This window comes from Hemiscyllium ocellatum, chromosome 30, assembly GCF_020745735.1.
Source record: "Hemiscyllium ocellatum isolate sHemOce1 chromosome 30, sHemOce1.pat.X.cur, whole genome shotgun sequence".
NCBI classification, from domain to species: Eukaryota; Metazoa; Chordata; class Chondrichthyes; order Orectolobiformes; family Hemiscylliidae; genus Hemiscyllium; species Hemiscyllium ocellatum.
The window spans coordinates 38,340,160-38,484,338 of record NC_083430.1 but is presented as its reverse complement, the minus strand read 5'-3'; the positions used below and the strand labels follow the sequence as shown (position 1 = coordinate 38,484,338).

General features: G+C 41.0%; 3 protein-coding genes across 6 annotated transcripts in view; all 3 read left to right on the top strand.

The window, feature by feature from the left end:
- Window positions 1–29,287, top strand: part of rps6ka1 (ribosomal protein S6 kinase a, polypeptide 1) — a 234,132-nt gene extending 204,845 nt beyond the window's left edge. For all 3 annotated transcript variants that reach the window (XM_060847548.1, XM_060847547.1, XM_060847549.1), the window contains 2 exons: window positions 21,124–21,261; window positions 22,597–29,287. In XM_060847548.1, the coding sequence (XP_060703531.1) occupies window positions 21,124–21,261; window positions 22,597–22,722 (264 nt within the window). In that variant the 3' untranslated portion in view covers window positions 22,723–29,287. The remainder of the gene's footprint in view (window positions 1–21,123; window positions 21,262–22,596) is intronic.
- A 9,147-nt stretch (window positions 29,288–38,434) lies between these two features.
- cep85 (centrosomal protein 85) lies at window positions 38,435–120,947 on the top strand. 2 transcript variants are annotated; one of them, XM_060847491.1, is made up of 14 exons: window positions 38,435–38,527; window positions 49,198–49,267; window positions 72,125–72,274; window positions 88,362–89,173; window positions 91,743–91,873; window positions 93,906–94,023; window positions 94,794–94,979; window positions 100,860–101,012; window positions 103,381–103,535; window positions 105,157–105,274; window positions 110,457–110,507; window positions 111,428–111,535; window positions 116,546–116,723; window positions 118,625–120,947. In XM_060847491.1, the coding sequence occupies exons 2-14, from the start codon at window positions 49,213–49,215 to the stop codon at window positions 118,786–118,788; spliced, it is 2,379 nt and encodes a 792-aa protein (XP_060703474.1). In that variant the 5' UTR covers window positions 38,435–38,527; window positions 49,198–49,212; the 3' UTR covers window positions 118,789–120,947. The 2 variants fall into 2 exon arrangements, with proteins under 2 accessions (XP_060703474.1, XP_060703473.1); XM_060847490.1 differs by having other exon boundaries at window positions 116,498–116,723.
- Window positions 120,948–128,647: 7,700 nt separating this feature from the next.
- Window positions 128,648–137,837, top strand: LOC132829896 (SH3 domain-binding glutamic acid-rich-like protein 3). The gene is made up of 3 exons (XM_060847303.1): window positions 128,648–128,754; window positions 135,342–135,509; window positions 136,297–137,837. Exons 1-3 carry the CDS (start codon window positions 128,665–128,667, stop codon window positions 136,360–136,362), a joined length of 324 nt encoding a protein of 107 aa, XP_060703286.1. The 5' UTR covers window positions 128,648–128,664; the 3' UTR covers window positions 136,363–137,837.
- Window positions 137,838–144,179: the final 6,342 nt, after the last annotated feature.

Here is a 144,179-nt window from a genome sequence, read left to right as displayed (position 1 = left end):
TTAGTATCTCAAAACAGAACTTGTTATTCTCCTAAGAGATGGTTGTTTTCTTAGTTGCATGTTGGATCCTCTGGGGCACTATGATCAAACAATTGATCATGATGTACAGTGTGAAAGCACCAGAACCCATGTCATAAGTTATGGTTTCATTTTTACATTCTACCTTCTCCCTCTGATCATACTTACAAACTGGAAAATTAGTTGCAACCTCGGTGGACAATATTATTGCATGCCCAGTTGCAACAATCTATGTGAGTGGGATTGGAGATCTTGCTTTTCCAATTGGTCTGATGAAGAGGTCTGGCTTCTACTATGTCCCCCTGAAATTACCAGTGGGTAATCAAGAACAGAAGTACATGTATAACAAATCTAGCACGAAGCACAAAAGCAAGATGATAGCTTTGACCTTGTAAATAAGCATTAGGTATGTGTTTTACAGCATGGTAAAGTTTCATTGTAGAATTGTTCTGTTAAAAAATAATAATTAAATTATCTCCTGCAACTGCTGTTACTCCTGCTCCTGGACTTTAACCTTATTGGTTCCCAAGACCTACCCTCCTCTTCCTATTTTTTTTTAATTCATTCATGTGTTTGAGCCAGGTATGATTCCAACCACAGAGTTTTACCCCTGATTCCCAACAACTCCAGTGTTGCTAGTGTTTCTCATGCGGTCTTCAAAAACAGCCTTGATCTCAAGGGCAGTCATTCTCTTACTACACCTCTAGAATTCATTTTTTTTACCCTTCTTTGAATTAAAGCTGGAATGAGGTTGGAACTGAGTTACTCTGGCAGAGCCCAAAGGGAGCATTAGTGAGCAAGGTATTGCTAAACAATTGCTGCTTAATAGCATTATTGACAATACTTTTTATAGCTTTATTGATAATGTAGAGTCGACTGATAGGGCTGTAAATGGCTAGGTTGGAGTTGATTAGCTACAACACTGGCATCTACAAGGCGTATACTGTATAGAAAAGCAGACAAGAACAGGTTGGCTAGGACTGTGGCAAATTCTTGAGCATACATCGTCAATCCTATTAAAATCTGATTGAAGATTTGTAGCTCGGGTATCCGTTGTTGTGGTTCTGCTCGCCGAGCTGGAAGTTTTTACTGCAAACGTTTCGTTCCCTGGCTAGGGAACATCATCAGTGCTGTTGGAGCCTCGTGTGAAGCGCTGCTTTGATGTTTCTTCCGGTGTTTATAGTGGTTTGTTCTTGCCGCTTCCGGGTGTCAGTTTCAGCTGCAGTGATTTGTATGTGGGGTCCAGGTCGGTGTGTCTGTTGATGGATGTTCTTGCCGTTTCCGGGTGTCAGTTTCAGCTGTAGTGGTTTGTATATGGTGTCCAGGTCAATGTGTCTGTTGATGGAGTTTGGGGATGAATGCCATGCTTCTAGGAATTCTCTGGCTGTTCTCTGTCTGGCTTGTCCTATGATAGTGGTGTTTTCCCAGTCAAATTCATGTTGCTGGTTGTCTGAGTGTATGGCTACTAGGGATAGCTGGTCGTGTCGTTTTGTGGCTAGCTGAAGTTCATGGATGCGGATTGTTAGCTGTCTTCGTGTTTGTCCTAAATAGTGTTTTGTGCAGTCCTTGCATGGTATTTTGTAAACTACGTTAGTTTGGCTCATGCTGGGTATTGGGTCCTTTGTTCTAGTGAGTTGTTGTCTGAGCGTGGATGTTGGCTTGTGTGCTTTTATGAGTCCTAAGGGTCGCAGTAGTCTGGCTGTCAGTTCTGAGACGCTCCTGACGTATGGTAGAGTGGCTAGTCCTTTTGGTTGTGGCATGTCCTCGTTCCTCGGTCTATCTCTTAGGCATCTGGTGATAAAGTTGCGTGGGTATCCGTTTTTGGCGAATACCTTGTATAGATGTTCCTCTTCCTCTTTTCGCAGTTCTGGTGTACTGCAGTGTGTTGTGGCCCTTTTGAATAGTGTCCTGATGCAGCTTCGTTTGTGTGTGTTGGGGTGGTTACTTTCACAGTTTAAGACTTGGTCTGTGTGTGTTGGTTTCCTGTGTACCCTTGTGGTGAATTCTCCGTTGGGTGTTCTCTCTACTAACACGTCTAGGAATGGGAGTTGGCTATCCTTTTCCTCTTCTCGTGTGAATCGGATTCCTGTGAGTGTGTCGTTGATGATTAGGTGTGTTTTTTCTATATCTGTGTTTTTGATGATTACAAAGGTGTCATCAACATATCTGATCCAGAGTTTGGGTTGAATTTGTGGTATGGCTGTATGTTCCAACCTTTGCATAACTGCCTCTGCTATGAGTCCCGAGATTGGTGATCCCATGGGTATTCCGTTGATTTGTTCGTACACTCCATACAATCAACACAGGAATTCTTGGACGTCATCAGGAATACACACATAGACAAAGAAGAAACCATGGTATCATTCGACATGACGGCACTGATCACTTCAATTGACAAAACCCTAGCCAGAGAAACAATAGCCAACCTACTGGACATACATAACAGAACACAGGAGGCCGAACCTATCAACAAGGACGGCATACTTAAACTACTGGACCTGTGCCTCACCACACACTTTACATTCAACAATCAGATATACGTCATGGGATCACCAATCTCGGGACTCATAGCAGAGGCAGTCATAGCTGCATCAGGACACTATTCAAAAGGGCCACAACACACTGCAGTACACCAGAACTGCGAAAAGAGGAAGAGGAACATCTATACAAGGTATTCGCCAAAAACGGATACCCACGCAACTTTATCACCAGATGCCTAAGAAATAGACCAAGGAACGAGGACATGCCATAACCAAAAGGAGTAGCCACTCTACCATACGTCAGGAGCGTCTCAGAACTGACAGCCAGACTACTGCGACCCTTAGGACTCATAACAGCATACTTTTCAACATCCACGCTCAGACAACAACTCACTAGAACAAAGGACCCAATACCCAGCATGAGCCAAACTAACGTAGTTTACAAAATACCATGCAAGGACTGCACAAAACACTATATAGGACAAACAGGAAGACAGCTAACAATCCGCATCCATGAACATCAGCTAGCCACAAAACGACACGACCAGCTATCTCTAGTAGCCATACACTCAGACAACCAGCAACATGAATTTGACTGGGAAAACACCACTATCATAGGACAAGCCAGACAGAGAACAGCCAGAGAATTCCTAGAAGCATGGCATTCATCCCCAAACTCCATCAACAGACACATTGACCTGGACACCATATACAAACCACTACAGCTGAAACTGACACCCGGAAATGGCAAGAACATCCATCAACAGACACATCGACCTGGACCCCACATACAAATCACTGCAGCTGAAACTGACACCCGGAAGCGGCAAGAACAAACCACTATAAACACCGGAAGAAACATCAAAGCAGCGCTTCACACGAGGCTCCAACAGCACTGATGATGTACCCTAGCCAGGGAACGAAACGTTTGCAGCAAAAACTTCCAGCTCGGCGAGCAGAACCACAACAGTCAATCCTATTACCAGACTGTTGTCATGGCTACTGCAAATCAATTCACTGAAAACTGGCATCTCTGGAGACCCCTGAACAAGGTAGTGATGGATCATCTCACTCAGTACTTTTTGCTGAAGATTGTTGCAAATGCTTCAGGCTTACCCTTTGAACTGATCAATGGTATTATGGACATTGAGGAAGGTTATCAAAAATTGCAGCAGGACCTTGACTAGCTAGGGAAGTGTGTCGAGAAATGGCAAATGGAGCTTTAATATAGATAAGTGTGAGGGCTTGCATTGTGGAAAGTCAAATCAAGGAAAGAATTTCATGGTGAATGGTATGGCTTTAAGGAGTGTACTGGAACAGAGAGGTCTTGGAGTGCACTTTCTCTGAAAGTGGAGTCACAGGTAGGCAGGGCAGTGAAGAAGGCTTTTGACATACTGACCTTCATCAATCAGGGCATTGAGTAGAGAAGTCGGGAAATTATGTAGCAGTTATGCAGGATGTTGGTGAGGCCGCACTTGGAGTATTGTGTTCAGTTTTGGTCAACTTGTTATAGGAAGGATGTTATTAAACTGGAAAGAGTGCAGAAAATAATTTACAAGAATGTTGCCTGGACTCAATGGTATGTGTTATAGGGAGATGTTGGACAAGCTAGGACTTTTTTCTTTAGAGCGTAGGAGATTGGGTCTGGTGGGCCTTTATAGAGGTATATAAGGTTATGAGAGGCATGGATAGAGTGAATGCACTCAGTCTTTTTTCCAGGGTTGGGGAATCGAGGACTAGAAGGCATCAGTTTAAGGTAAGAGGGGAAAGAATAAAAGAGAACCTGAGGGGCAACTTTTTTATACAGAGGGTGGAATGTGTATGGAATGAGCTGCCAGTGGAAGTGGTTATACATGTATTTAGAGAGGCAAGGACTGATTCAGGATAGTCAACATGGCTTTGTGCATGGGAAATCATGTCTCACAAACTTGACTGAGTTTTTTGAAGAAGTAACAAAGAAAATTGAGGGCAGAGCAGTAGATGTGATCTATATGGACTTCAGTAAGGCGTTTGACAAAGTTCCCCATGGGAGACTGATTGGCAAGGTTAGATCTCATGGATTAAAGGGAGAACTAGCCATTTGGATACAGACCTGGCTCATTGGTAGAAGACAGAGGGTGATGGTGGAAGGTTGTTTTTCAGAATGGAGGCCTGTGACCAGTGGAGTGCCACAGGATCAGTGCTGGGTCCTCTACTTTTTGTCATTTACATCTACGATTTGGATGCAAGCATAAGAGGTACAGTTAGTAAGTTTGCAGATGACACCAAAATTGGAGGTGTAGTGGACAGCGAAGAGGGTTACCTCAGATTACAACAGGATCTGGACCAGATGGGCCATTGGGCTGAGAAGTGGCAGATGGAGTTTAATTCAGATAAATGCGAGGTGCTGCATTTTGGGAAAGCAAATCTTAGCAGGATCTATACACTTAATGGTACGGTCCTAGGGAATGTTGCTGAACAAAGAGACCTTGCAGTGCAGGTTCATATCTCCTTGAAAGTGGAGTCACAGGTAGATAGGATAGTGAAGAAGGCGTCTGATATGCTTTCCTTTATTGGTCAGAGTATTGAGTACAGGAGTTGGGAGGTCATGTTGCGGCTGTACAGGACATTGGTTAGGCCACTGTTGGAATATTGCGTGCGATTCTGGTCTCGTTCCTACCGGAAAGATGTTGTGAAACTTGAAAGAGTTCAGAAAAGATTTACAAGGATGTTGCCAATGTTGGAGGATCTGAGCTATAGTGAGAGGCTGAACAGGCTTTGGTCTGCTTTCCCTGGAGCGTCGGATGCTGAGGGGAGACCTTATAGAGATTTACAAAATTATGAGGGGCACGAATAGGGTAAATAGGCAAGGTCTTTTCCTGGGGTCAGGGAGTCCAGAACAAGAGGGCAAAGGCTTAGGGTGAGAGGGGAAAGATATAAGAGAGACCTAAGGGGCGACGTTTTCAAGCAGAGGGTGGTACGTGTTTGGAATGAGCTGCCAGAGGATGTGGTGAAGGCTGGTACAATTGCAACATTTAAGAGGCATTTGGATAGGTATATGAGTAGGAAGGGTTTGGAGGGATATGGGCCGGGTGCTGGCAGGTGGGATTAGATTGGGTTGGGATATCTGGTTGGCATGGACGGGTTGGACCGAAGGGTCTGTTTCCATGCTGTACATCTCTATGATTCTATGACTCTATGGTTGAAGCGGATACAACATTTAAAAGGCATTTGGACAAATACATGGAAAGGATTGAAAAGCTCTAAGCCATGTGCAGGAAAATGGGGTTAGCATGGACAGATATTTTGGTTAGCATGGGCCAGTTTGGGCCACAGGACCTGTCTCTGTGCTGTAGGGCTGTATGACTCTATGATGTTTTTGAACTGAATGATGGGGATGCGTGACAATCATGCTCCTTTAACAAGGCTATGTTCTTTTTTTATCAGAGTGGTCAGAAAGTCACAGGTTCCAGGCTATCTAGTTTTGACGGGTTTTAGGGCCAATTTGATTCTAGCTAACAGATACTATCTCAGACAAAGGTCTTTCAAGTTTAAACCAAAACTTGTACAATGAAAGGAGAGTGGCCAGTTCTCACCTTTGCTATGGGTTTGGTTTGGTTTGGTTTCAGCAGTCTGGCTGTTCAGGGCAAGCAGTCAGTCAGTTTTGAGACTGCTAGTCAAAAAAACAGCAACATGGAAAAAAGTGTTCCATGCTGAATCTCTCTGCCATGTCTCTCTCTCTCTCTCTCCCTCTCTCCTGTAAGACCCTGTGTTTGATTTTACATTTATTTGCCAAAGGGACTTTATAGGGATTGTTGCAGGAATTTGGAACAACATTATTAAGTTGGGATTGTCTGTTGTGTTTTTGGATAGGTTAAGTTATTCTATATTCTGTTCTCTTTTGTTGGTGTTTCATTTGGTAATCTTTCAAATAAGTTCAGTTTTGCTTAAAACTAAGTGGTTGGGCCAGCTGTTGGGTCACTCTTGGAATATGCCCGCTTAAAAAAACTAGCAACGTTAGGGTCCAGGCTACTTTCTTCAAATGTTTTGAGGGGGGTCTGGCTTGGTCCATGACAGATGTTAGTAGAGCCTCCTCCCGAAGTGAGTTGTTTAATTGTTCACTACCATTCATGACTGGGTGTGGTAGGATTGCCGAGCTGAAATAATCTATTGTGGAAACATTTATCTCTATCACTTGTTAATGCTATTTGATATACAAATAGTGCTGTCTTGTAGCTTCACTGGGTCGGCACCTAATTTTTCAGTGCATTTGGTGCTGCCTCCTGGCATGCACTCCTGCACTCTTCTTTGAACCAGATTCGGACCCACAGTTTGATGTTCACGGTAAGATGGGTGCTCTGAGGTTGCCCATTGTGTCAGAATACAAATCCACTGCTGCTGATGGCCTACATAATTCATGGATATGCAGTCTTGAGTTGCTAGAATTGGTCGAAGTCTATCTCAGTTAGCATGTTGATCGTGCTACTCAACCCAATGGGGAGGGTATTGTCGGTGTGAAGATAGGACTTTGTTTCCATATGAAGAAGGAACAAGACTAGGCCTTACAAGCCTATCTAACACTCTGAAATCATGACTGATCTGATTTTAACCTTAACTCTACAACCCTTTAGTTCTCTGATAACCTTTCATCCTCTCTGTAATCAAGAATCTATCTACCTCTGCCTTGATATGACTTAAAGATCTACACCAACTGTCTTTTGAGGAAAGGAATTCCAATGACTCTTACCTCTCAGAGAAAAAATGCTTCCTCGTCTCTGTTTTAAGTGGGCACCCCTAATTTTTAAATTGTGACCCCTTGTTCTGGATTTTCTTTCAAGAGGAAGCATGATTTTGACATCCACTTGGTTAAGTCCCCATAAGGTCTTATGTTTCAAATTGAGTTACTGCTGTCCCACCTAACAAGATACAGGCTTAGCCTGTCCAGCCTTTCCTCATAAGACAATTCACTCATTCCAAACATTTGTCGAGTAAACCTTCTGTGAACTGCTTCTAATACATCAACATCCTCCATACGTAAGGTGACAGGTACTGTTCACGGTATTCCAGATGCAGTCCTACCAATAACTGAAGCATAACCTTTTTATTCTTGCATTCAGTTCCCCTCACAATAAAACGTGACATTCTATTAACTTTCTTGATTACTTGCTGTACCTGCAGATTAGCATTCTTTAATTAGTGCAGATTTCTTTGCATCTCAGGGCTCTGCAACCTCTCATCAGTAATGCTTTTTCATTCTTTCTGCAAAAATGGACAATTTCACACATTTCCACGTTGTAGTCCATTTACCAGATCTTTGCCTACTCACTTAACCTATCTATTTTTAGGCTAATTGGTGAGTATGAGATCAAGTATGTTTTTCCATCACAACCTGCTGCTGACCCGTCTTGCAGCTTACTATTTAGGACTAAACCAGTCGTTCAGTAGTTTTGCTGTCAAACCATTGTAGATGATAGACTTTGAAGTACCTATCCTATGCCCTTGCCACTCTCATTTTATCCCTGAAATAATAACCAACATGGAGGAGTACTGATTTATGCTAAGGAGCAATGTAGTATGTGATAACCAGAAGGAGGTTTCCTTTTTCTTGTATGACTTGGTGCCATGAAATTTCATGGTGTGTACAGGCCAATGTTGGGAACTTACAGAGCAATTCAGTCCTGACTGTATGCCACTGTGCTGTCCCTTTGCTCAGTCTATCCGGCTGGTTGAATAGGATATATCCAGGGGTGGTGATGGCATTACCTGGTACCTTGTGTCTATAATGTATGAATCTGTGAATATGACAATGTTAGGCTTTTGCTTGACGAGTCCATGAGGCAGCTGTCCCAATTTTGGCACTGTCCCTCAGATCTTTGTAAGGAGGATTTTGCAGATTTGACAGGGCATAAATTGCCATTGATGTCTTCAGTGCCTTAGCCAATGCCAGGTGGTCTGTCTGGTTTCATTCCTTTCTTTGTAGCATTGGTCTATTTCAGAGAGCAGTCAAGAGTCAACCACATTGTCATGAGTCTGAAGTCATGTGTCAGCTGGATCGGTTTCTCTTTCACAAATGGACATAACTAAACTAGTTAGACTTTTCCATAGTCGATTGTTATATGTCATGAGTATTTCGATTTCAGTTTTTAATTGAATTTGTATTTTACCATTTGCCATGGTGGCATTCAAACCCGGGTCATCACAGCATTTTCTGGATCACTGAATATACTAGTCCAGTGACAATACCACAACACCGTCACCTCCTTGATCATGCTGTCTTTAGGGAGATCAGTCAAAATCATAGAAAAAACTTCTTCATGTAGGGTGATGCCACCGAACTTTGATTCTCCTCTGCAAAGTATAAAAGGAAAGCATTATTGCAGTTGAAAATCTGGAATTGAAAACAAAAGCTGTTTGAAATATTAGTGGTTACCATTGCCATCTCCTTTTTGCTTTACAAATCATCTTTTCATCCCTATTAGAGATGTTTCGTATTGTTCTTCTTCCTGCCCATCCCTTTTCCTTGTTTTACTTCCTTAAAGATTCTAGATTAGAGTGGTGCTAGAAAAGCACAGCAGTTCAGGCAGCATCCGAGGAGTAGGAAAATTGATATTTTGGGCAAAAGCCCTTCATCAGGAATAGAAGCAGAGTGCCTGCAGGGTACCTTTTTACCTTTTTTACTTCCTTAAAGTCAGCTATAACTCTAAATTATTCCCGTTGTTACTAAAAATAATTGATCTGAAATGCAAACTCTTTCTCTCCATGACCGCTGCCTGACCTACTGAATATTTCAAGCATTTTCTGTAATAATTCCAATTTTCTCACTAGTGGCTTGACAAACTGCTTACCTAACATCCACAATTGGTTGAGTAGAAACTTTCTTTAGGTTGGTAAGACCGATGACATTGTCCATGATCCCCACTAGAATATCTTGTTCCTTCATCACTGATTCTGATTTCTCCCCATGATTACACATTGTTCAAGGTTGTTAGCAACCTAAGTCTGTAATTTGACTGCAAGCTGCATTTCTGATTCTGCATACTTTCAATGAGAAAGATGCATATTTTCACCTCAGTAATGTCACTTGCATATGAGGACTTAAGCTTTATAAGGTTGTTGAAAAATAGTTTATTTCACATTTTATAGAGTCAGAGTCATAGAGCTCTACAACATGGAAACAGACCCTTTGGTCCAACTCATCCTTGCTGACCAGATATCCTACATTAGTCCCATTTAGAATCATAAAGTCATAGAGATGTACAGCACATTACAGAGATGTAATGCGGCCCTTCACTCCAACTTGTCCATGCTGGCCAGATATCCTAAATTAATCTAGTTCCATTTCCAGCATTTGGCCCATAGCCCTCTAAACCCTTCCTATTCATGTACCCATCCATTAGACCATAAGACATAGGAGTGGAAGTAAGGTCATTTGGCCCATTGAGTCCACTTCGCCATTCAATCATGGCTAATGGGCATTTCAATTCCACTTACCCGCACTCTCCCCATAGCCCTTAATTCCTTGTGAGATCAAGAGTTTGTCAATCTCTGCCTTGAAGCCATTTAACATCCCGGCCTCCACTGCGCTCGGTGGCAATGAATTCCACAGGCCCACCACTCTCTGCATAAAGAAATGTCTCATTTCTGTTATAAATTGACCCCTTCTAATGCCAAGGCTGTGCCTAGAGGTCCTAGTTTCCCTGCCTAATGGAAACACATTCCCAGGGTCCACTCTTTCTAGAGTCATAGGGATGAACAGCATGGAAACAGACCCTTCGGTCCAATCCGTCCATGCCGACCAGATATCCCAACCCAATATAGTCCCAACTTCCAGCACCCAGCCCATATCCATCCAAACCCTTCCTATTCATATACCCTTCCAAATGCCTCTTAAATGTTGCAATTGTACCAGCCTCCACCACTTCCTCTGGCAGCTCATTGCATACATGTACTACCCTCTGCATGAAAATGTTGCCCCTTAGGTCTCTCTTATATCTTTCCCCTCTCAACCTAAGCCTATGCCCTCTAGTTCAGGACTCCCCGACCCTAGGAAAAGACCTTGCCTATTTTCCCTATTCATGCCCCTCATAATTTGTAAATCTCTATAAGGTCTCTCCTCAGTCTCCGACACTCCAGGGAAAACAGCCCCATGCTTGTTCAGCCTCTCACTATAGCTCAGATCCTCTAACCCTGGCAACATCCTTGTAAATCTTTTCTGAACTCTTTCTAGTTTCACAACATCTTTGCGATAGGAAGGAGACCAGAATTGCACGCAATATTCCAACAGTGGCCTAACCAATGTCCTGTACAGCCACAACATGACCTCCCAACTCCTGTATTCAGTACCCTGACCAATAAAGGAAAGCATATCAAACGCTTTCTTCACTATCCTACCTACCTGTGACTCCACTTTCAAGGAGATATGAACCCGCACTGCAAGGTCTCTTTGTTCAGCATCACTCTCTAGGACCTTACCATTAAGTGTATAAGTCCTGCTAAGATTTGCTTTCCCAAAATGCAGCACCTCGCATTTATCTGAATTAAACTCCATCTGCCACTTCTCAGCCCATTGGCCTATCTGATCCAGATCCTGTTGTAATCTGAGGTAACCCTCTTCGCTGTCCACTACACCTTCAATTTTGGTGTCATCTGCAAACTTACTAACTGTACCTCTTATGCTTACATCCAAATCATAGATGTAAATGACAAAAAGTAGAGGACCCAGCACTGATCCTTGTGGCACTCCACTGGTCACAGGCCTCCAGTCTGAAAAACAACCCTCCACCACCATCACCCTCTGTCTTCTAACTTTGAGCCAGGTCTGTATCCAAATGGCTAGTTCTCCATGTATTCCATGGGGAACCTTGTCGAACGCCTTACTGAAGTCCATCTACCGCACTGCCCTCATCAATCCTCTTTGTTACTTCCTCAAAAAACTCAATCAAGTTTTTGAGACATGATTTCCCAACCACAAAGCCATGTTGACAATCCCTAATCAGTCCTTGCCTTTCCAAATACATGTACACCCTGTCCCTCAGGATTCCCTCCAACAACTTGCCCACCACTGAGGTCAGGTTCACTGGTCTATAGTTCCCTGGCTTGCCCTAACCGCCCTTCTTAAACAGTGGCACCGCTTTTGCCAACCTTCAGTCTTCCGGCACCTCACCTGTGACTATTGATGATACAAATATCTCAGCAAGAGGCCCAGCAATCACTTCTCTAGCTTCCCACAGAGTTCTCGGGTACACCTGATTAGGTCCTGGGAATTTATCCACCTTTAACCGTTTCAAGACATCTAGCATTTCCTCCGCTGTATTCTGGACATTTTGCAAGATGCCACCATCTATTTCCCTACAGTCTATATCTTCCATATCCTTTTCCACAGTAAATACTGATGCAAAATATTCATTTCGTATCTCATCTATTTTCTGCAGCTCCACACAAAGGCCGCCTTGCTGATCTTTGAGGGGCCCTATTCTCTCCCTAGTTACCCTTTTGTCCTTAATATATTTGTAAAAACCCTTTGGATTCTCCTTAACTCTACTTGCCAAAGCTATCTCATGTCTCCTTTTTGCCCTCCTGATTTCCCTCTTAAGTATACTCCTACTTCCTTTATACTCTTTTAAGGATTCACTCGATCTATCCTGTCTATATGCTTCCTTCTTTTTCTTAACCAAACCCTGAATTTCTTTAGTCATCCAGCATTCCCTATACCTACCAGCCTTTCTTTTCATCCTGAGAGGAATATACTTTTTCTGGATTCTCGTTATCTCATTTCTGAAGCTTCCCATTTTCTAGCCGTCCCTGTACCTGCAAACATCTGCCTCCAATCAGCTTTGGAAAGTTCTTGCCTAATGCCATTAAAATTGGCTGTTCTCCAATTTAGAACTTCAACTTTTAGATCTGGTCTATCCTTTTCCATCACTATTTTAAAACGAATAGAATTATGGTCGTTGGCCCCAAAGTGCTCCTCCACTGACACCTCAGTCACCTGCCCTGCCTTATTTCCCAAGAGTAGTTCAAGTTTTGCACCTTCTCTAGTAGATACACCAACATATTGAATCAGAAAATTGTCTTGTACACACTTAAGAAATTCCTCTCCATCTAAACCTTTAACACTATGGCAGTCCCAGTCGATGTTTGGAAAGTTAAAATCCCCTACCATAACCATCCTTTTATTCTTACAGATTTCTAAGCCATGCATTATCTTGTAAGTTGCTATTAGATCCCCCCTCAATTTTCTAAACTCTAATGAATACAACAGCAGGATTCTCAGCCTTTAATAGTATGTTTGGTCTACCATTCCAGGGATCATCCGTGTGAATCTCCGTTGGACACGCTCCTGTGCCAGTACCTCCTTCCTGAGGTGTGGGGCACAAAATTGGACACACTATTCTAAATAGGGCCTAACTAGAGCTTTATAAAGTCTCAGTAGCACATCGCTGCTTTTATATTCAACCCTCTTGAGATAAATGACAACATTACATTTGCTTTCTTAACCACTGACTCAACCTACAAGTCAACCTTTAGAGAATCCTGGACTAGCACTCCCAGATCCCTTTGTACTTTGGCTTTATGAATTTTCTCACCATTTAGAAAATAGTCCACACCTGTATTCTATTTTCCAAAGTGCAAGACCTCGCATTTACTCACGTTGAATTTGATCAGCCATTTCCTGGACCACTCTCCTAACCTGTATAAATCTTTCTGCAACTTCCCCACCTCCTCAGAACTACCTACCTGTCTGCCAACTCCGTATCACCAGCGAATTTCGCCAAAATGCCCCCAGTCCCTTCATCCAGATCATTAATATATAAAGTGAACAGCTACAGCCCCAACACTGAACCCAGCGGACACCACTTGTCACTAGCTGTCATTCCAAGAAATAACCTTTTATCCCACCTCTTTGCCTTCTCTCAGACAGCCAATCTTAATCCATGCCAATAGCTCACCTCAAACACCATGGGCCCTCACCTTACTCAGCAGCTTCCTGTGAGGCACCCTATCAAAGACCTTTTGGAAATTTAGGTAGATAACATCCACTGGGTTTCCTTGATCTAACCTACTTGTTACAACTTCAAAGAATTCTAACAGGTTTGTCAGGCATGACCTCCCCTTACTAAATCCATGTTGACTTGTTCTAATCCAACCCTGCACTTCCAAGAATTTATAAATCTCATCCTTAACGATGGATTCTAGGATTTTACCTACAACCGAGGTTAGGCTAATCGGCCTATAATTTTCCATCTTTTGTCTTGATCCTTTCTTGAACAAGGGGGTTACAACAGCAATTTTCCAATCATCTGGGACTTGCCCTGACTCCAGTGATTTTTGAAAGATCACAATCAACGCCTCCGCTATTTCTTCAGCCACCTCCCTCAGAACTCTAGCCCATCGGGGCCAGGAGATTTATCAATTTTTAGACCTTTTAGCCTTTCTAGCACTTTCTCTTTTGTAAAGGCTACCATACTCAACTCTGGCCCCCCGGCTCTCCTTAATTGTTGGGATATTACTCATGTCTTCCACTGTAGACTGACACAAAATACTCATTACGTTCTTCAGCTATTTCCTTATCTCCCTCACTAGCCTTTCTGCATCAATTTGGAACAGCCCAATTTCTACTTTTGCCTCTCGTTTGTTTCTTATGTACTGAAAGAAACTTTTTACTATCATTTCTAATATCACTGGCTAGCTTACCTTCATATTTGATCCTCTCCTTCCTTATTTTTCTCTTTGTTATCCTCTGTTTTTGTAGTCTTCCCAGTCTTCTAATTTCCCAGTGCTCTTGGCCACTTTTCCTTGATACATTTCCTGACTTCCGTTCTCAGCCATGGCTGTCTAATTCCCTCCACCCCACCTCCAACCCCAACCCACAACCCTACCCCCCCTCCCCCCCTCCCCTGCCCTGAGCAGTCTTTCTTTTCTTTGGGATGAATCTCTGTACTGTATCCTTAATTACACCCAGAAACTTCTGCTGTTGTTGCTCTACTGTCTTCCCACTAGGCTCTGCTTCCAGTCAATTTTTGTCAGTTCCTCTTTCATGCCCCTGTAATTACCTTTATTTAACTGTTACACCATTACATCATATTTTGCTTTCTCTCTTTCAAACTGCAGACGGAACTCTACCATATTGTGTTTGGTGCCTCCTAAGTGTTCCCTTTCTTTAAGACTTTTATGAAGTCTGGCTCATTACATAGCACTAAGTCCAGCTTCCTTGTGGGCTCCATCACAAGCTGTTCCAAAAACCCATCCTGTAAGCATTCCATGAATTCTCTTTCTTTGGATTGACTAGCAACATTATTCACCCAGATCATTTGCATATTGAAGTCCCTCATGATCACCGTGACCTTGCCTTTCTGACATACCCTATCTATTTCCTAGTACACCTTGCGTCCCTGATCCTGACCACTGCTGGGAGGTTTGTACATTACTCCCATTATGCTTTTTTTGCCTTTGTGGTTCCTCAACTTCACTCACACAGACTCCACATCACTTAACCCTATGTCATTCAGTGCCATAGGGTTAATTTCATTCTTAACTAACAAGGCAACCCCGCCTCCCCCTTGTCTTTTCGATAAGTTGTAAATCCTTGAATGCTTAACTGCCAGTCCTGAACCCCTGCAACCACACCTTGTGATGCCTGCCACATCATAATCCTTCACAATAATTTGTGCCGTTAATTCATCTGCTTTGTTACGAATGCTACAAGTATTCAGGTAAAGTACCTTAATGCTAATTTTCTTATCTTCATGATTTCCAACATCTCTAGTAATATGTCCTAAGTTATCCTTCCTTTTTGCTTCGTTCCTAGTCTGCCTTGAACTTAAACCCTCCACACATGCCAACCTGCCTGCTTATCATTCTACTTGACTCCATACTCCCTGTTGCTTTCCCTTTCCCTTCTCACCCGACTCACAAGTTTAGTGACCACCCTATTTATCCTTTTCGCCAGAACACTGGTTCCAGATCAATTCAGGTGGAGACCATCCCATCAGTACAGATCACCCCGGTTCCAAAACTGATGCCAATGTCCCATGAAATAGAATCCCTCTTTCCCACACTAATCTCTAGGCCACCTGTTTACTTCTCTAATTTTCTTATCACTATGCTGGTTAGAATGTGGCTCAGGCAGTAATCCAGAGATTATGACCGTAAAGGACTTGTTCTTCAATTTCCTTCCTCGTGCTTGATTCTCTCCCCAAACAGATCCTCCTTCCTAGCCTTGTCTATGGTTGTTAGTGTCCATGTGGACTACAACAACTGGATCTTCTTCTTCCTGCTCCAATATCTTTTCAAGCTGGTCGGAGATGTCCTGCACCCTGGTACTGGGCATGCAACACACCATGCAGGTGTCTTTTAAATGTTGTAATTGTGCCAGCATATACCACTTCCTCTGGCAGCTCATTCCATATGTGCACAACCCTTTGCATAGAAATGTTGCCCCTCAGGTCCCTTTAAACCTTTCCCTTTTCACCCTAGACCTATGCCCTCTAGTTCTGGACTCCCTCAACCCAGGGAAAAGACCTTGTCTACTTACCCTATCCATGCCCCTCATGATTTTGTAAACCTCTACAAGGTCACCCTTCAGCCTCCAATGCACCCGGGAAAACAGCCCCAGCTTGTTCAACTTCTCCCTCAAGCTCAAACTCTCCAACCCAGGCAACATACTTGTAAATCTTTTCTGAACCCTTTCAAGTTTCATAATATCTTTCCTATAGGAGGGAGACCAACATTGCACACAATATTCTGAAAGTGGCCTAACCAATGTCTTGTACAGCCGCAGCATGACTCCCCAACTCCTATACCCAAATGGTCTGACCAATAAAGGAAAGCATACTAAAAGCCTTCTTCAATACCCGATCTACCATGTTCAAGGAACTATGAATCTGCACTCCAAGGTCTCTTTGTTCAGTAACACTCCCCAGCAACCATTAAGTATATAAATCCTGCTCTGATTTGCCTTCTCAACATTCAGCACCTCACATTTATCAAAATTATACTCCATCTTCCACTTCTTGGCACATTGACCCATCTGATCAAGATCGTGTTGTACTCTGCAGTAACCTTTTTTGCTGTCACTACACCCCCAATTTTGGTGTCATCTGCAAACTTATAAACTATACCTCCTATGTTCACATCCAAATCATTTATATAAATCATGAAAGCAGTGGACCCAGCACCGATCCTTAAGGCACACCACTGGTAACAGGCCTCCACCACTATCCTCTGTCCACCACCTTCAAGCCAGTTCTACATCCCGATTGTTAGTTCTCCCTGTATTCCATGTGATCTAATCTTGCTAGCCAGTCTACCATGAGAAATCTTGTTGAAAGCATTACTGAAGTCCATATAGATCATATGCACCGCTCTGCGCTCATCAATCCTCTTCTTCAACAACTTCAACAACCTCAACAAAGTTCATGAGACATGATTTCCCACACACACATGTTGATTATCCCGTATCAGCTCTTGCCTATCCAAATACATGTAAATCTTCTCCTTCAGGATTCCCTTCAGCAACTTGCCCACCACTGATATCAGGCTCACGTGTCTGTGGTTCCCTGGGTTTCTTTACCACTTTTCTTAAATAGTGGCACCGCATTAGCCAACCTCCAGTCTTCCGGCACCTCACCTGTGACTAACGATGATACAAATATCTCAGCAAGAGGCCCAGCAATTACTTCCCTAGCTTCCCACAGAGTTCTAGAGTACACCTGATCAGGTCTTGGGGATTTATCCATCTTTATGCATTTTAATGTGTCCAGCACCACCACCTCTGTAATATGGACATTTTTCATCAAGATGTCACTAACTATTTCCCCACCTTCTGTAACTTCCATGTCCTTCTGTACAGTAAACACTGATGCAAATATTTGTCATCATTTGGCCATATCCCTCTAAACCCTTCCTATTCATATATTCCTATTCCTGATGAAGGGCTGATGCCCAAAACGTTGATTTGCCTGCTCCTCTGACCTGCTGTGTTTTTCCAGCACCACACTCTCGACTCTGATCTCTAGCATCTGCAGTCCTCACTTTCTCCTATTCATATACCCATTCAGATGCCTTTTAAAGAGGGACCTGGGTGTGCAGGTCCACGGATCACTGAAGGTAGGAGTTAGTAAAAAAGGCATATGGCATGCTTGCCTTCATTGCAACAGGCATTGAGTATAAGGGTAGACAAGTTATGTTGTAGCTTTGAAAAACTTTAGTTAGGCCACACTTGGAATATTTCATACAGTTCTGGTCATTACACAACTGGAAGGACGTGGATGCTTTGCAGCAGGTACAGAAAAGGTTTAATAGTATGTTTCCTGGTATGGGTGATTTTAGCTATGAAGAAAGGTTGGATAAACTGGGTTTGTTTTAACTGGAACGCAAGAGATTGAGAGGTGACCTATTAGAAGTTTATAACATTATGAATGGCATGGATAAAGTGGGAAACATGGGGACTTTTCCTAGAGTGGAGGAGTCAATTACTAGGGGACACAGGTTCAAGGTGCAAGGGGAGGTGGGGGGGCAAGTTTAAAAGAGATGTGCGAGGCAAATTTTTCACATAAAGGATGGTGAGTGGCTGGAATGCTTTGCCAGAGGAGGTGGTGGAAGTAGACACAATATTAGCATTCAAGAAGCACCTGGACAAATATATGAATAGGAAGGGAATAGAGGGATATGGATCCTGCAAGTGAAAACAGTTTTAGCATGGAAGGGCAGAATGTGGCAGAGCAAGCTTGGAGGGCCAAAGGGCCTGTTCCCGAGCTGTATTGTTCTTTGCTCTTTGTAAAAGCTACAATTGTGCCAGGTACAATCATAATATTTACAAAGAGCAAAGAACTTCCTCTGCCAGCTCATTCCATACATGCCTCTGTGTGAAAAACTCAGGTCCCTTTTAAATCTTTGCCCTCTCACCTTAAACCTATGCCCTCTAGTTTTGGACTCCCTCACCATGGAGAAAAGGCTTTGGCTATTCTTCCTATCCATGTCCCTCTTGGTCTTATAAACCTCTATAAGGTCACCCCTCAGTCTCTGATGCTGCAAGAAAAATAGCCCCAGCCAATTTTGTTAACATTCCGAGACCGGTTTCTTTAGAAGAGGTCATTGGACATTCACTGCATTTATATTGACAAGGCTTACTAGAGATTACATCACTGGTGATAACAGTTCATTTTGCAAGGCACCATGGTGAGGTTGTTTGAACAGTGACTAACTTAGAGAAGTTCTTGCTTTTTAAGCTATGTTGAAGGGAAACTTGTTGTGAACAACTTGTCCAGCTGATCTCTTGCATGTCTGATTTGGCCCATCATGTCTGCGCTAGCTCTCTGAGCAGTTTGCTTATTGACAATCTCCTAACTTCTCCCTGTACTTTTGCATGTTGTTTCTGTCATCTAGTATATTCTTGAATGTCTCAATTGAAACTTCTTCCACTACACTTCCAGGCAGTGCATTCCATACCATAACAACTTGTTGTGTGAGAGATTTATCAGATCTTGTTGAGTTCAGGGTGAAGTCTGTTTGTTCTTTTGAAAGAACATCCCAAGACTGTAATTCCCAAGCAAACTCTGTCTGCAAGACCTCAGAGACAATTGTGCATGCTTCGTGACTTAACCACAGAGTGAAAACATAAGAGATTTTTGAATATTCCACACCTATTGTTTTTCCTTCAAGAGTAACTCATTGTCCAATCCATTTTTGTTTCAAGGAAACCAATCTCTGCAGAGAAATCTGTTTTCATTCCTCTTTTCCTGAGGGAGGAAGGGTGGGTGAATGAAAGAGATAAGTATTATACTTGATTATTAGTAACTGTGTATGTTGACCAGTTACTATCAAATATTTATTTGATAAACTTTGAGTCATAGAGCCATACAACATGGGAACAGACTCTTCTGCCCAACTCGTCGGTGCCAACCAATTTTCTGAAACAGAACTAATTCCATTTGCCTGTGTTTGGTCCTTATCTCTCTAAACCTTTCTTGACCATGTATCTCTCCAAATGTTGTAATTGCACTCACCTTTACCACTTCCTCTGGCAGCGTATTCCATATAAGCACCATCCTCTGTGTGAAAAAGATGCATCTCCAGTCTCTTTTAAATCTTACCCCTCTCACCTTAAACGCATGCCCTCTAGTTTTAGACTCCTCTATCTCAAATCCTACATCACTTTCTGCTCCCTAATGCCTCACTGTAATCCCACTATTGATGGTTGTACCTTCAGTTGTTGAAGTGTCACTGTGCTGCAATTCCCTCCTTTAAATACTTCCCCCAACTTCTGTCTTTCAATGGTTCATTTTGAACCCCTGCTCAATACACTTCTGGCCACTCCTCTTAGTGTTTCCTTCTTTTGGTTTAGCATCCATTTTTGTCTGATGATTCCTCAATAAGACATCTTGAATATTCTTGCATTTATAAACACTTCTCACTTGTGTTATTATATTACACTTAAAATTCCTCAATCTGTTCATTTTTGAAGACTGCTTAGTATTTGCTTCTAGTATTAATTATGAGAATAGCGAGTTTTGAGAAGATTTATAGCTCAGGTTGAGGTAGTGGATGTAGGTTTGCTCTCTGAGTTGGAAGGTTCACTTCCAGATGTTTTGTTAGCCTACTAGGTAACATCTTCAGTGGGCCTCTGGGCAAAGCACTATTGATAATTCCTGCTTTCTATTTATATATTTGGGTTTCTTTGGCTTGTTGATGTCATTTCAGGCGGTGACATCATTTCCTGGTGTGATGTCATTTCCTGTACCTAAATCCCTAGGGATCTGTGTTGTCCTTTACTCAGGGGGTGGTAGATGGGGTCTAATGGGATGTTTTTGTTGATAGAGTTCTGGTTGGAATGCCATGCTTCTCGGAATTCTCATGCGTGTCTCTGTTTAGCTTGTCCTAGGATGGGTGTGTTGTCCCAGTCGAAGTGGTGTCCTTCCTCATCTATATGTAAGGACACTAGTGAGAGAGGGTCATGTCATTTTGTGCTAGTTGATGTTCATGTATCCTGGTGGCTAGTTTTCTGCCAGTTTGTCCAATGTAGTGTTTGCTACAGTTCTTGCATGGTATTTTATTAATAATATTAGTTTTGCTTGTTGTCTGTATAGACTCTTTCAAGTTAATTGACTGCCGTTTTAGTGTGTTAGTGGGTTTGTGGGCTACCATAGTGCCAAGGGGTCTGAGTAGTCTGAGGTCTGACTACTCAGACCCCTTGGCATCATGGTAGCCCACAAACCCACCAACACACTAAAACAGCAGCTAATGAACTTGAAAGACCCTCGACAAATAACAAGCAAAACTAATGTTATTTACAAAATACTGTGCAAGGACTGTAATGAAGACTACATTGGACAAACAGGCAGAAAACTAGCCACCAACCGGAACTCTATAACAAACATATTGAGTTAGACTACATCTACCACCCCTGAGAAAAAGAACAGGAAATGACATCACACCAGGAAATGCTATCACCAACCCAAAGAAACCCAAACATATAAATAGAAAGCAGGAACTATCGAACAGTGTTTCGCCTGGAGGCCCACTGAAGATGTTACCTAGTAGGGGTGACAAAATGTCTGGAAATGAATCCTCCAGCTCAGTAAGCAAAGCTATATCCAGAATTACGAGAATCAAAACCCATCCCTAATGACAGCTTTCCAATTGATAGGACCTTGTCTCCAAGATGTTGCATGTTGATCCACACCGACGTTTAACAGCAAAGCAAGTTTTGAAACATCAGTGGATTGTAAACAGAGATCAGCTTCCACAAAGCCAGCTGACCCGCCAGGATGTCCACCTTATTAAGGTATGTAGTTATTTTTAATGGGTGAGTAGATATGCTTACTGATAATCCTCTCAACACCCTCTAGTATGCCTTTAGCATCTTCTGTTATCCTGATGGCATTATCATGATCTATAATTCTGACTTGCCAGCCACTGCCATTTTACCCCTCAATCGCTGACACTTGAGTGAAAAATGTCCCAGCCTATCCAGCCAATCTTTATAACTCAATCTCTCCATTCCTGGCAACAACCTGGTCATTTTTTCCTGAACCCTCTCCTTCCTATCACAGGGCAACCCCAGAACTGGACATAGTACTCAAGAAAAGGCCTCGCAAATGTCCTATATGATCTCAACATGATGTCCTAACTCCTACTCTCAAAGGTCTGAGCAATGAAGCAAATGTGCTATTCACCTTTTTCACCACCCTGTCTACCTGTGACACAAATTTCAAAGAATCATGTACCTGAATCCCTAGGGATCTGTGTTGTACAGCACTACCTGGGCCCTACTTTTAATCGTAAAAGTCCTGCCCTTGTTTGTTTTACCAAAATGCAATACCTCGCATTTATCCAAATGAAACTCCATCTGCCACTCCTCAGGCCATTGACTAAATTGAATAAGATTCTTTGTAATCTTAGATAACCTCCTTCACCGCCCACTGTACCACTCATTTTGGTGTCAAACTTACTAACCATGCCTCCTATATTCTCATTCAAATCATTTATATAAATGACAAATAAACGTGCACCCAGTACCGATTCCAGTACCAACACTGCTGGTCACAGGCTTCTAGTCTGAAAAACAACCCTCCACCACAAGCCTATATGTCCTACCATAAAGCCAACTTTGTATCCAATTGGCAAACTCACCCTGAATCCCGTGTGATCTAACTTTACTAATTAGTCTACCATGCAGAGCCTTATCAAAGGCTTGACTTAAGTCCAAGCAATCAATGTCAACCACTCTGCCCTCATCAATCCTTTTGGTTCCTTTTTCAAAAATCTGAATCACATTTGTGAGATACAATTTCCCTTGCACAAAGGTCCAATTTAATCTCTGCATCCAACAACACTGCTACCAATGTTAAGCAAACATTCAAGCTGTCAGTTAGCTGCTGTGATATTTCTACCCACTGAGGTAGAAGTAAGTACTTTTCTTGAAACGGTGGTATCAATTCTTTCAATTAACTGCATATTCTTTTGAAGTAGCCTTGACATTATAGTCAAGGTGTTTCTAAACTTAGCTTTGATGAAGAGGGAACTGACTTTAAATCTGTATACGTTCATGAATTTTGTGTGGAAATCTGCTTCATGTAAGGGATGTTTTTAACAATGTTTTCTTGTGCTTTCTTTTCAGGGAGCAATGGCTGCCACCTTCTCAGCCTTGAACAGCTCCCCGCCAGCACCAAAACTGGAATCTGTGAAGGCATCAACTTTAGCTCAACGCAGAGAACTTAAAAAGCTGCCGTCCACCTCTCTGTAACTCAGCATCTGTTTGTGGCTTATCACAGGCAGTGCAAGATCCAGGGAAGCCCAAGTTATGTGCACAGTCACAGAGACTGTTCTTCCCTCAAGATGTGGCAGTTGAGAGGAGAGTTAGTTGGCTGTTGAATCTTTGGGATAATATTGCAGTTCTTGAGAGATAAAAATAAGGAAAATGAACTAAGGGAAAATTGCTTTTTATCATGTTAAATAGCTTTTACTGTACAATTCTGCGGTAGTAACTTCACTTTGCCAGACTTGTTTTCAGTGGAGAGTATCTTGCAGCAACCAAACAACTCTGAATTCTGTTTGAGTATTTCTTATTCCTTTAAAATTTACTTTTAAGTACCTGTAAGAAAACAATACTTTGTTTTTTGAACTACAGTTGTAAGCACAGTCTGAGTACAAATTGTATTTGAATCATGAAGAGCAAAATGATGTGGAATTACAGAACTAATCAGATCAAAGGCCCAGGTTGAAGTTAGGCTGCAATATTCTCAAGAATTTTGAAGATTTAAAACATCTGATAATATGTTAAAGCTCACTGTTGTTCATGCTGTTTGGCGAATAAGAGAATTGGGAGAATACTACCTTTCCCTTTCAAGCATTTAGATTTATTGAATCATAGTTCTCGCAGTACTACGCTGTAAAGATTTCGATCAGACGCTGAGTGTATCACTGTTTAAAGATGTGCTCAGTGATGCTTCAATTCCTTGCCCCATGGGCTTAGTTATCATGGCATAAATGCAATTATAAATGAACAAATGCCTTGTAATAACTTAGTTTACAGTACCCAACAGCAGATCAAGTCATATGATTAGATGTGCATTAAGAAACTATCCAGAAAGTGTGAACATCTGGAATTATTGTGTCTCTGGCTTGTGACATGTCTGTGGATTTAAACAACTAAAATGAAAGTGTTATAAATGTAACAATGCTTGTTTAAAAGAGCAACAATCTTAGTAAGTAACAAAAATGTCAAATTTAACTGAAGAACTTTCATCATGACTGAACTAGCTATCATTGATACGCAAGAATCTTCAGCAGCAGAAGGACTGTATTCCACTCCATCTCTCATCTTGCCATTACCATTAGCTGCATTTGGTTTAGTGAGGATGGTACAGCATTTTAGACGCATCACCAGACGTTTTTAAATTCAAGGTATCAAATTACTATAACAATAATACAGGACTTCAAACCAAGTAAACAATGGGTAAGCATCCTAATGATATCGTTGAATGTTCCCAGAAACAATGGATCAGATCAAGGTTCTACAGTCCTGTCACATCAAATCATAAATCGTGATAGCTAATGATACAGAAGAGACTCCATGAACATCCTCATTTAGAACAATAGTAGAGCCCAACATGCCAATGCAAAAGGCAGCTGATGCATCTTCAGCCAAATGTATTGATTGGATGATCCACTTCAATCTCCCACTCAGGTGTCCATCACTGAAGACGCCATCTTTAGCCAATTGATTTCAGTCTACATGATAGCAAATGGATTAGTGTTGTGAATGCAACAAAGACCATGGGCATAACAACATCCAGCTGCAAGACTGACAACTGTGTTCCAGATCTAGCTGTGTCCTTAGGCAATCTGCTTTCGTACAGTTATGACACTAGACCTAAGTATGCAGAAAATTATCTGGGAATATTCTGTTCACAAAATAAAGAACAAATAACAATTCAACCAATTACATTCCCAGCATTTATTCTCAATCATCCGTGAAGTAGTTGAAGATATTTGTCTGACATAGTTGTTTTGTGTCATTTACTCACCAATATTCAATTTGTGTTCCATTAGATCTACTATGTTCAAAATTGCATTCTAGCCTCAATCCAACATGGGCAAAAGAGCGAATTCCAGGGGTAGCATGTATCTATGCTTGAATACAAGGCAGCATTTGACTGAGTGTTTTATCAAGGAACCCAAGTAAATTGAAGTCAATTTGAAACAGGGAAATCTCTCCTCTGACTGAAATCATGCCTTGCACAAAGAAAGATGTTTGTAATTCATGGAAACAAATCATCTTAGCAAAAGAAAATCATTGCTGTAGTTCCTCAAGGCTCAACCATTCTCAGTGGCTTAATTAATGATCTTCAGTTCAAAATAAGGATAGAATTTCACTGATGATTGCACAATACTTATACCTGTATATAGGTTCTCAAATAATGAAGTAGTGTTTGCCCACATGCAGCAGTGTCTGACAGCTTTCAGGTTGAGCTAATAAGTGGCAAGCAACGTTGAACCACACAAGTGGCAGGCAGTGAGTGTCTCCAACAAGAGAGATTCTCACCACCTTACAATTTAATGCTATTACATTTATTACCATCACTAGATATCCCCCCACCACCATCCATGAGTTTTCATTTACCCAAACAACTGGCAGCTAGGATTTCTACTACTGCCTCATTGCCATCCTATCCATCTTTATAATCACTATCTCCATCATTGGATGTACCATAGCAACAACATACTGTCTACAAGTTGCTGTGCAGCAACTCACCAAGGCTTTTTCAACATCACTTCATAAACCTCTAAAGTAGATGGAGAAGCAAAGAGGCATATGTGAACATTGGCAACTGCAGGTCCTCCCCCACCAACTTCCCAAAGTAACATCATCACCATCTCAAAACCCAAAACTTCAGGAATGTCTGATACAAATCTGCATTGCCAATAATTTTAAATCAAATGGTTGACATTATTTTACTACATAGGATAACTGATTGCAAGAGTAACTAACAAGTAATACTGATGGGCAATAGAAGCTAAAAACTGAGCACCAGGTTTTAGTCTGGTACCCATGTAGGAATGGCTACACTTAAAGAAAAAATTAAGAAACCTGAAATCTTGCCATGCATTGCAGTCCCTGCATAATTTTATCTGGCCTTTTTGTGGGTCAGCAGTGCCTAGACATTGACTGCCATCACCCCACTCCCCTACCCACACCAACCCTTCCACACAAGGTGGTAAATGAGGAACAAGTTTTGAATTTTTCTCCATACACCATTTTCACCTGATGTTGCAGCATTTTAACAACCCACTTAAAGCAGTCCTGATTTGACAGTTGTGAAGAGTCTGGAACTTTCGGGAAGGTAAATTCATGGTTTCACAGTCCAAGTGCTAATGTATTGCAGATGTGTTTTCATGCAGCTATTCATCAGAAAAAAGTGTATTTTAAAAATTAACTTGATCAACTGTATATTTTTCACATGCATTATATACTTTTCCAATGAAAAAAGCACAAAAATGCTGTGAACAACATTATTGCATGCCCTGTCAAGCTGTGTTATCATCTATTTTACTATGTTTTGATATTTGACAAAAAGAACTAACTACCTGCTCTCTTGCATTGATTGACTGACCCACTGCATTGGAATTGAAGAGAATAGCTTCTTTACTTTCCAATGAGAAGGTATTGTTTGAACAGCCATAGCCATTATCAATGCAAGATTCAGCCTCAAGTGCTAATGAATTTTAGCATAGGTGTTCCAGTCTTGAGAATAAATGATCACTTCAAGAAACTGAACGAGTATGTTCCATTGGTGTGATTTCTATTGTTTTTGACTCGTCACAGGATTACAAGAATACACGGTTTGATTTTGCAATTTGTTTTCTAAATATCAGTAATATGGGGCTTATAGTATTTTGTAAGTTTTTTTTCTTCCCTAAAGACTGCATAATATTTTCTATTGACATTGCATAGAATCTAAGGACTGTAAATTGTGCATATCAGATGACTGAGTATAGAGGGTACCCCATGGGGGATATGAGGCAGGATGGGCTGGCATGAGAATTGGCTGAGAAAATTGAAGGATGAGATTTAGAGGGCCTTTAAAGATTATTGGAAGCTGGGATACAATGTTGGAGAACTGAAGCAGGCATTCTAATTATCCAGGAGGAGAAAGTGAGGACTGCAGATGCTGGAGATAGAGCTGAAAATGTGTTGCTGGAAAAGCGCAGCAGGTCTGGCAGCATCCAAAGAGCAGGAGAATCGGCGTTTCGGGCATGACCCTTCTTCAGGATTTTCCTGCTGCGCTAATCCACCAACACATTTTCAGCTCATTCTAATTATCCACCTCTATACCCATAGTCCTCTCACACTCCAATGTAGCTCATAAACAGTGTTGTTAACGTAACACCTGTGAAAGACAGAAATGATATGTAAAGTCACACATGGGTCAGTCATGCAGTTTGCAAGTTGTACAAGTCACAGATTGAAATTTTTCAAGACCAGAGAATTATTCGACTTTTAGTTATAGGAGATTAATATTGAAGCATGCCTAATTGTTACTGCTTTTGCTCACAGCCCTAGATAGAGTATACAATTTAAAATCTGTGAGTCTGTAAATATTTAGATTAAAGCCAAAAGCATTTTAGATCACAAAGTTCTAGGCAACTCAACCTACTGTTTGACAATGTGCTCAATGAAATAATAGATATGTATATACTCCAAGCACTGATCCATTCATAACAAATATGTCTCAGAGTAGCACTGTTTCAGGAAATTGATTAATAAACTCATAATAAGTTACAGTTCAAATTCTATTAATAAGCACCTCTGAGGTAATTAATATTTGGTGAGTTTTTGGAGTTGCTTGTTATTATAATTTGATAGAGCAAACTGATTGTAAAGTCGCATTCATAGGAGAAAAATATCTTTTGTCTAGCTATTTCATTTAAACAGTCTCTTTCTATTGACTTATACCCAAATGGCTCTGTGACTTGTGTGTCCTGTCACGTTATATATTGGCCATTAAAGCTGCTTTGCCAAAGAGACAATATTCTCACCCTCGACTCAGTGCTGCCTGAGAGCTATTAACATTTTGAGGATGACTATAAATCGGTAACCTTATTTTGTCCCCACTTCTGTTTACTGCTGCAATATTTTGTTACAAATGACCCACATAAGAAAGTAAGTGCTAGAAAGCTAGACCGTGGGCTTGAAATCCTTTCCAACAGAGAAAGGCAGATGAAGGGGAGATGGGCTCCATGTTTTAATGCTGGAAACCTCTGATAAGATTAGGCTAGTTATTAGTTTTTGTTTGCAGTTGGACCTGCAGGGAGAATGCCAGAACTTTGAGTTCATTGTAACCAAAATAAAAGTGGTATGCATCTCCCAAAATCAGATATCTTGTTGAATAAATTTGAGCTTCTAGCTGTGGGCTGACATAGTGGCTTTTATGACAAGGGTAGGAACAAAGAGACCCGGGTTCAATTCCCGACTCAGGCGACTGACTGTGTGGAGTTTGCACGTTCTCCCCGTGTCAGCGTGGGTTTCCTCCGGGTGCTCCGGTTTCCTCCCACAGTCCAAAGATGTGCGGGTCAGGTGAATTGGCCATGCTAAATTGCCCGTAGTGTTAGGTAAGGGGTAAATGTAGGGGTATGGGTGGGTTTCGCTTCGGCGGGTCGGTGTGGACTTGTTGGGCTGAAGGGCCTGTTTCCACACTGTAAGTCTAATCTAATCTAAAAAAAAAGAGGCAATATAATTTTGTGAGGCAATAGGCCAAATTTAAATGCTTGAGTTGGATGATGGTTTACAATAAACAAATGCTTTGACTACATACTGTCTTTATGTATAGATCTTCTAGTAATGAAGTTAGCCTGTTTTAGTCAGGGACTTTTATTCAATGCAAATATTTTTTCAAACTTGAAGTGTCAGCTGGTTTGAATGAGCTTGAATTTAGGAGATGCCATCAAGTGGTCTACACCACTTCACAGAGCCCAATATGGGCAAGTAGTTGATTCAAATTTTGGAGTAGTTTTTTCGAAAATTTCCCAGTTGTAAAATTAATTGGTGTCCACATTTAATGAAAGAACCTCTGGCCATAAAATTAGAATTTTTGTTTCAATACAAAGGCATAATAAACAGTCAACTTACAATGAATAGGAGGAAAAACTTTTTATATGGTTACAAATATTTTTATTAGACTACCAGTTAACGGGGGCAACAATATTGAAATGAAGAAAAATACAATTTGTTGCCACAATGAGACAATGTACTTTAAGAGATGAGCATTGATAGGCTGTGGCCCGTTTTCGCTTTCACTTTAAATTATTGAGTACTCTTCCAAAATCCTCAAATGCAAAGCAATGCTTACCTCAGACAGAATGCATTCTATCATAATCTAGTCATATAGGATCAAGTTGAAAACATTTTTGTTCTTGTACTTGTATTTGGAAAATTATATTGAAGCTAATCCTAATTGCATCTAAAGTTACTGGTACCTGCCAAGATTACAGATACTTGAATAGGGTGAAACTGTACAAGTTACATCCTAGCTTAATCAGAAATGCTATGTTGAACTACACTTTACACATAAAAAATCCTTACTGTTGTGCTTGTCCCTCAAGTTGATTAATTTATAACCCTTGTTGTATTCTCTTACAAACAGATTCTGATTCTGGATTCTACTTGGTGTTACTATGGTTAATTAATGCTGTTGGATTTCCAGTTGCATAATTACTGTTTCCTGTACAAATTATTACTGTCCTCATTAGTGATTTTTTTTAAAATGTACTCACAATTTTCTTTGCTTTGATGAATGAACAATTTGTAATGTCACAATTAGTTTTAATTAACACCTTCATTAAAACAATATAAACAATGTGATTTAAAAAGTTTTCATAGGATGTAATATTTTCTATCATTTCAAATGGTTAAATGGTTTTTGACTTTGTAATTTTTTTCTTGGTCGTCTTGAGTTTTGAATGTCTCTGCCATGTCTATTGGAAGCCTGTATTGCAAAACTGTGAATAAATTCCTAGCAGAACTGCACTGAGTGAGTTTCTTCAGATTTCTTCCATTTTTCCTGAACGGCTTATTACTTATGTGAAATTGAGAACTATGTTGTGACCATAGCAAAGATGAATGTAAGGGAAAGAACGGATCATTATCTTCAAAAAAATGGATACAGTCACACAAATATCTTCTCTTGGAGCAGAGTTTTAATAACAGCAGCTTTCATTTATTTCGAGTCTTTAATATTGTAAAACATCCCAAGCCTCTTCACAGCCTTGACCAGACAGAAAATTACAATGGGTCAAAGAAGGATATATTATGACTGATAACCAAAGGCTTGGTGAAATAAGATGGGTTTCAAAGAGAGTCTTAAAAGAAAAGGAAAAGGCAAATAGGCAGAGAAAGTAATTCCAGAACTTTGGCCTTTGACATTTGCCCTAGAAAATCGTCATCAATGTGAAGGGGATATTTAATGGACCAGCACTAAAATGAGAGAAGGATTTTGATGGGTTGTAGAGTTGATGGAGATTGTAGTGTTAGTGAGGATTGAGGATATTGAGAGATTTTAATCCAGAGATCAAATTTGAAAATTGAGGCATTTCCAGACTATATGCCTCAATAAACACAGGATTGATGAGGAAAGAGAACTCATTGCAAGTTAAGGTGTGTCCAACCCAGATTTTGATTAACTAATATATATTGAGATAGAGGGTGAGAGATTGTTCTGGGGATCCTTTGAACAGTTAAGTCTGGAGAAAACAAAGCCCTATAGGCATAGACCAATGGAAAGATCTGTTCAAATAATTCCTTTTCTGCTTGAAGCATTTTAAACAGTATTATGATTTGTCTGATTTTATTCAGAATTCAGGTACAGTGCCCAAATTATGAAGAGTCAGCTCACATTCAATTTGAGCTTTATTTTTCTCAATCCTGCAATAGATATGACTGAACCTGGGAGGATGGAAGCCTGTTTTGTTTTATGAATGACGATTTATCTTCATGAGTTCTTATTCATGTTCTCATGGGACAAAATTGAGAGCAATACTGTTTGGGTGATGGGGAGGACTGAAAACTCAAGATTGGATGTACTTATTTGACTACTTCAACACATACTTAGCTCCCTGCTTAGATACAAGCAGTATGAGATTCACATTTGCATCAATATTCTTATTTTTATGGTATGGTATTTTCCTAGTGATGAATGGTGTAAAGACCAGATCTATTTATTTCCTTATTTTTGATTATGGACTAAAATGGGAATAGGACTGAGGAAAGAATTCAGCAGATCTGACAGTATCTATAGAAAGAGAAACAGGATTAATATTTCAAATCAAGTATGACGTCTTCAGAAGGATAATGAAGAAGAGTCACACCAGACTCAAAATGTTAACTGTTTCTCTCTCCACCAGATGCCGCCAGATCTGCTGAGTTTATCCAGTATTTTCTGTTTGTTTCAGATTTGCAGTATCCGTGATATTTTGCTTTTGTGTGACGAAGGAATTGTTGCACTTTAAAAACAAGCTACTGGAACACATTGTGGGTTGTGTTTACATTTGCTTTGCAAGGAACGGGAATGAGAAGTAATTTGGCATCTACACTCACACACACACACACACACACACACGAGTTTTACATAGAATTAGATGTCACAGCAAAAGGCTTCTGATGAGTTTCTGCAAGACGACAACTCTGTTTTGTCAACAACTGGTGTGTGTGTGTATATATGATGCAGAGATAGAAGGTTTTTAGATTGGACCCCCTTGTGGTACAGTGGTAGTGTGCCCCAGACAGCAGGCCCAGTTTCAGGACCTGTCTCTCCAGAGGTGTGTAATAACATCTTTGAACAGGTTGATTAGAAAAGTTGGTTAATAAAAAAAGGCAGGTCTCCAGACAGGAAAAAGAAAGGTCTGTCACTACGTCTCTGCAGCAGAATAACTTAAGCCTGAAGATAGTCTGTTATTGCCTTTTGAAGTAAGCTGTTGGCTCTGACTACAGAAACACAGAAAATAGGAGCAGGAGTAATCCATTCAGATTTGAACTATAAGGCTATAGATTTGGTTTTAACAATAAAACAGAAATTTATTGACACTGATTAAAAAAAAGCAAGTTATTTAAATTTAACTGTTTGAAAGGGTTCAAAACACAGAACAAAGCAAGATCCCACCTATTCACTATCACCTCACAGTTAGTTGAAATCCAGAGCAATTCTTCACCGAGAAAATCTGTATTGTTATAATCCCAGCTAATAGTATTAGGGACAAGCCAGGACCTAGACTGAAATCTCGCCTGATGGATTTTTCTTTTGGTTTTAAGAGATGCTTTCACTGAAACATCAAACATGCAATGCTGCAGATTCAGTTCAACAATAAACCAGAAATTTATTAAGGCAAAAGAAATGAAGAATAAAACCGAACAAACCAAACTAATTTTATATAACACGAGCATAAAGATTTCAAAACACATGGTTAAATACAATCCCATTCATCCGGACTGGGATATCATAGCAATTACAGAAACATGGCTCAGGGATGAGCAGGATTGGCAGCTTAATGTTCCAGGATACAAATGCTTCGGGAAGGATAGAAAGGGAGACAAGAGAGGAGGGGGAGTAGGATTTTTGATAAGGGATAGCATTACAGCTGTGCTGAGGGAGGATATTCCCAGAAATACATTCAGGGAAGTTATTTGGGTGGAACTGAGAAATAAGAAAGGGATGATCACCTTATTGGGATTGTATTATAGACCCCCCAATAGTCAGAGGGAAATTGAGAAACAAACTTGCAAGGAGATCTCAGCTATCTGTAAGAATAATAGGGTAGTTATGGTAGGGGATTTTAACTTTCCAAACATCGATTGGGACTGCCATAGTGTTAAAGGTTTAGATGGAGAGAAATTTCTTAAGTGTGTACAAGACGATTTTCTGATTCAGTATGTGGATGTACCTACTAAAGAAGGTGCAAAACTTGACCTACTCTTGGGAAATAAGGCAGGGCAGGTGACTGAGGTGTCAGTGGGGGAGCACTTTGGGGCCAGCGACCATAATTCTATTAGTTTGAAAATAGTGATGGAAAAGGATAGACCAGGTCTGAAAGTTGAAGTTCTAAATTGGAGAAGGGCTAATTTTGATGGTATTAAGCAAGAACTTTCAAAAGCTGATTGGAGGCAGATGTTCGCAGATAATGGGACGGTTGGGAAATGGGAAGCCTTCAGAAATGAGATAACATGAATGCAGAGAAAGTATATTCCTGTCAGGATGAAAGGAAAGGCTGGTAGGTTGACTAAAGAAATTGAGGGTTTGGTTAAGAAAAAGAAGGAAGCATATGTTGGGTATAGACAGGATAGATCAAGTGAATCCTTAGAAGAGTGTAAAGGAAGTAGGAGTATACTTAAGAGTGAAATCAGGAGGGCAAAAAGGGGACATGAGATAGCTTTGGCAAATAGAATTAAGGAGAATCCAAAGGGATTTTACAAATATATTAAGGACAAAAGGGTAACTAGGGAGAGAATAGGGCCCCTCAAAGATCAGCAAAGCGGCCTTTGTATGGAGCTACAGAAAATGGGGGAGATACTAAATGAATATTTTGCGTCAGTATTTACTGTGGAAAAGGATATGGAAGATATAGACTGTAGGGAAATAGATGGTGACATCTTGCAAAATGTCCAGATTACAGAGGAGGAAGTGCTGTATGTCTTGAAACGGTTAAAGGTGGATAAATCCCCAGGACCTGATCAGGTGTACCTGAGAACTCTGTGAGAAGCTAGAGAAGTGATTGCTGGGCCACTTGCTGAGATATTTGTATCATCGATAGTCATAGGTGAGGTGCCAGAAGACTGGAGGTTGGCAAATATGGTGCCACTGTTTAAGAAGGGCAGTAAAGTCTAGCCAGGGGAATATAGACCGGTGAGCCTGACCTCAGTGGTGGGCAAGTTGTTGGAGAGAATCCTGAGGGACAGGATGTACATGTATTTGGAAAGGCAAGGACTGATTCGGGATAGTCAACATGGCTTTGTACTTGGGAAATCATGTCTCACAAACTTGATTGAGTTTTTTGAAGAAGTAACAAAGAAGATTGATGAGGGCAGAGCAGTAGATGTGGTCTATATGGACTTCAGTAAGGCATTCAACAAGGTTCCCCATGGGAGACTGATTAGCAAGGTTAGATCTCATGGAATACAGGGAGAACTAGCAATTTGGATACAGACCTGGCTCAAAGGTAGAAGACAGAGGGTGATGGTGGAGGGTTGTATTTCAGACTGGAGGCCTGTGACCAGTGGAGTGCCACAAGGATCGGTGCTGGGTCCTCTACTTTTTGTCATTTACATAAATGAGTTGAATGCCAGCATAAGAGGTACAGTTAGTAACTTTGCAGATGACACCAAAATTGGAGGTGTAGTGGACAGCGAAGAGGGTTACCTCAGATTACAACAGGATCTGGACCAGATGGGCCATTGGGCTGAGAAGTGGCAGATGGAGTTTAATTCAGATAAATGCAAGGTGCTGCATTTTGGGAAAGCAAATCTTAGCAGGACTTATACAATTAATGGTAAGGTCCTAGGGAGTGTTGCTGAACAAAGAGACCTTGGAATACAGGTTCATATCTCCTTGAAAGTGGAGTCACAGGTCAATAGGATAGTGAAGGCGGCATTTGGTATGCTCTCCTTTATTGGTCAGAGTATTGAGTACAGGAGTTGAGAGGTCATGTTGCGGCTGTACAGGACATTGGTTTAACCACTGTTGGAATATTGCTTGCAATTCTGGTCTCCTTCCAATCGGACAGATATTGTGAAACTTGAAAAGGTTCAGAAAAGATTTACAAGGATGTTGCCAGCGTTGGAGAATTTGAGCTATAGGGAGACGCTGAACAGGCTGGGGCTGTTTTCCCTGGAGCATCAGACCTTATAGAGGTTTACAAAATTATGAGGGGCATGAATAAGATAAATGGACAAAGTCTTTTCGCTGGGGTCGGGGAGCCCAGAACTAGAGGCCATAGGTTTAGGGTGAGAGGGACAAGATATAAAAGAGACCTAAAGGGCAACTTTTTCACGCAGAGGGTGGTACGTGTATGGAATGAGCTGCCAGAGCATGTGGTGGAGGCTGGTACAATTGCATCATTTAAGAGGCATTTGGATGGGTACATGAATAGGAAAGGTTTGGAAGGATATGGACCAGGTGCTGGCAGGTGGGACTAGATTGGGTAGGGATATCTGGTCAGCATGGACAGGTTGGACTGGAGGGTCTGTTTCCATGCTGTACATCTCTATGACTCTATAACACTCCTTTACAGTATTCACAATAGAGAGAGCATTCCTTTCTCTATCACACATGGTTTATCACTTAACTTTACTTCAACTCAGGGACCTAAAGATCTGAAAGCCTCTTTTTTTGAGCTTTCAGACAATTGAGTGTTGACTTTCTCAGTTAAATAACCATTTCTGTGTTTCTGTACTTAATAAAGAAGATATTTGGAATGACACATAACGTATTGATTTTCTCTGTCCCATTGCACTAAAATATGAGGCAGCATCTGTCTCTTCACTCTGATTTGAATGGAAGTTAGTATGAGAATTCTCAGCCTGAACCACAGCATGGAATCTGAAAGAACTTATGGAATTCGGGGAGCCAAATTTAGGGGATTTGTTAGGTCTTTGAAGAAGAAATTATTCCATTCCGCAGCATCCTCAAATCAAGATTATTATGATCCTGGGTAGTGTTATAGAACAGAGAGACTTAGGGGTTCAGGTATATAAGTCTTTGAAGTTTGCATTACGTGTAGACATGGGTGGTTAAAAAGGCATTTAGCATGCTTGTTTTCATTGCTCAGACCTTTAAATATAGGAGTTGGGACATCATGCTGAGGTTGTACAGAACAGTGGTGAAGGTTCTTGTGGAGTACTGTGTCCAGTTCTGGTCACCCTGTTATAGAAAGGCTATTATTAGGCTGGGAAGGTTCGGGACAGATTTACCAAAATGTTGCTGGGAATGGAGGGTTTGCATTATAAGGAGAAGCTGGTTTGGCTGGGACTTGTTTTGCTGCAGCTTAAGAGGTAGAGGGGTGACCTTATAGAGGTTTGTAAAATCATTAAGGCTATAAATAAAGGGTGAATTACAGGTATCTTTTCCCCAGGCTGGGGGATTTCAAAGCATACTATTAAGGTGAAAAGAGAAAGATTTTAAAAAGTCGTGTGGGACAACCTTTTCTAACACAGAATGGTTCCTGTGTGGAATGAACTTCCTGAGGAAGTGATGGATGCAAGTACAATTACAGCATTTAAGAGACATTTACATAAGTACATGAATAAGAAATGTTTGGAGGGATTTGGGCCAAGCGCAGGCAGGTAGAACAAGTTGAATTTGGGAATATGGTCGGCATAGACTGGTTAGACCAAAGGGTTTGTTTCCAAACTGTATGACTCTTGATCTATTCTTAACTTTTTCTACTGCCTTTCTGAAATAGCCTCTCTTCTGACACTTTTAAACTTATTGGCTGGGCAAAGCTCTACCCTTCAGTATTATATGGGTCCAATTACTTCATACACTTTTTGAAAACTGACTTTCTGTATGCCTTGATTTTTACATTTCTGTAGAGACCTTTAATGTTCTGTGACCCATTACTCACTGTAGCTGACTGATAAGATTCTTTTTTAGCTTCCCCACAACAGAGTTTGTGTTGCAAACATTTCATCCCCTGTCTAGGTGACATCCTCAGTGCTTGGGAGCCTCCTGTGAAGCCTTGGAAGAATATTGCGTGCAATTCTGGTCTCCTTCCTATCGGACAGATATTGAAGAATCAGACGCAGGAAGAATGGCTTCACAGGAGGCTCCCAAGCACTGAGGATGTCTCCTAGACAGGGGACGAAACATTTGCAACACAAATTCCGAGCTCGGCGAACAGAACCACAACAATGAGCACCCGAGCTACAAGTCTTCTCCCAAACTTTGAATCCCCATGACAGACTTTCCTGTGCTTTGTTACTATTGTGAGGATTTCCTTCGCTGTTGTCCCGTGACCAAGTCAGGCTTGAAGTCTTTTTTCTGATGCACTATACTACTGCTTGGTTTCTCTGCACAGATTTCTGTTCCTTTGTGGTCAAATTGCTGGACTGGCCTCATTGTTCATCCACGCATGCTCTCGGTTTCCCTTCAAGTTCAGTTGCCACTTCTTGCCAGATCTGTAGATTTGGTCATCACTTACCTTCATGTTATATGACCAGATCTGGATTTTGACAAGGAGGTAATCCAGACTCATGTCAATGACCATTAAAAACCTTTGTTAAATCTAAACATATAAAGAGATGGTAAGATAGGACATCCCTGGAAATGTATACACTTGGGTCAGAGTTAGATGATATGCTGGCTCAGGGGTTAGCACTGCTGCCTCACAGTGGCAGAGATTCCAGCCTCGGGTGACTCTCTGCATAGGGTTTGCACGTTCTCCCCGTGTCTGTGTGGGTTTCCTCTGTGTGCTCCTGTTTCCTCCCACAGTCCAAAGACGTGCAGGTTAGTTAAATTGGCCATGCTAAATTGTCCATAGTGTTCAAAGATGTGTAGGCAGGTGCATTACTCATGGGAAATGTAGAGTAATAGGGTAGGGGAATGGGTCTGGATGGGATACTCTTCGGAGAGTTGGTGTGGACTTGTTGAGCCAAATGGTCTGTTTCCACACTCTAGGGATTCTATGATGATGACATAGCTGCTTAGGAACATCCTCAGTAACTATAATCAGAGTAAGGAATTGAAGCCTTCACTCTCCATCTAACAACCCTGAAATTTTCAAAAAAGTAGATAGTTTTAGGAACACTCAGTAGATCAACTGCACCAGTGGAGCAAATCAAAAGTTTACGTTTTCAGCCACGTTGTCAGATTTAGGTGTAGTTCCTCTGGGTAGCAAGATCCTGCCATGAGTCCCAGTCCATTGCATTCTGTTTTGCTCCAGGTAATGTTCTGCTCGTGAAGGTCTTCCTTGAATATACTTTTACCACATCGCCTCTGGCTTGAACTGTTTTCTTTTTCCTCTGGGAGCAGAAATATGTGCCTACCAGTCTCAGTCCCCTGAAAGAACATCCTGTGTGTGCCCCTGACCAGTCCTCTGTTGTCTAGTCCCACGCCTGGTTGCAAAGAGGAGAGGTGGATGTGCACCCACGCTTTACTAAAACTGACGATCGTTGCAGAAGAAAATAGGATTTTTGTCTATAATAAAAACAGCAAATGCTGGAGAAACCCAGCGTGTCTTGAAGCACCTGCGGAAAGTTAAACAGTTAATGTTTCCAGTCCAGTTTGACTTATTCCTAACTGTAGTAAAAAGTGAGGTCTGCAAATGCTGGAGATCACAGCTGAAAATGTGTTGCTGGTTAAAACACAGCAGGTTAGACAGCATCCAAGGAACAGGAAATTCGACGTTTTGGGCCAGAGCCCTTCATCACGATTCCTGATGAAGGGCTCTGGCCCGAAACGTCGAATTTCCTGTTCCTTGGATGCTGCCTAACCTGCTGTGCTTTAACCAGCAACACATTTTCAACGCTTATTCCAAACTGAAAAGGGTTACTGAACCCTAAACGTTAACTCTGATTTCTCTGCACAGATGTTGCCAGACCTGCTGAGCTTTTCCAGCAACTTCTGTTTTTGTTTGTGGTTGTAAGCCAATTACAATCTGGTCCACCATACATTCACTGCATGATTTGAAATGAAGTTAATATCGGTTATTATGGTACCACAGTGGATGCGCTGCTATTGTGTATATTACGGTTTCCGGCAGTTTGTTTGAATTGCAGTCGTTGCTGCAATCAGTACGCGGTGCAGACAAACTTGATGACGGTTGTGTCCGCCTTCCCCATAATGAGTGCCAGTACAGTTGACCAATAATAAGCCGAATGCTGTCAGATTGGCACGCCTCGTTCGTGTGACTAACCAATAGGCATGTCCTAAGGTGGGACTTTGGTTGAAATGAGGGTTGGTTGCACGGTAGCATAACGGCTGAATCGCCTCCGGCCTTGGTGTGGGCTATTCTCTCAGCCCGGGTTTATTGGCGGGTTGTCGGTAGGACGCTGGCTGGGACCTGAGGTAAGCAAGCGATAGGAGGTCGGCTTGCAAGTGAACGGGAAGTTTAACGTTGTGGTCGTCGTGAGACAGAACCATTGGCCTAGAAAGCACGGGTTTCTCGTGGTGTTGCAGAGCCGGCCCGGCACGGCACGGTCTGGTCTGGCCTGGCCTGGCCCGGCCCGGCTGTCTCTCCTCTCACCGGCACTTACCCATCACCAACCTCCACTCGACATGTATCAGCTTCACTGGAGCTGGCCATCTGTTAGACTTTACTGTGTGCTGAGTTATTTCCGATGTAATTTTGTCACGTTTATATCGAATATCTTTATTTGTCTGCACTTTCTATTAGAAGAAAGTGGACTTTTTTGCTCGCAGTCCTTTATTTGCTGTTAAACTGCACTGTCCTACCTGCGTGTGACCAAGGACGCAGACATTTGACTTTGTCGATTGAGGTTAATGGGATTTTAGGCGGATTATATTAATCCTGTCGATGGATACTTGTCAACCCCCCACTGTTAGATGTTGGCTCTTGCTCCTTTCCCGTATGTCCCATTTATCGATTTATTATTTTCCTTTAAACTTTTTTTTCAACGGCTTTTTAAGATAAACTCGCGTTTTTGGTTATATCAATCGCCAAAGAAAATTTAAGCTCAGTGAATTTATTGGGAGGGGGAGAAAAACCGAAAGAAATGCGGATCTTGTAAATGAAACAAAAACAAGTTGCTGGAAAAACTCAGCAGGTCTGGCAGCATCAGTGCAGAGAAGGCAGAGTTAACCTTTCGCGTCCAGTGATCCTTAGTTCTGAGGAAGGGTCACCGGACCCGAAATGTTAACTCTGCCTTCCCTGCACTGATGCTGTCAGGCCTGCTGAGCTTGTCCAATGACTTTATTCCAGTGACTGCAGCTTTACAATGCTGCCTCTGTATTTTGGTCAAACTTATCTCCCATTGCAATCTACTGAGTATACTTTTATTCATTTTGATTTATAATGTTTATGTCATCCCTAAACTGCTGTACTAATTAACAGTATGTAAAGCAATTAGATTATGTCTTTGTAGACTGTATATTTATAATAGATAAATCAAAGTTACAGCCCCCTCCACTTGCTTCTGCCCTGTAATGGTTATTAATACTTTTATTTATGTATAATCTTTGTTTCTGATTTTTATAACATTAATATTAAAGTTCTGATACTTGTCCTACTGGAAATTGGAAGGTTAAGCAGGTGTAAAATGCTCCCTGTAACTTTATTTTCAAACAAAGTTAATGCTGACTCTGAATTTTGATTCAAATGCTAACTGGAGCTGAATGTACAAATAGCTACTCGAAACAATATGCAGAATTTGGCTCATCTTTTCCTGAATTGAAAATGTGTTGCTGGAAAAGCGCAGCAGGTCAGGCAGCATCCAAGGAACAGGAAATTTGATGTTTCGGGCATAAGCCCTTCATCAGGAATGCTGCCTGACCTGCTGCGCTTTTCCAGCAACACATTTTCAACTCTGATCTCCAGCATCTGCAGACCTCACTTTCCCTCATCTTTTCCTGAGCTAAGGATGAAATTGCATTTTTCAGCATCGCAGTTGTGGTTTAAATCAATCGCATTTTCCCAGTCTCTTGTTTTATCTGGTGTTGATTCTTTTTTTTTGTTTTTGCAAAATAGTTGCTTAACCACTTATCTATATAGTATAGGCAGCATTTTCCCAGATAAGTGAGGTGAGAGTGACAGGCCTTCATCAAGGCCACATTTCAGAGGGTGGCACTGAAGAGCCCTAGCAAAGCTGGAATTAGTGCAAGTCGGGAGCAAACCCTCCACTGAGTTGGAATCATATCTGACATGTTGGGTGATGACTGTGATTGTTGGACGTCAGTTATCGCCGCTCCAGGGTAGTGTCGTAGGTCCAACCAGCTTCAGCTGCTTCATTGTTGACCACCCCTCCCCTCCTCCTTCCGCCGTCGCGCCCCCCCCCCCCCCCCCCCAAATCATAAGGTTAGAAGTGGGGCTGTTATGCTGATGATTGCATAATGTTCAGCACCATTAGCCACTGTTCAGATACTGAAGCGGTCCATGTTCAAATACAGGATGTAGATGTTATCCAGACTTGGGTTGATAAGTGGCAAATAACATTTGTCTTGCATTTGTATGGTGCAATGGCCACTTCCAGCAAGAGACCATCTAATCACTGCCCCTTGGCATCCAGTGGTGCTACCATCACTGATTCCTCCTCCTCCCGCTCCACTAAAGTGGCGGAGGACTTCCCTGCACTAAATGGGATATCATGTGCGCAGCTGGAGACTTGACTAGACATGTCAGAGTTTTGATTCTTGCAGTTGCAAGCAGTGCTGGAAGAACTGTACTTTAGGCTAGCAGTTGTCCAGTTTTTTAATGCACTAAATCAATAGTTTTGGAATTACTCTGCATTAACCTTGCAAGAATACAAGAACCAGCATTTTAAATATTTAGGAAGGGGTTTTTAATACAGTAGAAATGTGGATGCTTCTCTGGCATTCGACTAGATCATGGTTGACCAGCTGCCTTAATGCCAATTTCTCATTATTTGTATATCCCTTGATGTCTTTAATATCTGAGCATCTATGGACCTCTGCCTTGAACATATTCAATGATCTTCCAGAGAGCTGAGGGGAAAAGAAATTCTAAAGATATGCCATCCTCTGACGGAATTTCTCCTCCCCATAGTCATAAATGGCCTAGCCCTTATTCTGAAACTTTTTTTTTCCCCTGATTTTTAGAATTACCAATCGGGGAAGTATCTTCTGTGTCTATGATTTTTAAAGTCCCGGAAGAATTTTGTTTCCCCAATGAGATTGTCTCTTCCAAACTCAAATGCAGGTTTCCTCATGGGACAGCCCCACCATTCAAGAATCTGTGATTTAGCTTCTGCTGCACTTCCTCCATGGCAACTATATCCTTCTTTGATTGCATAGACCAAGGTGTGCTCACCAAGGGTTTATACAATCCCAGCAAGCATGTTTCACTTCTGTATTCATATCTGCCATCAACAGAGGCCCAGTGGAGCCTTGCTGCTTATATTCTGCATGGGATTGTTATATTGTTTTTAGATACTGCAGACTTCATTTAAGATCTTGTGACATCATTGGAAGAAAATGGCCATCTTGTATTCTGTGCAATGATCTTCCTGCAAAAACCCAGAAGTGCAGATTGTACTGGACTGGACCAGGCCAGATCTCTCCAAACATTTCAAGAAGGTAGCCCAGACCCTAACTTTGCTAGCTTCTTAAGTAGTGTAAAATGGGTATTCCAGGAGAAAATCAGCTGACAAAACCACTTCATTTTAAACAAAACAGAATTTATTGACAAGATTACTGAATGAAATACTAATAACAGAATACTGAATAACCTATCCTATCTGAAAACCCAACACACTATCCCATCTTAATGATGCTGTTCCAGATACTTGCAACAATCCCCATATACACCCCTTAGCACAAAGAGTAAAATTAAATAGGTTCTTATAGGATAGAAGTTGGGGACAGAGTACCTGTCTGGATCTACTTCTGAGTCCAGCAGCTTTTCCACACTACTGCTTAAAGAAACAAACCAAAGAAAAGCTGAGCTGGGAGAACTGGCCACTCCCCTTTCATTGTACAATTTTTGTTTTTTGAAAACTTAAGTCTTCTGACTGAGGTAGTATGTGTTAGCTATTCTCAAATTGGTCCTAAAACCCCTCAACCAACAGACTTTTGGAGTCCGTCATTTACACCTTTCTCTTGGGGGTGGGGGGGGGAAAGTAAAGGACTGCGTAACCTTGTTAAAGGAGCAGCTTCGCCACAAAATTAATGGGCCATTGGGGTTTTTAGAAGCTTATAGTTTCTGGAACATATTTGATATGATTTGCTTTAGGGTATGTTGTCAAATGTTAAGGTTTTTTTTTAAATACTTTAGCACATTGGAGGTTAGGGTTTTAAAGTTTAAATTTAAGCTCCAGGAAATCCAGATTATAGAAATCTCCTAAATTTGATAAGCAATTCCACTTAGAAAGATCCAGAAATTATATATTGTTCAATTTATAGTTCCAGAACAGAAGTGGAGTGTCTTTTGTACAAATAAATTTGAGGTTCATGATTGCCTGAACAGAAATAGTTGCTGAAATGAAGACAGGAACTTTACAGATATCAGTAGCATTTGTTGTTTGCTCTGTGAACATTGTGGCAGCTAGTGCTGCCAGATAATTGGGGCGTAGACAAGTGAGTTTTCACTCTAAGTTTAAATGTGCATTGTGCAGCATCTTTGACTCAAGTTAATCTATTGTTAAGCAGTTTGCTGCAGTACAAATGTGGCTAGGCCTGACAGAAGGTATGAAGGCACAAAGATAAAAGAAGCTGTTAGGCAGAGAACCTGCAAACTGAATGGATAGAAGAACATTTCAGATTGTGGCGATAACGGTGGCACGGTGGTTAGCACTGCTGCCTCACAGCGCCTGAGACCCGGGTTCAATTCCCGACTCAGGTGACTGACTGTGTGGAGTTTGCACGTTCTCCCCGTGTCTGCGTGGGTTTCCTCCGGGTGCTCCGGTTTCCTCCCACAGTCCAAAGATGTGCGGGTCAGGTGAATTGGCCATGCTAAATTGCCCGTAGTGTTAGGTAGGGGTAAATGTAGGGGTATGGGTGGGTTGCGCTTCGGCGGGTCGGTGTGGACTTGTTGGGCCGAAGGGCCTGTTTCCACACTGTAAGTCTAATCTAATCTAACATAGTTGATACTGCTACTCCATTCCACCAGCCCACAGACCTTCATAATGGAATGGGAATCAGACCTGTGATGGGCCATGATGTGGGGTAGGGGATGGAATGAGAGAGGATACAGAAGTCTTATCAACTTAGCATAGTTTAAGTTAATTGAGTAAGTTTATCCATAACCCAGGAGTTCATTCCCAGTTTGGTATCCTGCGTATTGCTCGAAACCACAGTCTCTGGTTTCTGACTACCAGTTAGATCTCTGGCAAGGGTACCAGGCTTCAGATCAGAGTATTGAATGAGAGTTGCAATAAAAGGAGTATTCAGGTGTTTAAGAACCAGTGCTGCAAATCATAAATTTAAAAATCCACTTTGGTAACTCTTTTCCTGTAAGTGAGCCAGTGCAGCCTCTGTAATGAAAATGTTGCAAGCTTTGTTTCCCAAAATCCTCTGTTTCTTTTCTGTAACCATCCTTCATTGCTGCCCGGCTGCAATTGGGTCACTAGCTAGCACTGATTATAATTAAACCTGGGATTAGTTCTTGACAACTGAACTATTTTGTATCTTTTTTTTTACATATAGATGACCTTACTACATCAGAAACCCTTAACAACAACAAATTATGTCATACTCTGGTGTGACATGTTGATGTTTTGTTTATCAGCTAGATCAAGAATGAAAATATGCTGAGCAGAATGCATTCTGGTGACTTGCATGGAAGCATTTTCCATGTCAGATTTGACCTATTTTAAGCTAGTAACTGGCCTCAAAGCATTGTATTCAATTGATTTGGATAATATAAATTTTCTAAATACTGGAGATTTAAAGGTAAGCATTGAACTCTATCTCCTTGAAGCATATTGCTATTTTGTGTATTGAATGAATTTATTCTGCAGTACTTTCTATCTTGAGTTGCTGTTTGTCAGTCTGTGTATATGGAGTGTAGTTTGAGTGATAAACTAAGGAGCTCCAGATCACATGTATTTGCTTTCTTCCCTGGTTTCCCTGACCCCATTGTCAGTCAGTCTTTGCAGTGGTTTCATCTTTTATAGCCTGTGTGGTGCAGCTGGTACTTTAAAATGCACACGTGCAAACATATTTCTGCTTTGAGTATCCAGTCTGTTCAAGCCAGCTCCACTCAGTCTGCCTTTTGCAGATTGGAATTCCTAACACTAGATTTCTACACTTCACTGCTGGCTTTTAAAGTTCGAGCAAAAGATTGCAGTTCTTCATAAAGTTGTTTGAGAGATTGCAATATGCCTGACAGTATAGATTGACATGCCTCTTTTGAAAGCTGCTGTGTGAAGTAATTGTCTGCCCATGTCACTCTTTGAGCACACTGCTGTTGGTCATTTTAATCGTACAGCTCAAGCCGCAGGATCCTTTTTGCACTAAACACTAGGAGATCTTTGTAATGTAAATAATACCCAATTGCCTGTATAAACCATTGAAAGGGCCTCCAAGAACTTGTTACAGAGAAAGATAATGTATTGTCATATGACTTTTTTTGGCAAATTGCTGACACTTTGGAATGGATTCTGAATGTAATTGCAAAAGCTAATGGTGTTTTAGTAAGAATAAAAATGGTATTTTCTTGTCCAAAAGCCCTTGCTGATTTTCTTGTGTCCATCCTTTTATGGTTTTCCAATGAAATCAGATCAGCCAAATTGGGAATCAAATCCACGATTAGTTCTTGCCAACAGAACTATTGAGAATGCTCACCAATTTTATCTTTTCATAATCAGCATCGAGGATTGCGAGACAAACTAGTTTTACATTGCTTATTATAAAGATTTGAGACTTTTTTAAAATTTACAAATGAAGATTGGAGAATTGAATTTTTTTTTGTTTTGATCTTATTTGATCAACAGCTAATTGTGAAGAGAATCTATTCTCATTAATCCTCTTACAATCAGTGTGAAATAAAATGTTTTTCTTTAACTGAAAAACCCAAATTTAAGGGGCAAGATGCATCATGCAGGAGTCAACTGTGCTCTGTTAATTCAGTTAAATGAACTCTTGGTCTTTTTAGTGCCCATCTTCAGAATACTAACCATACAGTATTCTTATCCTGACATTGTTAATCAGAAGTCCACTTCACACCAGGTTATAGTCCAACAGGCTTATTTGAAATCACAAACTTTTGGAGCTCTCTCCTTCACTTAATTAAGGAACAGTGTTTTGAAAGCTTGTGACTTCAAATAAACCTGTTGGACTATAATCTGGTGTTGTGACTTTGACTTTATCCATCCCAGTCCAGCACTGGCACCTGCACATCATGGCATGAACTTAACAAATGGATGGGTTTAAATCGCCCACCCTTGAGTTTTTGCTTTGCTTGTCGTCTTTGGAGCTCAAATAGCAATCTGAGAGCCCTACACAGCTTCTACCTGACTAATCCCTGTAGTGATGTATCGCACTTGAACAAAGCCCAGGTATGCAGTGAGGGGCAAGGTTAAGCCCCCTCCAGTATGTGCAGTTGCACAGGGTTGTAGCAATGTGCGCCTTGTAGATATTGGGCATGAGCTCCAGGTGACTGATAAATTATCTGCTAAATATTAAATGCAGAGTAAATATCCATTGTATTAGATCTGAGTTTAGTACTGGCATAGAATTGTCTCCCAGTCAATACTCTGCAGTCGCAACTGTTGGAGCATCTGCTGACTGGCTGACAACAATTTGTGTAATGGAAGAGGAGAGACAATTAGGCAGGTGTCATCAATAACTTTCAAGTTAGGGGATGACTTGTAGATTTTACCATCCGTTTACATGCTATGTTGTAACATTGCAAAACCTGCTCCTCCCTGTTTTTTTTTAAACTGCATTCCTTCTCTCCTCTGTCCATGTTACTGCATGTTATGATATGTTGAGTAATGTTTTTAAAACTGGGAAGAGAAATTAACCTAATGTAAGCTCAAAAATTTTAATTTTTGAAATTGACTTAACTGCTAGTAAGCAGATGTTTTAAAATCTTTTTCTTTTTGTTTCTGAGCAAAAACTGAAACCTACCAGTTCATGAAGAACTTGTTGCAGTCCTTTTTTAAATATGCCACATGCATTTTATTTTCTAGTCAGAAAAAGCCTGTAATCTTTAACACAGAGCATTTGAGAATACAAAATAGAACAGTAATGCACATCATTCCCAAGTCCAAATGCATCTGTATGTTTCGTCTTAGTCAACTGGAGTTAAGTCATTCTGTCGAGCAGTATATTCACTTTATAATTATGCAAGAGCTGGTTGTAGCGTGGTGCTGTTGAGGGATACTGCATCTACTCTTCAGGCCAGGTCCCAGATTATACAGAATGTTCTGTTTGTCTTAACCAATGTGGATTTGAATTTAGTATGTCTCTATTTGCATAGGATTAAATGCAGTCTGCTTTGGTATAACATGTGTTTCTTCAATGCGAACTAGCTTTAATGTGATTGAAGATTTTAGACCAGTTTTGTAGAGTGAAAGTTTTCCTTACCTGTATTGGCTAGAAGGTGATTCTGGCCCTGTTAGTTTAAACAGCGTAGCTATTGCGTAACTTTCCGATAGTGAGATTATGTGAGAACTGAATTATTGCGTTACATCACGACTGACTATAACTCAACCTTTTTGAGTAAACCTCTTTTAAACGAGTTGTTTCTGAGATTGACTTATCAAATTTGAGGTCTGTTATGCTTCCAACCTGATTCACTAAGCATAGCTTGTAGAATGAACTTGAACGTAAGCCCGAGAGGGAAAGGGAAGCGTGCATAATGTCTAGGCAGCTGAGAACAGAATGGGCCCTGGAGGAATATCGGAAGAGTAGGACCAGTCTTGAACAAGGAATCAATGGGCTAAAAGGGGTCTTGAAATTGCTTTAGCTAGCAGAATTAAGGAAAATCCCAAAGCATTTTTAATTCTTGTATAAGAAGCAAGTGGGTAACTAGAGAAAGGATTGGTCCACTAAAAGATAATGAAGGAAGGCTATGTGCCGAATCTGAGAGAATGGGTGAGATTCTGAATGATTACCTTGCATCAGTGTTCACCTGAGGAAAGGAACATGATGAATCTTGAGATTAGAGATAGAAGTTTGATTAGTCTGGATCACATTGGCATAAGTAGGGAAAATGTGTTGGGTAGGCTAAAGGATATTAAGATGGACAAATCTCCAGGACTGGATGGGATCTATCCCAGGTTGCTGAGGGAGGCGAGAGAGGAAATAGCAGAGGCCCTGACGGATATCGTTGTGGCATCCTTAAATGCAGGTGAGGTGCTGGAGGACTGGAAGGTTGCTCATGTTGTCCCTTCATACAAGAAGGGTAGTAGGGATATTGCAGGTAACTACAGACCAGTGAGCCTGACGTCAGTGATGGGGAAGTCCCTGGAGAGGGTACTGAGAGATTCTATTTATATTTGGTTAGGAATGACCTTATCTGTGGACAACGTGGTTTTGTGTGGGGGAGATTGAGTTCTTCGTGGAAGTGACTAAGGAAGATGTCATATACGTGGACTTTAGTAAGGCATTTGATAAGGTTCCCCATAGTAGACTAATGGAGAAAGTGAAGTCACATGGTGTTCAGGGTGTTCTAGCTAGGTGGATAAAGAACTGGCTGAGCAACAGGAGGCAGAGTAGTAGTTGAAGGGGGTTTCTCGAAATGGAGAAAGGTGACCAGTGGTGTTCCACATGGGTCAGTATTGGGGCCACTGTTGTTTGTAATATACATAAATGATCTAGAAGAGAGCACTGTTGATATGATCAGCAAGGTTGCAGATGACACGAAGATTGGAGTAGCAGAAAGCATCAGGGACTGTCAGAGAATACAGGAGGATATAGATAGACTGGAGAGTTGGGTGGAGAAGTGGCAGATGGCTTTCAATCCAGACAAATGTGAGGTGATGCATTTAGGCAAGTCTAATTCTAGAGCAAATTATACATTGAATGGAAGAGCCTTGGGAAAAAGTTGATGGGCAGAGAGATCTGAGAATGCAGGTCCATTGTACCCTGAAGGTTGCTGCACCAGTGAATAGTGGTCAAGAAGGCATATAGTATGCTTGCCTTCATTGGACAGGGTATTGAGTATGAGCTGGCAAGTCATCTATACATTGTACAAGAGGTTGGTTCAGCCACATTTAGAATACTGTGTACAGTTCTGGTTGCCACATTTCCAAAAGGATGTGGATGCTTTGGAGATGCTGCAGAGAAGGTTTACAAGGATGTTGCCTGGTATGGAAGGTGCTAGCTATGAAGAGATTGAGTAGGTTAGGTTTCTTTTCATTAGAAAAAAGGAGATTTGAGGGGGGGGACCTGATTTGAGGTTTACAAAATCAGGAAGGGTATAGACAGGGTGAAGGATTCAATAACGAGAGGTCATGCTTTCAAAGTGGAAAGTTTTAAGGGGGATATACGCGGTAAGTACTTCACACAGAGGGTGGTAGGTGTTTGGAACTCATTACCAGCAGAGGTGGTAGAGGCAGGCACAGTAGATTTAAGATCTGTCTGGACAGATGCATGAGTTGGTGGGGAGCAGAGGGATACAGATGCTTAGGAATTGACCAAGTTTAGTCAGTACGTTTTTGACCGGCTCAGGCTTGGAGGGCCAAAGCATCTGTTCCTGGGCTGTAAATTTTTTTTGTTCGTTAAAGTTGTTGATCTCACTTTTTTCAGTTTCCAAAACTTTTGTGAATTTCTTGAAATGATGCCATCACTATTTGGTTATTCTTGTTCCGTATTTGCCAGTGAAAACGGAGGGTGATACAAGAGTGTAAATGAAATGGGAGGAAAAAAACTTTCAGAAAACTTGAATACATTTGCCTGTTGTGAGGGAGTGTACTTTTTGACCCAGGAGCTTGCACTTCTCACTGTTTTTCTTTGTTCATCAGTCAGAGTTGGTTCATTTTCTTCATGAAAAATGCAATATCATCTATTGTGATCACTTTTTAAAAAGCCATTATGTCTGTTCTTTTCATGCTCTGTACCCTATTTTAATGATTACTTATGCTTTTTGTGAACAGGTGAATTGATTTCATATGGCTACTTCCAGGAAGCATAGAGATTCGATTCAACAGCACACCAACGCAATAGGTAGAGAACCGCAACACTGTTTGAACAAAAATGTTCTTCTGTTGTACTTTTGCATGGATATGTTGCAAGTCAAGTACTACAAACGTTTATAGTTGTAATTATAAATGCTTTCTCTATGGAGTTTAATGACGCAGAAATATGTCACTTGACCCAACAAGTCTCATCCAGTTTCTGCCACATGAGACTCCTCCCATCTTACTTTACCTTGCTTAATCTCACCTATCAACATGTCTTTCAATTCCTTTTTTCGACATGTACATTTACAGCTTCCCATTAACTGCATCAAGGCCAGTCACTTCAACCAGTTTGACAGAGTTCCTCATTGAGAACAAAGATTTTCGTTTTCTGAATTCCTTTTACAATTTTATTAATGTCTGTCTGTTCTATTTATGAATCTGAATTTCTGTAAGAGGCAATATCTTGTCCAGATATTGTCGTGTTGTCATAATTTTCTAGACCTATTAGATCATCTCTCCTCCACAAAAAGTCCCAGCCTGTTAAGTCTTTCCTCTTTATAGTTGTGCAATCTCTCTCCTTTTTTTTTGTTTTGATAACTGTACACAATAATGCAACTGGAATTCATAAAAATGATTTGTAGCAGCACTAAGATTTTTTTTATAATGAGGCTTTTCTGGCTGTCAACATGCAGTAGAGATGTTGCCATATGAAATGTTCAGTTCAGAATACCATTCTGAAATTGCATGAAACTCTTAATTTATTAAACTCAAACCTGTGGGTTTGAAAATTAGATCTAAAAGAATCTGAAAGTACTAATACTTGAGTGGGTGTATCAAAAATTGCACAATCTGAAAGTATATACTACTCTTAATGCACAAAACCTGCATGGTTATAACATTCTTCTGTTTGATTCAATCTTTTGTAATATTTAGATGGCTGTAGCCAGAATTGACTTTTAGAAGCTTTATTTTCTGTATCTAATAGAGGTAGATATAGTTTTCATGGACTTGTTGGAAACAACTTTTAAAGATTTTCCACTCCAGATTTGTAAATACAGTGGAATTTGAAATTGTGTAAAGATAGTGTTCAAAGGTCTTGACCTTTTCTTGTGTTGGAAAAGGCAGTGCTGTTCCTTCTGTTGAGTTCGCTGACTTAAGTTGCAAAGTCTAAGATGGTGGGATAGCTGCCCTGTTGCATTTGCATTATAAATAAGACATTTGTTACCTGGAGTAGAGGTTGAAGCTACTTGGCTTGAGTAAACATAATAATACATTTTGCAATTCAAAGCAAAAATAGGCGGCTCTTCTGATTGGAGCCAAAGCAGGATTTTATTTTGAGAAATCCAAGTAGGGCAGCATTTGTAAAGAGAGGCTAACCTGAAGCATCAATATATTTCTGTCATCAGCACTGAATGACATGATTGATCAACAGATCAAATGGAACAATTGAGGGAAAAAACTGGTTTGCCTGCTGGTGTATTATGCTTCTTGTGATCCATCACCTAGATTTCCATCCTAGTGTTCAAAAGTTGTAGATGTGTGCTGTACCTTTTTGAAAGAGTGAATGCTGCTCTGAACTGAGAGCTTATAAGCACTGTGTATATGAATAGATGACATTTTCAATTTTTCAATATACTCTGGGATTGAGACATTTTGGCTGTGAAATGGATACCTGAGTTTTGGTTGCTGTTTTGACAGCAATTTGAATTTAACCAATCAGTTTAAATTATGCCCCAGGATACAAAAACCCATTTGAGTTTGTTTCAATGTTGGCAAAACAATAAATTCAATGAGCTACTCCAATGTTGGGGATTTTTTTTTTTAAAAAGGGCATTTTGAAAATTTGGAGAGAGATCCAAGAAATTAGGAAACTCTCTCTATCAAAGATACCTTTTTTGGATGAAACTTATTTGCAGTAAAAAGAAAGACAATCCAGGGAACTCAGCAACCAGAAGAGTGAAGTCACAGATGACAGTGGTTGTGTAGTTTTGACATTCAGTTGTTGTAATTCTAATAACTGCCTTATTGGAACAGCAAATTGTTAGAGTTGGAGGCAGATAATAAGCAGTTGTGAATAGTTGTTCAATATTCCCCTTTTTTTTTAAGAGTTAAATAAACTTTGTTTTCTTTTGTGGAATTTTGGAAGTTTTCTATCACTTGCATTTCAATAGGTTGAGACTAGGTGAGCTTTTCTGGGTGTTTGGTTTAATTAATAGAAGGGCCACTGCAGTGTTGTAACACCAACATTCCTTACACTCCTGCACCTTGCCATGCAAGCACTATTCTGTCTGTTTCATGGTTGCTGGAGCTGGCCACCTCAAACTTCTATATAAGGCAACCATTGGGACTTGAGCTACTTCCATTCTCATATATAATGTTCGTTCCTTCTTTTGAGGTATCCTTTTGTGACACTAATTTTTAGACTTGGTAATTTTAAGCATCTCTGTTCAGTCCACAAGTATATCTGACATTCTATGCCACTTGCTGTTTCAACGTGAGTAAGACAAAATGAATTGCATTCTGTTGGTCTTGGTGTTATTTTGAAATCAAGAATAGATCAATAACTGAGAATTCAGTGTCCTCCTGTAATGTATTCCTTTTCTGATAAAAGATTATGTTTGAAGTGCCTTTTTTTAAAAAAAATTCCTCTGAGATGCTGCTTGACCTGCAGACTGTTTCTAACATTTTCTACATTTGTTTGATTTCCAGGATTTGCAGTTTTGTTTTACAATCGTTTTTGTTACAGAGAAAATTTTGAGTTGGTTTCAACTGAGTGGTTTGCCTTGGGGGCAGAATTATCCCCATTGTGCTGTTGAATAGGAAAAACCATTTCAGAACAGCCATTCGTTTTCTCCAATTCCTGTCTCTTCACTTTCAGCATGAAGGTTTTAATTTGTTAAGCTGCATATTCCTGGGCTCCAGCCAGTTCTTCCCAAAATTTCTCATTATTTAATCTGGCAATTTAACAGTTGAGACCTTGAAGAATATAATCTGGTCCCAACATTTAGGGATAGGGCTTTGGGGAGGGGACTGGTGGTGAGATGAACAAAACCTGGAAGATAGTATGCAGACTGCTTACAAATTGTCTTGTTTAAGATAATGCAGAAAGAAATGAAAGTACTACAAATCGAAATTAACAGGCTAGTAGAGGCGATGGCAGGCTTCACCATTTTCCTCTTTCCTCAGTGGACTTAGGAAACTACCCTTCCAGAAAATTTCGAAGTCCATCTCCCCTCTGCTCTTTCTTGTTGGTCGCACTTAATGATCATTCACAATTCTTAACAACTGAAGTTAGTAATTTTTAAAAACATTTTTGAAGATTATATGAAAGCAAATCTGCCTGAAGATAAGTTGTCATTTACTTTGTTCTTGGTGACCTGTTGTTTCAGCACTGAATGCTACAGCACTGTGTAAACTAAGTGGTCTGCCTCATCCTTCTGAACTAGCTCTGCCAACCCAAACCCCTAACTGTTGACAAAAGCATTGATAAACACTTTCAAAATTGATTTAACTTTTCTACAAATTAGCATGTTTCAAATTTTTGGCCTAAGTAAGAAGCACACTTTGTTGGACTGTTCACCTAGATGCAAACCAAAGTAGAGTAAGCCCTCACTGAAAGGTTTGGTTAAGTTGTTTTTTTGAAAATTGCAACTTGATGGGAAACTGATTACTATGAAGGAGGGATCCAGGTGTGACTTGCTGCTCTATCAAAGTTGGGTTCTCACCCAGATTTTTAAAAAATGCACAAGTTCAAACAGTGTACCAAACATGTGCAACCCTGAATTTATAGCTGAAATGACTTGCTATACAAAATACATTACTAAATATGTGGCTAAATGAACACCATGGTATTGTACACTAAAAAGAGGCACATTACATATGTTAGGGGCACTTGACTGGATGGCCGATGGCTGGATTTGTGATGCAGGATTGCTGCCACTGGCATGGGGTCAATTCCAGCAAAACCAGCGGAGGTTACAATTAAGGACCCACCTTCTCAACTTCGCCACTCACATGAGGTGGTGACCCTCTCTTTTTCCTCCCCTGCCTGATATCTCAGCAATATTAGGCTGTGCTGACCTTTTACCTTTTTAATGTACTTTAGATGGATCAACTTCCATTTATTAGCTGAAGTTGGTTGGAGCTGTCATAGAGAGTCACTACACTGACCAGCTTCTGTAACTAGATGGGGGGGTGGCGGAAGGCAAGCTTAGATTACCTACAGCATGGAAACTATGGGCGGCATGGTGGCACAGTGGTTAGCACTGCTGCCTCACAGCGCCTGGAGACCCGGGTTCAATTCCCGACTCAGGCGACTAACTGTGTGGAGTTTGCACGTTCTCCCCGTGTCTGCGTGGGTTTCCTCCGGGTGCTCCGGTTTCCTCCCACAGTCCAAAGATGTGCGGGTCAGGTGAATTGGCCAGGATAAATTGCCCGTAGTGTTAGGTAAAAGGGGGGTAAATGTAGGGGTATGGGTGGGTTGCGCTTCGGCGGGTCGGTGTGGACTTGTTGGGCTGAAGGGCCTGTTTCCACACTGTAAGTAATCTAATCTAAGCCCTTTGGCCCAACAAGTCCACATCGACCCTCCGAAGAGGAAACCCAACCCTCTACATTTACCCCCAACTAATCCACCTAGTACTACGGACAATTTAGCATAGCCAATTCACCTAACTGCACATCTTTGGAGTGCGGAAGGAAACTGGAGCACCCAGAGGAAACCCATGCAAACATGGGGAGAATGTGCAAACTCCACACACGGTTGCCTGCGGTGGGAATTGAACCTAGGTCCCTGGCGCTGTGACTCAGCAGTGCTAGCCTCTGTGCCGCCCCATTCTAGTTCTCCCATAATGTGATGGTTGTGTTCTTGTGCACCTCCATGTTATAGAAAAATCGCAGTTTAGAACAGTGCTTTTTGTTGACGACGCAATCACGTTACAGCCACTGTGTTTTAAGTTTGTGCTTTAGGAACAATGTCCCAAATTCATCAATTGCATTAATGCAAATTTTGCCACGAGCATTATAACAGAACGACCTGTGGTTATTACTTACACTATTTGTCTAACACTAAGAAACCAAAACAATGGTCACTGAGTTGATTTTGTGATGACTTGTTGTATCTGGAATATGTTTAAAAATAACTTTAGGAACATTAGGGCATGGAAGTAGGAGTAGTTCATTCTACTCCACTATAAGTAAGATCATTACTGATCTGATTGTAGGAGCAAACTTCACTTTCCAGCAGCAACCTGCATATCACTGACGCTGGGTAACTAATCTCATTAAAACATCCCTCCTTTTGTAAGGGGTTTAAGGTGTTCACTTCAAAAGACTCTCCATTTTTTTTTGTAGATTGCCTTAACAACTACCCTTGTCCAGGTAATTCAGTCTATTTCCCCTGATTACATTATGCTGGGTTCCCATCACTGCATTTCAACATCTAGTCACTAAACTGACACTGCTCTTGAGATTTCTCCAAGTTCCAATATTTCACAGCTGCAATAAGCATAAACTGCATCTTTTTAAGAGACTCATAAGACCTTAGCTGGAGTATTATCTTTTGTTCTGTATTTCAGGAAAAATGTGAATGCATTGGAGGCAGTGTGAAGTGCCCTTTTAAGGGAAGAATGCAAAGACAAGTTTTAAAAACTGAGGGGTCTGGAGAGTAGATGAGGGGCAAACTTTTTTTTGCTTGTAAATATAGACTATTAAATAAAATAATTGAAAACCTTTCATCACAGAAACATACAATGTGACAACTTTTTCATATGGAGTAGTTAGGATGTGGAATGCATTTTCTGGAAGTGTGAAGGCCATTCAATGAAAGCATTAGACGATTTATTTCAGGTAATGCAGAGTTACAAGTCTAGCGGAACAAATTTCCGTCTGATTTGAGAATGAAACTGAGGTTCCTTTTAATAAAAGTCTAATGAAAACCAAAGGAACTGCAGATGATGTAAATCAGAAACTCTCTTTTGAAGAAGATCGCTTGACCTGAAATGGTTAATGCTGATTTCTTTCCACAGATGCTGCCAGACCTGCTGAGATTTTCCAGCAATTTCTGCTTTTTTTTTTGTTTCATTGAAGCTTGTGCTGGGGACCAGCACTTCATCCCAAGATACTGAGCTAAGTTGTGGATTGTTGTGAAACATCAATTTTTACTTCCCATTTGGGCGACACTACTGGTAGACATCTGTCTAGCACAACCCACTACATCATCGCATATTCCTATATAAGCCAATGAAAAGGTCTAGGCTAGAATCTTAACCAATCATGGCTAATGCAAGTATGTGCCTTTGACAGGCTGTCATAATCGTGATCTTAACACTAGTTGTCTTAAAATGAGCTTGTCGGAGCAAGCGAGGACTACAGATGCTGGAGGTCAGAGCTGAAAATGTGTTGTTGGAAAGGTGCAGCAGGTCCGGCAGCATCCAGGACAGAAACCCACTGGTCCTCACCTACACCCCACCAGCTTCCATATACATCACATCATCCGTTGTCATTTCCGCCACCTCCAAACGGACCCCACCACCAGGAATACATTTCCCTCCCCTATCAGCGTTCCGAAAAGACCACCCCCTCCACGCTCTGACTCCCTTGTCAGGTTCCCCCCAACCGCCACTCCTGGCACCTTCCCCTGCAACCGCAAGAAATGCAAAACTTGTGCCCACACTCTTTCCCTTTTTCCCCCCCCCCCCCCCTTCTCTCCAAGGCCCCAAGGGATCCTTCCATATCCACCACAAATTTAACTACACCTCCACACACACACTTCCTGCATCTGCTGCACCCAATGTGGCCCCCTCTAGATGGGGAGACAGGCCACCTACTTGCAGAACGTTTCAGAGAAAACCTGGGACACCCAGACCAACTACCCCGTGGCTCAACACTTCAACTCCCCCTCCCACTCCACCAAGGACATGCAGGTCCTTGGACTCCTCCATCGCCAGACCATAGCAACACAACGGCTGGAGGAAGAGCGCCTCATCTTCCACCTAGGAACCCTCCAACCACAAGGGATGAATGTAGATTTCTCCAGTTTCCTCATTTTCCCCCCCCCCCCCCCCCCACCTTGTCTCAGTTCCAACCCTTGAACTCGGCACCACCTTCCTAACCTGCAATCTTCTTCCTGACCTCTCCACCCTCACCTTAACCTCCTTCCACCTATCGTATTTCCACCCTCCCGCAAGTCCCTCCTCCCTAACTTAGCCTGCTTGGTGCACACTCATTCCTGAAGAAGGGCTCGTGCCTGAAATGTCTATTCTCCTGCTCCTTGGATGCTGCCTGACCTGCTGCACCTTTCCAGCAACACACTTTCAGCTTTGAAACGAGCTTGTTTTGGCTAGCTACTTTCCTTTTCAGCACCCTTTACTCGTGCTTCTGATGTATCCTGCTGTCATCAAAACCTTTGCTTCCCATCTTGCTCACTGGCTGTTCCACCCCTGCTCCACTTCGCATCCTACATGAACTCTCCTCCTTCGTGAGCAATAACAATTTGAATTATAGATTCTCGCAATTTTTAATTTTGCCAGTTAGGCTAACTGGTGTATAGTTGCTGCCAACTTCATACCTCCTTTCATGAATTAAAACATTGCATTAACTACTTCCCAATCCACTGGGAGTCTTCAAGAATCAAATTTGAGAAGTCTTATAACCAATGTTTCGACTTTGTCCCGCCTTTAATATTTAGTTTTTAGTGTTATAGATCGGGAAGCCTTTATCTAAAAACCTTGCCAAAAACTCAGTGGACCTGAAAAGGATATTTTTGATTTTTGGGTCCACTCTAGTCCATTCAGGTTCTTTAATTTCCATAAAGTATAGCATGGTATCCTTGTTCACCATGCATATATTTTTCCTTTTTTTTATATATGCTAAAGTTTACTACTGTTCAGGGACCAATAAATTGCTCCCTCTCTTGACCCGTTTCCTATTTTGTATTTTTACTCATACGGGATCTGTCGTCTTTGAAATTTAAACTTATCTATGGCTCCTATGTGAAGGTCTCCCTAATTAACAAAGCCAATTTATGGATTGATCTTTGTCAATCTCATCTGCACATCAGGGAGCCTTAAACTAAAGGCCATAGGTATGCCACTAATCAGATCAAAGGAAGAAAGTCTTAAATTTGTGTGTGTATATATAACCTGAATGCTGTTGTGACCCTTTTGGGAAGGTACACTGATGCTTGGGCCCAATATTCCTGGGGTTATCACAAGACATTAAACATTTTATTCTAAAATGTGCAAACTCTACTTGTCCATCTGGACTCTGGTTTTGAGTATTGTCTTTTTTTTAAAATTATTCTATTGTATCTCCATGTTTGTTCTACTATTAAAAAATGTTTTTTTTTGCATTGGACTACATTTGCCATGTCTATCACCCTCACTGCCACTTTGTCTGTGTCCCTCTTTTGAAATTCTAATCACATTACGACTCCAAGCTTTTATAATCATCTGTAAGCTTGGAAATCATCCCTAGCATACCAAGATCTGGATCACTAATATATCAGTGAATGCCAAATCTCAAAATCAACCCCTGGGAATATCATTATAAATCTTACTTCAGCCAAAACATTTAGATAAACGCGAGAGATGGAATGAAATAGATTTTTGATAAGGTGCAATGAATTATGTGGAAGTATGAGAAATAAAAGTGGTATTAAAGAGTTAGCTTATTTTTCAACTGTTCAAGTATTGCTTGCTACAATGGCAGAAAATGATTTCAGTAAAATCTTCTGCAATTCCTGTGACCTGTGTTTAGTACTACCTTTTGTGATCAAAACTGAAGTCAACTCACTTAATTTACAGCTGACTTTATACATGTCTGTTATTTTTAACCATATGTACAAGAGCAGGGAAGTTTTTCTGTTTGTTTAACATCTGTATATAATATATACAGACACAGCATAACATCCCTGCTCTTGTGCATAGTGAGCATACTCTTTTTGGGAAAGCTGTGAATGTATTGGAGAAAGAGTTTTACAAAGTTTGAGAATGAGTGAGTCACTTTTAGTTATGAGAATAGATTCAAGATGCTGAGACTGTCCTCTTTGGAGAGGACATCATTTAGTAGAGGTCCTTAATCTAAGGTCTCGCTAAGGTAGATGGAATGAAAATATTTTAAAGTTGTTAAAATGATTGAGAACTGGAAGGCACAGTTTTAAAGTCTTTCGTTAAAAGAAGCAATTGTGAGATTGGGGGGGGGATTTTTTTGGGAGTGGTCTGGATTTGGAGTGCATTGTCCAGAAATGTGGTGGAGACACACTAGGTTGAGGTATGCAAAAAGGCATTGGATGATTAGTTTCTCTTTCGTGCAGGGATGTGGAGAAAAGGCACTAAGTGAAGATGACTGTGCCTACACTACAATGTGCGAAATGCCTGCCGTCTGTATTGTTATGATTCTATGATCCCTCCTAAGTTTCATTGTGCTGCTTCGGGCAAACGTTCTGTGAACTGGAAATTGAATTGTTGTATTTGCACAAGTTTCACCTGCAATAAAATTTTGTATTATGTTTGTGCCCATTTTGAATGTGTATGGCCATGGATGTGGCAGTTCAATGCTCAACTTATAATGCAGAAAGTAAAGCTAGCTAAAGTGAGCTGTCAAATTTACATTTTAAGGGGTAAGTCAATAGTGATGTGGTGACAGATATTTAAATAGGATATTTCAAAAATATGCAGACAGTCCAAAGAATAAGAGAAATTCCAAGGGATGGACCCACTGTCTGTGCTTACCTTAAAAACAAATGTTGAAGAAACATTTCTTTTATAAATGTTATGATTTCGTAAGGAAAAGTGGAAGGTCAGAAGATAAGGTGGATTGTTAACTTCTCTATTCTTTTTAAGATAAAGCTAGTCAGAAATAGAAAAGCAGATTGTAAGAGTTTCTTACAAAGGTATTTCAAAAAGGAAGGAGTTGACAAAGTCTTACAACACTGGTTCTATACAAAATGAATCTGGACAATTAACAGTGGAGATGAACAGATGAACAAGTATTTTCATCAATCTTCACATGAGAATACAGATAATATGCTTGAAATGGCTGTAAATCAGAATATGAAAAGGATTTGAGGAACTCTTGAAAATTGCAACCACTAGGAAGTGGTCAAATTTGTTGGAGTGTGGCTGACCGACCTACCAATTATCGACTTCATCCTGAGATCATAAAAGGTAGAGTTGTCAAATAGAATATCTGGCTGTCATGGATGAGTTGGACTGAAGGCTCTGTTTCTGTCCTGCACGTTTGTGACTGAAGTCCATGATTGTTTTGAAGTTTGCATCACAAGTGGTTAAGATATTTAACATGCTTACCAACATTGCTTAGTCCTTTTTGAGTAAAAAAAAAAATTGGGATGTTATGTTGAGCTTGTACAGGCCGATCAGGCCTGTTCTGGAGTACTGTCATTCTGGTTGCCCTGTTTAAAGGAAGGATATTAGGTTGGAGAGTGTTCAGATGAGATTTACCAGGATATTGCTGGGAATAAAGGGTTTGAGTTATAAGGAAAGGTTGGATCAGCAGGGATTTTTTTTCACGTGTAGGTGTTAAGTAGTTTATAAAAATCCACGAGTAGTATAGATAAGGTGAATGGCAGGTGTCTTTTCCCTACGGTGGGGATTTCAAGAGTAGGTGGCATTTATTTCAGGTGAGAGGGCAAAATCTTTTGTTTTGAAAGTCAGGGTAAATTATTTCACATGTAGAATGAACTTCCAGAGAAAAAGGGAGAATGCGGGTACGATTTCATGCTTAAATTTGGATAAGTAGATGAATAAAAAATGTGTGGGGCTAGTTTAGTTTGGGATTATGTTCGGCATGGACTGATTGGACCACAGTCTTTCTGTGCTGTATTCTGACTCTCTAATAGTGAGAGAATTTGGTGTTGGTTTGAGTCTTCAGAATACATTAGATTGGAAAATAACAAATAAAAATCTCTCCCAAAATGGGAATGTCACAAAGTATGAAGCTAAAAGCCAGTAAGTTGAACATCATCCCAGTGACACATGTTGGAAGCTACTATTAAAATATTCCAGCATGGCACCTGGCTAAGCTCAAGATAATTAGGCAGAATCAACATGGTGTTGAGAGGTGCTGGATTTCCGTTTTTTGGAATGAAACTTGGAAATTTTAGACTTGGGATACAGTGTTGCTGGAATGTTAAGGTTTAAAAAAAAAGAGCCATTGTGTTTCACTTTATTGTTTGCAATAGTTCAGGTGACCTTTTTTCTTTAAGAGCTGTTTTTTCTATATATGAAATGGATTTAGTATTTTTCATAGATCCATGGAAAGAGCCTAGCAGTAGCTTTTCCAAAGTTAGTTTCTGTTTTGCTACAGACTGGGTGTGGTGCAATTTAGAAGAGATCTCAAAAGGTCTGGAGCAAAAGCCCCTCATGCATTTGTGTGCTAGTATAAGATCTATAACTATATTTCATTAACTGATTAAAAAGTGACCTGTTGGACACCGGTGATTCGAAGTGAATACATCTGTGGTCAGTGTTTTTGTAGTCCCTGATTTGAGATTTAGCAAAAAATTCAAGTTCTCAAAACCAGCCAGCTGTCGGATCTTCCTGTGTTGTTTTTCCTCCTTTTTTCCTTTTTTTTGAGAGCTATTCTCCGGGCAGGCTGCAGATGTTGACTTGGCAGTTCTCCCACCTGTTAAATTTTCCCCAGTCTAACGCCCCCCAAAACAAGAGCTTCATTTGGCTTTTAAGATTGTCAATATACTAAATTCAAACCTGATAGGAGTTTGTATTTGGTGGGTATAATTTAAACTGATCTGCCTAACTCAAATTTGTTTTTGTCTCCCAGCAACCATCTAATCTAGCTTTCAACCAACTGTTACATTTCCCTTATTCAGAACACTTGGTGCTGTCAGGTAGTTCTACTAGCTTTTAACTCTGTTATAGGTACAGTACACACACATTTTCATAACATTTAGAAAACCATAATCTTATCACCAGAAGAATTTAACATTCCATTTGAGAGACAGAAACTTGGATTGAAAACAACTGCTAAATGTAAATAAGGTAAATCCCAAAAGGATGGGGACAGTTAGCTGGAACTAATTGGAAAAGGAGTTTATCAAAAACGTTTGAGGAACAATGGTTTATGTTTTACAACAAAAATGCTTCCCAGTGAACAAGAAGGATTCTATGAAATAGATGAGCCACCAATGGTTAACGAAGCAAGTTAAAGATTGTATCCAATTATCTCTCTTTTTAATACAATATGGCGAGGATTGAGAATGTTTTAGAACTAACAAAAGATAACTAAAATACGACGAGGGTGAAAATAAACTAGCAAGTAATATAAAAGTGGACAGCAAGAGCTTCATTTGAAGGAAGGATCAAAGTGAATATAAGCCCCTTTTTTTTTGAGAATGAGGCTAAGTAATTAAGTTTGTTTGCATCATAGATTAAGTGACACTTGGTCTTTGGGAAAATGAGAGGAAAAGTAATTTGTTAATGGAGGAATTTGAATTTTAAAGTATAAAGATGTAGATCTTTGCTTAAAAGCAAGGTGTACATAGTATCTTTTAAGTGTCCCAAGGTCCTTTTATAGGTGCTGTATATGCCAACTACATGAAATATTAGATCAATGATCAAAACCTTTTGAGAAAACGTTGGGTTTTAAGACCCTTTTAAAAGGAAAGTGATTTGGAGAGGAAGGGTTTGAAAACGAGGATGAGAATTAATTCCCTATTTCCTAGTTAGCACATGATGTGGAGGTGCTGGTGTTAGTTGGGGGTAGATAGTTAAAAATCACAATACCAGGTTGTAGTCCAACAGGTTTATTTGTAAGTACAAGCTTTTGAAGCACTGCTCCTATGTCAGGTAGCTGGTGGGGCAGGATTATAAGGCACAGAATTTATAACAAAATATATCAAAGTTTCAGAACTGATGCAACATTTATGAATGAACAGTCATCTAGGTTTGTTCAATACATCACATCAGTTATATGACACTTTGATCTTTTACTGTAAATTCAGTGTACTATGAACCTGCCCCATTAACTACCTGACGAAGGAGCAGTGCTCTGAAAACTTGAACTTACAAATCGGACTATAACCTGGTGTTGTGACTTTTCTGTTTTTTAACCTAGAAATCCCAATTAGAGATTTAAGTAGTTTTATGGGTGTGTTCTCTTCTAATCTCTACACACCCTTTCTTCCTGTAGTGGAGCATTCTAGAGTCAGATTTTGTTTTGAGTCAGTTAATAAGAATATTGGCCAGTTTGATTGTGAAAGCCACGGCAGCAGAAGCCGATCTTCTCATCATTTGGCCATTTAGCAAGGCGACTATTGTGTCCAGCAGGGATCACTGGATGATAATTAGGAGCTGTAATTCAGACATAAAGGACCAATTTGCTTTGGCTTACTCAGCAGTGCCCCCCACCCAAATCGGCTCACTTGTAAACTGACCCTCACTGGCCTTACTGGATGTGTCAGTGGGCCATTGGAGAAATGCTGGCTTTAATACTGGGATCATGTTAGTGATTTTACCCGTTTCTCATTGAAGATATTTTGGCTAGTTTTAATCTTGTTTAGTAAATAGATTTCTGAATTGTAATTGCTTTGTTTGTCAATTTGATCCTTGGATCAGCATTGTTCAGAATTATTTAGGGAACTATGATGCCATAATAATGTGCTGTTCACTTCTGCAGAATAACATCACTTTTGGAATTTGAGGTTTAACCTCTGGGCAAGCAGTTTGTAATGATCTTGCTCTTTTTTTTAAAAAAATAATTCCACCTACAAAGAATACACTTAACTTTTTATTTTTGGGCTTTGACTAAAGATTCTGCTTTAAAGCAGTGACCACAAAAAATGTCTGCAGTTTTAAGTCACTTTTACATTGTGTAACACTCTCTTTTCCTGGAACAGTGAGCAACAGCAGACACCGTGGAGTCAATGAGTTCTAAACCAATGGAGAGCAGCAGCTTGACAACACTGTTTGGCTCCTGACCAGGTGATCATGGCTTGTATGGGAGCAGTGCAGCAGAGACCCACCTAGCCTGCAAAGAGGAAGCATTGAAAAATCTGTGTGTATGGAGACTGTCCAGTACCTCCAGTAACAGCAAGCTACCTTTCATTTGCCTTTCCCTGAAAATCTGCACTTGTAGGAGAGTGAATTCTCAACCAGTGAATGAAAGAGCAACCGTGTCAACAGCAAGGAAGTAAAAAAAAAGTTAAGGAAAGCGGTAGTCTGGCGGTTTTATTGCAAGTCCTGGTATTGATCCAGAAACCCAGGCAACATTTTGGGGACCTGGGTTAGAATTCTACTGTGGCAGGTGGTTGAATTTACTAATTCTGCAATTAAAAGTCTAATTGTCGATTTTGTCAGGAAAGATCATCTTCATTAGTAATGACCTTTGGCCAATGAAATTGCCATCCTTACGTCATCCACAACAATGTCATTTGACTTAACTGACCTATGGGCAATGAGTGCTGGCTGGAAGCATCATTTTCTGTTTGTTTTTTTGCTTACTTGTATTTCTTTTACTCACTGATTTTGTGATGTGGTTAGTATAGGTGAAACACCATATTTACATGCAATTCTGTGAAACCGGTCTTTCCCTCCAACTTCCCGAGTACAATGGGCGGCATGGTGGCAGTGGTTAGTACTGTTGCCTCTCAGCGCCAGAGACCAGGGTTCAATTCCTGCTTCAGGCTGTCTGTCTGTCTGTCTGTCTGTCTGTCTGTCTGTCTGTCTGTCTGTCTGTCTGTCTGTCTGTCTGTCTGTCTGTCTGTCTGTCTGTCTGTCTGTCTGTCTGTCTGTCTGTCTGTCTGTCTGTCTGTCTGTCTGTCTGTCTGGAGTTTGGACATTCTCCCCGTGTCTGCATGGGTTTCCTCCAGGTGCTCCAATTTCCTCCCACAGTCCAAAAATGTGCAGGTTAGGTGAATTGACCATGCTAAATAGCCCATAGAGTTAGGTGAAGGGGTAAATGTAGGGGAATGGGTCTGGGTGGGCTGCAGGTCAGTGTGGACTTGTTGGGCCGAAGGACCTGTTTCCGTACTGTAAGTAATCTAATCTAGTGTTGTTGTGATGTAAAGTACCCTTACAGTTAAATTGGTTTGTTGTCACACAGATCTAAAATCCTGTTCAGAAGTGCTTGATGGTAAAGAGGTTTGTACTACCCTGATTACAGCTGGCCACATGGAAATTGAGGTTGTTCTTTTGTCTCTCAACCCATGGTTCCTGCTTCTTGTGCTGATATTTTCTCTAGAGTGTCATCCCCTCTTATTCAAGTGGGCCCTTGAAATATTGTCCTTTGTTCATTCCCAATTATAGTGGCTTACTGTTGTTTACTATACCGGTAACTGACAAACACACGCTCCTCTTGCATAGTTACAGCAGTTTGAAACAATGTAATTAGCATAATTCAATTACTCCATGTTAATGAGTTTCTGCCTCAGGAAAATGTTATAAAACTTCATGATTTCCCTAATAATTTGAGCCAGCCTGAGAAGCTGGGCTGCTTCTAGCCTCTGAAAAGAAGGAGTAATAGAGTCATAGAACATGGAAACAGACCCTTCATTACAACCTGTCCATGCTGACCAGGTATCACAACCCAATCTAGTCCCACCTGCCAGTGCCTGGCCCATATCCCTCCAAACCCTTCCTATTCATATACCTATCCAAATGCCTCTTAAATGTTGCAATTGTACCAGCCTTCTCCACATCTTCTGGCAGCTCATTCCATACACGTACCACCCTCTGCGTGAAAAAGTTGCCCCTTGGATCTCTTTTATATCTCCCCCCCCCCACCCTAAACCTAGGCCCTCTAGTTCTGGATTTGCTGACCCCAGGAAAAAGACAGTCCATTTATCCTATCCATGCTCCTCGTAATTTTGTAAACTTCTATTAGGTCACCCTTCAGCCTCCGATGCTCCAGAGAAAACAGCTTCAGCCTGTTCAGCCTCTCCCTGTAGTTCAGATCCTCCAACCTTGGCAACATCCTTGTAAATCTTTTCTGAACCCTTTCAAGTTTCACAACATCTTTCTGATAGGAAGGAGACCAGAATTGCACGCAATATTCCAACAGTGGCCTAACCAATGTCCTGTACAGCCGCAACATGACCTCCCAACTCCTGTACTCCATATTCTGACCAATAAAAGAAAGCATCCCAAATGCCGCCTTCACTATCCTATCTACCTGCGACTCCGCTTTCAAGGAGATATGAACCTGCACTGCAAGGTGTCTTTGTTCAGCAACACATTCTAGGACCTTACCATTAAGTGTATAAGTCCTGCTAAGATTTGCTTTCCCAAAATGCAGCACCTTGCATTTATCTGAATTAAACTCCATCTGCCATTTCTCAGCTCATTGGCCCATCTGGTCCAGATCCTGTTGTAATTGAGGTAACCCTCTTCACTGTCCACTACACCTTCAATTTTGGTGTCATCTGCAAACTTATTAACTGTACCTTTTTTGTGCTTGCATCCAAATCATTTATGTAAATGACAAAAAGTAGAGGGCTCAGCACCGATCCTTGTGGCACTCCACTGGTCACAGGCCTCCATTCTGAAAAACAACCCTCCACCAACACCCTCTGTCTTCAACCTTTTGAGACCGGTCTGTATCCAAATGGTTAGTTCTCCCTGTATTCCATGAGATCTAACTTTGCTAATCAGTCTCCCATGGGGAACCTTGTTGAACGCCTTACTGAAGTCCATATAGGTCACATCTACTGCTCTGCCCTCATCAATCTTCTTTGTTACTTCAAAACACTCAATTAAGCTTGTGAGACGTGATTTCCTATGCACAAAGCCATGTTGGCTATCTCTAATCAGTCCTTGCCTGTCCAAATAAATGTACATCCTGTCCTTCAGGATTCCCTCCATCAACTTGCCCACCACTGAGGTCAGGCTCACTAGTCTATAGTTCCCTGGCTTGTCTTTACTGCCTTTCTTAAACAGTGGCACCACGTTTGCCAACCTCCAGTCTTGCACCTCACCTGTGACTATTGATGATACAAATATCTCAGCAAGAGGCCCAGCCATCACTTCTCTAGCTTCCCACAGAGTTCTCGGGTACTCCTGATCAGGTCCTGGGGATTTCTCCACCTTTTTAACCATTTCAAGACATCCAGCACCTCTCTGTAATCTGGACATTTTTGCAAGATGTCACCATCTATTTCCCTACAGTCTATATCTTCCATATCCTTTTCCGCAGTAAATACTGATGCAAAATATTCATTTAGTATCTCCCCCATTTTCTGTGGCTCCACACAAAGGCTGCCTTGCTGATCTTTGAGGGGCTCTATTCTCTTCCTAGTTCCCCTTTTTATCCTTTAATATATTTGTGAAATCCCTTTTGGATTCTCCTTAATTCTATTTGCCAAAGCTATCTCATGTCCCCTTTTTTTGCCCTCCTGATTTCCCTCTTAAGTATACTCCTACTTCCTTTATTACTCTAAGGATTCACATGATCTATCCTGTCTATACCTTTATGCTTCCTCCTTTTTCTTAACCAAACCCTCAATTTCTTTAGTCATCCCACATTCCTCATGTCTACCAGCCTTCCCTTTCACTCTGACAGGAATATACTTTCTCTGAATTCTTGTTATCTCATTTCTGAAGGCTTCCCATTTTCCAGCAGTCCCTTTACCTGCGAAAATCTGCTTCCAATCAACATTTGAAAGTTCTTGCCTAATACTGTCAAAATTGGCCTTTCTCCAATTTAGAACTTCAACTTTCAGATCTGGTCTATCCTTTTCCATCATTATTTTAAAACAAATAGAATTATAGTCACTGGCCCCAAAGTGCTCCCCCACTGACACCTCAGCCACCTGCCCTGCCTTATTTCCCAAGAGCAGGTCAAGTTTTGCACCTTCTCTAGTAGGTACATCCACATACTGAATCAGAAAATTGTCTTGTACACACTTAAGAAATTCCTCTCCATCTAAACCTTTAACATTATGGCATTATAGCTGAGATCTCCTTGCAAGTTTGTTTCTCAATTTCCCTCTGACTACTGGGGGAGTCTATAAATCCCAATAAGGTGATCATCCTTTTCTTATTTCTCAGTTCCACTCAAATAACTTCCCTGGCTATGTTTCAGGGAATATCCTCCCTCAGCACAACTATAATGCTATCCCTTATCAAAAATGCCACTCCACCCTCTTCTCTTGCCTCCTTTTCCACCCTTCCTGTAGCATTTGTATCCTGGAACATTAAGCTGCCAGTCCTGCTATGATATCCCAGTCCCATGTTCCTAACCATGCCCTGAGTTCATCTGCCTTCCCTGTTAGTCCCTTTGCATTGTAATAAATACAGTTTAATTTATTAGTCTTGCCTTGTCTCTGACTGTTTGACTCACTTCCGTTCTCAGCTGTACCTATCTCCGATCAATCTTTTTTTCTCACTATATACCGGGGTTTCCCCACCTTACTAGTTTAAATCCACCAAGCAGTTCTAGCAAATTTCCCTGCCTGTATATTAGTCCCCTTCCAATTTAGGTGCAACCTGTCCTTCTTGTACAGGTCACTTCTACCCCAAAAGAGATTCCAATGTACCACAAATGTGAATCCTTCTCCCATATACCTGCTCCTCAGCCATGCATTCATCTGCTCTATCCTCCTATTCCTGCCCTCATAGCTCGTAGCACTGGGAGTAATCCAGATATTACTACCCTTGAGGACCTCCTTTTTAAATTTCTGCCTAACTCTAATCTCCCTTCAGAATCTCAACCTTTCCTTCCAATGTCATTGGTTCCAATGTGGACAATGCTGGCCCCTCTTCCCCTGTGAGAACACTTTTTTGCACCCATCCTTGATCCTGGCACCAGAGAAACAACACACCATTCTTCTTTTTCTCTGCTGGCCACAGAAACGTCTGTCTGTACCTCTGACTACAGAATCCCCTAACACAATTGATTTCTTGGAAGCTGACGTACCCCTTGTTGCATTAGAGCCAGTCTCAAGACAAGAAACTTGGCTGTTTGTGCTCTGTTCTCCTGAGAACCCATCACCACCCCTACATTCTCCAAAACAGCATACCTGTTTGAAATGGGTACATTCACAAGACTTCTGCACTAGCTGCTTACCTCTCTTATCCTTCCTGGAGTTAACCCATCTATGTGATTGTATCTGATGGACCCCCCCCCCCCCCCCCTTTAACTGCCATCTATCACATGCTGTTGCAAATTCCTCATCACTTATATCTGTTTATCCAACCGCTCCACTCAATCTGATAAGGTTCACATCCAGCAGCATTTATGGCAGATATAATCTGCCGTAACCCTTAAACTCCCACATCTGACAAGAAGTACATCTCACTTCAAAGGCCATTTTTGTTCCTTCACAATCTACAGACCCGGAAAATAACACCGTCTATTCCTCTACAAACACTGCCCCAGGTTAAACTAATAGCTATGGCTTATATTTGAGGTCTCTTGATTAAAACTTATCTCCAAACACATAATCAAGAAAGAATCCACTGTACTCACTGATACAGCCTTTCTATTGGACAGACTTAAAACAACAAATAATGATCTGATTCTGTGCTGTGAACTTCGCCCAACAGTTCCTCTAAGATTAGTTGTGAATTTCACTATGTTAGTTTTCCCAGATGCACTCCGATGTCCAGCAATACACTACACTACACTAATTCAAATGCAATCTTTCTCTTTTTTTTTCTTTTTTTCCCCTCTCCCCTCCTTTCTCCTCTTCCCCTCTTAAACAGCTGTTCTTTTGACTTTTTTTTTCCCTAAAGTTCCAAAATAATGCAACAGTATATAAAACAGTCATTGTTGCTCCTGGAATTTGAGGAAATCTCCTGCAACACCTAAAATACCTCAAAAAGGAACAGCCAGAAATTTTTCCTGTCCTCCATCTTAGTTTACCCAGAATCCTCATAGTAGTCGTCGTTCTTTTCACTACCTCCGTGATCTTGCCAATAAATAAGAAAAAAGCAGCTTAGGTCCTGTAGATCTGACTGAGATTGAATTGTTTCCATGATTTTTTTTTCCCTCTCTGCTTTTGTTGTCCATTCTTTTTGTTTTAAGACAACAGTAGTTGTGGAGGGGTATTTTTGTGACTGGAGGTCTGTGACCAGTTGTGTCCTTCAAGGATTAACTGGGACCTCCTGTAATATGTTAAATGATTTGGATGAAAAAGGAGGTGGTCTCATTCGTAAGCTTGCAGGTGACATAAATTGGTGGAGCTGTGGATAATAAGGAAGGTTATCAAAAGATAGAGCAGAATTTAGATGAATTGGAAAGTTGGGTGGAGAAATGGCAAACTGAGTTCAATCTAGACATGTGTGAGGTGATGTGCTTTGGGAGGTCAACTGCAAGAGAAGAGTATCCAGTAAATGTTTGGAACATTGATTATGTAGAAGGATCTGTGGGTGCAAGATCATAGCTCTCTGAAATTGGTAACACAAGTGGCTAAAATAGTAAAGACACTTGGTATGCTTCCCTCCACTGTTTGAAGCATAGAGTATAAAAATTGGCAAATTATGTTGTAGCTGCATGAGACTTTAGTATTGTTTGCAGTATTCTAGTCACTACACGACAGGAAGGTTGTGGAGACTTTAGAGAGAGGGCATAAAGGCAGTTTATCAGTTTGTTCCTTGGATTGGAGTGTATTAGCTGTAAGGAGAGATTAGCAAAAACAATACACATTTGTCCAAATTGTCAGGGACTGAAGGGCAACCTGATGGAAATCTAGAAAATTGAGAAGTGTCGATAGTCTGTTTCTTTCCCGGGGTGGAAATGCCAAATACTAGGGGGCACTAGTTTTAAGGTGAGAAGTGAAAGTTTCTCTTTTTAAAGAGAATGGTAGATGTTGAGAATATGTTGCCAGTTGAGGTGGTAGAGGAATAAACAATTGCAGTGTTTAAAAGATGTTTTAGACATGTGAACAGGGAGGGAATAAGTGATACAGACTGTGTAGGCAGATGAGATTAGTTTAGAATGACATTCTGGTCAGCAAAGCCATGGCTGAAGCCCTATTTCTGCTCTGTATTTTATATTGTGAAGGATAGAGTTATAAGTTGAGGTTATAATTTGCTAACTGGGATGTCATTCTAAATTAATCCCATCTGCCTACACAGTCTGTATCACTTTATTCCCTCTTAAGTTGAGTTATAATTTCAGTTACATCACACTAAATTTTTGCTATAAATTCTGTGTCTTACAATTGTCCTCCACAACCACCTGATGAAGGTGCAGCGCTCTGAAAGCTAGTGCTTTCAATTAAATCTGTTGGACTGTTGTGATTTTTAACTTTGTACACCCCAGTCCAACACCAGCATCTCCAAATCATGACTGAATTATGTGCTGAATTAGCATTTCTCAGTTAGCATTTGACCTGATGGGAACTAAATTTTTTAGGCAAGTATCCTGTTTCTGATTTGCTGACGAGTGACCTTTGCCGATAGTACTGTTGTATGTTTGGGAAGTGTAGGATTCAACAGATGCTCTCCATTTTGATTGGCCCAGACTTACACTTGACAAATGCATATTTGCTTGATGTCCCAAACATTGATACCAGCTTAAATGCTAAGTGTCCTCTGTGTCTTAAACCCCAACTCAAACATCTCACTGTGTAATGTTTTCACTTGCTATTGTTGTCCTTTTGAGGTTCACAACTGATGCTATTGGTTTGTTTTATTAGAAATTGTGTTGTGATGGACAACATTTTTAAGGCCTATGTGAGGAACCTTCAAACTGAAAAGTAAATCCATACTGCTTAATATCTTATGTGTAAAAAATGAGGTCTGCAGATGCTGGAGATCACAGCTGAAAATGTGTTGCTGGTCAAAGCACAGCAGGCCAGGCAGCATCTCAGGAATAGAGAATTCGACGTTTCGAGCATAAGCCCTTCTGATGAAGGGCTTATGCTCGAAATGTCGAATTCTCTATTCCTGAGATGCTGCTTGGCCTGCTGTGCTTTGACCAGCAACACATTTTCAGCTAATATCTTATGTGCTCCACTTGGAGCAAATTAAATGAACAATCATACTGTATACCAATCTATTTGCATTAGGAATATTTTTGTAAGTGAACAGCAAAGTAGTTGAGTTCAGCAGTCAAGCTATCCCAGTAGAAAAACAGGCCTGAAGACAGGGATCAGAGAATCCAAGCCCACACGTGCAAGGCCCAATATTGCACTTAATATATTCCACGCAGAGTAGTGCTTTGCAAGTTTGGTAGACCAAACCCCACACCTTCTCAGAGTTCACTACTTCAAATGCAAAGTTAATGCCAATGTGAAATAGAATTGAGTTATCTAGGCTCAAAGGTAGCTTGTTTTTTGTCCATGGCAGCTGCCTGACTCTGACTTTTTTTTTAGTGAATTTGGGATATTCTCTAAACTCAATTACATGTCTGCATTTTCAAGTGTTAACAAATTGTTTAATATTTAGTGAGGAGGTTCACAACATTTTAAAAGATAATGCCTTGTAAAATTTCTGAACTTTACCATGCTGCATCTGACCTTCCAAAAATCTGTCAAAATGATTTTATCTAATCAAATTATTGTACAACTTTTAAAGTTTTGATTTTAAAAATTGTCAAATTTAAAACTTATTGCTGCGCAACACCTTCCAATTTGAGGTGTAGTCATTGTAAGCCATGTCCACAACCACTCCAGTTTTCAATCGAATTTACCTATAATGCTGGGCCTCTGTGCAACCAGCACTTGGATGGACACCGCACCCCCCCCCAATGCAGCCAAAGCTGTTTGCCATCACGGTTGTAAGCAGGTTTGTGTGCAATCATCTCATTTAATCTAAAATTCCAAACCTTTCAATCATAACACATTAAAGAAAGTTTCTAAAGTGCTTAATACTGTTGTTACTAATGTTGCATACAGGTGGTCAACTGCATAATTGACAGTGGAATCAAAAATGCAATGCTAATGAGGTAGGCAAGTAATGTTTTAAAATCCTTTCATTTTCCACAGATTCTGATGTGAAAAGAGGAATTTATTGTGAAATAGAGTGGCAAACACCAGTACTTACAGAAAAATTTCAACGCAGGACAGAAAGGCGGCCCAGTACAGCAGACAGTGGGGACACTGCATTAGGAACATCTTGTTCTGATAGCACAGAAGGTGAGTTAAACAGAAATTTTGTGATTTGTGGAATGGATATGAAGGTAAAGTGCAGCCTCCAAAAAAAAAATTGCATTGTGGTCTTAGGCTACATTACACACATGTTTCAGGCTACTTATTTGGCAGCAGTAAAGCACAGTTTCTCCAAACTGAACCACCGAAAATCTCAGAATTACTCCTGGTTAGCGCCTAGGCAGTTGGTCTTGTCATACTATAGACTCTGGAACAGGAAAAGAGCAAAAAAGGTTTATAATGTCAGTAAGTAACACTCTTTTAAGTATGCATTTGTATTGAGTGAGGACTGGATTGATATTGGCTATGATGCCTTTGTCAGATTTTGTTTTAACTAATGTTCATTGCAGTAGTTCTAATGATCCTAAACAATGTACCAGTAGGCAGTTAAATCAGGATAATGCCTTGAGGTGAAGCAGGAAGGTAACAAGAAAAATTTAATGGCGTGTAATTATTTCTCTCGTCCTTGCAATGCCAAGCTTTATGAAGTTGTAAACATTTAGTAAATAGCTTTGGTTGTCCTGCTTTTTTTTGGTTTCAACTCCATTCTGCACAATTTGGACTGACACAGTAATGGCAGTGTGTATCACATACCAGATGTACTCTGCAGACGTTCACTAAAGCTGCATAGACTACACCTTCCAAACAAATGATTCTGGGATTAGGGCTGTAAATCTTACTAAAGGCAATCATGGTGGTATGAAGTGAGCTGTCTATGATTAAGTTGGGAAATTTTACAAAGTGGTGACAGTGAATAGTCAATGGCAAAAATTAAGGTTTGCATGGAGGAATTGCAACAATTGCACTTTGCTATCAAGTGCAGAAATAAAATTCTCTCGGTGACCAGATTCTGGCTAATAAGGGCGACTAGTATAATGAAGGAAAGAGTTCAAAGTTGGCCCAAAATAAAGCAGCAGACCTGAGGATTGTCAGCAGTTTAGATTTCAGCAAAAGAGGATAAGGAGAAAATAGAATATGGGAGTAAGCTTGTGGTAAACATACAAACTGATTGTAAAAGCTTCTATAGGTATATGAAGAGAAAAAAGATACTGAAGATGAATTGTGTAGTCCCTTCATCAGAATTTTTTTTAAATTGGGGAACAAAGGTAGCAAATCAGTAAAATATATATTTTTATTCTGCCTTCATGAAGGGCAGCATGGATATTTCCCAAAAATGTTGGTGACTATGTGTCCATCAGACAGTGCAGAACTGAAGGAAATCAGTCTTGGTTAGGAGATGGTTTTAGGAAATTGAGTTAAATTTAAATTTCCAGGATGTGATGTTTAATCTACATCCTAAAGGACATAGGAAGTGATCCTAGTAATAATGGATGCATAAGTGATCATCTGTCAAGATTCCATAGACACTCAAATAGTTCTTATGGCATTGGAGCCTCATTCCTTATTACTTCCTTTTTAATTTAAGAAATAAACAGAATTTACAGTTAGCCTGGCATTGGTAGTAGGGAAAATGCTAGAGTCCCTGAGAAATTTAATAGAGCCACTTGGCAAACAGTGGCAGGATGGATGGCATGGATTTACAAAAGGAATCATGCTTGATGAATCTACTTACACTTCCCGAATGTAACTAAGAGTTAATTTAAAGGAAAGCCAGTAGATGTGGTACTGCAGGGGTTAGTGCTTGGACCTTTACTACTCTCCATACGTATTAAGATTTTAGATGAGACAAAGGTGAGTGACTGTGACAAGGGTGTAGAGACACTGCAGTGATTTGGGAAGATTGAGTGTCTGCACAAATGGAGTGCAATGTGAATAAATGTGAGGTTGTCACTTTTTTTTTAGTAGCAAAAACAGGAAGACTGTGTTGACACAGATTGGGAAAGGGTAAAGTTCATTGAGGCTTGGTTGTCCTTGTGCACCAATTGCCGAAAGTATGCAGATGCAGCAAGCTGAAGAAGGCAAAAAGTGTACTGAAACAAAACTGTTGCTAGTGATCTGAACATGCGAAGAATGCAAATGCTGCAATTGTACAGAGTCTCATAAGACCACAACTGAAGAACTGTGCAGTTTTGGTCTACTTTTATCTAAGGAAGAATGCTCTGGCGATAGAGGGAGTGCAGCAAAGGTTTGCTACACTGATTCCTAGGATAGCATGAAGAGAGACTGAAATCAATTGATTCAGAGTTCATTTGAGCTTGGAATGAGAAGTGATTGCATAGAAACCTATTAAATACTACTAGGGCCAGACCAAATAAGTGCAGAAAGAATGATTTTGACCAGGGATTGTAGTTTAAGGATATGGAATAAGTCATTTTGGATTGAGATGAGGAATTTCTTCACCCAGAATGTGGCAAGTCTGTATAATTCTTTGCCACAGAAAGGAGTTGGGGCAAAAACAGTGAGTGTTTTCAAGGAATTAAATATAGTTATTCGGATTAAAGAGACCAAATAGTGTGGGGCAAAAGTAGGAACATAATTGCGTTGAATGGTGGAGTAGGCTTGAAGGGTTTAATGGCCTACTTATTTTGTGTTTCTATGTAAAAATTCCTGGAGCTCCCTCTTTAACAGCATTGTGGGTGTATACCTACACTAAATGTACTGCAGTGACTCGGGCTAGCATTACCATAACTCAGGCACTGAAAATACAATCCTTTTATGGCTGTTTCAAATGATGTACCAAATTTGGTGCACTTGAATGGTTGGCTGAGGCCTGGAGTCATTCCCTCCTGATTTCAGGGATCCTTGCTCAGAAGAATTTTGCTTCAGTCTTTCCCAATATTGTTAAGGAAGTGACAACAGGAATGCCACTATCTGATACAGAAAGCTTGGAAAGACTAATTTCTTAATGCAATATGTGCCTGCATATTAACTTTGAATCACATACCAAAGCTCCCAAATCCTTCTGTACCTCCGTCCATAGGTTTAAGGTGAGAGGGAAAAGATTTTAAAAGGGACCTAAGGGGCAACTTTCTTGTGCAGAGCGTGGTGCATGGAATGAAATGGTGGAAGCTGGTACAATTAAAAGGCGTCTGGATGGAGATATGAATAAGAAGGGTTTGGAGGGATATGGGCCAAATGCTGGCGAATGGAATTAAATTAATTTAGGATATCTGGTCAGCGTGGACGAGTTGGGCCGAAGCGTCTGTTTCCAATCTCTACAGCTCTATGACTGTAATTTCTCTCCATCTTAAATAATTGGCTGCTTTTCTACACCTCTTACCAAAGAGGGCAAGTTCAGTTTCCTATCTTAAAGATATTTGCCAAAGCTTTCATAAACAAACTTGAGTATAATGTTTACAACCTACTCTCATTGAATCTTTGAATCAGCAAATATGTTATTTATGTAGATTATAAATAATTGAGGCCCTTGCATGATTGTGATTCACCACTTGTGATTCATCCTGCTGTTCTGGAAGTGACCCACTTGTGTACATCTTTTACCCCCCAGTAACCAACCAATCTTCTATGCATGTTAATATGTTGCCTTTATACAACCGTAAAACATTAAAATTTGGAGCAGAATTAGGCTATTCAGCCCACCGAGCCTGCTCCACATTTTGATCACTGCTGGAATGTTTCTAAACCCCATGTCCTGTAAACCTTAAGTTCTTGATTAATAAGGGGATACATATTTCTGTCTTAAATATGTTTAATGACTTGTCCTCCACAGCATAATATGGTAATGAGTTCCACAAGTGCACTGTTCTCTCCCTCCACCCTCCACCCTTATTCTCAAGTTGTAGTAGCATCTTCTACGAGTGGAATATTTACCATGTTCACCCTATTCACCCCATCTCCATATTCTGCAAGTATCAATTGGATTTCCCTTATCCTGCAAACTCCATAAAGTACAGTTAGAGTCCTCGAACTCTCCTTGCATAACCACACCCCTCTGATGCCAGTACATCCTACAGCACCTGAAACCGCTCACAATATTCAATGTGTGGTCTGACCAGAGCCTTACACAGACTCAGCAGTTTATCTATGCTGTTGTGTTCTAGCTGTCCTGAAATGAATGCTAACATTGCATTTGCTTTCCTGACACGTTGGTTCAATTTAACCTTAAAATCCTGAAATAGGATTCCCAAGAATTTTTTTATGCTTAAGATTTCCGAAATAGTCCACACTTCTCCTCTTCCTACACTTTTTTTCCCACATTGTATTCCATCTGCTATCACTTTGTACGCTCACCTAACTTGTCCAACTCCTTCTGCAGCCTCCTCACTATTTCAACACTACCTGTTCCTCCCCTTAGCTTTTGTGTCATCTGCAAACATAGCAACAATGCCTCCAATTCCTTTGTCCTGATCATTAATGTATCATGTGGATAGATGTAGCCCTAACATGAATCCATGTGGACTTCCACTAGTCATCCTGCCATTGTGAAAAAGACCCCTTTTATATTACCTAGTCTGTACCTTCTGTCTGTCAGCCAATCCTCTATCTTGCCTCTAACACAATGGGCTTTTCTCTTATTTAGCAGCTTCCTGTGCAGCACCTTGTCAAAGATCTACAAAGAGATCATGCCTACTGGCTCTCCTTTGTCTAACTTGCTCGTTATCTCCTCAAAGAATTTGAACAGATTTGCCATGCATGACCTACACTTGCCAAAGCTGTACTAACTCTGCTTTATTTTACCACACGCTTCCAAGTACTTCAGTCTCATCCTTAATAATGGACTCTGGCCTTCAATATTTCACTTTATGCTTTCCCTTGATGTTTGATCTCCCTTGGCTATGACTATTGAGAGCTATTTAATGATAAAAGCAAATTTTGTCAACATTCTATATTCATTTACATGTACTTCATATTTCAACCTTTTTTTTGTGGCAATCTGACTATGGATACTTTTTTTTTGTTGTTTTAAAAATGCAATTAAATAATGCAATCTTTGACCTTGATCTACCAGTTTTTAAAGAGCTTTTTATTGAGAATTTTAACTTGTTTTAACAAGTTTACAAAAAAACTTTAAAAAACCCAAGTATAAACACTGATGTACAGTTAAATCTTAAATAAATGATCACCAAAATCTATCAAACAAGAAAAAAAAATACCGAGAGGGAAAAAAAAGACAAAACTCAACTAACTACTCATCTAACTTACACTCTGGTTGTTGTATCATTAAAATTCTTACATTATTCAAGAGGGGAAAAAAAATCCAACGGATAACATGTACATTGAGCAGTGATATACATACTCAGAATGTGTTAACATCAGATCGCAACAAAACCCGTATTTATTCAAAACATTCTGAGCATAGAGCATATAAAATTCACAAAAATAAAAAAGCTGTTTAGTATATTCAGATCAATATAATAAAAACTATTTCTAAATAGTAAAAGAAAAAGTATAAAACTTATTTAAATGGAGATCCTCCCCTTTATTCCCAGGGGGCATCACTTCCTTCCCAAAAAAACCCATCATGACCTCTCCCAACCAGTGCCCCACTCTTGACCCAGGTACCCCACGATAGGATAAAGAAAATTTCAAGTATAGTATTGAACTAGAACTAAGTGAGTACCCTATCCCCCACCCACCCGCACCGACACCTGGATATATTTGATAATGTTAATACCATTATATGAACATATAATTACAGTCTCAGCAAATAATAATTAAATATTAATACAAAATTAACAGGGGAAAACAACCCCGCTCCCAAGGACAAAGATAAGATAAGGTAGCCACCTTCTCTCCCCCCCCCCCCCCCCCCCCCCCCCCCCCCCCCCACCCTACATTAACTAGACCCTCTGGCCTATATATTTTTAAAAAAAGGGGAAAGGAAATTGCTGAGTAAAGGATGAACCTGGAGATAATATTAAACAGTAAGATAATGAAAGGGGAAAAAAATGGGGGTAAACCGGGGTGGGGGTAGGACAAATTGCCGATATTCACATGTTGCCGATGTGAATATTGAGTCACAATTAATTAGAATGGATGGCTTTGAGGTATGTAGGGAAGAGATGTTGTAAATTCTGGAAAGGGTGAATGTAGATAAGTCCCCTGGGCCTGATGGCATTTATCCTAGGATTCTCTGGGAAGCAAGGGAGGAGATTGCAGAGCCATTGGCCTTGATTTTTATGTCCTCGTTGTCTACAGGAATAGTGCCAGAAGACTGGAGGATAGCAAATGTGGTTCCCTTGTTCAAGAAGGGGAGTAGGGATGACCCTAGTAATTATAGGCCGGTGAGTCTCTCTCTTCTGTTGTGGGCAAATTCTTAGAGAATTGTAAGGGATAGGATTTATGAACATCTGGATAGGAATGATGTGATCAAGGATAGTCAGCATGGTTTTGTGAAGGACAGGTCGTGCCTCACAAACCTTATTGAATTCTTTGAGAAGGTGACTAAGGAGGTGGACAAGGGTAAAACAGTAGATGTGGTGTATATGGATTTTAGTAAGGCATTTGGTAAGGTTCCCCATGGTAGGCTACTGCAAAAAATTCTGAGGTATGGCATTGAGGTTGAGTTGGAGGTTTGGATTAGGAATTGGCTGGCTGGAAGAAGACAGAGGGTAGTAGTTGATGGTAAAGGTTCATCTTGGAGTGCAGTTACTAGCGGTGTTCCGCAAGGATCTGTTTTGGGACCATTGCTGTTTGTCATTTTTATAAATGACCTGGAGGAGGGTCTAGAAGGTTGGGTGAGCAAGTTTGCGGATGATACGAAAGTCGGTGGAGTTGTTGACAGTGAGGAAGGATGTGGCAGGTTACAGCGGGATATAGATAATCTGCAGAGCTGGGCAGAAAGGTGGCAAATGGAGTTCAATGTAGGTAAGTATGAAATTATTCACTTTGGTAAGAGTAACAAGAAGATGTAGTACTGGGCTAATGGTCGGATACTTGGTAGTTTGGATGAGCAGAGGGATGTTGGTGAGCATGTACACAGATCTCTGAAAGTTGCCACCCACGTAAATAGTGCTGTGAAGAAGGCCTATGGCATATTGGCTTTTATTGGCAGAGGAATTGAGTTCCAGAGTCCTGAAGTTATGTTGCAGTTGTATAAGACTCTGGTCCGGCCGCATCTGGAGGATTGTGTGCAGTTTTGGTCGTCATACTATAGGAAGGATGTGGAGGCACTGGAATGGGTGCAGAGGAGGTTTACCAGGATGTTGCCTGGTATGGTAGGAAGATCGTATGAGGAAAGGCTGAGGCACTTGAGGCTATTTTCATTGGAAGAAGGTTTAGGGGTGACTTGATAGAGATGTACAAGGTGATTAGGGGTTTAGATAGGGTTGACCATGAGAACCTTTTTTTCCACGTATGGAGACAGATATTACAAGGGGGCATAGCTTTAAATTAAGGGGTGGGAGGTATAGGACAGATGTTAGGGGTAGATTCTTTACTCAGCGAGTCGTGAGTTCATGGAATGCCCTGCCAGTAACAGTGGTGGACTCTCCCTCTTTATGGACATTTAAAAGGGCATTGGATAGGCATATGGAGGAAAGTGGGCTAGTGTAGGTTAGGTGGGCTTGGATCGGCGCAACATCGAGGGCTGAAGGACCTGTACTGCGCTGTATTTTTCTATGTTTCTATGTTCTAAAACAACATCAATTAACTCTTATTATTTGTCTGAGTCCAAAAGTTCCTTGGCCTTCTCCGGTGATCCACAAGTTATACACGGACATTTCATGGCTAAAGCATAGTATAGCTGAGTAGCCCAAGGAGTATTGAATGTTTAAATCCCTTAAGCTGTTTCTTCCGAAAGAGGAAGGCATTTGATGAAGCAAAGCTGGGGAAGAGTCCTGAAATAACATAATCTTGGATCAGTTATGAGTCATGGCTTTGGGGATCTTTCCCAAGATTTCTGGAGGCTTCCAAGAGCATCTGCCTCACCTTGTAGCTCTGCAGCCAGAACAGGACTGGGCTGGAGCACTGGTTCAAGCCAGGCCCACGTATTGCAACCCGGTAGGCCCATTCAACCCCCTGGCCTGATCCAGCCTCCAGATTCAATAGCTGTGGAAGCCACTGTTCAAGGAACCTTGTAAGCTGGCGGCCGCCTTCCCATTCGGGATGGCCCAGCAAACTAATATTTTTTCGACGACCTCGAGAATCTGCCCCTCCGACTTGGCGTTCAATTTCTTTGATGCCTCGGCCGCGCTTTTGTAGTGCGGCTGAGAATGAATTCCACCGACTTTGGACTCTTCTATGAAAGCATCGATCTTTGCATCAAGTTTGGAGATTATTTCCGTGAGGCTTGCCACCATAGGTAAGGCCCCCGGGATAGCTGTGGGTGCCTCTGCTGCAGCTGGGGAGGGGCTCCTGCCTACTGAGAACTGCGGGCACCTTTTTTCCCCCTAATCATTTTTACAGGAGACTGAACTGTATAAATTTTAGTACTAAACTACTAATTACATTAAGTAAAAACTATTTTTATTTGATTTGGTGAGTGTGGTGGAGGAGGGTGGCCCACTTTGCCTAGGTCTTGGGAGGAGCACTACAGACTCAGACTTGCTGAGTTGCCGCCATCTTGGATCCCTGATCTACCAGTTTAATTAATCAGATGACACATTGTGTTGCCCTTGTCATGACTTTGGTAAGAGTGTGTGAGGTTGTTCCTTTTTTTCTTTTCAAGCTCTGGGCTCGTCCAGTGTTGAATATCTCCATTCAATGTGCTTTCATCACACTTACAGGCAATGTACTCCTTACCCTGACTTCCTGCAAAGTGAAAACCGTTTTTTTTTCCTTGCTGCTTTTGCAGATCACTTTCAATTTATGCTTTCTTGTACTTTGTTCTTTTTTCCTCTGCCTATGTACTCCACAGCCCACTCATGATTTTGGAAACCATATTTTAGATCACCCTTTAACTGGCTTTCCTTCAAGTAGAACAGTCACAGCTACTTCTTCAATCTATTTTTCAAATATGATGCTCCTCGTCACTAGAACCATTCTTGTAAACTGCTTCTGCAGTATTTCCAGTGCGTTCACATCCTTCTTATAATGTGGTGCCCAGAATTGCATACTCTATTCATTTAGAGTCACAGAATCCTTGCAGTGTAGAACCAGGCCATTCGGCTCATCAAATTCGCACTGACCCTCTGAATTGCATGCCACACAGGATCCACCCCCACCCCAAATCCCTGTAAGCTCACACATCCCGTGGCAAACCTACCTAACTTGCACAACTTTAGACCGTGGGAGGAAACCCACGCAGACATGGAGAATACAAGCAAACATTTGCTGAGGGTAGCTTCGAATGTGGGTGCCTGGTGCTGAGGTAGCAGTGCAAGTCACTGAGCCATCGTGTTGCCCATTCCCCAGCTGCAGCTTAACAATTCTTACGCTGGTCTTGTATGTCTTATTTATGGTTGGTGCTGGCCAAATGTTAGTCAAGTAGGTAATGGTGTTCCTACAAATTTAAATTTCTAAGCTTTTTTTTTTCTCTCTTTTGCTGAGGTACCCAAATCTTATTAAAGGAATTGAAAGAAAAATCTGCAAGTACTGAAAGCCTCGGGCAGAATCCTAAAATTTAGTTACTTATAACCTACTTTCAGAGAGTTAGTAAAAGGTTTGCTGCCTTTGCTGAATGGCATTGTGCATTTTTGTTTAGATCTGGCATTGATCAAGATTTCCTTATTGTGTGTTTTAAACTAGCTTGAACTCCACATAAGTAGTGTATAGAAACATGCATTTGTGTGAAATTCTTGGGTTGTTGGAATGTTTTCTCAAAATCCCACTTGTAAATCTAAGTTCGTAGGGACCTAGAATAAGCTGTCTGTTTCCAGTTTTGAAATGTGAGAAGTGGTGCTAAATATACCAGCAATCCTTTTTTTTTCCTCTGCCAGTATTCTCACTGACTAAATGGAACGGGATGTACTTACTTCTCCTACCCAACAACTCAACATGACCATATTTAATGCAGTTTAGATTAATTTATGGAGTGTTGCTGATCAATAAATGTTTGAACGAAACTAGTGTCTGAGGTGGAGGTTAGGGCACTTCGCTGAGTACTTTTAGAAAGTTTTTGTTGCATATATGGATTTTATTTTGAGGAAGATGTTACAATCTGAATACTCCTGAAGGTAAGTTGTTTTGTTTCAATTGAATAAGATTATTAATAGATCAGCATTTCGGACTTCATTTCCAGTTTTGTTTCAACCTTCAACTAATTTATAAATGATTGCATGAGTGTTGTTCAATCTCCCATTAATAGCTACAACAACACTGCCTTGACTATCTTAAACTCCCATGGATAGTGTCTAAAAATAGTTTGTTTTTTTTCCATGGCTGCTGCTGGATTTTTTAAAAACTTGATTCTTTAATAATATCTATAACTGCCTGAGGTTAGTGTTGCCACTAATTGCTGCATGGGGATAGTAATTGAAGGTTTGTTAATGTTTATTATGATACAATATTTCTTAATTGATTTTGCCTATCGCAAATGAGCAAATAACTAATGTTGCAACTTTGTTGAAATGTTTAGTTAAATTTGAATTTGTTCCACTGTTTGAAAGCAACTTTCATAATTTATACACAATTATCAAATTAACTTGTGATCAACTTCAAAATGGCCTGTACAACTGTCCTCACTTTTTTTTAAAAAAAAATTATCATTCTGTGCTTTACTAGTTAGAAATTGTATGCTCTAACCGAACCTTTTTCATTTTTAACTCTACCTTTGCACAGCTGGCTGTCTGAAAGGAGTTTGCATTGGGATTCAACCTGACAATGGAGAAAAGTGGAGTGAGACTCACTGGAGGAGGGCATTTTAGGCCCCCTCGGTTTTGTGGAAGAAAGTGTGCAGATATCATTTGTATCTCTCTCTCATTTTTTAGATTTTTGATTATGGGTTGGCTAGCTCCGTTGTCTCGTGTGATTCAGCACCAGTACAGGTTCAACTGTTGTACTGGTTCTGGTAGTTCATGGAGGCTAGATCTTCCCAACAGCCCGTGGATGATAGAGGAACAGATATGTGGGCAGATTATGGAAAAGAGTAAAACAACAAGGTTGTTCTGGTGGGTGATTTCAACATCCCATATACAGAGGAACCTCTATCTGTAGGACACAGGCGGAGAGTATTTCATTTGGTTACTGGAATTCTGGATAATTGACTGCTGGGTAATGTAGTGTTGCCAAGCATCAGGACCTTGTTATCCGGCAAGATCACCAACATTCTGTTTTGACTGTGACTTGGTTTGTGCCAAGTGCTTTGGGGGAAGTTAAATTCATCTAGGCAAGCAATAATTCATATTAGGCAAGCACTGCGGGGGGTGGCATATGGAAATCTTTTAAAGACCAGTTATGGGGGAGAGCCTTATGTCAGTGCGAGGGAGATTTATTGGAGAAGATTTTCAGGGATAGGATTTACTCCAATTTGGAAAAATATGAACTTATTAGCAATGATCAGCATGGTTTTGTGCAGGGAAGGTCATGCCTCCAAACCTTTGTTGAGTTTTTAAAGGAAAAGGCAAAGATGATTTGGACAGGGTGGTAACTCGTCTACAATGACAATAGACAATAGGTGCAGGAGTACGCCATTCTGCCTTTCGAGCCTGCACCACCATTTATTATGATCATGGCTGATCATCCTTAATCAGTATCCTGTTCCTGCCTTCTCTCCATAACCCTTGATTTCACTATCTTTTGAGAGCTCTATCCAACTCTTTCTTAAATGAATCCAGAGACTGGGCCTCCACTGCCCTCTGGGGCAAAGTGTTCCACACAGACCCCACTCTCTGGGTGAAGAAGTTTCTCCTCATCTCTGTCCTAAATGGTCTACCCCATATTTTTAAGCTGTGTCCTCTGGTTCGGCACTCGCTCATCAGCGGAAACATGTTTCCTGCTGCCAGAATGTCCAATCCTTTCATAATCTTATGTCTCAATCAGATCCCCTCTCAGTCTTCTAAACTCAAGGGGATACAAGCCCAGTCGCTCCAGTCTTTCAGTGTAAGGTAATCCTGCCATTCCAGGAATTGACCTCGTGAACCTATGCTGCACTCCCTCAATAGCCAGAAAGTCTTTCCTCCAATTTGGAGATCAGAACTGCACACAGTACTCCAGGTGTGGTCTCACCAGGGCCCTGTACAGCTGCAGAAGCACCTCTTTGCTTCTATACTCAATCCCTCTCGTTATGAAGGCCAGCATGCTATTAGCCTTCTTCGCTACCTGCTGTACCTGCATGCTTACCTTCATTGACTGGTGTACAAGAACATCCAGATCTCTCTGTACTGCCCCTTTTACCTAAGTTGATTCCATTTAGGTAGTAATCTGCCTTCCTGTTCTTGCCACCAAAGTGGATAACCATACATTTATCCATATTAAACTGCATCTCCCATGCATCTGACCACTCACCTAACCTGTCCAGGTCACCCTGTAATCTGCTAACATCCTCATCACATTTCACCCCGCCACCCAGCTTAGAATCATCAGCAAATTTGCTAATGTTATTGCTAATACCTTCTTCTATATCATTAACATATATTGTAAAAAGCTGCGGTCCCAGCACTGATCCCTGCAGTACCCCACTGGTCACTACCTGCCATTCCGAAATGGAGCCATTTATCCTACTCTTGGTTGGCTGATAGGAAACCAACATTCAATCCAAGTCAGTACTTTTCCCCCAATACCATGCACCCTAATTTTGCTCACTAACCTCCTATGTGGGACTTTATCGAAAGCTTTCTGAAAGTCCAGTACACTACATCTTCTGGATCTCCCTCGTCCATCTTCAGAGTTACATCCTCTCAAAATTCCAGAAGATTAGTCAAGCATGATTTCCCTTTCATCAATCCATGCTGCCTCTGTCCTATCCTGTTACTACTATCCAGATGTGTCATAATTTCATCCTTAATAATAGACTCCAGCATCTTCCCCACCACTGAGGTCAGACTAACTGGTCAATAATTTCCTGCTTTCTCTCTCCCGCCTTTTCTTAAAAAGTGGTATAACATTGGCCACCCTCCAATCTGCAGGAACTGATCCCGAATCTACTGAACTCTGGAAAATAATTACCAATGCATCCATGATTTCTCGAGCCACCTCCTTCAGTACCCTGGGATGTAGACCATCAGGCCCCGGAGACTTATCAACCTTCAGACCTAACAGTCTCTCCAACACCAAATCCTGGCAAATATAGATTCCCTTAAGTTCAGGTCCTTCAGCCACTGTTACCTCAGGGAGATTGCTTGTGTCTTCCCCAGTGAACACAGATCTGAAGTACCAATTCAATTCTTCTGCCATTTCTTTGTTTCCCGTAATATATTCCCCTGTTTCTGTCTTCAAGGGCCCAATTTTTGTCTTAACCATTTTTTTTTTTGCCTTTCACATACCTAAAAAAGCTTTTACTATCCTCCTTTATATTTTTGGCCAGTTTACCTTTTATACCTCTTTTTTTTTTCTCTCTCTGCGTATTTCCTTCTTAGTAATTCTCTGTTCTTTAAAAGCTTCCCAGTCCTCCGTTTTCCCACTTTATCTTTGCTGTGTTATACTTCTTCCCTTTATCTTTATATGTTTCTTAACTTCCCTCATCAGCCACGGCCACCCATGCCGCCTCCTAGGATCGATCTTCCTTTTTGGAATGAACTGATCCTGCAGCTTCTGCATTATACATAGAAATATCTGCCATTGTTCCTCCACTATCATCCCTGCTAAGGTATTGCACCATTGAACTTTGGCTAGCTCCATAGTTCCCTTTATTCAACAGAAATATTGTCACTTCCGATTGTACCCTCTCCCTCTCAAATTGCAGATTGAAGCTTATTGTATTATGGTCACTACTTCCCAATGGCTCCTTCACTTCGAGGTCCCTGATCAATTCTGGTTCGTTGCACAATACCAGATCCAGAATTGCCTTCTCCCTGGTAGGCTCCAGCACCAGCTGTTCTAAGAATCCATCTCTGAGGCACTCCACAAAGTCTCTCTCTTGAGGTCCAATACCATCCTGATTCTCTGTCTACCTGCGTGTTGAAATCCCCCTTAACAACTGTAGTAACATCTTTGCGACAGGCCAATTACAGCTCCTGTTTTAACTTGCATCCGACATCTAGACTACTGTTTGGCGGCCTGTAGATAACTCCCAAGAGGGTCTTTTTACCCTTAGAATTTCTCAGCTCTGTCCATACTGACACTACATCCCCTGATTCTTCTAGGTCCCCCCCGCGCAAGGGACTGAATATCATCCCTTACCAACATGGCCAGCCCACCCCTCTGCCCGTCAGTCTGTCCTTTTATAATAGCACATAATATTCAAATATTCATTTCCCAGGCCCTGTCCACTTGAAGCCATGTCTCAGTTTTCCCCACAATATTGTATCTGCCAATTTCCAAAAGAGCCTCAAGCTCATCCATCTTATTTCTCATGCTTCGTGCATTCATATATAGTATTTTTAATTTGTTACTGCCCTCACCGTTCCCATCAACTCCTATTTCACTCAACCTTACAGCATGATCCCTTTTTTGAGTTTTCTGCTTCATTGGTACAGTTGTCTGTCTTGACTTCCCTTGTTCTAACATTCCCTTCAATTTCCTTCTTAAACATCCAGTACCCCTCTCTCTTCTCTCTTCTTTTCCCCCCCCTCTCCCCCCCCGCCCCCCCCCCACCGACATCTTAGTTTAAACGTAGCTGTGTTGCAGTAGCAAACCTGCCTGCCAGAATGCTGGTCCCCAACCTATTAAGGTGCAAACCATCTCTTGTATAATTTATGCTTACCACAAAACATACCCAGTGATCCAAGAATTTAACTCCTTGCTTCCTGCACCAGTTCCCCAGCCACATGTTCAAGTCCGTTATCTCCCTGTTTCTGGCCTCACCAGCCTGAGGAACTGGAAGCAAACTGGATGTAATCACCCTGGACGTCCTGCTTTTCTGCCGCCTTCCTAGTTAGTATGTTCCTCCCCTTCCCAATGTCATTTGTGCTGACATGTACCATCACCTCTGGCTCTTCACCTTTGCCCTTGAGGATTTCCTGCACTCTGTCTGTGATGTCTTTAACCCTGGCACCAGGAAGGCAACACACCATCCTTAAGTCCCGCCTGCTGCCATACAAACCCCGGTCAGTTCCTCTCACTATGGAGTCTCCTATTACCACAGCTCTGTGCGATGTCCGACTCTTCTGCTCTGGCTTTAGCAAAGGTTTTGACAAAGTCTCTCATGGCAGGCTGATGCATGTGACTTCATTCTTGTAATTCACGGTGAGCTTGTGATGGATATAGAACTGGTTTACTCAACAAAGTAGCAGTGGATAGGTGTTTTTATTGGAAATCTGTGATTAGTATTGTACAGGGATCAGTGTTGGAAACCTTGTTTGTGATTAGATTACTTAGTGTGGAAACCAGGCCCTTCAGCCCAACAAGTCCATACTGACCTGTTGAAGTGCAACCACCCACACCCATTCCCCTACGTTTATCCCATCACCTAACACAATAGGCAATTTAACATGGCCAATTCACTTAACCTGCACACTTTTGGACTGTGGGAGGAAATAAAATAATATATTTTTAAAAATTTGGAGGAGAATGTAGATGGCCTGATAAGTTTGCAGACAGAAGAGGACTGCCAGAAGATACAACACGATATAGATAGGCTGGAGACTTGGGCAGAAATGGCAGGTGGAATTTAATCTGTACAAATGCAAGGTCCTACATTTTGGAAGATCTAATGCAGGAGGGAGGGGAGCAGTAAATGGCAGAACTCTTTAAGATCAAACAGAGGAATCTAGATGTGCAGATCCACAGTTCCATCAAACTGACAACATACTTGGATAAAATAGTCAATAAAGCATATGACATTAGTGGTGTGATCGCAATGTTAATAGACTAGTATTACAGAACTCCAGGTTAACGTTCTTGAGGTATATTTGAATTTGTCATTGCGACTCCAGATCCCCAACAAGGTCATTGACTCTGAACCATCCATTGGGCCATTTAGGATGGGCAATAAATGCTGGCCTAGCCAACAGTACCAATGAGCAGAGAAAAATCAAATCTTTGCAGATTTGGAACAGGGTGGGGTGATAGTTTTTTAATGCATACCCAAAAGTTACCTCTTTTAACAAACTTTGGAGAAACTTTTTTGAAAAGCTGAGATATCTCTGAAGGAACACAAATCATTGAAAGTTTCTAGGCGGTCTGTACCTGTTCTTGGTGTAAATTTTGTTTCTAACTGTCTTTTCATCTTTTACAGATTTCTGCAGCTCCAGTGGGTGTTCCTCATTCAAACCTATCCGCTCACTGTCTGTCATCCCTACTGCACATGTCATGCCTTCTACCTCCGGTAACACTTCATCTAGTCTCCATCCAGTGAGTGATTCTGGTTTCAGTTCTGTATCCGTACAGCCAAGTGATCTGTCAGACACTCCGGATCAAAGATCTGGAAAGCAGTTGTCATCTTATTCCAAGTTGAATGGGCTGGATGTTTCTAACTTTGAGACCAGAGTGGTCAAAATGGAAGAACCTTTTATTGGTATTAAACCTTTACCTGTAGATTCAACAAACAGACCTACATTGAATGTGCTTGACAACTCCTATCCAAATACAGAATATTTAAGATCAGATGAGATGGTACGAAAATTTGAAACTCCTAATATCGAACCAACTTTGAATCAGTCTACTTTTTTGAACACTATGTACGACGATCCTAGGCACAGATTTCAAGAATGCAGCCAAGCAGGACAATCTCATGATATTAATGGAGCTGGAGGCAAGGATAGCTGTAGTATCTCCAATATGACTTTTAAATCCTTACCAGAGAGCAAAAACGTGTCTGCTAACAGTGGGCTGTTGGGACAGAGAGCTTGTTTGCGACCTAATGGTGCAGGCTCTGTTCCTGAAGGACTCCATAGCTTACATGCACAGCAAGCACTTTGGGCTCCGGTGTGGCTAAAAGAACAAGCACGTGGGAAACAGTATGATCACTCTAATGATAAACCTGGTGACATAACAGCATGGCAGCAGCAACAATTGGAGAGCCTTCGGCAGCAAGTGGAACAAATGCAGGTAATATCCTTACATTCAGTTTGAGATTGAGCAGATCTCTGCTCTGCAGGGCATGAGGAAGCCCAACAGTTTCAATGGTCTCTTGGGCTAATGCTTGGTGCCCTAGTAACACCACTGGGCTAGTAATCCTAAAGAGCTAGTTCTGGAGGAATTAGTTTCAAATCCCACAATGGCAGCTAGTAGAATTTAAATTCAATCAACTTAAAAAGAAGTCTGAAATAAAACTAATTTCTGTAACAGTGACTGGAGAGACAAACGCATCTGATTCGTGCATGTCTTTTAGGAATGAAAGTTCACTGTTCTTCCTTGGACTGGCATACCTGTGATTCCCAACTCTCAGCGATGAGAATTGATTTGATTTCTTAATTGCTCTCTGCAATGACCTAGCAAGCCACGTAGTTAAAGGACAGCTAGGGATGGGCAACAAATGTTGATCTGACTGACACCCACATCCTATGAAAGGATAGAAAAACTTGTGCCGTTTTCACTTGCTGTTGAGCAGTTGTCACGCATAGAATGGTAGCAATTGCTTTCAAATTTGTGATAAATGTCTTAAGTCAGTCTTACAACTCCAACATCTAAGGTTATACAAGAAAAAAGATTTATGAATTGAAGAGGTAAAGAATGATTAGGGATAGTCAGCATGATTTAGTGCGAAGGGAAATTTTCTCTCAAACTTCATTGAGGTTTTGGAATAAGCAACCAGAAGGATTGAGGGCAGAACAGTAATTGGACTTTTATTAAAGCCTTTGACAAGGTTCCACATGGTAGATCAACTAGTAAAGCCAGATCACATGGGATTCAGGGTGACTTTGCCGATTGGATACCAGATGTGGTTACCAGCATGAGACAATTATGGTGGTGAGTTATTTTTCAGACTGGAGGCCTGTGACCAGAGGTGTTTGACAGGGATCTGTGCCGGGTCCACTCTTGTCATTTTTTTTATAAATGATTTCTATGGGAATGTAGATTGCATGGTTTTTGCAGATGGCACCAAAATTTGTGGTATAGTGGACACTGAATAAGGTTATCTAAGATTTATAAAGATATTATTCAGTCAGGTCAATGGGCTGAAGAGTGGCAGATGGAGTTTAATTTGGGTTAATATGAGGTATTGTATTGTGGTAAGTCTAATAAGGGAAGGACCTATACAGTGGGAATTCAAGTACCTTAATTAGTCACAGATGTACAGCACAGAAACAGACCGTTCGCTCTAACTTCTCCATATTGGATATCCTAAATTAATCAAGTTCCATTTGCCAGTACTTGGCCCATATCCCTATTAACCCTTTACTATACATATACCCATCCAGATGCCTTTTTTAAATGTTGTAATTGTACCAACCTCCACCACTTCCTCTGGCAGCTCATTCCATACACTGACTGCCCTCGATTTTAAAAAAAAGTTGCCCCAAGGTCCCTCTTTTTGAAAGCCCTCTTCCTCCCTCACCCTAAACCTATGTCCTCTAGTTTTGGAATCTCCCACACCCAGGGAATGACCTTGTCTATTTGCCCTATCCATGCCTTTCATGATTTTATAAACCTCTAAGGTCACCCTTTAGCTTCTGACACTCCAGGGAAAACAGCCCCAGCATATTCAGCCTCTCTATAGCTCTAACCTGGCAACATCCTTAAGTCTTTTCTGAACCCTTTCAAGTTTCACAACATCGTCCTTATGTTGGCGGGAGACCAAGTTTGCATCACCTATAGATGGAGTTGTTAAAAGGCATTCAGCATGCTTACCTTCAATGCTTGGCCCTTTTGAGTATCAGAGTTGGGATGTCATGTTGAAGTTGTACAGGATGCTAGTTAGGCCAGTTCTAGTTGCCATCCTTGAAGGAGATTATTAAGCTGTATGATTTTTCAGTCTACCTAACTGAGACACAATTCTCCACTGCCACTTAAGTGTAAACTCAATTTGTTTAATGGGATGTAATTGGAGAATTTGGAGTACAGTATTGTGTTCAGTTCTGGATATCTTTATGAACAATTTTTGACAAGTAAAGAAGTATATTCTGTTTCCACTAGTTGGTATGACAGTGGGGGGTCAATGTTTGAAGATTGTCCAGAGGAGAGCTAGGAGTTGATGAGAAATTACTTAATCCATTCCAAACCCCTAACAATTGAGTAGTCTGGGAGAGTGGAGGTTGATCCCATAGGTGGTTTCAAAAGCAGGATATATATTTGAAAGTAGTGAAGTTAGAGGGCTATGGATGTAGGGTGACTGGGAGTAGCTGGGTACCTCTTTTGAGAAATGTGTTGAGTGGCTTCATTCTGTACTATAAGATTCTGTGGTATGGTCTGAGTGCCTTTTTTTTGGTATTTCCTTTTAGACTTATTGTGTTATTTCACTTGTCCATATGTTAATTGCATTACGTTTGGTGTTGGTTTCCTAGCCAGCCAGATGCATGGGCCTGCTATCCTTGCTCCTTCTAAGTTTAATTATATTCTGCTACTTTTTGACCTCCCTATCCATTTGTCAAAAACTGCTCTCCGGATTGGTTTTCCTAGTGATATGCTGAGATTTCCAATAGGTTTAACAATTGTTTTTCCCTATCTATCCCTATAGGTTTTAAACCATGGATCCCATCAATACCCTTCAGCCTATTCTGCTTTTGCACATCAAGAACTTAATAAATGGGATCCACTGATAAAAGCAAATGAAAGCTTGTTGAAGGAGAAGGAGATAGTTATTGAAAGGTATGTACGGTTTTTTAGTTTTTAGAAACCCTCCCCTCTGAATTAGTTCTCAGAAGGGCCAGTGGATTCACTGTTAACTGTTTCTGCACTGCTGCCAGGCTTGCTGAGTTTCTCCAGCAATTTTTGTACCCTGTCTGGATTAGAGCTGTTGTTAGGAAAAGAATGTACTACCAACCAGAATTAATTCTAACTGTCCTCTGGTCAGATAAAGTGTGGGTTATAAAGAATGAAATTCAATTAATCGTGCCCCATCAAGCTCTTATGTCATGGGAGAAAGTGAGTACTGCAGATGCTGGAGATCAGAGTCCAGAGTATGGTGCTGGAAAAGCGGAGCAGGAGAATCTACGTTTTGGGCAAAAGCCTTTATCAGGAGTGAGGCTTGCGATCCAGTGAGTGGAGAGATAAATGGAAGGGGTGTCGGGGTGGGGAAGGTAACTGTGTGTGATGGGTAGATAAAGATGGGAATAATGGTGATAGGTCAGAGGGGAGGGTGGAGCAGATAGGTGGGAAGAAAGATGGACAGATCATGAGGGCGGTGCTGAGTTGGAAGTTTGGATCTGGAATAAGGTTGGGGGGAGGGGAAATGAGGAAACTGGTGAAATCCACATTAATTCCATTTGGTTGGAAGGTCCCAAAGTGCAAGATGAGGCTTTCTTCCTCCAGGTGTTAGGTGGTTAGGGTTTGGCGATGGAGGAGGCCCAGGACCTGCATGTCCTTGGCAGTGTGGGAGGGGGTGTTCAGCCTCTGGACAGTGGAGTTGGTTGGTGTGGGTGTCCCCAGAGATGTTCTCTGAAGTGCTCTGCAAGTAGGCGTCCTGTCTCCCCAGTGTAGAGGAGACTGTGTATCGGGAGCAATAGATACAGTAAATGACTTGATTTGGAGATGCCGGTGTTGGACTGGGGTGTACAAAGTTAAAAATCTAAACACACCAGGTTGTAGTCTAACAGGTTTAATTGGAAGCACACTAGCTTTCGGAGCGACGCTCCTTCATCAGGTGATTTCACCTGATGAAGGAGCGTCGCTCCGAAAGCTAGTGTGCTTCCAATTAAACCTGTTAGACTATAATCTGGTGTTGTGATTTTCTAACAACATTGTAACTGACTTGGTGAGAGTTTAGGTAAATCTCAAAAGGACGTGGGATGCTTCTTTGGGGCCTTGGACAGAGGTGAGGCGGGAGATGCGGTGGGAGCATGGACCTGACGAGAGTCTCGGAGGGAATGGTCTTTACGGAAAGCAGATAGGGATGGAGAGGGAAATATATCTCTAGTGGTAGGGACCATTAATAGGTGGCAGAAATGGTGGAGTATGATGTGATGTATCCAGAGGTGGTTGGGGTGGAAGATGAGGACCAGGGAGGTTTTGTCCTTGCTGCCGTTGGAGGGGTTCCAGAGGTTCCCACTTTTCTGCTCCACTTCTCTCCGACCTCTCACCATTACCCCCACCTTCATCTACTTATCGCACTCTTAGCTACCTCCCACCCCTCCCATTTACCTCTCCACCTCGTTGGCTCATGAGCCTCATTCCTAATGAAGTGCTTTTGCCCAAAACATTGATTCCCCTGCTGTGTTTGTACATGACATAAGAGTCATGTACAAGTGTTTATACAAATTGAAGTTTCCACAAATGCTCAAGTACAATATACCAGTTCAAATGCCGAAAATGCTCCCTCCCACCATCAAATTCTCAGCACCTATTTTGGCTTTTCACTTTCCATCTTCATGGCCCTTATGATCTGCAAGAGTGCTCTGAATTTAGAGATTCTTCTATGGTGTCATGTTTCACTGATTTGTTGCACTTGGAGACTACATATTCTTCAGGCTAACTGGAGATCAGCTCAAGCTTATGGGTTTGTATACATCGTGCTATGGTCTTGCAGCATGTGCCTTCCTTTTGGCTATTCAGTGGTATCAATTAATCATGTCTTAAAGGGGGAAAACTTTCATGCTGTTCTTGAGTTGATCTTTTTAAAAATGTGTGGTATTATTCGCACTTTTTTTGTATATTTATAAATTCCTTTTACTTGGAATTACAGGCAGAAGCAACAGATAAGTCATTTGGAGCAGAAGATGAGGGAGAGCGAATTACAGATGCACAGTGCCCTGCTGGGCCATTCAGTTCCACTCAGTGATGTCTGCATACTCCGACTGCAGGTACTGCTCCCTAACTGATGATACCTAGGACAAGAGCTGAAGTCCATAACAGACCCCCCCCACCAAAGTGAAATTGCAAGAGGTACATGGTGAAGTGGTAATAAATGATACATTAGGGTAAAAGCCTGAAGGGTTGGAGAGTGTAAGGACTGTCAGGAGTTCCTGGCAAAGAGTAACTTGGAACTGAAGTTTGTGTAATGAGTCCCAAATTCAAGAACATGTAGACCAACTGTTCTGAGCATGGGAGGAACAAAAAAAATCAAAAGAGCAATGTATAGCTAGTGTTTAAAGTGGGGACCAAATTTGACAGCCACTGTGCACTGTTGTGTACATATAATTTAATGGCACAAAGAGGCCATTTAGTAATTTTTTGCCTGTGCTTCAGATTTCTGCAATACAAGTTTATTTTTTTTAAAAGTGCAACCATCTGCTTCTGAGCTAACTTCTCAATACATTGCATCATTGCCCAAAGACTTAATCTTTTAGTCCAAGTATTTATATTATCATGTGGCTCCAGGTACAAGGAGTTGGGGCCCTATTATGGTGTGGGAGGAAACTATGAGCACCTCCTTAGAGAAGGTTGGTATGTTTGAATCACCCATGATGTAATGAACAATACATGGTGCCAGTTGATTTGAAGTTCTTATTGCTGAAATCATCACTGTGTACTTGAACCTTTGCATCTTTTCTTTGCATATGCAATGCAGATACAAGTGGGGGGTTGCAATGTCTCCAAGTACCATCTGTTGATTTATTTCCATGGTTTCTAGGAATCTCTGCGGGAAAATACATTCTTACGAGCTCAGTATGCTGAAAGGACAGAAACATTGACAAATGAAAAATTAGAGATGGAGAAAAAGCTAACAGGAACAGAAGTGGAGATTCGTCGTCTGAATGACAGCCTCAAAGAAAATACACAAAAACACATGGATGATATGAAGAAAATGGAAGAAAAGGCAAGTGTCCAGTGTGTAATGTAAGGCACTTAGTGTGGCCTCAGGTCGTCATCATAGTGATGTACAGCATGGAAACAGACCCTTCGGTCCAACTTGTCCATGTCGACCAGATATCCCAACCCAATCTAGTCTCACCTGCCAGCACCCAGTCCATATCCCTCCAAACCCTTCCTATTCATATACCCATCCAGATGCCTCTCAAATGTTACAATTGTACTAACCTTCACCATTCCTTTGGCATCTCATTCCACACAAACACCAATTCTGTGAGAAGTAGTTGCCCCTTAGGTCTCTTTTATATCTTTCCCTTCTCGCTCTAAACCTATACCCTCTAGTTCTGGACTCCCCCACCCCAGGAAAAAAGACCTTGTCTATTCCCCCTATCCGTGTGGTGGAAAATGAGTCTGAATGGTTTATGCACAAAACTGACTTGTCTTCTATTTTAATTTTATTGAAAGTATGGCGGTTTGTAAAAGTCACTGTGCCTACTAATGTATCCAAGATCTATTAGTGACTAAAGCAGGCTCTCCATCAAAACTTTAAAGGTTTGTACGTGGCCATAAGGCTCCTTTTTAAAAATGGACACGCTTCAAATACATTTTTTTGCATTCGCATACTCTACCATTGGATGGCAGCATACAGTTGTAACATCAGGGTTCTGGTGCCCTCAAGTGGCAAAAATGTTTTTTCCCTGAATATTCATCGAATGTGGCCTTGTTGGTAAGGTTGACCATAATTGCTCTTGAGAAGTTAGGGGTAGTGGTGAGTCACCTCCTTGAACAGTTCAGGCCTGTGTACTGTAAATTTAACAGAATACGGGGTTAAAGGCAAGATTCTTAGGCAGTATAGAGGAACAGAGATTGTGGGGTCCATGTCCGTAGATCCCTCAGAGTTGCCATGCATGTTGATAACGTTGTTAAGGCATATTATGTGTTGGCTTTCATTAGCAGGGACTGAGTTTGAGCCATGAGATCATGCTGCAGCTGTATAGAGCCCTGGTTAGATCACACTTAGATTGTTGTGTTCAGTTCTGGTCACCTCCACATAGGAAAGATGTGAAAGCTCTAAAGAGGGTGCAGATGAGACTTACTAGGATCCTGCTTGGACTGGAGGGCATGTCTTATGAAGCAAGGTTGAGAGAGCTGGGGCTTTTCTCATTGGAGTGAAGGAGGATAAGAGGTGACTTGATTAGAGGTGTACAAGATGAATGAGAGACAGTGGATAGCCAGAGACTTTTTTTCCCCATGGCAGAAATGTCTATTGCAAGGGGGTATAATTTTATGGTAATTGGAGGAAGGTTTAGAGGTGATGTTAGAGAGATTCTTTACAGTGTGGGGGGTGTGTGGAATGCACTGCAGGCAGCAATAATAGCGTCAGATACATTAGGGACATTTTAAGCGACTCTGGGATAGGTACATGGAAGATAGTAAAATGTAGTTTCGTCTGACCTTGAATAGGGTAAAAGGGCTGCTACTGTGCTGTACTGTTCTGTTATTGAGAACAGCTAGGTTCCAGAATTTTGATCTGATGTGAATGAAGGAGCGATGGCTATAGTTCCAAGTCAGTTCAGTAAGTAACTCAGAGGGATACTCTCAAGGCTAATTGTATTCCCATGCAGCTGCTGTTTTTATTTTCTAGCTTGTAGGGGCTTTTAATTTGGAAATCAAAAGAGCCTCCGCTTCACTGCATTATAGATGGTTATGTAGCTTCCACTGCTCACTCACGGTGGAAGAAGTGGTTTAAGGTGATAGGTATCAATTAAGTGAGCTTTTTCATTCAGCACCTATAGATCATCCATTTTCTTTTTTTTTCCAGTACTTGTATGTTTTGATGTTTCAAGTGGTCACCTAAATCCTTAAGTGGTGACAGCCCCCACCTCTACCATCCCTTTGAGGCAGTGTGTTCCAAATACCCACTTCCCTCAGGATGAAAAATATTCTTCCTTAAACCTTCTGTCTTTTCCCTTTAAATCTGCCCTATTGTAATTAACAACTTCTTCTTATAAGAGCAGAGTTGTTGCCTTCAAGAATCTGTTGGTGTATAGCAAGGTTCCTCTGATCCTCCTCACATAATTTGTGGTACGTCCATATGCTCCATTGCTTTGGTCACTGCAAAATGCATCACCCATCACTACATTTTCCTCAACATTATTTAAATACAATTTTCTGTTATTATATCCATCTGACCATTTTTTTTTTATAGTAGACGAAGGCTTTCCTCCTCTGGCATAGCCACCATCCTGTTAAACTTTATGCCTCCATTTAATAAAGGCAAGTATCCCTTGCTGCCTTAACTGTTTTATCTATCTGCCTGGTCTAAGAGACCAGTGTAGAGACACACAAAAGTCCCTCCGATCCTTGGGTCTCCAGTGTCTTGCTAATCATCATTGCTTTTTGTCCTGCCAAAGTGCATCATCTCCCATTTTATCTGTTTTGAATTCATATAGAATCATTTTAGAATTCCAACATTGTAGAGAGAGGCCATTCAACTCTTTCCTTAACTCAAACCTTCCATACCCAGCAACATCCTGGTAAATCTCTTCTGAACAATCTCCAGCATGATTATATCCTTCCTGTAACTGGGTGACCAGAACTGGACAGAGTATTCCAGAAGATGCCTTGCCAAAGTACTGTAAAGTCTCAACATGATTTCCCAACTCCTATACTTAAAAGGACTGAGCACCGAAGACAAGTGTGCCAAACCTCCTCTTAACCACCCTCTATACATGATGCAAACTTCAAAGAATTATGTACCTGAATCCCAAGGTCCCTCTGTTCTACAACACTACCAAGGCTCCTTCCCTTAATTATATAAGCTCTACCTTTTTGTTGTACCAAAATGCAATACCTCTATTTATTCAGATTGAACGCCACCTGCTATTTTTATTCAGCCATTGACCCATTTCATCAAGATGTATTTGTTATCTTAGTAGAAGGTTTTTCTATGCTATCAATTTTGGTGTCGTCCTCAAACTTACTAACTGTACTTTTTTTTATATTCTCATGCAAATCACTAATACAAATGACAAACCATAATGAACCCAGAACCGATCCTTGTGGAACACAGCTTGTGACTTACCTTCAGTCTGAAAAGCAACCCTCTATCATCTGTCTCCTGTCATTTAAGCCAATTATATATCCCATGTGATCTAACTTTATTTATTAGTCTACCATGCAGAACCTTGCTGAAGGCTTTATCAATTCAAGTAAACTATGTCTACTGCTCCTGCCCTCAATCATTTTGGTAATTTCCTCAAAAGACTCAGTCAAGCTTGTGAGAAACTATTTTCCTCACCCAAAACCATGCTGACAATCCTAAACAATTTTTGCCTCTGTGTCCATAAATTCGATCACTTATAATCACTGCCAACAATTTGCCCACAACTGAAGTCTAACTCACAGGTCTATAGTTCTCCGATTTCTCTTAAACCTTTCTTAAACAAAGATACAACATTAGCCACCCACCAGTCATCAGGCACCTCACATGTAGTTATAGATGATGCAAATATTTTTGCAAGCAGTCTTGCAATTTCTTCCCTTGCCATCCACAACATTCTGGGGTACGTTGGATCAGGTCCTGGAGATTTATCCACCTTTTTTATATTCTCTAAGATTTCCTGAACTTCCTCTTCTGCAATGTGAACGGTTTTTGAAAGATCAAAAATTATTTCTCTGCATTGCCTAGCCTCCATTTCTTTCTCCACAGTAAAACTTGACACAAAATATTCACTTAGTGTCTCTCCCATCTCCTGGGGTTCAAGACAAAGACAACCTTGAGCTATAAGAGGCCCTATACCCTCTTGATATTAATGCATTTGTAGAATGTCTTGGCATTGTCAGATAAGGTTAAGGATAATTCAATCTCCTATCCCCTCTTTTTGCCTTGCTGAATTTTTTAAGAATGCCCCATACTCTTTTTTTTCAATTGAATCTCTTAAAATGTACCTTTTTTAATGATAATGCAGCAACTGTCCACCCACATTCCACTCTAACTGCCTACTCTTTAAGACCGAGTACTGTATAGACTAGAAAAATGTTATCCTTTTGATTATATCCAGAGTCCCACTAAGATCTGTGCTTCTGGTTTTCTTAATGACATTGGCTTGTTACACTTTGCTGCACACTCTTGTCAGTATTTCCACCTGAGCCACCACACCAGGCAGCACATTCCAGACACCCATTGCCCTCGGTGAAATTTTTTTCTCTTATCCCCTCTAATCCTTCTATCAATCATCATTCATCTGCCATCCAGTAATTGAAGTCTCCACAAAGGGAATCAGATCTTCCCTGCCCATTCTATCCCCTCATTTTGTATACTTCCATTAAGTCAATGTGCTCTAGTCTAAGGAAAACCACTCCAGCCTACCCAATCTTTGATAGTTGAAATTTTTATATATCTTCTCTGTACTTCAAGGAAGAATGTAAATTGTCATGTGGTGAATAGGTCCCACAGCAGCCTAACCAGTGGTCTTATATTGTTGCAACATCTCCCTGCTGTTGTGCTCCTGCCTTGCTCACTGAAGGAAAGCATTGCACGTGCTTTCTTCACTACTATAGCCATCTGTCCTGCCTTGCAGTCAATGATTGCTAGCAAGTCCTAATGAGTGGCTTGCTAGTTCATTTGACAGAGACAGTTCAGAGTTACTGAAGAATTGCCCTACTCTTGGCTAAAGTACAGATGGAGAAATAATGCAGGCATTTGAGGGCATTGCTGTTGTCATGGGTTAATTTTAAACTGCATGTTAACTGGATACATCAGATGTGCAAAGTAAAACATTGAAGATTGATATGTGGAGTTCATCAGGGATTGTATCTTGGATCATAATCCAAGAGCAAACTATTTTAGATCTAGTGAGGTAGGATTAATAAGAGTAGTTAAAGATCCTCTAGGGACTAGCAATTGCAACATGATTGAATTTAAAATTCAATTTGTGGCAGAGCAAGTCTGGTCTCAAACAGTGTCCTTATTTAAATTGAAGGCAATTAGAGCGATTGAAAAAAGTGTTGTCTAAAATATTACTTAAGACTAAGGTTGTTTATCTCCCATTTGTTTCATTCAAGCTGGGTTAAGCTGTCGTCAATGATTGCTGCCAATTTAAGCCACTGCTTTTGTTTTTCAAAATCATTTTGGTAATGAAAGTTGCAAAATCAGATATTGGGACTCTGTTAATCTATACTTTTGCCAGTTTTGCGATAACTCTTTTTACCCAGATGCTAAGTACATTTTGGTTTCAGGGAGAAGTATTATAACAGTTAACTGAAATAGATCTAGACTTTTAACAATTCATTTAATTGTTTTAATCACTTATCAGGGCCAGCTGTCAAGGCTGCAAAGAGACAATTGGCCCCTTGAATTTCTGTTGTTGTTCATTTAGACCATGAACAATCTGGATCTTTTTTAAAAGCCTTGTTGTCTTCCTACCTTTGCACATCCATTCCTAACCAATGTTCAATAAGCTTTTAATTTAAGCTTAACAGTACCCATAGACTTCTGGGGAGACTGGCTGGCTGATTTTCACCATGCTGAAAAAATTTTAATCACAAGATTTGTAATAGATGATTTTTGTCATTTCTATGAATAACCATTTTTAAATGGGCTTGACTACTTTCTTTCATAAGCAAAGTAATCTTCAAAGTTATGTGAACAGGCTCCTGATGGATTTGTTTAAGTGTTGCCTGCTGTAATAGTACCGTGCAGAGTACATTTTCACCTTTTTTGGTATGTGGGATTGGCTGGAAAAACAGGAGGGGTTTCTCTCAATGATCCCAGTGCTTTTAGTTTGAGACACCATCAGCCCACGTTTTTCCCTTCTTTCCATTTATCCTCCGATTTATCTGTATTCCTACTTAATCTTCCAATGTTCTGGTTTCTGTTGCTCAGGTCAGAGGCCGTGACAAACACATCAACAATCTGAAAAGGAAATGTCAGAAGGAGGCAGAACAAAACAGAGAGAAACAACAACGCATTGAAACTCTTGAGCGGTACCTGGCAGACTTGCCCACCTTGGATGACTATCAAAAGCAGAGCCGACAGGTGAGACTGACATTTTGGCTGTCTTTTCCTGGGTAATACTGTTAATGTTTGCAGAATGGGCATGGAAAATCATCCATCCGTCTTGACATTTTCAAATTTTCCACCACACCTAAATACAATTCTGCAACTGGTATGATGGCTATGCTGTTGAATTGGACCCCATCTGTCTCAAGTGATTTCTTAATGCTATTGTAGAGAGGATCCGGGAGATCTCCAAGTGATCTGGTCAGTTTTTCTCTCATTACCAACATCAGCAAGAAGTTTTTCCTAATTCTGTGACTTTCTGCAGGACAAGGCAAATAACAGGTCTCTATTATTTATAATAAGGTTAGACTATAAAACTTTTAAGCTTCTGTCAGATTTGAAGTGAACAAAGTTAGAGTTCCGTTCTCAGAAGTGTGGCGCTGGAAAAGCACAGCAGGTCAGACCGCATCCGAGGAGCAGGAGAGTCGACATTTTGAGCATAAGCTCTCCAACATTTCATGATGAGTTTGTGCTTGAAATGTTGACTCTCCAGCTCCTCAGATGCTGTGCTTTTCGAGCGCCACACTTTCAAGTCTGATTTCCAGCATCTGCAGTCCTCTTTTTTTTTCTCCTAAAGTTCTGCTCTGTCATACCTGAGAGGTATGTGCTGGAAATCAAGCCCCACTATTCCCAGAGTTGAAAAGTTGAGCACAAGTTGAGAATTTTAAAGTATGGTAAGATTCCTCAATTTTCTGACTTTTTTTTAGGTCCGAAAGTATAGACCAGGTTTATTTGTGATACGTAACTAGACTGTTGTCACAAGTAAGCAATAATGAATCCTTGGAAAAAAGGCACAGTCTTTATAGTTCTCTAGTATGTCTGGATTTAATTTACATTGGTTCACTGGAAAGCTGCAATTACCAAACTGCACCCCCCTGCTGCCTCCTCCCAAATCTGGCCTTTTATCATGGCCCGAATCTTCCAATCAAGATAAGAGCCCCTCTTTCTGACCTTTTGTGAGAAAACATTAAACTTGCATTCCTCCAATTTTTCTATCTAATCTTCTGATGTAGGATCCTTCAAAACTCAGTGAAGGAAACGTGCACGTGAGTTGCATGCCTTTTTTATGGCAATAGCTGCCATATTCCAATAAGTGTTCACCAACAGACTGAATAGTGCAAAAATTTTACACTGCTTTTCTGGATGTATGTGTATGTCTGTAAGGAGGGTAAGGGATTAGTGGTAGGTAGGATACCACAGTGGGATTGGAGGTACGGATTGTATAGTTAGGAGTTAGATTAGGATATTTTCCCTCCACAACTTCCTGGAGATAATAACTATCCATTTAAGTAAGGGGAACTGGCTCTAGTTTTTGACTAGAGCCTTTGGTAGTGCCCTGCTTCCCACCATTCAAACATCCTGGGCAATTTCCATAGTGCCTACATGTTAACAATTTTGAGGGTTCCAAATGCATCTCTAGGCCATTTAAGTTTACAGTAAAGCTCCCACACTCATAACCAATGTAGTGATTCCCTGGTTTTCACATTTTATTTCAGTCTTGATTCTGTTATGTATTCACTTGTGTTACCAGGCATCACTGGCTGCAACAGTATTTATTGCCTGTTACTTGAAGGTGCTGGTGAGCTGTTGCCTTGAACTGCTGCAGCCCATGTGTTGTAGATAGACTCACAATGCCGTCCAACTACCATAACGGAATGGCGATTGTATTTTTGAGTCAGGATGGTGAGTGACTTGGAGGGGAGCTTGCAGGTGATGGTGTTCCCACCATTTAATAATTGAAGTTCAGTAGTCCTGCCATATTGATTAGTTGGTCATGGAATTGCTTAGCTCTGTCCATCACTTGACTACTTGTATACCAAAACTGGTAGCGTCACCAGGTTGATACCTTTTTAAGTATGCCTCATGCTGCTTCCAGCATGTTCTTCTGTACTCTCCATTAATTCACTTGCAGAAAATGCCATTGTTATGGATTTTATGGTGTGATCCTGTTTGAGATAGTGATGAGAGTAGAGGTTTTGGAGCTAGGAGTACAAGTATATTTCAAATGGCTTAGTGCTACAAGTCCAGTTGTCTATATCTTAATAACTTAGTGATTTTTTTTTTGTTCCTTTTGACAATGTATTCCCTTTCCAAATAATGGTAACAAATGTTTGTTTCCTCTGAGTAGCTTTTAAGGATTAGAATACATGCTGCCTGTGTTCAGTAGTAAATGCAGCACTGTGATGAAGCGAAGTTTCTCATGCTTCCTAAGTAAAGGGCAGTGGTCTTTATGGGCCTGAGGGAGGGAAATACCTAGATTGAGAACTGGTGTATAGGCTGAATAGAATGCTGTATCCTTCTCCCACGTGGCAAGTATTCCAGTTCACTGATTTGTGTTTTGCAGCTGAAGGATGTGGAACTGCAGTGTGAGCTTCTGCACAGTACAGTGATGGATCTGGAGAACAAACTTGGGGAATCTCGAGCACGATGTCGAGAAAAAGACAGCATCCTGGAGAAACAAAAGCAGAAAGAGTTGGAGCTGGTCTCCACGGTTCATGGGTAATATAACTCGGCTGATATTTTAACTTTTTTGGTCTGATTTTCTTTTGTTTTATATCTCCGGATTTAAATTGCTTGTAAAACTAAACAATTATTCCTCATTTTATTTTACCCCTGTGTTTTAAATTACTCAATGCTAGTATTGTTCAACTGCTGAGGTACAGAATAGATTACTTTCCATTCAAAACCCAAATCTGTCTCTTCTCTCAGATGGCGAGTCGCCTGTCAAACATTTCCAGTATTTACAATGACTTTTTAAATAATAAAAGCAAGGTGGGAGGCTATTCCTGGAAAGTAAAGAGAATAAAAGGATTCTGTATAACTGGAATTTTCTTGAATAAGTACAGAATTGTGTTCCCTGGCATAAATCTGAATTTGGAAAAGCTAAATTTATATTTACAGCTGATAAGCTCTGCTGCATTCCCATCTTGAGGGTTTCAGCTAAAGATGTCATCAGCTCAGTCTGAGGTTGCCACCAAGAATAAGGTCCCCTGCAGTGGTTCTGACAGTCAGCATGTAAGGCTATTTATCATATGCTCCCCAAACAGATGCAGAAAACATTGGAGCAATGGGCAAAGTGATGCAAGGGCAATTGGTACAGGTGCAAAGGTCAATATAGCCGCACCTGTACCTGCCTGCATGTTTGGGTGTGGCTGTTTACCTGAATGGTTATCTTAATTGGGTCCACCTGGGGAGCTGAGATGCAATTTAACTGTACCAATTCCTCATCCTCTGGCAGATTTACTTCTAAAGCCATGTCTTGAACTGGCTTCGTCCTTTGACCTTTTGGGTATGCATTCCGCTTAGTTTGGTGGCCGTGACTAGTGTAAACTCTGCCATCAAGTCACACCGACTTTTTTTTGTTTAACTATTCACCACCAGTATACATATATGCAGCCTCATGAATATTTACATGAAAGCCTGTTGTGGGCAATGCACACCATAGATCTGCCTTATGGATATTTTCTGAACAAGTGGGATACTACCACTGTGCCACAGACCTCTTTGGCTAGGTCTGCACTTTTTAAAAATCGGCCTGTTCAGAGATGTTATTCCATACCTCTGGAGCAAATGAGACTTTAACTCTGGCCTGTAAAGCCCACAGGTAAGGACACTACCACTGCACCACAGATAAAAATTCTCAACTATCAATTTTATTTTTTATTTTTTATTGACTTGTCAATCATCCCAAATGCAAGATACAAACTTGTATTGTTTTAGGCATTTTGTATTAGACACATCACTTGAAGGTGCGACTTGAACCCAGGCCTCCTAGTCCAATGGTTGGTGCCCGCACTGCACCACAAGAGGCTGTAATCACTGTACGAGGAGCGCTCCAGATGATTTCTAGCTGGGCAGGCCATTGCCTGTTACCAGGGGAGCTTGTGCATAAGAGCTCCACAATGAGCTTAGTGATCACCCCTACAAGGGACATGGGGAAATCACCATATGTCACTTTAAGTCCTGACTAGTCAAAGAATATCACTGGCATGCTTTTTAATATGTTCAAGGTGTTAATACTTTTGGCACATGACTAAATTCTGTGTTGACTCATTGCTTCAGCCTACTACAGGAGGCATTAATTGTGACTTGATGCAATGCTGTCTACTCTTTCCTTCAGCCTCCAGGAGAAAGTTGCAAAGTGTCTGGAGGATGGTGTGAGGTTGCCAATCATGGATGTAGAGAAGCTGAAATCTGAGAGCAACAGCCTCAAAGGAGATTATGAGCGAGCCATGAAGGTGAGTACCTGCCATTCCAGGACAGACTTAGGGCATAATGCCATTAAAACATAAGAGCGGAATTTGGTTTTGGTCCATTTGAGTCTGCTCCACCATTTGATCTTGGCTAATCTGTTTCTCAACCTCAATCTCCTGCCTTCACCCTGGTCCTCTCGCCTGATTCTCTTACTAATCAAGAACCTACCTCTCTCTGTATTGAAGACAATCAATGACTTGGCCTCCATGGTCTTCTGTGGCAATAAGAGCAATAACTGAGGGAAAGTGATGTCAGTCAAAAAACTGATTTTCACTGCAGGATGTGTAAATTTTCTCCTGCAGCAGGTACATTTGGCTACCACAGTACATCAAATCCCATCCTTCACTATAGATCTGCAGAAGCTGTAAGAAAGCTCATTTCATAGAAAACCAATTACAGAGGATGTGTGAAACTCTCAAAAGCTGTGGCCATTTTTGTTTAGTGAGGTTTCTGGATTTTTTTAGTGTTTGTTTCCATTGCAGAAACAAAAATTGCTATACCCTATAACCAGAACGCATCAAATTCTTGTTTATGTGGGATTGATCAGTCCTTTGCTCACTTCATGAAAAAAAACTTGAATGTAAACAGACTGCTTTTGATGCAAGTGGTTTTTTGTTTGTACTAGTAAATCTCCATGCTGGGATAGAGGCTAATCTTTCTGCTGTTTCATCCTGTCCTAACTGAAAGCTTCAACAACAAAAGACCCAGAATTGAACATGGTACAATTAGTAAGAATTCTTGTGTGCAGTTTTGTGGCAAGCATAATACTGAGGTGTTCTGCTTTACGTCTAATTAGTGAAAGAGTGTTTACCAGTCAGTATGTTTGTCAGCAGTTACTGTATATTCAATATTTGCACTAATGGAGATTGTGCAAAGGGATTGGCCTTGTAGTGCTATTTTACTCCTCTCATTGTTTCAATACACTTTAACAAAAAGATAAATGTCAGATATATTCTTTAGCAGTCTTTCTGGATTGTATTTCACCTGGTTTTGGTCTATGATTTTTAACACTTAAGCAGTGTTTGGCTTCTGCTCCTGTGAGATTAAGTCAAGTAGTAACATTGCCTTCTGCATTTGTGTTGACATTTGAGTGTTTAGACTCAACAAATTTTGAGTTAGTGACCCTCCATTAACTTCACACTTGCCTTGTGTGTTATGACTTTGAGCCCAGCATGGGCTTTTGAGTGAGAACTGAAGATGCAGGGAAAGGAAAGAGTAGCAAGTTGCAGTGCAGGGATTTTGGAGTACACATCTGTTTAATGCTTAGGTCAGGATTAAGTTCTTGATTTTGGGAGTTTTATTAGTAGCAGGGTTTAGCAGTATTCTGTAGGTTTGAGGGGCTCAAGTATTGAGGGAGTTTTAATTGTTGAATTGGGGGTACTTTTTTTTTGAGGCAATCTTATGCTGAGCATAACAGGAGGGTATTAGTGAGGCTGGATTTCATCTGTTTCCAATGGTATTGCTCACCTTGGGAGGATTCGTGGACTCTGCTACTTGGGCACTGGGATTCCCATTGGAACTGCCTCAGTGTAGCACTTAATTGGTGTTCTTTGTGCCCACATGCAACAACTAGGATCTTTGTTATTTTTAAAAATGGCTTTAGTGGCATTTGCCAACTTTTAAGGTGTCTACCAGAACCCCAAGTTTTTCTGCTCCTGTAGTCCTTTTTAAAGTTTTGTTTACTTGCTGCATGCATCCTCATTCCTTCCAGTGTGCATCACCTCACCCTTGTAAAGATGAGACCGACATTGAATTTGTCTAATCTGTTAATTATTCTGTATCTTCAATTCAGTTTTTATAGATGAATATTGTTTGTTTATATCTCATGCTTTGATTCTCTATTTTTGATTTGTTACTTGATTGAACCATCCTTGACCATTTTTAATGTATATTTTGGTTGTAAATGGCTATTGAGGTGCAGAGGACAACTTTTGTACTAGTACATCTCCAGGCTGGGAAAGAGGCTCATCTTTCGTTTCATCCTGTCCTAACTGAAAGCTTCAACAGCAAATATGTCCCAGAATTGAACATGGTACAATTAGTAAGAATTCTTGTGTGCAGTATTGTGGCTAGCATAATACTGAAGTGTTCTGCTTTATCTGATTTGTGAAAGAGTGCTTACCAGTCAGTATGTTTGTCAGCAATTACTGTATATTCTTTATTTGCATTGTCCCCTCATTGTTTCAATGTCCAGCTCTGACCTTTAAGTTTATAATCTGCACCTCTTTTTTTGTAATCTTAATGTTGATACTAAGAATCTGCCCACTTTGTACTCTTAACTATTCTTTTTTACATGACTTCAAATCAGTGGATGAATTTATTCTCGTGATTTTCAGGTTTCAACCAAATAATTCTCATGTTTATTGACCAAGGCTGTGCATCCTCCTCCATGCACTTGCTCTGAGCTTTTGGGTCCTTGTAGAATAATCAGTCAAATTGTGACTAGCTAGCAATTACTAGTCAGTTTTATAATGTTATGAACAGAAAAATCTGATATCAAACTGCGAGAAGTTCAGCAAACTTTTCATGTACCAGTTCTGAGCTTGGATTTTAATATTACTGAGAACAGGCCAGCTTCCACAATACAATTGCTGACATTTGATGTACATCTGTAAATGAGCCTTGAGCTTTTACTGTACTCCTTCTTGAAGATAAATTGGTAAAATATGGAAAAAAGACTTTTTGTCATTGCATCTCCTTTATATGAACAAATAATTCTTATCCACTATCAGTCAGGCTACTGTATCCATTCACTCCTCACACCCTTTTTTTCTCTCTCTAATCTACTTATGAATGTTTACATAAGTACTACCTCCTGTCGATAAACCCGAAAGTAAAATCCACGACATCGGTTCTGAAGATTGTCCTGCCCTTGCTTCTAACCCTCCTGCATTTCATGTTGAATTAATTACCTTTGTTTACCTCTGCACAATTGGTATGTTTCCTCCTCCTGTTCCATTTTTTTTTTGTAATTTTTAAGCACTTTTATCACATACTGATTTTTAATCTGTTGCAACAAATAGAACTCCACCTGTATAGGCATTGTAGCCAATGAGGCATTATCCTGTTGAATCTATGCTGAATGCTGTATGAAGACTCCATTTCCACCTTTTAGTGTGTAGACCAAACTCCTGGCTTACTGAACTGATTCCTATTAGATAAGAACAAATAGGATTTAATTAATTTTATAAGTTATTGTTGACTCAAAATCTTGCCCTTTTTTTTAATTTGTTAGCCTGTTTCTCCACTGCTCCTTGCAGCACCCAGTTCCTCTGGAATCCCACAACACTAAGTCTAGTTTCAGTCATGTTATAATTACATAACCAAAATGCTTTTCAGAAATATAGCTAAATTTCAATGACAAAAAAATTTAAGACTCAAAGGAAATTTCAACTGACAATCCTCAAAGTAAATTCTGGTTTAGCCATTCCCTTTTTTTTTAAATAGAGAAGAAAATGCTAAAAGGTTTGTACGTGAGTAGCACACTGTCTTTGTGGATCAGGTTGCCAATAAATATGTAAAATGTGTATATTTAAAATACCTGTAGTAAGTGGAAGTTGTGCTGTACTAAAGGCCAGAACAAAATAATTATCCAGAAGTGACAAAGGGGACATTACATCAGCTGAAAGTGGATAAATCATAAAAAGTTAAGATTGTATTTTACTCATTTTATGGATAAAAGTTGAATTGACAGCCTTTCTTAAATTGCTTTAAATATCATTTTGTGAACAGAGTTACAATAGCATTTTTAGCTAACAGACTCTGACCGTGGAAACATTAGTAGTGAATAGTTGCACATCAACCTGATTAGGTCACGTATTACCAAAGTTTGCCACTAATAACTACTTGAGGACGCTGTTGTATCTAGTCTGCAGTGGTATGAAAATCTTCCCTGTCTTCTTCTGTTTTTTTTTTAATTGAAGACTTCATCGCTTTGGCTTCAACCTACGCTAGTCCTTTTAAATCTCTAGTTACCCAATTAACATTCTGAACGACTATTCTATTGGGACACTGAAAAGTCAGGGCAGAAAAAGCTGTTATGCCAGTTTTTTTTTTTGTTTAAGTGGACTTCCTAGCCAGGGCTGTTAGGTTGGCTGGCAGAGACTGGGTGTAGGGAGTTAGGGGCTGGGAACTCTCACCTGTTCATAGTGGCTTCTCTCCATTCCAGCTTGTACATGTTGTGATTGGGTGGGGAAATCCTGATACTGGGAGCATGGAAAAGAATAATCGGAGAACAAGTCGGGATAGGTTTGCGCAAGGGATGTGTGTGAAGTGAGGATTGGATAACAGCAATGTGAAGGTGAGTGAGTTGGAAGGGAAAGCAGGTTGGGAAGAGAGGTTTGTGGGTGGAGGGGAAAGAGCTGCTCACAACTTTTTGAACCCCATCTCTCCTCAGCCCACTCCATCCAATGTGTTTTTATGTTGAGTGCTTGGCTAAAACCTACATAGTAGATTTTCATATGTGTTTTGCTTTTTGCAAATTGAACTATATTTGGTAAATTTTGAAAATAACCTTCTATATGTAACAATGCTGCTTGTATTCCTGCTTGGTTTTTGCTGGGGTCATGAGTAAATTTGGCTATGTATTTGTTCTTGGGATATGGGTGTTGCTGGAAAGACAAGGTTTTATTGCCCTTTTTGAAAAGGTTGTAGTGAGTTTAAGTGGGATCAGATTGGAAAATCATTTTGGTTTGTGATGCACTGCCATTCTTCTTCATCTTACACAGGCATAATTCAGCCAGTTCACGTCCTGCTGTCCTTACATGACCACACGAAATGCTGCAGTCACTCTCATGGTTATACTAACAGGGGAAAATAACTGGAAACTTAATGTTTCTATGGACTTGAAGTCTAATTGCACCTCATTTGAAATTGTCTAAAGTCTTTGTAACTCATTACAGGTCATTAAATATGCTATTACATGATATCCCAAAAACATTTTAAGACTTTTTTTTGTCTTTGGTCACACTCACCTCTTTAGTGTTTAATAATTGCTATCTACTATCTTCTTCTTATTGTGCAGAAGGCAGGATATTCACAATGTCGTTGGAGAATTCAGTATTCCAGTATTGTGTATACAATTTGTCCTGTGTAAAATGATCACAACACTAGAACTAATTATGCTCTTTTTCAGATACTATTTCTAATTCTTTGTTCATTCATTAGATCATAGATAAACAACAAAAAAGTATTGAGCAGCTTACCTCACAAATACAGGTAAGGAATTTCTAAAATATGTCACCTGTGTTACTTACCAAGGCAAAAGGAAGTGAATGACACTCTTTCCTAAGCCCTGCATGTTGTCTTTCATTCCAAACTCGACTGATGGCACGAAACTATTGAATCTCTTATCTGTGCTGTGCTGAGCTGATCTGAACACAAATAGTTCCAGCCCGGGTTCTGGTTGATTGTGCTGCAATACAAAACTGATGATCTTTTGGGTATTGGGGTAGTTGATGTAGCAAAGTGGTTTAAGCTATAAGACAGGAGCTCTGATTACTCTACGCTCTGCCTTGCTTTATCGATGTGGAAGTGCTCAATAATATGAAGGATATGCATAAAAATAAGTAACACTTGTCTTAAAATTAGGCAATATAACAGGTGATTTTTGCAGGACTGACCCATTTTTTTTTGGTACATGTCCTGTATCTGGTCAGAGATGAGTTACGTAGAATGTAAAGTGCAGAACCACCTCCTGTCCCACTTTATCTAACTCAGTCAGCATATCTTTCTACTTCATTCCCTCATGTATTTATCTAGCTTACTATTAAATAGATCTTTCTTGCATCAGAACATCTTTTGATATAAGAATCCTTTTCAGAGTTGCATTCAGAATCTTGGGGCAGGAGAGCAAGAATAATCAGCATTCTAAGGCTTAATCATTATTCGATGACCATTGCTGTTAAGCATGTAGTAAGGACAACATTTGGCTTGGTTATAAGATATGGGAGTGAAAGTGAGGCCATTCGGCCCATCGAGTCCACTCCACAATGATGATACCATGCTGGTAAAGCCTGAGAACACGAATTATTTTGGTCACTGTCATTGTCCTGCACTTAGTTCTTTTGAGAGATGAAGACCAGCTGCGCTGTTAGAGCTTATTGAAATATTTTAACTTTGTGCATCAAAATGTACAGGTTCTGGAAGAACGTGTGGCACAAGAAGAAGAAACAAGTCAGGGTCTTCGTGAGGAGCTATCTGGGAAGGAGAATGGATCACTGTTACTGAAGAAGGCCATGAAAGAGGTGAGAACAGGATGAGTTAAAAGCAGCTTTTGCATCCTGCAGGACAAACAATTGCTGCAGTTAGCAAAGTATGGTGACTTCCAAGGACAAAACTGATCCAACATACTAAAATGGGCTTTTGTAATGACCAGTTAATGGATCTTCTAAGCTCGGACTTGGCAATTCTAAATGTTTTATATTGTAGCTGTTTGTTCAAAAATCATGCACTTGCAGTCCTTGTACAGATCCTGTGCTTTGAAAGATTTATTTAATTTTATTGCCTAGAGAAGACCTCTATGACTATGTCTTGCGATGTACAGCATGGAAACAGACCCTTCGGTCCAACCTGTCCATGCCGACCAGATATCCAAACCCAATCTAGTCCCACCAGGCAGCACCTGGCCCATATCCCTCCCAACCCTTCCTATTCACATACCCATCCAAATGCCTCCTAAATGTTGCAATTGCACCAGCCTACACCACATCCTCTGGCAGCTCATTCCAAACAGATACCACCCTCTGTGTGGAAAAAGTTGCCCCTTAGGTCTCTTTTATATCTTTCCCCTCTCACCCTAAACCTATGCCCTCTAGTTCTGGACTCCCTGACCCCAGGGAAAATACTTTGTCTATTTATCCTCACCATGCCCCTCATAATTTTGTAAACCTCTATTAGGTCACCCGTCAGCCTCTGACACTCCAGGGAAAACAGCCCCAGCCTCTCCCTATAGCTCAAATCCTCCAACCCTGGCAACTTCCTTGTAAGTCTTTTCGGAACCCTTTCAAGTTTCACAATATCTTTCCAATAGGAAGGAGACCAGAATTGCACATAGAAGCAAAAATTATCCCATTGGGTCTGCTCTGCCGTTCAGTCATAACTGGAAAATTTCTCAACCCATTCTCCCACTTTTTTCCCATAACCTTGATCCCCTTGATACTCCAAAACCTATCTATCTCAGTCTTAAATATACTCAATGAACTGGTCTCCACAGCCTTATGTGGCAATGAATTCCATGGATTTCCCCACTCTCTGGCTGAAGATGTTTCTCCTTATCTCCGTTCTAAAAGGTCTTCCCTTTACTCTAAGGCTGTGCCCTCCGGTCCGAGTCTCTTGCACCAATGGAAACATCTTTCCAACATCCTGCTCTTTCCAGGCCATTTAGTATTCTGTATGTTTCGATTAGACTCCCCCTCATCCTTGTAAACTTTGAGGACTCTAGGTTTATACTCAAATATTCCTCATGTTAAGCTTTTAATTCCTGGGACCATTCTCATGAAGCTCCTCTGAACATGCTCCAGGGCCAGTACATCCTTCCTGAGATATGGGGCCCAAAACTGTACACAATACTCCCAAATGTGATCTGACCAGAGCTTTATAGAGCCTCAACTCCTCTGAAAATAAATGCCATCATTGCATTTGCTTTGCTAACTACTGACCAAACCTGCAAGTTTACCTTGCAGGAATTCTGGATGAGAACTCCAAGTTTCTTTGCAATTCAGACTTCAGAATTTCTTCCCTGTTTAGAAAATAGTCCATGCCTCTCCTCCTCCTCCCTACCAAAATGCAAGACCTCACACTTTCCCACGTTGTACTCCACCTGCCACTTTGTCCACTCTCTTAACTGTCTAAATCCTTCTGTAGCCTCCCTGCCTTCTCAGTGCTATCTGTCCCTCTACCTATCTTTGTATCATCTGCAAACCTAGTCAGATTGCCCTCAGTTCCTTCATCCAGATTGTTAATGTTTAAAGTGAGAAGTTGTGGTCCCAATACTGAGCCTTGTGGAACACAGGCTGCCATCCTGAGAAGGACCCTTTTTATCCCCTTTCTGTCAGACAGCCAAGTGTCTCTCCAAGCTAGCACCTAGTCTCAGAAACCATAGGCCCCTGTCTTACTCAGTGGCCTCCTTGTGGCACCTTGTCAAAGGCTCCTTGAAGTCCAGGTAGATAACACACATTGGCTCTCCCTGGTCTTACCTTCTTGTTACTTCCTCAAAGAATTCTAACAGATTTGTCAGGCATGATCTCTCCTTTTTTGATAAAACCATGCACTTCCAAGTATTCAGAAATTCCATCTTTCACAATGAGTTGGGATCATAGAATGACTTTGCATATCCCCAGTCAATATGGTTCTGAAAATGTTTTTGTTTTTGTTCATGTGGATTTTGACATTATATCTGAATGATCAGATATGAGGAACTAGGAGTGGGAGTAGGCAGTTCAGCCCTTTGTGCCCATTGTGTCATTCAACATGGTCATGGCTAATTTTATCCTAGTCTCAATGCCACTTTCCTGCCTGCACCCCCATTGCCCTTTATCCCACTTTTAATCAGAAACATAATATTTCTTTCTTGAATCTGTTGGTTGATTCTACTTCCACTGCACTCCTGGGGCAGAGTGTTCCACGGTTTCAAAACCTTCTGAGAGAAGTAGTTTTCTCCTCATTTCAGTTTGGAATCTACCTCCCCTCACTCTATACCCACTGAGATCATCCCACATAGGGGAGCATTTGATCAATGTCTACCTTCTCAATCCCCTTTTAGCATTTTATATACCTTGATCAGATCTCCCTCATGCTTCTGAACTCCAGCAAGTACAAGCCCAAGCTATTCAACAGCTCCTCTTACAACAGCCCTTTCATTCTTCAAATCAATCTGGTCAACTTCTTCTTCTGAATTGCTTCCAGTGTCACTGCACCCTTCAAACTGGATACAATACTGCAGGTTGCACCAATGTCTTTATATAATTGCAACAACACTTCTTTACTATTATAATCCAGTCCTTTTGCAATGAATGCCAGGATTATATTTGTCTTATTATATGCTGCACCTGCATACTCACTCTCTGCGATTCAAGCATCAAAGATACCCAGATGCCTCCGCTCTGATACACTTTTTTTGATCTGCTTCCCACTTAAATAAATAATTACTTTTTTTATTTTTCCAGCCAAAATAGATAATCCCACACTTCTACATGTTAAACTCCATCTGCTAGATTGGGGCCCATTCTCCTAGCCTATCAGTACCCATCTGTAAATGTTATATCTCCTTAGCACAGCTTACTTTCCCACTTTTATTTTACTATCATCTGCACATTTTATGTTACACTGTGTCCTTGCTTGCAAATTACTTTGATACACATTTGTAAATAACTGAAGTCAGCAAACTGAACCCTGTGGCACCCTACTGTTTAGAATTTGCCATCCATAAGGACCAATTTATCCTGAGCCTTTGCTTTCTGTCAGCCAGCCAATCCTTTGTACAAGAAAATACGGTGCCACGTACCACCACCTTGGATCTAACCTTCTGGATCAGTCTTGTGTGGCACCTTGTCAAATGCCTTCTGGAAATCTCGATATACCAGATCCAAATTATCCACTTTGCTGGTTACACCCTCCAACCGTGCTGATAGTAATGAACTGAGTTTGCTTTTTCCAAATTTCAGTTATCTCCTTTATGATGGACTCCAGCAACTTCCCACTATAGAGGTCAAACTGGTCTATAGTTTCCCCTTTTTTTTTTTGCCTATTTCTCCCCTTTGGGTGTAATGTTTCCAATCCTTTGGTACGATGGTTAAATTGTCATTGCTATTGCTGAATCCTCTACACTCATCCTTCTCTGGTTACCATTGACTAGATACTGAACTCTACCAGTCCTGTGTATACTGTAGTTATAAGAGTAGGTCAGTGACAATGACTCCATCTGGGGCAAAAAAGACTACCTGATTTTAGCATTCCATTCACAGTATTTTGTTTTCTTCCTTCATCACTTATGCATCTTGGAATCAGTGTACATCATCCAAAGTAATTCACCAGATTCTTCTAATATTAATGTTCCAAACCTGTAACCTCTAGCCATTGGATGTAGGATGACACCACCTGCAAGCTTCCCTCCATGTCACACTTGGACCTGTGTGGCTGTCCCTTTTGTTGTTGGTGTTAGCTCACAAACCAGGAACTCCTTAAGTACAACACAATGGGTGCATGTACACACCATGGACTGCATGATTTTAGGAAGGCAGCTGACTATCACCTTTTCCAGGATAATGTTTTTAAAAAAAAAAAGTGCTGACCTAGCCAGTGATGCCTACATTCAATGTATGTTTTTTCCTTTTTTTTTAAAAAAAATGAACATCTTGATCGTTTGTATGTGCATGCTGCTATTAAACAGCAAATTAGTACCTCCTTTGTACTAGCTGTTCTCCGTTTTGTTAAGGGTGGGTGGTATAGCCTGTCATTAGTATGTAACCTTCCATCGTTGCTCTACATTAATGATGACTTAGTTTCAATGCAATAATTATTCAGGCCTAAGTATAATGTTTTGGTTTTAATTTTTTTGCACTGTACACTGAAACAGTTAACTTAGATTTGCAGCATTTTTTTTTTGAAAGCCCTTTTCAGGTTGATGCTGTCCCATCCCCACACTCCTCTGCTGTCCTTCTAGTGCCTTCCACCATTACCCAAACTAGAGGTAGCTATGGCGATAGCTATTGGTATACAGCCATACCCCTTGGAAGACACTCTATCTCTTGGATAGAAGTAACTTCTATAGTACCAGAAGTAACTATCTGCAGTGTTTCCCTGAATCTAGGTATAAATTTACACTTGGTGGAAGTGCTAATTATGCTATGCCCTCTTATGAAGACAAACGCTACTCGGGTGGAAGGATATCGTTGAGCTGCTTTGACAATTCCCTGGTTCAGCGTGGAACCCTTCAGACAGGCTATCTGGCTGCTGTGTTGGGTACATTAAAGAAAACAAAATCAAGAAACAAAGAATACCTGCCCCAAAATTCAAAACTGAGGCTAATGTTACAAAATAGATTCATCATGTTATGTATAAATGAAAAAGGAGTTGGTGATGGAGGGGAGAGTGCTGGAAAATAACATCATACAATTGTGTGCCACAATTTAAAACAGTTACAGCTCAAGGCTTCACCATTTTTAAAAAGTGCATCAAAATACAACTAGATACTTTGCTCTGTTTTCTAGCTTTCTGCTCAGAATCAGGAGTTAATTGAAAAGAATTTGACTCTTCAGGAACAGTTGGCACAGCTGGACCAGAGCAAGCAGCTTCCGTCTGAAAGCATGCATCTGTTGGGGAGGCTGCAAAGAGAGCTGGCTAGGAGCTTGCATGATCTTCAAGCAATCTGTAACATTCTCACTCAGAGAACCCAAGGCAAAGATCCCAACCTCTCTCTGCTGCTGGGGATCCAATGTAAGTAACCAGTGTGCCTGCACTCTTGAAATAATCTTTTCTTAATGACAGCACATATGCATCCAAAACAGTAGAGAATTATAGTATTTGGGACTGGATTATTCGTCCAGATAATTTGAGCTGAAAATCCCAGTAGGATTATTTTAAAAATCAACAACTGTACTTAGTGGCAGAATCAGTTGTCAAAAACTTGTATTTATCCACACTTTGAATGTAATAAAATGTCCAAGGAATCTACACAACTGTTTATAAAGCAGGTTGACCCCTAGTTACCAAAGGCAATATGAAGGTGGGATAGTCAAAGGTAGGTTTTGAAGAGTGGGAGAGACTGAGAGCTGAGATCTTGGCATCTGAGACCATGCAGGTAAAGTACGGGATGTTGAAGTGGCCAAAGTAGGAAATTGCAGATATCTCAGGATTGGGGTATTGAAGGAGATTAAGAGTTGTAGGGGAAAGAGCAGCAAGTGAATTTAAATTGAAGAATCTTGAATCTTAATAGGCATTTTGCTTAGCTGTATTTCAGTTAGCTTGGTGAGCACCAGAGGGGAAAGGTGAATGGGACTTAGTGTATGTACAGACACAGAACAGACCATTCTCAAAATTCTGTCATTTAAAAACCCACTTGCATGGTAATGTTCTTATGTTGCACATTTAATACTGTACCGTAAGATGGGATTTAAATTGGCTATGATTTTTTTATCTTGTTCTAATGTTCAAATATCCTGAGGACTGCTCTTACTCGGAGTGACCTCTAGTGGCCACTTGTGGGGTTCTGGTCCTGCCATACTCGCCCATAGTCTCAGGGTAATTCACTGCCTTCAGGAAAGATGGGAGAAGAAATTTAAAATTACACTTCCCAATGGTTATAAACCTAGTTTTAAGGAAAGGCAGGTTGGTAGTTCTATCCTCATTTTAGATAACTCATAGAACTTTCACTTAACATTTCAATGTTTACATATCAACCCCCCCAAAATAACCCTGCATTCATTTATTGAATCAAAAATTGTCAGTACTTGGAATAACAGTTGTCCAAATCTAAATTTGAAGGATGGCATAAATTTTATGGGGAGCTATTGACACAGTTTGGTAATGAGATGTCATTCCTTTCAAACATATTAGTGAATATATAGTTGGCTTTAAGGGATAAAAACTCAGCTGGAGGAGGGTAATCCATTACGTATAGTTCCTATTCAGTTTCTTGCTCAACTCCAGGATCAAGGCTGAAATAAGCTGAGAAGCTGCTCAGGTTGACAAAAGAATATGCTTCAACAGCTCAATATCCACTATTGTTGTGGAGTGAAGGGAGGTATTTAAAAGTTCTGGAGGTTTTTTTTGGAAGGAAATGGAGGACAAGGTGTGATGGAAAGGGCAGCTGGGTGATGTAACAGACCCAACCATTCCTGAAGAAGGGCTTATGCTCAACATCTATTTTCCTGTTCTTCGGATGCTACCTGGCCTGCTGCGCTTTTCCAGCACCACAGTTTTCAACTCTGGTCTCCAGCATCTGCAGTGTTCACTTTTTCTCCAACCTGTTGTTTGCAAATCCTGTGAAATGTATTTGGGCTGCGTAGGCCTACTGCATAGACTGGCCCTGTTCAGGTGTGGTTGATGAGTTTAAGCAATAGGAATGATGGCCAATTGCAGAATGTTGTTTTCTGTCTGATTCATTCTGGTTATATTGATCCTGATCTGCAGTAAAAGATACTGACAGTGTGCTTGGCGTGAAGTTCCTCAACTTAAGTACAGAATAGATGAGAGAAGAGAGTGGATGATCAAATAATGGAATTTGGTAAGGTAGGAATGGCAGGGTTCTGTTCAGGATAATCCTTTATGGACTTTGGGCAGTTTGGTGGCTTCCTGGTCTCTGCTTTATGTTGTGTTGAATTATTTGCTTTCTTCAGCGATGCAGTACTCCAGTGCAGAAGAAGGGAACTGGCAGAACACTGAGCTACTGACCAAGAGACTGGCTGAAGTGAGGCAATTGAGCAGAGACATCGATGAGTTGAGGACTAGGATTTCGGATCGATATGCTCAGGACATGGGAGACAACTGCATTACGCAGTAAATGTGTGCACTGGCAGTGGGTGTGGAGGACACTGACTGGATTTTTGTGTTGGATTTTCTGGTTAATGCCTTTTATTGAATCTAATTCAGAAAAGAAGTTCACAAACTTGCCGCAACTAGGTTTCTTGTAAAGTAGAAACAGGTGATCTAATTTGCAGCTGTGAAACTTGCATCATCTTAACACATTAAACAGGCAACTGCCTTCCTTTATCTGCACTTCAATAAGTAGTCAAACTTTAAAATAAGTGCTTGTACACTCACTTTGTGTACTGTAATCTTCTCATTTTTAGTGAAAGTGGCAATGCTGCCAATAACTTGTGTAGTAGCAACATACTCTGGATGCTGGAGATCTGCACTGAAATTCAAATGCCAGGAACACTCAGCAGGCCTGAAAACAGCTGGATTAGGAGAATGGTTAATATTTGTACAGCACCTTTTCAAACTAAGGTATTACCTCTGTTTGTTTCTTCGCAGATGCTCAGTGGCCTGCTAAGTGTTTTTCAGCCATTTCTATTTTAATTTTTATTAAATTTTTATATTTGGTGACAGCTCCGAGATTGTTTGTTTGCAATTCTGTTAACTCCAGCAGAAGTTGAGAAACAGTGAAAATGTAATCCTAGGGGTGGTTAATCCAGTCTTTTCAGAGGGTTATTATAATTAACCATTTTTGAGACAAAGCATGAACTACTTTTGTAGCCAACTCCTATTAATCTTCTCAGGTGTACACTTCTTTTTTCAGATATAAAGGAATGAGTTGCTTCATTGTCAATTTAACAGTGTATCAGCAGGGCAGATGGAGTTTAGGGTAATACTTCCATTGTTTAACCACTCCAATCTCATTTAGGAAATTGACATTACCTGGAGCATATTCTGGCATTATTCGTGAGACTGAGATACTGAGTAGTATGTTGCAGGCTGGATTGTAATGCATCTGTGTATTTACACTAGCCCACACTGATTTAAACTATATAGTCATTCCCATCTCTTTCATTTTTAAAAGTAGTGAAGGTGGCTTTCATCATCAGAATGAAGTATTTTAGCCCTGTAGCATGGACCATTTCCAATACCCAGTTACTATAGCATCCAATCCCAAGTCAGGACTATATTCTCCCCAGTAGCTTTTTGCCCTTTCCTGTCTGTTTCCTAACTTCTCAACGAAACCCGTTAGATAATGTTTTCACTTCACATCCACCTCCAGGATCTTGATGAAAATTGGGAGCTTAGGAATTGAATTGAGATAACGGCTCATTGCCAGCCCCTCATAACAAACTAATATTCTAACTTGTGCAGAAAACATGAAATCACAATTATTTTAGAGGAATTCTGGTCTTTCAGTAGTCCTGACAGTCTCTGAACTGGACCACATGCTGGTCTGTAAAGTTGAGATTTTCAAATTATGCACTAGCATAGTATGAAAAGAGCATGTCACTGTTGCAGTGCTTGATTGCGCATCTATTATCATTCACTGTGCAGAGAGAAGCCACTGAAGATAATGCATTTAACCTTGTGTAAAGTGCATTGAACAAATCCCATGGGCCAGTAATGATCAATGGTTATTTGTTAGACCAGGAAAGGCTGCACTCAAGATCCTTGCCTGCCTTAGGGAGGGGTGCTAACTGATGCATCATTTTTCTGCAGACAAATGAAACTATATAATATGCTGTGGATTTGTAACTGTATAATCTAAAAGATTTAATTTCCACATCCCTTGTCTGCATTTTCTGACAGTTTTGCTTGTTTTCAGTTGATTTCCAGCATTCAAAGTCTGTTTGAAATCTTGCACTTCTGTACTTTTTAAAGATTAATTGAAAGGAAATACTCATCAAGTAACACTAATCTCTTGCCTTGTCCAGTATCCTGCTCAGTGAAAGGTTTCCTTTGTATAATGTCTGTCTGATACAAAACTGGCCAGTTTCTGAACTTCTACCCAACCACGAAATGATTTTATTTCCTCATTCATAATGAAAATTATGAATACTTCAGGATACTGAATAATTCATGTGTGATAAGCGTACCCTGCGATTGGAACTACTGCTCAGGATATCTCTAATTTTATCTGAACAGGATCAGTGTGATGGAGTGAAACTCGCACTGCCTTGCTTTGCCTTGAAAAGATGTTTGTTTGTACTAATTTTATTACAATTTTTGTACATTTTTGATGTAAGAATATTTATAAATTTCATATGTAATTACGTTTGTATTTGCAAATAAAATTTTCTATATAACTGGTTGTGCACCTGTAATCATTTTGCATTGACTTCATATTTTGATAACCCCCTGGAGGGAAAGAAAAATGATCCATCCCAGCCTTGAATTTCCAACAATGACTTTCTTCGTTTTCATTGGTGGCTGTTGGTTACACACAGTGACTCCCTTCTTCTGCAGAGGAAGGTTGTAGGTTCATAACCTTTCAGGTTCGAATGTCTCTCTCTCACTGCAGGGCTTTCAATTTTATGCTTGCCCTGGTAAATTGGCTCCCACTCTGCAAGGCCACACCTTAAAATTCTCATTCCCTTCCTATCTTTGTTTGCTCCACTGAGACTTGTGTTCCTCCAATACTGTTTCTTCTTATGTTGATTTTTCACCTCTACCTTTCCCTAATTTTAAATACTACAATTGGAAACATGGGTGTTTTTAATGGTGGTTAATTTTGAAAATTGCCACCGGTGATGGGAAAAGCTGTTTGGTTGTATGTTATTTGTCAGCAGGAAACTGATGGTAGACTGGTTGTTCAAACTAAGTTGGGATATCTGGTCAGCGTGGACGAATTGGACCGAAAGGTCTGTTTCCACACTGTATATCTCGAATTCTAAGCCAAACTAGAGGATGCAAGGGTTATGCTGGGTCTGCTGTTTGTCATGTACATAAATAATTTGGATGTGAATATGGGGTATGGTTCGTAAGCTTGCACGTGACACTAAAATTGATGGTATACTGAACAGTGCAGGTGGTTATCTAAAGAGTATAATAGGATCTTGATCAACTGGGTAAGTGGGCCAAGGATTGGCAAATGAAGTTTAATTCGGATAAATGTGAGGTGTTGCATTTTGATAAAACTAACCAGGGCAGGACTTACACAGTTAATATTAGGGCCCTGGGAGGTGTTGTCAAATCAAAATTTAGGAGTGCAGGTAAATTGCTCCTTGAAAGTGGAGTTGTATGCAGACAGGGTGGTGAAGGTGTTTTGGTATTCTTGCCTTCATTGGTCAGAGCATTGAGTACATTGAGCATTGGGTTGTCATGTTATAGCTGCACAAAACATTAATGTTGCAATTGGAATACTGTGTAGGAATTGTAATTTAAAGTGGAGAGGTCAAAGATTTACAAGAATGTTATCTAAGCTGGAGGGTTTGAGTTATAAAGAGAGACTGGATAGGCTGATACGTTTTTTTTTTCCCCCTGGATCATAGGAGGTTGAGAGGTGACTTTTGGAGGTTTAAAAAGTCATGAGGTGTATAGATGAGATGAATAACCAAGGCCTTTTCTTTAAAATAGGGGAGTTCAAAACTAGAGGGCATAGATTTATGAGAGGAAAGATTTAAAAGGGACCTAAGGGTCAGCTTTTTCATGCAGAGTATGTATGGAATGAGCTACCAGAGGAAGTGGTAGAGGTATGCACAATTACAATTTTTTTTTTAAAAAGACATCTGGATGGGTATATGAATAGAAAGAGTTTGGAGGAATATGAGCCAAATGCAGGCAAATGGGACTAGTTTGGTTTTGGAAATCTGCTCACTGGATGAGTTGGGCTTTTATGTGCCATATGACTCTAAATGTGCAACTTGTCATCATTATTCAACTGTATATTTGAAGTTGTAAAATGAATAATTGTATTGTCACTTAGTGTCCTTGTTCTATTACCTTTTTGGGAACTGTCAAAATTAAACCTGATCAAATATGTCATAGCATATGTTGCTAATTTAAAAAACTCCAGTATTGTGGCCCAGTTTTTTTTTAGGTAAAATTGATTGGCTGGTCTCCAGTGCTGGGATGGTGTTAACCAGAAACACACTATATTGCAGAAGGCACTTGTATATAGTTACCCAAGTACAATGTTTGCCAGCAGAAACACAATGGTTTTTGGGTTGGCTTCTTACCTTCAGTGTCTCAAGCCAGGGAACATCAAATTAGCTTTGGGCTTCTGCTCTCCATCCAGTATGCAAATCTAGTATATAAGTAGTTCAACTTGGGAAAGGGCCAAACTGGACCTGGTGTTGGGAAATGAGCCCAGCCGAGTGATTGAAGTTTCAGCAGGGGATTACATTGAGAATAATGATTACTTATGGACAAGACTTTGAGAATAGTATTCTAAAAGTGGTCCGAAAGGAAGAGTGCTAAATTTGGGGAAAAGCCAACTATAGCAAATTTGGCAGGAGCAGGGGAATGTTGACTGGGAACAGCTGTTTGAAGGTAAACCCACATTTGATATGTGGGAGGCTTTTAAAGAGAGGTTGATTGGAGTGCAGGATAGAAATGACAACATTTTAGGGAACCATGGATAACAAGTGAAATTGAGAGAAAGGAAAAAGGTCTAAGCGACTTGAAAACAGACAACTTTGGAAGAATATCGGGAATGTAGGACCAACCTGAAACGAGGAATTAAGAGGGCTGAAAGGAGTCATGAAATATCTTTAGCAAACTGGGTTAAGGAAAATCCCAAAGCCTGGAGGAGCAAGAAGCTAACTAGAGAAAAGGTTGGCCCTCAAGAACAAAGGAAAGTTGAGTGGAGTCAGAAAATGAGTGAGATTGGTAATGAATACTTCGCCAAGGAGAGGGACATGACTGAAGTTGAGGTTAGGGATAGATGTTTGATTACTCGAGGTAAAGTCAGCATAAGGAGGGAGGAAGTGTTGGGTATTCTAAAAGGCATTAAGATTGACATCCAGATGGGACCTATCCCAGGTTACTGAGGGAAGTGAGAGGAGATTGCTGGGTTCTTCACAGATGTCTTTGCAGCATCCTTGAACACAGGTGAGATCCTGGAGGATTGCTAATGTTGCCTCATTTAAGATTGGTAGCAAGAATAATCTAGGTAACTGTAGACTGAGCCTGACGTCAGTGGTAGAGAACCTGCTGAACAAGATACTGAGGGATAGGATCTATTTAAATTTGGAACAAAATGGGGCCCATCAGTGATGGGCAACATGATTTTGTGCAGGGAAGGTCATATCTTACCAACTTAATAGAATTTGTTGAGGAAGTGACAAAGTTGATTGAGGGAAGGGCTGTAGATGTCGTAGTCATTGGCGACTTCAACTTCCCAAATATTGATTGGAAGCTCTTTAGATCAAGTAGATTGGATGGGGCGGTGTTTGTGCAGTGTGTCCAGGAAGCTTTTCTAACTCGGTATGTAGATTGTCCAACCAGAGGGGAGGCCAAATTGGATTTGGTACTCGGTAATGAACCGGGACAAGTGATGGGCTTGTTAGTGGGTGAACATTTTGGTGATGGTGACCACAATTCTGTGACTTTCACCTTGGTTATGGAGAGAGAGAGGTGCGCACAACAGGGTAGTTTTTACAATTGGGGGAAAGGAAGTTACGATGCTGTAAGACCGGATTTGAGGAGCAGAAGTTGGGAGCATAGGCTGTCAGGGAAGGATGTGGTGGAAATGTGGAACTTTTTCAAGAAGCAGATACGACGTGTCCTTAATATATATGTACCTATCAGGCAGGAAAGAAATGGTCGTGTGAGGGAGCCTTGGTTGATGAGGGAGGTTGAATGTCTAGTAAAGAGGAAGAAGGAGGCTTACATAAGGTTGAGGAAACAGGGTTCAGACAGAGCAGTGAAGGGATACAGAATAGCCAGAAGGGACCTGAAGAAAGGGATTAGGAGAACTAAGAGAGGGCATGAAAAATCCTTGGCGGATAGGATCAAGGATAACCAAGGCATTTTATGTGTATGTGAGAAACATGAGAATGACAAGAACGAAGGTAGGTCCGATCAAGGACAGTAGTGGGAGATTGTGTATTGAGTCGGAAGAGATAGGAGAGGTCTTGAATGAGTACTTTTCTTCAGTATTTACGAACGAGAGGGACTGTATTGTTGAAGAGGAGAGTGTGAAACGGACTGGTAAGCTAGAAGAGATACTTGTTAGGAAGGAAGATGTGTTGGACATTTTGAACAACTTGAGGATAGACAAGTCCCCCGGGCCTGACGGGATATATCCTAGGATTATGTGGGAAGCAAGAGAGGAAATTGCAGTACCGTTGGCATTGATCTTTTCGTCTTCACTGTCAACGGGGGTGGTACCAGGGGACTGGAGAGTAGCGAATGTTGTGCCCCTGTTCAAAAAAGGGAATAGGGATAACCCTGGGAATTACAGGCCAGTTAGTCTCACTTCTGTGGTAGGCAAAGTAATGGAAAGGGTACTGAGGGATAGGATTTATGAGTATCTAGAAAGACACTGCTTGATTAGGGACAGCCAGCACGGATTTGTGAAGGGTAGGTCTTGCCTTACAAGTCTTATTGAATTCTTTGAGGAGATGACCAAGCATGTGGATGAGGGTAGAGCAGTGGATGTAGTGTACATGGATTTTAGTAAGGCATTTGATAAGGTTCCCCATGGTAGGCTTATGTGGAAAGTCAGGAGGCATGGGATAGAGGGAAATTTGGCCAATTGGATAGAAAACTGGATAACCTGTCGAAGTCAGAGAGTGGTGGTAGATGGTAAATATTCGGACTGGAGCCCAGTTACAAGTGGAGTTCCGCAGGGATCAGTTCTGGGTCCTCTGCTGTTTGTAATTTTTATTAATGACTTGGATGAGGGAATCGAAGGGTGGGTCAGTAAATTTGCAGATGATCCGAAGATTGGTGGAGTTGTGGACAGTGAGGAGGGCTGTTGTCGGCTGCAAAGGGACTTGGATATGATGCAGAGCTGGGCTGAGGAGTGGCAGATGGAGTTCAACCCTGTCAAGTGTGAGGTTGTCCATTTTGGAAGAACAAATAAGAATGTGGAATATAGGGTTAACGGTAGGGTTCTTAGTCAGGTGGAGGAACAGAGGGATCTTGGGGTCTATGCACATAGATCTTTGAAAGTTGCCACTCAGGTGGCTAGAGCTTGTAAGAAGGCCTATGGTGTATTAGCGTTCATTAGCAGAGGGATTGAATTCCAGAGTCGTGAAGTGATGTTGCAGCTGTACAGGACTTTGGTTAGGCCACATTTTGGAGTACTGTGTGCAGTTTTGGTCACCTCACTTTAGGAAAGATGTGGAAGCTTTGGAGAGGGTGCAGAGAAGATTTACCAGGATGTTGCCTGGAATGGAGAATAGGTCGTACGAGGACAGGTTGAGAGTTCTTGGCCTTTTCCCGTTGGAACGGCGAAGGATGAGGGGTGACTTGATAGAGGTTTATAAGATGATCAGAGGAATAGATAGAGTAGACAGTCAGAAACTTATTCCCCGGGTACAATAGAGTGTTACAAGGGGACATAAATTTAAGGTGAAGGGTGGAAGGTATAGGGGAGATGTCAGGGGTGGGTTCTTTACCCAGAGAGTGGTGGGGGCATGGAATGCGCTGCCCGTGGGCGTGGTAGAGTCAGAACCATTGGCGACCTTTAAGCGGCAATTGGATAGGTACATGGATGGGTGCTTAATCTAGGATAGATGTTCGGCACAACATCGTGGGCCGAAGGGCCTGTTCTGTGCTGTATTGTTCTATGTTCTATGTCATATACATGGACTTCAGTGAAGTGTTAAGATTTCCCATGGTAGGCTGATGGAGAAAGTGAAGTCGTATGAAGTCCAGGGTGTACTAGCTCGATGAATCAAGAACTGGCTGGGCAACAGGAGATAGTAGTGGAAGGGAGTTTCTCAAAATGGAGAAATGTTCACAGGGATCCATGTTGGGATCACAGTTATTTGTGATATACGTAAATGATCTGGAGGAAGGTATAGGTGGTCTGATTAACAAGTTTGCAGATAGTGAAGGGGACTGTCAGAATGCAGCAGAATATATATATATGTTGTTGAATGGTGAAATGGCAGATGGAGTTCAATCTGGGCAAATGTGAAGTGATGCATTTTGGAAGTTAGTACTTTTAAGGGTTACTGCTGAGTAAATTCTAACATCAAATTTTTCTTTGTTTTCTTGAAGGCAGTGGATTCTCTGGACAATGGCTTACCTGCTTCCCCCTACACAATGAGAACTTAGTTAATGTGCCAATTTAAAATTATTCATGTTTCTTTTTGGTTCAAAATCCAGGTATTTAGATCATGTTACCTAGTCAGTATTTATTGTTCAGCTGTTGTCCCATAAAATTATCACTTGCTTGTGACAGCTTGCCGTGTCCAAATTGGCTACAGTTTTTCCTTCAGTGGACACAGCATAAGTTTTTAAAATGCACTGAATTGACTTGGGATGTATGCAGCTGTGGCTGAAGTAATGCTGCAGATATGACCTGACTTTTCCGATGGCCAGATAACTATTTCTGAAGCGAATAGGAGTTTTGCATGGGGCTCCTACTGAATCCAAAACTTAGCAGAGGCCAGGAATTGTTTGGGATATTCCCCTGCGCCTGGACCCTTCTGAAATTGTCCATTTAGGGAATTTGAAGGGTTCCGCTGCAGGTAAGCGAATAATCTAACTTCTGAGTGTCAAATGCCAAATTGAACCCCCGAGTGTTTTAATACAACACTTGACGGCTGTGAACAAAAGGGTGTGCTTTCCCTTTCTCCGACTATTTTGTCCGACAAGGGATCTGTCAGAATGTAAGTTTGGCTCTGTTTTCCTGACAGCCTTGGCTGGAATCTCCTGTGAGACACATGCTTCGTTGCATGCAAGTCGTGCGAGCGGGGGGGTTGTCATTCCTTGGATAGTCGAGAGGGAATATTGGATGAAGGTTAAGAGCAAACGTGATTTGAAGATGCCGGTTTTGGACTGGGATGGACAAAGTTAAAATCACACAACACCAGGTTATAGTCCAACAGGTTTAATTGGAAGTATACTAGCTTTCGGAGTGACGCTCTGAAAGCTAGCGTGCTTCCAATTAAACCTGTTGGACTATAACGTGGTGAGGAGCAAACATAATGTGTTGAGTTATATAAACAACTATTAGCCATTTCATGTCAGTTTAGATTGTGAGGAGGCTTGACAGGGTAGGTCTGAAGAGGATGTTCTCTCACGGGAGAATCTAGACTAAGGTTCAGGTTTTTTTTTGAACTCTCCCTGAAAAGCTGGTGGAAACAGACTCTGAACGTCTGAGAGAGAGAGAGATTCTCTTTAGGTAGGGAAGGGAATGGTTATCAGGGATAGGCAAGATTGTGAATTTGAGGTTGCGATCAGAGATTATCCATGGTTTTATTAAAAAGCGCAGCAGGCTCAAGGGGCCGAGTGGCCTTCTGCTTGTTGATGCTATATATAAAAACTGTGTAGTGCTGGAAAGTCGCAGCAGGTCAGGCAGTATCCGAGGAGCAGGAGAATCGACGTTTCGGGCCGGAGCCCTTCAGGAATGTAGCGAAGCGCACAACTTGCGCTTTACCCGAATCATGGATGTTTCTGGAACAATGCTAAATGAATCTTTACTCTCTCGGACTAATGGTGTTGCTGGGAAAGATGCTGAAAGAACTTTTGAACTAAAACCTTGAAGAGCATAAAATTGACGAATATTTAACTTGAGGGGAATGTCCCTTCATTAACTGATGGACTGGTCTTTAACTTTATCCAGATCTCAGTTTTTCTGCTGCTTGGTATATTTTTTGTTTGCGAAATTGGATGAATCGGGATTACAGTATTAACCACGTACCGGTGTTCCAGAGACATTGGGACTGACTGAAATGGAGCATTTTCATTTGGGGACGTTCCCTGAACTGGTCCCGGCGTGAGGCGGGGCAACTGTTCCAATTGGCCGCCTTCAATCACATGGCGAAGTGTTTCTCTGATGTTCCTGTCAGTGTTGAGTGAGAGCAGCAGAGACAGCAGCGAGATGAGTGTGAAAGTGTATTACACGACTGTGACCGGCTCCAGGGAGGTGAGTGTGTAATAGGGACCGAAGGGGCTGAAGCAAGGGGAGGAATTCTGAGATCCTGCCACCGAGCATTGTCTCGGAACAGAGGAGGCTGAGAATCTGACACACCCAGTTGTTGGAAACCGAGTAGCGGTAATGCAACATTGTTAACTGCAATCTTACAGTTTACAAATACACAGCGAGTAAGGAACGGCCTTAAAGACAAGGTGTGGGTAGTCTAGAGGCTGCGTTTATGCCGTATCGTCGAATAACGAGGTTAAAGCAACCGATGCTCATTTATTGTTTCATCCAAAACAATTTTGAAACGGGTATTGTAATTCTGCTGCTGGGTCTGCCCGACCCCGCTCCTCCATCCTTTCTGTCGTACCCACACCACTGATTCCTCGACCTCTGCTCCATTAGTGTTTCAGCTAATGCAAACCACGGCTTTGCCTCTCCCCTCTCTCAATAGCTTTCAAAAATGCGTTATCTCGATGGGTTTCCTGATTATCTCCCTCACCCCAATAAACCATTGCGTGGCACTTGCTGGATGTGAGATAATGCTAGGAATCTTATCTATTTCTTTAAAATATAGATTTTTAAAAAAAACTAAATCGGCTAGTTCCATTGGGACCATGACTAAATCAGAACTAGACTGGTTCATTAATGAGCCTTAATGGAATTTAATATTGGCTCTATTATTCAGGTCGTTTTTCAAAGATTGTTTTGGGGTGGGGAGCTGGGAATTGTGAACACCAGCATATTTGTCTCTTTCTGTGATACTTTTAGAAAGTGGGAGAAGTGTTGACATTAACCAAAACTAATGTGAACTGATGAATCCTTTCCATTTTAGTGATCTTTGCCATGAATAACAAGCACCCTTGACCAGTGGGCAGTGAGCTAAGTTCAGGCAGATGAGAACTAATTTCTGTGTTGCTTGTGCAGATAATTTAACATTTCAGACACATGCATTAGGCCACATTGTATGTATTCAAACGTCTCAAGGCATTATCAAACAAAATCTGTAAATTAGGCAGATAAGGGAGGTTCTCTTTTTGACAAGTGATCCAAAGCTATGTCAAAGAGGTTTTATGGAGCTTCTTAAAGGAAGATAGAGTGAATCCCAAAACTTTGGGCCTACGCAGCTAAAGAAATCGCCTCCAATGATGGAATGATTAAAATTTGAGATGAGTCAAAGATCAGAATTTGAGCAATGTAAATATGAGGGTTGCAAGACTGAAGAGAGATTAGACTGGCTTGCAGAGTTGAGGCGAAGAAGAGATTTTAAAAGTAAGGGTGGGAACTCCTAAGACTGACCACACTTCAGGATCAGGAGCTAATGTTGCTCAATGCAGTAATGGGAGAACCTGGAATCTCTTCTTTCAAGGTAAGTGTGACATCAATTCAGAAATTTGTTACATATTGGCCAATTTCAAAGGTGATGCCAAATGAGTGGGTTTGTGGTACAGTTGCAGGGGGAAGGGCGGGGTGTTGAAAAATAGGTTGAATCAGATAATCCTATTAAATGATTATGTGGGTCACCCTGTTCAACTGTAACTTAATTGGCAAAAAAGCAGCTTTGTTCAAAGGGTCAGTTAGACTCAAAACATCAGCTTTTTTCTCTCCTTACAGATGCTGCCAGACATGCTGAGATTTTCCAGCATTTTCTCTTTCGGTTTCAGATTCCAGCATCCGCAGTAATTTGCTTTTATTTATTTGGCAAAAAGCAGGAATGGAAGTTACCAATCATGAAATTCAGAGAACTAAAGCTAAGCAATCTTAATGCAGAAGGTTATTCAGTCTATCGATTTGGAAGAATCAATCCAGTTCCCCTGCTCTTTCACCAAGCTGTGAAAAATGCCTCCATTTTGTACACCACTTTTTTCTGATGTTGAACCTTTGCTGATCAATGAAGATCAATTACTGCTTCTCTCGTCTCCATGTAACTGACTCTCTTGAACCTTGCTGTTATTTTGATGAATCTCCTTTGTACCTTCTCTAAGATGTTAACATCTTTCTTAAATGTGACAGAGCTAATACTTAATTAGATTGATCATAATTTCCTTGCTTTTATACTTTCTACCTTAAAAAAAAAAGTTTGGGGTTTAATTACCTTATTGACTTGTCCTACTGTGGTCAAAAATTTATGGTCAGTATTGGTCTTTAATCAAAGAAAGATTAAAAATAAAGCCAATCAAACTACTTAATATTATGTGGTATCAATTTTGTTTTAGTTTAGCTCAACCTTTTTTAAAATTAAAATCTGTAAATGCTTAAATTCCAATTTTAATTCATTGAATGGATCTGCTGTTGTTGAAATTTTTGTCCAGAAGCCCAAACTGCATCAGAAACATGGAACCCGAACTTGACTTTGAAAGCATTTTGGATATGGCTGTAACTGGCCTCCTATGTAGTTCCGAGGAACAGCCAGGGCTGTGATTCTCTTTCAATTAAAAGAAAAACGTTTGTTTTTCCTCAATCCACTGTGACCTTGGCACAACTATTTCGTTCACAACTTGTTGCAACTAGTTCTCCCCTAGACTGCTCTTAGCTGAAAGAATATGCGGGGCAGTAGTGCTTTATGATGGATTTACAGATCTGGAATTAATCCAGAGAATGAGAATTCAAATCCCCCTATCGCAGTTTCTCGATTTGGTTTTCAAAATAATCTGGAATTTTTCTAAAAATCTGCCTTAAGTGCCCACAAGACAACCCCAGATTGCCATTAAAACCCCCAATTGGTTCATTAATGTTGTGTTATTAATGTTTTAGTAAAGAAAACCTGATGTCCATACCTGGTGTGGTTTTTGTGACTAGATTTTTCCCTGCTATCTTGCACCTTTTAATTTAAAAATCTACCTGCCAGTGTGTTGGAGAGCGGAAGGAAAACTGGAATGTAATGTATCCTTGCAGTGGACTGAGCAGCTATGCTTTGACATTTTGAAAGCTTGGTCACTGCTGACACCTCATTGAGTATTTAATTATCTGTATTCATTGGCCTCATAACTTTCAGTCCTTTTATTAGAGCTAAATCCTTGCTCCTTATGAAATTACTGTTGGTGCTTGTATAAATTACTTCATAATAACTCTTTCCCCTTCCCCATTCCCAGTCCCCACCCTTGTCTCTTCAGTGTGAAATGGATGGGAATCTGACAAACCCACTAGCTTTCTATTTACTTTTGGATTATCCAGGAAATTTGGTGATGTTAAAACAGAAAATGTTTGAAATAATCTGTAGAATTTTGGTGCCTGAAGGTTGTTTAGTGACCTGGTCAGCAAGGAGCATATAATCTGTCCCTCCCTTTGCTGAGTTGCTGCTCTGTTTTCTGTTTGATATCTAGAATCCCGATTTGGCACAGGGAGACCTTGGGCTCATTTTGCATTTGACTGTTTTTTTAAGTGAAACAGTCTGGTACTTCTGATTTCTGTACTTGCTTCATTGCCCTTCATATACTTCCTCTTTATACAGCTCTCTTTGATTATTTTTAACAAACCTGGTGTCTCCATCCTTTCAGCAAATGTTTTTCAGATCAAAGCAACTCCCTGCATAAAATTAAGTAATTTACATCTCTCCGTTGTTGGGGGAAAAAAATTGAAGTTTTGATTAAAACCAGGAAAAAACACTTAACTGAATTGGAGATTTAGTGCTAGATATAGAGAGATTGTCTTGCCTTTACTATGCTGGTCACGAGATCCAAGGAATCTGTCACTTTTAGGGTTAAGTAGTCTATTTTTTACTCAGCTGTCTGAAAATGTCTGTAAACTAATGGCAGAAAGAATGGTGTTCATGTCTCTGACTACTTCCCACGCCCCACTTGCATGTTTCTACCTATGTCTCTGTCTGTCTCTGCCTCTTGAGTCTGATAATGTGGAACACTTGTTAATTTAATGTTTTCAGTGACACTACGTTAATTTTAAGATGATTAAAATGGATAGATGGCGTCATTTGGGGAAAACCATTTCCTTTGGGGGAAGAGTCCAGAACAAAGGAGTGGGTCAAATATATAATTAGATCTGGACTCTTCTGATGATCTCAAAGTACCAATTCACAGAAAGGATCATAAAAATACAGAGCCTTTATCCCTCAAAAGGCTATATATCCTCCTCCTTATCACCAACAAGGTGAGCTGGAGAGCCTAGAGTATTATTGTCTCTACTCCTTGACACTTATGTTGCTTTTGATGTCTCAAACTCGCTGCATTGCAAACCCAACCAGATTCAACCTGCACCACCTACCTTGTGGCTGTTGCTCTCAGTCATAGAGCCATCAAGATGTACAGCACAGAAACAGACCCTTCAGTCTAACTCATCCATGCTCACCAGATATCCTAACCTAATTTAGTCCCATTTGCCAGCACTTGGTCCATATCCCTCTGAACCCTTCTTTTTCATATACCCATCCAGATGCCTTTTAAATATTGCAATTGTACTAGCCTCCACCACTTCCTCTGGCAGCTCATTCCATACATGTACCACCCTCTGTGTGAAAACGTTGTCCCTTAGGTCTCTTTTATATCTTTCTTCTCTCACACCCTAAACCTATGCCCTCTAGTTCTGGACTCCCCCACCCCAAGGAAAGAATCTTGTCTATTTACCCTATCCATGCCCCTCATGACCTTATGAACCTGTATAAAGTCACTTCTCAGCCTCCAACACTACAGGGAAATGAGCCCCAGTCTATTCAGCCTCTCCCTGTAGCTCAAATCCTCCAACCCTGGTAACATCCTTGTAAATCTTTTCTGAACCCTTTTCAAGTTTCACAGCATCCTTCCGATAGGAAGAAGACCAGAGATGCCCAGCTTGGGTAGTGGTTGCAGTAAGGACTGGTAGAGGTACAATAATGAGTTCTGCTTGTAGGACAGTACACTGAGGACATGGAAGAGCTGAGCTGATTTAAATTACTGGAAGTTCCAAAGAGAATGCTGAATGAGAGAGTGTGGTGGAGAATTTTTTAAAATGAAGCATTTTTTTTTTCTGGATCATAACGGTAAAAGATTAATAGAGGAGGATTAGATGGGCTTTACAGTTTGCCATATGTTGATTGGAGGCATCATTGGAAGCATATATAGGGATACTATAAGGAGAGACCTCAATGGGAGAAATGGAGTTTTGGATTATGAGAGAGGGACTTCAATAAGTTTTTTTTTCTCTCTCTAAATTGCCAGTAAGGTATTGATCCCCATTTAATCTCTTTAATTGGGACTGAGTGGGATGAGCAACATGGTGAAAGCCATTAACCGGTGAGAGTTCTGAGCCACGACTTGAGCAGTGAAGAGCTGCATCAAGGTAATGGTTACTCCATAAGAGGCTGCCCCTGACCTCTGGATTCTTATCGTTTGTGACCGGACAAAATAGGGGTAAGTTCTTCTGACGTCGAACGATGGGTTAGAAACTGCCCAAAGTAGTCACCAAGCCATGAGGAATAATCATTGATCATTACAGGCCCCTTTTTAAGGGCTGAGTTACTTAAGGTATTTATACAATGAATCTTTTGAAATTTTGTGCATTTTCTAATGCCCTGGCTTTGTTTTCTCATTTCCTTTTTTTTGTTTCCTATCTGATCACTCATTCTCTAAATATTTAAAGGTTTGCTGCAGATGGTTGTGAAGCAGTGACCTCAGACTGACGTTCTTGGCCTGTTCATCTTGTTCCTTTATCTGAAGCTGAGAGTTTAGATCTCCCTGGGTTCCTAAAGCATTATTATTACCATTACCCACCCAGGTATTGAGTCCAAGCGAGGCTGGAATGTGCTGTCTTATTTCACTGATGGCTAGAGAATTGTTCCGGAAACATCTGCAGGGGAGCAAGAATCCTGCCAGAGAAAATGCAAAAACAAAGAGGAGAAACCAGATTTCCGGCTGAGCAGCAGTGTGTGGGAAGTTGACTTAACACAGACTGTTGAAAGGTCTGAGGCCAGATGTGCCCTCGCTCGCACACCTCCCTCTGTCTCTGTGTGTCACTCTCTGTCTCGCTCTCGCTCTCTGTCTCTACAGCTGCCTGGTATTGAATGTTTCATTCTTTACATCATCTTGAACTAGAGTCACAGTTTGCTCTCTGCTGAAATAAGAGGATGCAGCCACCAGGCAGCACTGAGGCTGGTGACAGATGGAGTGTCAGCACGGGGCTCAGTCAAGGATGTTGACCTGTTGGGGGCCCTCTTGTGCTCTCTCTGTGTCAAGCTCACAAGTGTTTCCACTTTTGCATTCATGTAACTCTATAAACAGAGTAAAATGTCCCAAGGCACTGTGCAGGAGCTATATAGAAGTTTAAAATGAAGCTACATAAACTATTAGGAATGTGGCAGGTTTTAAAAGAGTTTCTTAAGAGGAGGAAGGAGAATGGAGAGCCACAGAGGGTTAAAGAGGGTATTCCAGAGTTCTAGGGTCGATACAGCTGATGGTAAGGCTTCTAATGGTGGAGCTGCTAATCTGATAAACATAAGAAACTTTGGAAGGTGATGGGACTGGAGGAGAGGGTAGATATGGTGGGGGAGAAAGTGGAGAGAATTGTCACTGTCACCCCTGAAAAGTTTCTAACTGTTGGAAGAGGGTGGAGTGGAGAGATTTACTGGAAGACGAACTAATTGCTCCTGTTTTGCTGATTTTGTTCAGGTAAAATCCCAGCAGTTGGAGGTGATGCGAGTCATGGATGGTAAAGGCATCTCATATGAATTGATTGACATTGCACAGAATAACTCTTTAAAGGAAGAGATGAGGATCAAGTCAGGAAATCCCAAAGCCTTGCCTCCTCAAATCTTCAATGGCGAACAACACTGTGGGGTAAGACTGGTGCAGCCTGTACTAACCAGTAGTTTCATATCGGCCACAGTCAGTGATGTTCCACAGCCGAATGTGGCATTTGATGCCCTCTGCTACTTTGCATCCAAATGATCACCAGCCCAAACAGCAATAGTCAGCAGAGATGAGGTTTCTAGGTAACATCCAGTCTTCACATGAAGAATCTATGGAGACATTCAGTTTTGTCCAGCTAAAACTCCAACTACCAAGAAGTTAGTCACTAATGGAGGGACCCATAGGGCCCACTGTGTGAAAATGAGAGAGAAGTGTTGAGGAGTGGTATGTGTCAGGGCTGAGTGTGAGGAGTGAATTGGGAACTCAGAATTTCTTTGGAGTGCATGGGTGACTTGTCACTCACAACCACCTGATGAAGGAGCATTGCTCCGAAAGCTAGTGCTTCCAATTAAACCTGTTGGACTATAACCTGGGGTTGTAGAATCAGAGGAACACTGGCTTTGGAGACTTGTGGGATTGCAGGAAGTTTGAGATATACAGAGGGCTGAGGTGGGACCATGAAGGGTTTTGCAAACAAGGACAGGAATTTTAGAATACAGATGTTGCCAGACTGGGAGTCGATGTAATTCAGTCAGGACAAGGGAGAACAAGGCTGGATGCAAGTATAGATCTGGGCAGCAGAGGTTTGGCTGAGCTGAAGATTTGTGGAAGATGAGAGGGATGTCAATCCGGGAAATAGAGAGGCAGAGTTGTTCCAACCTGGGTGTAGGTCATAGCTGAAAGTAAAGGACACTGACTTTCTTGTTTCTCACAGGGTTACGAGGATTTTGTAGAGGCCGTGGAAATGGCTGACGTGCGGAAGTTCCTGAAACTCGACTGAGATCTTACCGGTGCCTGATTGGCCAGAGGCAGAGCGCAGAGGCTGCCTGAAGCAACTCGCTGCCCTGCGTGTGGATTCAGCTGTGTTAGAGCCTTTTAGAAACAGCCTCTCTGCCTCGCTACTTTATCGGGAGCTTGCTGCCAAATCTATTGTATTTTGTCCATGTAAACTGTTAATGATTTAAAGATTAGTCATTCCGCAATTGAATTAGAACTAATCCATTCCTTGAGATGAGTTTGCTGGCTGGAGGGTACTACGACGGAGGGGAGGTGAGGTTTGAGTGACTCGCAGCTCAGGCAAACCTAGTACAATGGACTTTGGAAGATCACTGCATGGGACCAATCCAGAGATTGCATTTCCCATCTGTTCTGAGATATTTGTCCAACTCTTGAATGGGAAAAGCACCACTTTGTTTTCAATTGGAATGTGATGTTCTGGTGGGTTCAGTTCCTGGAGACTGGCCCCTGACCTAAACAAAGGAAAATTGGGTCCACTGAGTCTGGGGAAGGTAAGGGATTCCTGGGTGATGAGAGGGGGAGGAAGTCCAGGCTGATGGAAAGAATACTGTTTTCATTTTGTTTAAGGTGAGAGCAGTTGTTGGAGTGAATCAATGATGTAGTGATATTGAGACTAAAGGCACAAATTGGAAGGTTATAGGGTGGTAACTGCCCTCAAGAAATTATCAGGTTAGTACTGTCTTGTTGCCATTTAAACATAGTGATTCACTCCAATAACCGAGCAGTTTGAGAGGATGTTACAGTATGATGAACCAGGCTGTGAAAGTCACCGCTGTCCTGTGATTAGGCAGTTTAATGGGACAGATGAGGTTTGACTGTTAGCTGCTCTTCTCCATACATTAGGGAATTGGGCATTGTTCCAGTATGCTCGTATTTCTATGGGGGAATGTTGCAGACTCCAAATGCTTGGGTAGTTTGTAGATTGCAACCACTTCGGGTATCCGGAGTCATTATTGCTGCCGTGAGTTTGTGCGCTTGTCCCACGTTTTTTGGGATTTTGAGTGCCATTGGTTGACAAGCCAACAACCATGGGCCAAGAAATTTAATTCTTATTTCATTTTAAAAACATAGCATCTCTCAGATCTGGCAACATTTTGTCATTGAAGATACAGAATTCCTCTACCTCTAATCTGCCTGGTACTTTCTCCCAGTGCTTTGACCAGCTCTATCTAAACAAAATGGATGATTTATTGTTCTGGCTGATTGTCATGGCAATGTAAGAGATACATAGAAACCATTCAGCAAATGCTTTGCTCTTGCATATACTGCCTCTGCCTCGCGTTCTTGACTCCTTTTTAATTCTTTTGTCTTTTTCTTACTCAATGTTGCTCACTATTCCTCTCCCTCATATCCAACCCTAACTCCTCCTACTTTGTTCCTAGTCTGGACCAATAAGAATTTCTGCCAAAATATTAAATAATGTCTTCCAGGAAGATATGAAATGTTTTGAACGCACAACCAGTTTCTTGCTGCTTTCACATGTCTCTCGTGTGTTTATTTATTGACAACACCAACTCCTCATGGATTCACAGAAATAAACAGCAGATCAAGTAGAGAAGAGGTGAATGGAAGAAGAAGCCAGCTGTGAGAGTGGCTGTCTCCAGAGTCAGTCAATAGTGTGTGTTTGGGATGGAGCTGCTGAGTTGAGCTAGGAGGCTTTGCTAATGTATACACAGTGAGGTGGATCCAGGATAGTGAGATGGGGCTGCGAGTAGGAGTATATTCCAAACCTGGCGTGTGTGTGTGTGAGATCATTGGGATGGAGGCTGTGCTGAGAAACCTGAAGAGAAATGGAAAATAAATTTAATGTGTGGGAGTGTTTGGAAGGAAGAGATTCAAAACAACTGTACGATTCTCAGCAGCTGCTGCAATCCTCCACTGGACATTTCTAGCCAGGTCACTCGCTGGTGTGACTAACCCTTGCATATTGCCATCATCAAGTGTGTATTTTGGTGACAATTAGCAGGGAAGGGTCTTGGCTGGTGGAGATTTAACACTGGATCCCCAACTCACCTGGGAATGTCAAGGGATCCTGTGTAGAATCCAGGCTAGTACAAGTTTGTGAGGTGTGGGGGAAGAGGGGAGTGACTTGGGGGAGATGTTGCTGTGACACTCAGGTCAGAATACTCTACTGAAATTGGGATTTCAAACTGGAGCCTTCACTCTCAGACCTTGGGGCGTTGGGAAGCTTTACAGTCAAGGGGACTGTTAGGTGGCAAACAATTCTCAGGGTGCTGCATGTAGAATATTGATAGCTCAGGTTTTATGCCTATGTGGCTCTGTGCAGGATTCAGTTGTTTCAGTTCCTGGTACACAATTCACTTTTCCTCCATCTCCTTCGATGCAAATTAAAGCCAGGCAGTTGGCAGCTCTCCCGCGTTCTCTGAATTGAATCATTGCCTCAGTGTTACAACATAAACAAACAGAAATATATTTTATAACAGGGTGATTGGATTCTTGGAAATTGTTCAAGTGTTGAGTAACAGAAAGTCCACAGTTCACAGGCTATGATGTGTTTGTATTATTTTGCAATATCAGTCAAGATAGTAGAAGTTCCCCCACTCATAGAAATGATTTATTCTATAGAGATTTATACTCAGCTGAGAGACCTGATGGGCCTTCTGGTTGAAGCTCTCCTCTCAATGATTGTGGTGTTCCTCATGCACCGCTCTGTGTGTGTGTGTGTCAGTCTGGGTTGTGTGGTCGCAATTCTGGATTGTGGTTACCATCTGCCACCAGCCAAATGTCATTCATAGAATCGGCGATGGCACCACTTTCTGAAAAAACATATTTAGTCAGTACCTCGGGAGCAATAATCAATTGGGGAAGCAGATACATGTTTAGGTCCTTCCCTTGCTCGGCTCTGTTATGTCATTTTTGGCAGCAAACCAAATTTGAACCACTGCCTGTACTTTATGGAGCATCTATATGTTGGTTTGATCTGACAGCAGCTTTACTCACTGCCCATTGCCGTGATGCTGTGGACTGTGAATATTAAGAGTACTTCTGCCTCTTTAAGAGTCTATAGGTCCCAACAGGAAGAGCAGAAATCAATGTGGTTGTGACTAGCTGAAGCATCAAGAGTGGAGATCCCAAGAGCACTTTCTTGGCTGAAGTTACACATCATTTGTAACCCAACATAGGGCTAGATGTTAGCTGGGGTGGAAAGGTTTTAATTATTGTGTCAATGAAACTGTAATCTGGGGATGAAGAGTGGAGCAAAGATTGAGACATTGGATTGTTTTGTGGTTTTGTAATTATGGTCTTGTTAATTGCAGCTGTACAGATGGGGAATTTATCTAAGGCTAATTACAAATCACTGTGCATGATTTTTACAAATTGGTGAATGAATGTGACTGACACATTCAGAATTTGTTGCCCATCTGCAATTGTTCTTGAGTAGTCACTGTATATCCACAATTTATTTTTAAAGTAATCCTTGTGTCCTGCATTCACCTGGTTCAGGTGTGTTCAGATACACCTCCAGTGCAGGTGGGCCTTGAATCCAAACCTCTGAACACGAAATAGGGACAGCTTCATAAGACCCAGATATGTTTCTTCAATCTGATCAGGCAGTATCTCACACCTCTGTTTCTCCTATAGTCTTCTCTGTTACTGGGAATCCTTTCCTCGTGATGCTGTTTTGTAAATCGGAGGTGACTGGATATTGTGACTAGGATGTGGTTTTGATTCAGTCTTGGTGGTTCTGCTAAACTCCTGTGTGAAAAAGAGCTGTCTAGGTTTACTCCAAGATGGCCTGGCTCTGATTTGAAGATTCTGCCTGCCACATCTTCCTGTGTCTATCCTGTTGAAACCCTAAAATGCCCTGATAGGTTTACCCTTAAGCCTTCTCAAATCTAGGAAATATAAATTAAGCTTCATGACATGCCAATATTATTTGATCAATTTAATTCTTTTGGCTCATTCTTGGGTCAATGATGCAATATTAGACATAGGAACAGAAGTTAGGCCATTCCACCTATTGAGTCTGCTCTGCCATTCAATCATGGCTGATAAGTTTCTCAACCCCATTCTCTCACTTTCAACAGTAACCCTTGATCCCCGTGACAATCAAAACCTATCTATCTCTGTCTTAAATATACTCAATGGCCTGTTCTCCACAGCCTTTTGTGGCAATGAAATCTATAGATTCACTACTCTGGCTGAAGAAGTTTCTCCTTATTTCCATTCTAAAAAGTCTTCCCTTTACTCTAAGGCTGTGCCCTCGGATCTTAGTCTCTCCTACCAATGGAAAGATCTTCCCGAAATCCACTCCGTCCAGGTCATTCAGGATTCTGTATGTTTCAATTAGATATCCCCTCATCCTTCTAAAGGACCCAGAGTTAACCTAAATGTGACTCAAATTCTTAACATTGGCCCTCTTGCTTCATGGTATGTAATAAAGTTTCCTTTTCCCACCTAAGCAACATTCTACCCTCTCTATCTGACTTGGGCCTGTGTTGATAAGAATTTCCTATCAGAGATTGCAGTCTTTCGGAATAAACTGACAAGAAAATGAGTAAGGTCCCCACAGCCTCTCAAAAGGGCTTTTTGCAAACTTCCAGTGAGAGGCTATTCTCAGCTAAGTTACATTTTTAAAAATAATTGTAATGAGTAGAGTTAATAATTTCATGTGCTTGAACTAGCTGCTTTAGAGTCATAGAGATGTACAGCAGGAAACAGATCCTTCAGTCCAACCCATCCATGCTGACCAGATATCTCAACCCAATCTAGTACCACCTGCCAGCACTTGACCCATATCCCTCCAAACCCTTCCTATTCATATACCCATCCAAATGCCTCTTAAATGTGCAATTGTACCAGCCTCCACCACTTCCTCTGGCAGCTGATTCCATACACGTACCACCCTCTGCATGAAAAGGTTGCCCTTTAGGTCTCTTTTATATCTTTTCCCTCTCAACCTAAACCTATGCCCTCGAGTTCTGGACTCCCTGAACCCAGGGGAAATACTTTCTGTGTGTCATATCCATGCCCTTCATGATTTTATAAACCTCTATAAGGTCACCCCTTAGCCTCCAATGCCCAGGGAAAACAGCCCCAGCCTGTTCAGTCTCTCCTTGTAGCTCAAACCCTCCAACCCTGGCAACATCCCTGTAAATCTTTTCTGAACCCTTGCAAGTTTCACAACATCTTTCCGATAGGAAGGAGACCAGAATTGCATACAATATTCCAACAGTGGCCTAACCAATGTCTGTACAACTGCAACATGACCTCCCAACTCCTGTAGTCAATACTCTGACCAATAAAGGAAAGCATACCAAACGCCGCCTTCACTATCCTATCTCCCTGCGACTCCACTTTGAAGGAGCGACAGGACTAAATACATTTTATAGAACTTTTCAACTATAGGTCATGAGTATTTTCCATCTGATATCTTGCTTTTCCCGACAGCTGGATATGGGTGAGTGAGGGGCACCTTTAATAGAATGGCCCTAATCATCTATCCTCAATCTTAAAGTTTTCATTTTTGTTTTCAGATTTTGTTGTGATCCAATTTGATCTATCTCTATTACATTGTACTGTCTTAAAAACCCTTGACATCTCTGCATTCCTCCAATTCTGAGCTCCCTGTATCCCTGTTTTCATTGCTCCCGCATTGGCTGCCATACTTTTAAGTTGCACTGGTCCTGGATGGCCCAAATTGAATCAAGTGTAAGCTCACCATTGAGCTTAGAACCTGAGCTGAATATGACTTCTGCTCCTTAGCTATAGTGTGAGAGTAGGCAGGATAGGAGGGAAGGGCTACACCACAAAATGTTCTCCTAACCATATATCAGATTTTTGCTTTTCAGGTCCAGGTGATTGTGTTGCTCATTACCTACTCTTTCTATTTTTAACTCACCAGTATTTAATTGGTGCTTATGCTTTAAGTAACACCTGACTCCGAATCTTTCAAACTATGCTATCAAAGGATTGCAGCACATAACTGTATAAAAATAGTTGCCTCTGGTTCATCTCCATGTTTGTGTTTGGGATGTAGTTCTGAAATTGAGAGACTCCAATAGGGCACATCTCCTATAACTTGTGTTTTAGTCTCACACTGCAGCATCTCTCTGGCAATTCATTTTTCTCAACAAGCCATCATTTCAGACTGGCGTGTCATATTTGCCTCAGTTTTACCTGGTCTAGTGCAAAATCCTTCTCCTGATCACCATTTTCATGGTGTAGCTAATTTCATCAATTTGCTCGGTCATGGTGTGACACATCTGTGGGCCAGGTGGGACTTGAGCTGGGAATTTCTGCCCTAGAAGGTAGAGACACTACCATTGTATCACAAGAGCCCTAGTTTGTTATGTAAATTAATTTCTTAGACCCACATTGAGTAACAATGAAATCTGATGATGATACCAAAATGAGAGACACTGCAAACTGTTTAGAAAACAAAGGGATATTTAATGGTTTATTGTTCAGATGGAGAGCTGAGCTGAAAAGGCAGGTGGAATTCTACCTCCGTAAAGGTGACGTGAGACATTTTAGAAGGGAACTTGCTCAGTGCTTTGGGACAGTAAAGGGGTACAAAGGGACAGGTTTACAGAATAAAGCTGCAAAATTAGTCTAAACAGTATGCAAACTTTGAAACTTGTATTGATGTACATGCAAATATAGCAAACTATTACAAAAGTAAAATGGCATTTCATAATTTGTTGTGGTTCTGTTCGCCGAGCTGGGAATTTGTGTTGCAGAAGTTTCGTCCCCTGTCTAGGTGACACCCTCAGTGCTTGGGAGCCTCCTGTGAACACCAATTAGCCACGAAACAACAAGACCCGCTATCCTTACTCGCCACACATGCAGATGACAAGCAACACGAATTCGACTGGGACAACACTACTATTATAGGGTAAGCCAAACAGAGAACAGCCAGGGAATTCCTAGAGGCATGGCACTCATCCACAGATTCAATCAATAAGCACATCGACCTGGACCCAAAATACCGACCACTGCAGCGGACAGCTGGAACTGACAACCGGAAGTGGCAGATTCAAACCACTGCAAATGCCGGAGGAGAGATCACAGAAGCGCTTCACAGGAGGCTCCCAAGCACTGCGGATGTCACCTAGACAGGGGACGAAACGTCTGCAACACAAATTCCCAGCTCGGCGAACAGAACCACAACAATGAGCACCCGAGCTACAAATCTTCTCCCAAACTTTGACTTTCATACTTTGCTGTATTCCAAACCCTTTACAACAATGAGGACGTCTTGTTACAATTGTATAGAGATTTCTCGAGTCCTGAATACAGATTTGGTCTCCACATTTGAAAAGATATGGAGGCAGTGCAGTTCACTAAGTTACTTCATGGGATAAGGGGATTGTCCTAGGCTGAGAAAATGGAGTATAGTCTTTGGAGTTGAGATGTCAAAAGGCACTCTCTTTGAATTGTTTAAGATTCTGAAGGAGTTTGGAAGGGTAGTTATTGAGAGATTTGTTTCTTCAGAGAAATTAATTCACAAGAAAGGATCTGAAATCTTTGGAATTCTGTACTCTAGAGGGTTGTGGAGTCTCAATTGCCGAATACACTTATGGCTGGGGTGGAATTGAGAGATATGGGAAGTGAGCAGAAAGTGGAGTTGATGATTGTATTGAATTTGTCTACCTCTGCTCCTCCTACTTGTTCGTGTGCAGTGTTGGTCTGACAGACCAATCCTCTTCCATATACCTCTCTCCTTGAAAGTGCAAGTGTGCAGATAGCTGGTTGAGAAGAGGAACATTATTTGCGAGCTGTTTCCCCCGTGGTTGCTGAACATGTATTAAGGATCTAGGTCAGAGTTTTCCGAAA

Bases quoted from the DNA above. Each gene is read 5' to 3' on its own strand.
- cep85 (XM_060847490.1), top strand. From the start codon at position 49,213: ATGGCTACTTCCAGGAAGCATAGAGATTCGATTCAACAGCACACCAAC. The intron at 103,536-105,156 runs GTAATATAACTC...TCTTTCCTTCAG, and splicing joins CTGGTCTCCACGGTTCATGG to CCTCCAGGAGAAAGTTGCAA. The intron at 105,275-110,456 runs GTGAGTACCTGC...TTCATTCATTAG, and splicing joins ATTATGAGCGAGCCATGAAG to ATCATAGATAAACAACAAAA.
- LOC132829896 (XM_060847303.1), top strand. From the start codon at position 128,665: ATGTTCCTGTCAGTGTTGAGTGAGAGCAGCAGAGACAGCAGCGAGATG. The intron at 128,755-135,341 runs GTGAGTGTGTAA...GATTTTGTTCAG, and splicing joins CTGTGACCGGCTCCAGGGAG to GTAAAATCCCAGCAGTTGGA. The intron at 135,510-136,296 runs GTAAGACTGGTG...TGTTTCTCACAG, and splicing joins ATGGCGAACAACACTGTGGG to GGTTACGAGGATTTTGTAGA.